At 46.5% G+C, this 101,814-nt stretch overlaps 3 protein-coding genes across 5 annotated transcripts; 1 reads left to right on the top strand and 2 right to left on the bottom strand.

Annotated features, from left to right (window-relative positions):
• Nucleotides 1-12,500: 12,500 nt before the first annotated feature.
• Nucleotides 12,501-73,938, bottom strand: LOC135393350 (uncharacterized). 2 transcript variants are annotated; one of them, XM_064623821.1, is made up of 2 exons: nt 73,721-73,938; nt 12,501-14,753 (listed from the first exon to the last, which is right to left on the bottom strand). In XM_064623821.1, the coding sequence occupies exon 2, from the start codon at nt 14,705-14,707 to the stop codon at nt 12,512-12,514; it is 2,196 nt and encodes a 731-aa protein (XP_064479891.1). In that variant the 5' UTR covers nt 14,708-14,753; nt 73,721-73,938; the 3' UTR covers nt 12,501-12,511. The 2 variants fall into 2 exon arrangements, with proteins under 2 accessions (XP_064479891.1, XP_064479890.1); XM_064623820.1 differs by lacking the exon at nt 73,721-73,938 and adding an exon at nt 17,671-17,827.
• LOC135393349 (scoloptoxin SSD14-like) lies at nt 50,281-66,825 on the top strand. The gene is made up of 12 exons (XM_064623819.1): nt 50,281-50,460; nt 52,617-52,832; nt 53,787-53,849; nt 55,801-55,923; nt 56,028-56,128; nt 58,063-58,252; nt 58,380-58,543; nt 59,705-59,982; nt 60,876-61,063; nt 64,854-65,094; nt 66,262-66,375; nt 66,507-66,825. Exons 1-12 carry the CDS (start codon nt 50,366-50,368, stop codon nt 66,654-66,656), a joined length of 1,923 nt encoding a protein of 640 aa, XP_064479889.1. The 5' UTR covers nt 50,281-50,365; the 3' UTR covers nt 66,657-66,825.
• Nucleotides 73,939-77,685: 3,747 nt separating the features above from the next.
• LOC135393351 (uncharacterized) lies at nt 77,686-89,888 on the bottom strand. Of its 2 annotated transcripts, XM_064623822.1 has the most exons (6): nt 88,876-89,888; nt 87,360-87,564; nt 86,758-86,912; nt 84,988-85,100; nt 82,670-82,851; nt 77,686-78,984 (listed from the first exon to the last, which is right to left on the bottom strand). In XM_064623822.1, exons 1-6 carry the CDS (start codon nt 89,657-89,659, stop codon nt 78,090-78,092), a joined length of 2,334 nt encoding a protein of 777 aa, XP_064479892.1. In that variant the 5' UTR covers nt 89,660-89,888; the 3' UTR covers nt 77,686-78,089. The 2 variants fall into 2 exon arrangements, with proteins under 2 accessions (XP_064479892.1, XP_064479893.1); XM_064623823.1 differs by lacking the exons at nt 86,758-86,912; nt 87,360-87,564.
• Nucleotides 89,889-101,814: the final 11,926 nt, after the last annotated feature.

Genomic DNA, 101,814 nt, shown 5'->3' on the forward strand with positions numbered 1-101,814 from the left:
TTTTTATATCTGTAATTCGGGGAGAAATCGTGCGATAATTGTGCCTTCGGGTGTTATCGGGTGTTTTTGTTTCTCCTCTTGTATATTAAGTCCTTCCTAATCTCTCTTTTTTCGTTTTTTTTTGCGGGATCGTGACCTTCCAGCGGTAATCTCCAAAGGCATAGACAGTGTTGGCACACATGGGTGTATTGCTGGGAACGTAAGTAACCCCTCGTTGCCTGTGTTACACGTGGCAACCTTTGTTCGTCTTCAGTGGAAACGTCACTTGAAGATTTCATAGTGACTGGAATTCGGGGAGAAATCGGGTTTAACCCGAATTGGTCGCAGGTCAGTTCGGGGGGGAATAACCGGGCGGAATCGGGTTTAACCCGATATGGCGAAGCCCGTAGAGGCGGAGGGGAGAGAGGGAATTCCAATGTATAAACTGAGGGTTTTCTTTGGTGGGCAGGGGGCGACCGCGTTTTCATTGTGGCATTGCACTGTGGTCCCGTAACTTATGGCGATGCCATTTATAGCGCATTAGCGGCTTTCACACGGTGCTACACTTATCAGTCAAAATTCTTTTCTTCACTGAGAGAAAGTAATATTTTGTGTACTTAACGTGGCCTATAAGCTATGACCTTTCTGGACACAATACGACTTCGATCCTTATTATGAAAAGGGCTCATCATTTCATTCCCCACATCACCACCAGCAATGGCGTAGATTGTCGCCCCCGGCGATGAAATTCCCCATTCATCATCTTAAAATAAAGTTCTTTGTTGTTGTTGAATTGTAGTATCAGTATAAATTAAAATATTTAGCTTCGGTGAACCGGCTTGAACCGGTTCATATCGGTTCGAACCTTGGTTTTTATCGAACCTCTACAAGCTCCCGTGGCATAGTGGTTAGGGTGATCGCTTTCCACGTTGAGACTGGGAGGTGACACGAGTTCAAATCTTGTTATCAGCTGCGTTGTCTGAGGTTTTCGCTGGGTTTTCCGAAGACTTTCCAGACAAAGGTCAGCATTGTTCCCCCTGAAATCGGTCGGAGACGCATGCTACCCCCCTCCCCCCCCCCCCCCGCCCTGTCTCCCACTCCTTCCTGCTGTGCTCTCTCCATCTGTCCACGTCTGCTTCGCCGCGCTAACAGAGAATTAAAAAACACCCCGAACCGATTCGATATGCTTGACCCCGAACCCGAGTCGAGCGCCAAAGCAAATAACGGTTCCAATCCCTGACAGATATATCATACAACTAAAGACGACCCGTTTTACGTTGCCATAGTATACGGTGCCAAGGAACTCCGCCCTGCCTTTTCGCTTGTTTTCTAACGGCGAACAGAGACCACAGCTGCTGGTTCACATTTTAAACGGCGCTTGTTGCGAGGAAGAAAAGGCGATTTCTAGAGCTTGTCAAGTGTCAAAAACATTCTCCAGCAAGTCGACTAGAGCTATAAAACGCCTCGTTTAAGAGCCTCTTAAGCCGCTTTCAATGCTCAATTTACAAATGCGATGGAGGGATACAAAGTGAACGACAAAAGTGATTAGAATGAGGCACGTTAGCCAAGACAAAAAAACTACCGCGAAATTCTTGGGACAGGAACAACATGACTCTGTGTAAACAGGAGAGCCACATCAAAAAAAAAAAAAAAAAAGTAGAGAGAGAGAGAGAGTGCAGAGGGCAAGAGGAAACTTCATCAGCGGAAAAGCCAATTAAGGTAAATGTGGGGTACGTGAGCTGCTCTCCAATAGGGACGTCATCTTTTCTTTCTAAAAGGGATTGTGACACCTCGATAAATGCGGTTCGTTACATCATGCGCACATTGTACTGGATATTGTGACGAGCAAAACAATTGGTGTTCTGTGTATCGCGAACATCGTCGTCGTCGTCGTGTCTTGGTCCCTGGTCAAGTCCAGCCCACCAACGCTTTACCCTCGAAGCTCATTTGACCTTTCTGGACACCATACACTCTAAATTTTTTCACACCTTTAAAGGTGTGAAATTGGTGTATTCTCATGTATTACACCTATTTTACACCCTAGAACCTTGGCTTGAAAATTTTCGGGTGTGTAACTATGGTGAATTACACCCTTTTATGAGACATTGTCAGGAGGGTGTGATGAGGGTGCAACAGAGGTAGTATTTAGAGGTGTGACAGGCTCCATTACACAGGCTAAATGTATTCCTGTTCCTGTGCAGTGTTGGAGTGCTTGTGGTACTCAGAACTTAAGCTTGTGATACAAGTTGTGATATAAAGACCAAATGCACAGTTACTCAACATTTGGTACACTGTCATCTAACCCCTCAAGCCACAATGACACTCCAAACTACTAAGCATGTGCCTTCTGTAAAAACTAGAAACACTATATTTTCGCAGTGAAGCTGTAATAATTTCCAGCTGCCTCTTTATGGTCTGCAGGTTACATTACACCCTTCCATACAATTACACCCTTGATTTCTTGATGGTGTTCCGTTACACCTTAAAAGGTGTCGCGCAGTGCACATGTTCTTTTACACCCTTTAAGGTGTAAAATTATTTAGAGTGTAGGACTTTGATCGTTATTGTGCCAAAGGGCTCATTATTTCATTCCCCACATCACCACCAGCCATGGGGTAGAGCAGCACATCTCAGAATAAAGTTGTTGTTGCACAAGGAGAGATATAGACCCTCGAACACACGTATACTCGTCAAACTCAGATATGAGAGCTGCGGCCATTCCCGTTGGTAGTCGTAATCACGTGATCTCTCTCGTACTTCCTTACTGGCGGAGACGGCTGCTGTGACATCAGAGCCGCGTTAGTTTCGGCTCTGGTTTTCTACGGCATCCATTACCACCTTGGCTGTAATACATACTTTGAATGCAGGTTCACATCGATAAAAAAAATCATTGCATTTTACATTCAACTTGAGAAGAAGCATCGCGAACCCTTTAAACTTTAATCAGTCGACCCAGGAACAATGTTGTTCAACTACCATGTTATATAAGAAGAAGTGACTTGGTAAGCCCTATTCTAGGAGCAGATTTCCGAATTTTTAATGCATGATCGTGCTTCACATGAAGTTCGCAGTTTTGCAGAGTAAGGTTCCTTCTTCGGGGGAGGGGGAGTGAGGTTCCATCAGGTGTATATCCAGAATCTCATATCGCAGAACAGCTTCATGTATATCATTGCCGACATGCATCTAATGGTGAAATAACAAAATGTCGCGAAGTCGTCGGTAATGCACAGAAAAGAAAGGCAAGGTGCAAGGGAGGGGGGGGGGGGGGTCGCAAAACATTTAGGGGGGCCTAGACTAGAGATGCGAAGCCCCAGAAAAAAAAAACGAAAATTTTTTGAAAAAAAAAACTTTTCTTTTTCGTTTTTTTTCCTCGTCTCCGGAAAAATTGCCCAAAATTTGCAGGCGACAAAATTCAAAACTGCAAATTTTCGTGCCTTCGATGCGTTTCAACCCACCAACAGTGCCTTGGGTGCCTCTAATCTGCCAACAACCACCAACTTAGAGCTCCGTCTGGCTGCTCCAAGCGATCACCGTCGCGTTCACATAATGTCGGAGTTCTGGTCGGAGTGGACGGGTTGTTCCAATTACGTATCGCTGAGTAGACAGCAGTCTCGTGGGATGCTCTGCTCTGCATTTATGCCTAGAGGGTGAACACTACTAAGGTTTCTATAGCTCATTGTATGCTGTGGCTTGGCCGGCAATGCTTCGACTCAACAGTAACCGCGTTTCAATGTTTTCCAATTTTTGGGAAAAAAAAAACGTTTTTTTTTTTCGAGCGATTCAAAATTTCCGAAAATTTTGCATCTCTAGCCTGGACAGACAGTCTGGATGACAGTGAGTCCCGTTCGGAACACCAGGCTTTCAAGGGACGGTCGCATCCGCTAAGTGACCCATCTATGAAACCGATACCCCTGTGCTCGGCATCCGCCGACAATCCCCCTGGCTAATTTTTTCGTCCGAAAGGTGCTTAGATATAAAATAAAGGAATTTTAAAAGATCAGCGCTGCTCCAGAAGCGCCGGTGGCTTGACGTCACTCCCTAAGCGGAGGAGTGAGAGGGCGACACTCAGAGGAAGAAGGGCGCCTCCCAGACGGCCTGTAAGGCCCCGTTCCTACGTGCGGGAGAAGAAAAGCGGGCCTGTAAGTCCTTATTGTTGCGTTAAGTAGGCTCCCCTCTTTTGTCGCACTCAAACCAGGAGTACGAGACACCCGGGGCGGCTACTAAACAGCGAAAGCAACTTTGGAGCGCTACTGCTCGCTAGCTGATGCCGCTTCCTGTTGTCTGGTCATGCAGTGCCCAGACGGACGACACGTATTGAACTAGTTTGAAGAAAAGACGTTGGAAGAGACGACGGCGGTTGTGAAGACTTCTCCTTGCAACAGCGAATGAAATGGAAAAGATGGGAATTTGTAACAGACGCCATAGGAGCTGTTTTTTGTGACGATGGCTACATGGCGTGAAGATGTCTGCATTAAGAGGAGCATTAAAGTGGTATTTAACGTGGCCAAAAACTGCTGTCATCTTGTAAAGCAGTATGTGAAAAACATTCCCTCAAAATATTTCTGTCCAAAGTTGTTTCACCACGGCGCAATTAATTTGGAAAATCGCTGCCGCGGTGACAGGCCGGAGCGCTCCAACTGCACACCACACCCACTCTACTGTGACGTTGGTGGTAGAGAGCCCCTCATTCGTTCGTAGGAAAAACCGTCTGCTACGAACATTGCGAGCTGTTTCTTGTTGACCTCTAGTCTTTATATGATCTATATCACGTTTTCTAACAAAAAACAAAGCATATATGCAGCATGAGAAAATAAGATTACAATCACAAGAGTAATATATCCGTGGCTTCTGTGCAATCTCATAATTTACAGTAACAGAAAGCAAGCGAAGGCGGCGGTATTGTGGCGCCACCTGTTAGCCACTGAACCAACTGCGCGGTGAAAACGGTCGGACAGCCTGCACACTGTCGGGAAGCACGGGGTTTTCGCTGTACAAGACGCAGCTAATTTCGGGCTGCACCACTCGTTCTTCCCGTGGTGTCTACGGTCCCAAAAATCGTGGTTGTGTCGTGGACAGCCTTCAAACCCTACGTTTCGGACATCACGTAGCCGGAGAACGCATGGCATCTCCGAAGCGGTAGCAGACGCTCCGGCCTGCGCGGAGTTGGTCACCGGCCGCCATATTGGTGGGCCCATCGCATCCTGTCGTCTGTATTTAATTCAAGCGGTACTGCCCGTATTTTTTTAAAAATATCCTTTAAATTAAAGGGCATGTCATGCCAGTTTATTGCAGCTTTGAGTGCACTTCACGCGGACAGAGAAAGAGGGATAATTTATCACAGGTAAGCTTTTTAATTTGAAGAAAAATCTGTTTATTTGTATCGGGTGCATCTGACAACTCGGCCTTGTTTGCATTGCTACTTCGCTAGTGCCATTGTGTACAAAGAAAGTATGTGTGGCTGCTCCTACAGATATCAAGACCATGTATTTTCTATAAACAATGCGCTTGTGCTTGCAGGTTCCCCTCACAGTCGCTCAGCTGTGCCGAAGAACCGGCCGGATGCTTGACCGGACAGCGCTTCGAATTTCTGTAATGAAATACGCTGACAGGTGAACAACTGCAAAGCACTCGTGACAATAACGATATTTTAAGATGAGGAATGGGGAGTTTCATTGCCACTCCACCTCATTGCTGGTGGTGATGTGGTGAATAAAATAACGAGCCCCTTCAGAATAAGGATCGAGGTCTTATTGCAGAACACACACAGAGACGCTCGTAGAACATAATACGATAATGGAAAAAGTCAAACGAGAACCGTACAATACCAAACCACATAATAACGAACGAGAACCGCGGAACACCACACGAAAACCGAACAACAAACGAAAAATATAAAAGCGGAAGTACCTTACAATAACAAACAGTGTGAAACCTTTCTGAGTAAAAATAATTAATTTTATAGGTTGACATTCATCAAATTCACCTTCATGCGTATGCGCCCTGTGCACGACAGTTACGACCCCCTATTCGGAATACAGGCAGCGGAGAAGAAAAAGAATGCAATTACCATTAAAAACTACAGGAACACGGCTGAAGCACGTTTGGAATACATCAGAACACTGATTCCTAAGAAAGATGCGTGCTAATCAGAAATGAGGAGCGTTTAAAGCGCAATAAGTACTCCAAATCAAATCGCTTCCCATTGTTTCCTATGGGAGCAGCCGGCGTCAGTGGGCCCTCCAACTAGCGGCCGGTTGCCGCACCTCTCTACAACGAGCTCCCCTCCTATGTGCGATGCAGCCTTTATACATATAGATCAGCTGGTGTCGCTCACCTCGATCATGTGATCCCAGGTCCAATGAGGAGCGTCCTTACCACTTGCGTCACATAGTGACGCGCGTGGCGGCGCTCATCACGTGTCTATCGTGAAGGGGAAGGAGGGTGTTTCGCGCACGGGAGGTTCAGGGAGCTATTCCAGGCGTCCCAATTTCGCTACGGTTCCACTAATTGTGGGAAAACTGTTTTCGGCCGCCTAAAGGGCAACCTCCATGGAGCGAATTTTTGCAACGAAGTTCGCGCGGCAGACTGCCACGCGCGTTCCACCGCCAGTTGTTCGCCGGCACCAGCTCCATGGAGCGAAAAACCAGCGGACGGCGTCGGGAAGTCATGCTGTGATGCCACTGTTGCCAGGGTATAAGGTGAAAGCTTAGTGAAATCAATTGCTCGAAAAAGTGCATTTAATGTCACAAATTTTGCAACTAAATCCAACGTCTGTCTGAAAAGATGCGCACAGTAACGTACCGAAAAGCATATTCACTACTGCGAAAAGAAAACATGTTTCTTGGCAGATAATGCCTCGCGTTCTAACGATGCAGTTGGCGAAACAGCGAGCAGACGACAGCATCCAGTTGCAAGAAGAGGACGATGACGACGATTCACGAGAGCAGACGACCACGTGCAGGTGATCTGGCGTAGATTCGTAGCGGAAGAGCACTTTGACTGACGCTTCCGGAATCGCGGACGCTGGGCGAAAATATCTGGCATGGGCAGATCGGCGGCGCACGCTCACATTTTGGCGCCTCGCGCAAGGCGTCCGACGCTGAGCGAAGTTCGCAGCTTTTTCGCTGTACATTCGCTCCATGGAGGTTGCCCTTAACGTTCCATACTGACCAAAAACAGAAACAAAGTTGTGGGCCTCTAGACTGCTCCTTTAAAGCACTGCATTTCCAGCGAATAACCACCGATATCCGCGTGGAAGTTGTCCACTAATAGAAAAGCATGATGACAGTTATAAAAACATTACCGTTTCCTGAAATCGGAGCATCCGATAACATAGCAAGTCCGCATTTTGCTTCCGAGCCGATACTTCGAAGGTAGTCCTGCCGGCGCTCAACAGGAAGTTACGTCACGGAAAATCTCAAGCACCCGGGCGCTTGTCATCTGCTTTCATGCGCCCAAATGAAACGGGATCGCGGCTAGGCGGCACAGAGTCTCACACTCCCGGGTGCACAAGTGGCGCTTTAAGTGAGTGGAATCTGAAACACTTGCTCCCCGGGTGCTCTGCTTAACCCATCCATTGGCTACCCGCCGTCCTCGGCCGCGATCAGTTGTGTAAAGCGCGACTGGAGGCTTTCGGACGACCTGAACACACTACATTCTCATATGGGTTCATTGTGCCCGAATGATACCTATATTCCGCTTCTCGCCTACCACCTCTACTGTGTGCCCGCACACGTCAACTGGGAGTCACCTCTGAGAAAAGGAGAACCAAACAAGTTCAAAGGGCCCCGGTGAGATGCGATCATTTTCCGGAACAATGTGAACCAGGGTTGCGGAGTTGCCGCTCCAGAGTTGGAATGATTCCGGAATCATTCCAGATTTAGCAGAGCCCGGAATGGAATTAGAATGGAATGGCGGAAACTCTCCTAGGAATGGGAATGGGAATGGTCGGGGTGCTCCGGTGGCAGTTTTGGTTTCAACGTGCTGGGTTTCTGCCCTCGCACCCTTTGCACCACACCTACACACGGTCGAGAGTGAAATAGCCTTGTCTTTGTGCCTTTTCCGTGCTTGGTAATGTCAGTCTTCTCTAGCACTGCTGGACTTGCCAGTATGGTTACCGGTCCCTCTCTTTTATTGAGGGAATTAACGGAATGGCATTGGGCTGCCAAGCCATTCCAGGAGTGGGAACTGAACATATACCTTTTCATTCCGAGGAATTGAAAGGAAAATGGAATTATCGGCAAATCTCCATTCCTCGGAACGGAATTGGAACGGAATAGGAGACCCTATTCCACAACTCTAACGTGAACACAGCACATGGCATGGACAGAGGCCGTTGGCACATATCCTGATAAGCGAATCAGAATAACGTAGGTTCTGGAACATTGGTCCCCGTACTTGCTGTCCGGACACGGACAAGAAATATTCCACGTAACCGAGGCAAAAGCCAATGGTAGCAGGTTCGTTCCCGGTCATGTAGTCCGGATAAGGAGTTTTCCGCATACCTGAATTCTGGATAAGCGAGACATGACAGACTTGTTGTTTTGTCGAATACGCATAAAAATAGCATCCCTTGAGCCCAAGCACCTGCACCTGCGTGAAGTACAGTACATGGTTAAAATAGAACTTCAACAGCACGCTCCTAGACAACCGCCATTCCGAATGATATCATTCTGTGTCACGGTTCGTTCGAAACAGGGGGAGGAGCCTATCTGGGACATGTATAATGTCTCCCAGATGGGCGCCTAGTCCCATTTTCGGCAAATAAGGGCACAAAATGACATCATTCCGAAGGATGGTTGGCTAGGAGCGTGCTATGTGGTGAAGTTCTGTTTTAACAGTATACAGACTCCTTTGGCCTTGCATTTTGGGCCGCGTCGAAAGTTAGGTACACTGTTATTGCTCCATAGAGGAAAGGACGCTGAGCGAACGCAATGCATTTTGGACAGGTCCTGGCATAGCACTTCGCGGCAAACGTCAACGCACACGTGGCCGTCGCGCCCGTCTGAACGTAGGCAAATTTGTTTGTAAACGAGGCGTTTACCAGTTTGTGTGCACTGTTTTGAACATCTGTCGACACCGGTAATTATCGTTGTCCGATAATCTCGCATTAAACGCGCAGTTTTGTACGTGAGTGTGGTGTCTCGTATTGTTGACGACTTCCAAAAATGCGGTGACGACCCGGCATTATGACATCGGCTATCAACTTGTAACTACCCTCAAGCGGGTGCTTTTGGCAAAACTGCTATCTTGTCCTGGTCGCACGTCATAAAAAACGTCATTTTGAGGTCACGTGACTTTGTTTACATGTCGTTTGCCACACGGCATATTTCCGTCGTCATAAATCCAAGAGATGAACGTATTTTGCCAGCGTAAACTATGCGGTGCCTCTTACGCAACATGGTAGCCCACTTCTCCTTAGTTGAAGTACATCGCATCGGCTCAGAGGGTCTTAACGCGCGGTCGTCATCACATCTTTGGAAGTCGACAACGGTACGAAGATGTGCAAAACTTTTACTTACACACAATACTTTTACTTACTTTTACTTACTTACTTACAATACTTTTACTGCGAGATTATGTAAAAAAAAATTGCCCTGATCGAAAGACATCCAAAACGTCGCGCAGAAAACAACAACCGCATTGTTTACAAGCGGTTGCCACCGATCACGGGCGCCGCCATCTTTAAAGTAGCACAGAAGTCATTTTTAACACCCAGTTTTCTCCCTATAAAACTGTTAAGTAGGCCAGTAAGATGCACCATGCGAAGTAATTTACACCACAGAGTCATAATTATCGCAGAAATTGAATTTAAAATACGCCGCAAAAAGCGACCGTGCGCAACGGTGGTGAAGAGCAGTACCAGCCTGTGATCTGCCTGGAACCTCGCGCTGACGCTATAAGGAGAACGCTCGCTGATTGGCCTAGAGAAATGTCTGCTACTCGGCTGTTCGGGGTTCTGATAAAGCCTTTCTCCTTGCTCGGTAATGCTTCGGCTGCTCCTTCTATCCCCAATTCTCCGTGAAAACAGGCAAAACAGGTTTACGGCGGCAAAGGGACAAGGCGCTGACCCCCACTGACCGACAAACCAGAACGAGTCTCCATATGCCGTCATCGGTGACGTGCCATCATACCTCCTCATCCTCGTTCTAGCTGGAGTGGCGAGTTAAGGGTGAAGGCGCGGAGCTATGTTTATGTGAGTTTTTTTTCTGGGAAACAAATTGCACACATCAAAACCTTTCGCGCTATTCGGTGTAATGACACACACACTTTCATCAGGCGTCTTAATCTGAAATTTTTTTGGATGGCCCTCTGTACTCCTTTAAGGCCACGTGTGCGTTTGACGTTTGCTGTGACGTGCGACCAGGACCTGTCCAGGATGCATTGCGTAGTTGCAGTAGTTGCTCGTACTCATCAGCCAGTTCCGTTAACTCAACTGAGGGCTCCCCGATGGGCAGATCATGGCCTCGTGCCATCATGGATTGTGCAAGGATCTGTAGTCGAGACACTTTCTCTTTTGCATACGTTTCACGTTGCGCCATTGACCTTTTCTTTTACGCTGGTGTCTCCCCCAGTGCTTCGAGTGAAGCGTTCAAAATGGAAAGACTCTCCCCATCATCAGGGGTGGCCGAAGTCGAAGGACTTTCGATTTGGACATTCGCAGTGGACCCCTCATCTTTCAAGTGCAGGCACTTCTTCTAGCACGTTGGACACAAGCGATCACTTGCACCATACCCCGCGACGTCAGTCTTCGGGCCACGGTGACAGAGATGTATTTTGTTCCCTTTACGTTCTTCCGGGGGGAAGAAAAGGGTTCAGCACAATTTCTTGACGCCACAGAATGAGGGTACTTGCGAAAATACAGGTCGTAATGGGGTACCTACATATGCTGGTGATAGTTTTCACGTCACGGCGTGATCTTGATGATATAATGGACTGCTCGTCTTCCTGAAGCTCCGAAAAATTGAGGAATGTTCTTTCCTGGTCTGGTTGTGCACGTCTGAGGTCCGAACGTACAGGAATGCCGTACGTCACTTTCCTCAAGCTCGGAACAAGTGCTTGATGCCCCTGCCATAAGTACACAGATGCTCAGGCGACAAGCGAATATCCGGAGACACCTCTTATAGAACGGTGGGACCCTTGTAGGCCAAACTCCTTTATAGCGAACACCTTTTTAACGAAAATACCACTACAGCAAATTTTTTTTTGCGGTCCCGCCTGAGCCCTATAGGTCAAATAATGGACATCCTTTTTAACGAAAATACCTTTACTGCAAATTTTTTTTTGCTGTCCCTTGAGTTTCGTTGTAAAGGAGTTTGACTATATACGGTTCTTGCGTGAATGAGCGGTGTCCACCTTCTCTAAGCAGAATCACGCTGAAATGTGAAGTATATGTATACTTTTCCTTTTCTTTTTCCTAATCGGCAACTAAGTCGGCAACATGCTCATTTTCGTATGAGAGGGTTAACAGAGACAGCGCTTTTAAGCTTTCGAACGAGTTAGCCGACAAAGCCCCTTTTATGAGGGCCGCAAATGGGTGTTGGGGAGACCTTGCTTGCTTTATCATTATTCCCTGACCAGGACCACCTTCAGTGTCATAAATGCTTAATTGTGCAACAGAGTTGAGTAGGGGTTTGAAATTTGTCAAGGCCAATGTTTTTGCGCTGACTTTTGTGCGGAAAGGAAGCCCATCCCGTGCGTCGCGTCGCGAGACACACCAGGGTGAACTCAAAAACAAAATTCGTCGCGATTGTATAACGAGAAACACCCTGGAGAAATTTTTTGTACTTGTAACTGGGAAACTGCGCTACATTTGTGCGGAAATTTTGTTCCTTTAGCGCGTCCGCCAATGCCACTTTTTCTTTGGCGAAGTTTTCAATTTTTCCTAAAACTACAGACTTTTGCATTTTTTTCACAGCCTAACAGTTTAATGTTCTAGCGTCGAACTTTTTTTGTAGAATGTACTGGTAGACCCTACAAATAAAAAATATAACTTCGCAATTCCTGCTCATGGTGTTGTTTTTAGAAAAAAATGTTGAATGCGTTCGATTTTGCGCCTCTTTCGCGGAAGAGTAGCTCGCTATTTCACCACTCGCGGCGGCTGCGAATACGATAACTAGTTCGAATTTTTCAGATATGTAAAGCCGTTCACCCTCTGCGCCTGCTCGAACGCGTTACGGTTTTGGGTTCGGAGCGGAAGTCTGAAGCCTCCTAGCAGAGATTCCGTGCGGATCTCGAAAGAAATTTCACACAGAACGTATGTACGTCAGTGAGAAGGACATACATTTTTTCACGAAAATCGGCGATTGGGACGTTTGAGCTGGAATGGGCCCATTTTTCCTTACTCTCGACGTTAAAGGTCATTCGCAAACGAGCGGATTTTTCTTTTTTCTTCATCAGTGCCGGGAGGTCTGACAAAGAGACCACAATCTAGAACTCCCAGTAGCAAACCAGGAACGGAGCTTATACAGTTCATGGGGAAGCTATACACTTCGACAACTTGGAAAGTAGTTTATTCGCAACGGTAATATAATCATGAAAGTCCAACGCATCTCTCCAGCGGGCTCATGGGGCTTCCCCGAGGACACGAAAATGCGGCTGCAAATTCCGGAATGTCTTTGAGAGGCTCGTTGCAACGCAGTCTCGGTGAGACGTCCCCTTCCCATTCGAATTCGGTCGCACCCTGGGAGTTGCACCACCTGTAGCAAGTGGCGGAAAAAAATAGTCTAGTGTTACTGACGAAGTCATGCTCTTGGCCCTGCCAATACGAATCCTTGTACGCCCTGTGCGCCGTCTGTATCCCGAGAAGGTCCGTTGCGTACAGCTTCTCGTACAGCTCGTTGAAGTATGGCCAGGCAACGTCGCCGCCAAGTACCTTCACATCCCTGGCTTCCTCCGAAATGCTGTACGGTCGCCACGTTGCAGGGTTTGGGCAGCAGAGCCGGGACGAGTAACGCAGGTCGTTCGACGCCGTTTGCCTGAAAAGGGGAGACTGGCCGAAGTCGGCGCCCTGCAACATCCACGCGGATGCCATAGACGAGCCCAGTGAGCCGTAGTTCATTTCGTCAAGGTTCGCGAACTTGTAGAACGGGGGGAAAAGCACCGATGGAGGAATTTTCAAGCTGCCACGGCGCCTTGTGCTGTACGTCACGGCGAGGGTTGCGGCAAGATCGGGAGGTGGCCATTGTGAGGGCTTTTCCAATACGAGAGCTCTCATTGCGATCGTGGAGACGGATACGAACGAGGAAATGAAGACATCGTGCGCATTAATATCAGGGTAGGAAGCATAGTATCTGCTCAGATTGGCTTCGTAGCTCCACTCGCGAGGGACGCCGATTACAGAGTTGAAGTCACGAGCGAGCGACGGCCAAGACCAGGACATGCCACGGAACGTGGGAAAATATTTCACCGAATTCATTGTAGCATTGACTTTGTTTAGGACAGCCCGTAAGAGAGAGAAGGTATAATAATTTATAGAATTGCCATTCAAAATAGGCCAGGCGAACGCGTAAGGCATCGCCGACATGGTGAGGTTGTAACAGCTCCACCGTGTGCCTGCCATTTGATAATTGGAAACGTTAGCCACAAACTCCAAAATGACTTTTGTGTATTTGTATACAAAATCCCTCGTCGATGTGTCCTTCAGCTTGCTGAAATGATGGAAGAGCTCGGCGGAAGCTTTCGGTATGGTGAGAGAAGTGTTCATAAAGTCAGCGCTTCCCGAGTATTTTCTGAACGCTTCAACCCAGGATTGCGACGGGATGTCGACTGCCAGGGATCCGAACCAAAGGTTTTCAGGGGTAGCGGTGTACGGATCGGAAATCAACGACGTCAGAAAAGGGATCTTGATGAAGTTCATTTCAAACTTGGATTCGAAATCTTTTTCGTCAGCTCCCTGCATCATTATACTTGGCACGTAAGCTTCATCGAATCCACGTACGGGTTGCGAATGGCTTCCGGAACCAGAGTAAAGGTAAGCGATGCAGTCTATCATTTCAGGAGATGCAATCATTTCAAGAGATCCCCAGGACCGGTCAGTGAAGGAGGTCGGGTTTTCTTTCGGCGACGGTCGCAGCTGGAAAAGCACGTTGATGTTGTATAAGAGAGACGACTTTACAACCACGTCAATAGGCTCGAAATGGGCACTCGGAGATGGCATTCCCAAGCGCTGTAAGAAGTCTGATATGTAGTGGATGCTTTTGTCCTTGTTCGCTTCACGTTCCTCACACTGTTCGAAGAGCCCCGCAGCCTTCTCAAATGGACCCTGCCCCGACGGTGGGATCAGAGCCGATTTTACTTGCTCTATGATGTACCGGGCGATATCGTCCTTTTGCAGCAACGTCACCGAACTCGTGTTTGGGAAGGACCTGAAGAACCCAGAGCAGGTGTAGGCGAAAAAGTCGTCGCAGGGTGATACCTTAGGATCAGTGGCGGACTCATAGATTTTCCTTATGCAGTCGGGGCCCCCACAGGCAAAGTGATACGTTGGAATGGCGGTAGGTGTCGCAGATGCGGGGGTGGTGATATTTGTTGCGGTAACGACGGGAGTGGTGGTAGTCCCGGTGGACGGCTTCGTGGTGGACACCGCTATGCAAGTGACTGGCGCCTGGGTTGTTTCCGATGGACACTGTTCGCTCCGAAAAAGTAGGTTCGATATGGACAGGTTGATCAGCGTTGCTGCGCAGAAGAGGACAAACAGGAAACACAGGACGATAGCGGAGTCCCTCATGGTGTTGCCGCTGCTATCCTTGCGTAGTTGTGGCGGGGGACTTGGTCTGAAAGAGGGCAGCGGACAGGAAGGGGAGATCAATTGAAGAGTCAGTATAGAGCAATGCTGCCACTATTGCCACTACTGACAAAAATCGCACGTGTCGTCTTTTTTTCTCTCTCTCTCTCTCGCACTCAAGGCAAGCAATATGCATTCTTCATTTAACATTGCTGGAAGACGGAGCAGTTGAAGCGTCAAAAAGGCCCTATACAATTTGCCTCTCCTCTGCTGTATGAACGTCTCATGTGGCAGTCTGCCGGAACCGCAATTTGACACTCTCATTATTGGACAGGGTACTATAGAATTTGTTGAACACAATAACGACGCTTGGCGTTGTCTTTCATAAACATATGACGTCGGATGCGCGAAAGAGCTTTCCTCACAATATTCTAAGACAGTTCGCAAACCAAACCAAGTTCTTTCCGTTCCACTACAAATTAAACTTCTCATTTGTAATGCGTCGTTCTATTCGAAACTATTGTTTCTTAGTATGGGGTAGAACGACCTTCACTAACCTAAACCAATTTAGTACCCTCTAGAAAAAAGCAGCTAGAGGTATTAGAAATACACACACTATAGCACACATGCAGGGTTCCGGCAGTCCGAATTAATAACAGTGCACATAATCTTTATGTGTACATTCTAGCAATCTGATACAGAACACAACTTAACACAACAGAACATACTACACACACCTAGTGGTCTAAATGCAAGCTCACGTGCGTACTCTACAAGACCCAGCGTACATTTGAAAATACCGTTCTCCAGATCCACATTCGGACAACATATGCTAAAACATGCTGTACATTCATTATTAAATTCGATGTACTATCACGGCATACATTTGAAAAAAAAAAAAAAAAGAAAGACGCGTTAAAAAGTTTTTTCTCAATGACTTGTAGAGTTTCATCACGTGCACACTTGCACTTTAAATTGTTTGCTATCCTTGTATTGAAGTTATTTGATCATCGCAAATATCAAAGTATGCTTGTAGTCTCTTAGGTGTGTTTAGGTTGTGTGTAAACGCAAACTGCAAACAGTTTGCGTTTACACTGCTGCAACAGTCGACGGGATTGCAGCATTGGGGTTCTTTGAGGCCGAAGAAATTCTAGACTCGACGATCAACGGGAAAAGCGATAAAGTCATGGTCCCGGTTCTCTGGGTCAAGGAAGGTGTATCGGTGACTATCTCCAGAAAGGTGAAACAGTGCAGGATACTACTGTACGTAGCCTGCTCTGGCGGTTTGCAGATAAAGGAAAAACGGTGTGGGAAGCAATGGAAGTGCGTTCTCCTTCTGCAGAACAATGCACCGACCTACAAGCGCGCAGGACAACGAACATTCTGAAGGATATGCGATTTGTGTGAACTGAACATCCGCCGTACTCGCCGAATCTCGCCACATTGGAGTGTGTTTTCTTCCCAAGGATGTGTCAAGTGCGTTGAACTTCGAGCTGAATATGTCGAATTGTAATTAAGGCCCATGACTATAGCCCGCGTTGTTCCTTGTCGTGCCGATAATTTTTCTGCACCACCTCACGCATAGCGTTCGAAATACTACGATAATTCCACATTCTAGAAGCCGAACTTCACCACATGACCTGATCCAAGCAAGTCATCATTCAGAGTCCCAAATCACTCTCTCTCACCCGATTTACTTCACCGGATATAGTGCACATTCCGCGCGCAAGCACGTCGGCACCGGAGTGCTATATGCTTTTCTCTATAGCGCCCTACTGGACTGTGTACTTATTTGCCTTCATCGTCCATGTGTCCTTTGTGAAATTTACAAGAGCTACAGGGTGTCCCAGAAAACGTGTCACTGAATTTTAATAAAAAGTAAACGCGACCTAGAATCGTGCGGTCAACGACATTTGTTGTTACTAGGCTTTTGCCGCCTCCTGATGTGAATACCATGTGTCGTAAGTTTAATTATGTAAATATTTGGGAACTGAACTCGGAAATTTGCCAAGTAAAAATCACTTTTTACCCCCCCCCCCCCCTATATGAAGAGGGTGCCGAAGCTATCCCATCGGAAAAGATAGCCGAACATCATGCGTTTCGGAGCACCGGACCATAACGCGCTCCGACTTTTTGAGCGCCATCGCTGTCAGTCCGACGAAAGGAGGTTCCAAACCCAGTTCATAAAGTGACAGCAGAAAAAGTGACAGTTCCTGAAATTGGTTAGAGGGAAAGCATAATCCCAGCGAAAGCCGGACGCGATAAGCCGTGCCTGTGTTATCCCTTTCTGTGATGCTGGTCTTGGCTGGGTTTCCAAACTCCTTTCGTCGGACTGATAACGGTCGCGCTGAAAAATTTTTCGCGCTCTGTTCTCTGGGAAGGCCGCAGAGCATGATGTTCTGCTATTTTCCCGATGCGATAACTCCCGAATATCCCTGTCAATGGTCATAAATTTGAGTAAATTAGACACACTCTTATCATTGGCGGGGTAAAAGAGTCACCTTTACATAATTAAACTTACGTCGTTACACGACATTCACATCAGGAGGTAGCAAAAAAAAAAAAAAGAGAAAAAAGGAAAAAGGAAAGAAAGAACAAATGCCATTGACTGCATGGTTCTAGGTGGTGTTTTTTTTAAATTATCATTCAATGACACATTTTCTACCTAACCGACACTCAAGATGACCGTTACGCGGGATATCCGAATAATCTTGTAAAAACAGCCATAATTTGCCTATTGATCTGGCGGGAATGGGGGGGGGGGGACATCGTTCTCCAGTCCCCACCGCCGGATAGAACACTGTCCGCCTATGCGTCAGACTGTAGCTACAGTATAGGACAAAAAAGGTTGCTATCCGTGACTTCCCTATTACGATTAACGACGTCAACTTTCTCGTCCTACATGGACGCGCAAAACGTTTTCCTCCCTACAATCTATGGACGAGAGGAAACACACTATCACTCACTCATCGTTGTCCATATTTCCTGAATGCTGCCAGTCGTCTGCGATGGTTCAAGGCTGGGGAAATTGACTTCCTGTGCGGGGGGTATCGTCTCCAACTGGCTAAGAACGCTTTGCCCCCAGCACTTGCACGAGCAAGAGTGTTCTACTTCTTCTTCCACCTCAGAGCAATGGCTGTTAGCCACTGAGGGCGATTGGCCAGGGCTAGTCGTGACGTAACACGCGGAGCGCGCTCAGAGCTGGTGGTTGTTGCTCCTCAAGCGGTATGGCGCTGTGGCGGCCCGTGGAAGACGACGACGACGCGCCTCTGCTGCCACGCGCTACGGCGCTGGCACGGCAGTTCTACCGGCACTGTCCTAGCGTGAGGCCACGTCCATCTGCCCGCTGGGACATTCCATCACCGCCGGTCAGGACTCATGTAGGGGAACACCACTTCCTCTACATTTGGTGACCCGAACAACGAACACCATGTTCGGCGTAATTCGGCCACTCAACATCCTAAATTTTTCGTCGGCAAACCAGCAGCGAACCACCCTCTAGCAGGCAAGGCGCACCGGGACCACTGTTCCACCGGGGACCCGCAGGGAGACCACAGTAAGCTGGCTTTCCGGCCTCCACCTGCTTCATGATGGTCCTCCCCGGCACTTCTCTGGCGGCAACCGGCATTCACGCTGTCGTACCGGTCGCGGTACTGTCGCCCACTCAGCAACTCAACACAATCAGCAACAAACAGCTCTGAACAACGATCACTCAACGCACTCCCTCAGCAACAAGCAACGCAGCAACTCAACGCCACACAACGCACTCAAGCACTCAACCACTCAGCACTCACAACTCATCTCTGGAACCCGCCCGGATCCAGCGCCCTTGTTCCCGCCATCCCGCTGCTGCATCAACAGCCACAATCGCAAGCCGTATCTCCAATCGTCCACCATCCACGAGTCGTCCTCATTATCCTCTTCATGGTATCGACGCGGACCTCAACAGCATGCACCGCTCCGCGTCTGAGGGGGGGAGTGATGTGGCGGCCCGTGGAAGACGACGACGACGCGCCTCTGCTGCCACGCGCTACGGCGCTGGCACGGCAGTTCTACCGGCACTGTCCTAGCGTGAGGCCACGTCCATCTGCCCGCTGGGACATTCCATCACCGCCGGTCAGGACTCATGTAGGGGAACACCACTTCCTCTACAGCGCTTATCCGCTAGGGAGATCGGCAAGGACTACTGAGGTGCGGTGAACAGGATGTTAAAAAAGAGTTAGAATCGGTTATAGCTGGAGATGAATGACATGATACTATGGAGAACAGCGCGGTCCCTAACGCCATTATGCGAGGCTCCAAGGGACAGCAGAGATGTCAGGGAGAGCTGAGCACCAATGGAGAGAAGAGGGGGGACGAGAAGGCGACGACGAATGGTGACATTGGAGGGGCAATCGAGAAAGAAGTGATGGACAGTCTCGGCTTGGCCGCAGTGCGGGCACGCAGGTGCCGATTCGAGGAAAGCACGGTGAAGATAGAAGTTTAATGGGAGGAAGAGGCACCGAGCACGCGTTACAGAAGTTTCGAACTCACGGCAGCCACAATGCTCAGGATTCCAACGGAATAAGAGGTGTTCATAGCCAGGACGTGGAGGGCGACGCCGCGCGAGTGAAAGGAAGCGTCTGTAGCGCGCCCGGACGATGTCAGCTATTGGAGGAAGGACATCCGGCATTGGCTCAGAGTGCCATATTAGACAGGGTGTCAGCGGCTTCGTTGAGCGGGAGACCGCGGTGACCAGGAGTCCAGGTGACAAGGACATGGGAGATGTGGCTAGGTGCAAAAGCAACTAAGGTGACGAGCAAGGGGCTTGTAGGGCTCTCAAGGGAGGAAATCACAGAAAGAGAATCAGAGAGAAGGAGCACCATTTTGAAAGCGATGGGAACCCTCATCAGCGCTAGGAGTATGTCTAGAAACTCACTGTGAAAGACCGGTGTGTAGTCAGGGGGGCGGGCTGGACTGTGCAAGTCGAGCTGCGGAATGACAATGCTCTTCCTCCCTTTGACAATGCCAACTCCCGCCCGTTCCTCAGAGTCCTCAGAGACAGATGCGTCCGTGGCGATGACCAGGTGACTGGGAAACTGAGACATGTGAGTGTCAAGCTCTGCTTTCAAATAAATGAGAGGGGCATGTTTGGCATCCCAATGAAAGATGCTGCGAACCTGGACAGAGGCTGGCGCGGGAGGCACAACCGGTTGGGGGACATGGGCAAGCGAAACGTTCAGGGGCGACAGGAGATATTGGGCAAATAGCAACTGGGGAATATTAGACATGCGCCACCTGCCTGCTAATCCAGAAACCTAAACTTAACCCAAATCTCTGAGCGATTAAATGTGGTGAGAAGCAAGAGGGCTCTGCGCCAGAGACAGGAAAGTGCTCACTGTTAAAAGATGAAAGCGGGCTTTCAGTGGGAGTACACCCGCCTCAAGATGCAGGGCGTCGTTTGCAGTATACTTGGGGAGGCCGAGACAAATGCGGAGTGCTTTCCTCTCTAAGGCGAGCAGCTTGCTTATCCGGTAGTCCGGTTCACCGTGAGCAGCGTGCGCGTCGTCTTCTTTATTATCTGGAACCATACTATAACCGTACTTTTTGCGTGCATTTCCCATTTGAAACTCTAGCCAAAGCAGTCGTCAAAGCAGCGTCACTCACTTTAATTAACGAAATAATTTAATAGATATAGGGATTGGACTGAGCAGTCGTGTGTGCCTGCACGTCCTTGTGTCCGCGCAACAGCTCGCCATTATCCGACCGCCTAGTCGGCAATTTTTTTTTTCGTCCAAAAGTGACTTAGAGATTAAATGAACGCATTTTAAAAGATCAGCGCTCTTGACGCTCAGAGCTGGTCGGGGAGAAAGGGCTCGTTCGTTGTCGGCTTCACAGAAGTGTGTGACTAACGCGCCCTTGGGGAATGTGCGTCCTAGGCCGACTTCAAAGGAAACAGTGCCGACATATGTCTGAAAGCTCAGAGGTGAAAGACGCCGCCGGGACGCCTAGAGTCACTAAAGACGCTTCGCTTCAGAGTATCGACACTGAGGTCCAAGGGAGAGCAGGAGCGCCATCTTGTTTCCGCACCACACCGGTACCATCCCCAGTTGAGGAACAAAGACGGCTAACGTAATGCTCGCTGTGAGATAGAGAAGCGCGTATGATTGTTGCACGATAATCCATGCAACCAGAGCGTCCCGAAGATGAGCTCAATGCCGTCAACTTCTTGTAAACGAAAGGAACATTTCATCCGCGCATGGTAGATGGTATCGTGCGCTAACGTGTGCAGTGCGCGTCGGCAGCGTGGCGCAGAAACAAGATGGCGCATGCTCGCTCTTCAGTGTCGATTCAGTGTCGATTCAGTGTCGATACTCTGAAGCGTAGCTTATTTAGTGACTCTAGGGACGCCCGCTTCACCCCGGCATCTGGAGGAGGAGGAGGAGTGTCGTTGGGAGGAACCCGAGAGGTCTGCCTGCCTGATTAGGCGGCATGTTTCTCGGGAAGGGAAAGGTGGTGGAGAGGGAAACCCAGGAAAAAACCCCAGACGGCACAGCCGGCCCGCGGATTCGAACCGCGGACCTCCCAGTCACCAAGCGCACGCGTTACCGCTGCGCCACCGGTGATACCGATTCGTGGTGTGGGGAAGGGAGAGACTTCTGGCATCCTCTCAACATCAGGTGTCTGCTCTTGACACGTATTCCATCGAATATTCCATCATACCGGGCCACCGTTTCGCGTGGGATTTTCGACATCGTGGTCAGTGGCCAACGAGGAATAAGATGACACCGTAGTTTCGAAATCGACCGGAACGAATGTTACCGTCCCTTAAAATGCCGTGACGTAGCAGTCACTACGACAGAGCTTTCGGGGGTCGTGGCCGTGGAAACTACCCGTCATCACAGCACGGCGAGCCACCGGTAGCCACAGAAAGCCCGTGTTTGAAATCGCCTACGGCGATTGGCCGATGTCTACGTAGGAAGGAGAGAGAGTATGCATGGGGCACACCTTCTGAGTTTAGGTAGCGTTGTTTCGTGGCGGTGTCACGTGATGTAGGTCTTTCCCTCCGCTTCTCATTTCAGTGCAGGACGACGTCTCACTTGATGCCCACCTTTCAGTCATCCTCTCCACCACTGTATGCGGAGCAGATGGGGAGCGGAGCTTCCTCACTTCACGTTCAGTTTCCTGAGCGTCCTCCGCGATGAGACGTGATGTTGCCTCTCTAGCTGTCGTCAAGTGTCATTTACATCTTGATACAAGCATTGAAAAACAGACAAAGGTTGGGGTCTAAACGGACACAATAAGAGATATGCGAAATGAAGCGCCCTCTCTCTCCGTTAATGAAAACGCACTCGCGCCATTTTCGTTTAGGCGATACTTGGAAAGCATGGCTCCGCTGTTCCGTGTACACGGTTTGCGTTGCCCGTGAGTAAGTTTGATTAAATAGTGGCAGCTGAAGAGGGCTTCTGTTGTTTTTGTCATTTCATGTATAAGCGCCACATGTTCCACTGCGTTAGTAAAAGTTTCTTGTGCAGCAAGGCAGCAGCCGGCAGCATAGTGTCAACGACACTGCAAGCTTTCCGTTCTGCTTAGTAAATAATCGTCTGAATACCACAACTTCTTGTCATTAAAAGGACTGCGAATGTCGAAACTCTGAAAACCAAAACACAATGTTATTTAGACATGATGAAGGTGCCGCCGCACTGCTGCGCCAAGCTGTACTAGCAGAGGGCAATAAAACGACAAAAGGGTGGGTATTCATGAATCGCTGTAAGCTGTAGTACTAGGAAGCGCCTGAAATAGTATCCTGTAGTTGAGGCTACTATCGGACCAGCCGTAAGCTTACCATTCTCGATCATTCAGAATGCAGTCTCTCATATCACTTCACCATTCTCGGTCATTCAGAATTAATACGAGTATGCAGTCACTTTAGAATCGAATATTTGGCGCTCCTTTATGCACCACTGATGGAGAACCTGACAGGCAGACCCATAATGTGATATGGATGTTCCTGGTTTGACTCTCTTGTAAAATCACTGAACTTATGGTGAATTACATCACAACCCGCAGGTTAATTGTCAAGTGTGATAGATTGGAATATTGTTTTGCATATGTACCTAGTGCGCTCTCTTGACGTATACATCCTAACTCCAAATAAGCATGTGCACAATAATTAGCGATCCCTACTGTGTTCCAGTTTTTCGTGCACAAGGGAAAGTAAGAAAAGAAAAATTGTCGAGCCACTAAATAAGCCAGAACACGAGAATAGGACATCATCTATGAATATTTGTTTTTAAATCTTATTTGTGTTTGTGTGTCTGTGAATTGCCTCACACAGTTAAAAGGAAAATCACTTCTTGTAGTTGAACTAAATAGGATAAAACCAAACTTATCACAGGTTCAGAACCATGGCATTTATTTTGATCAATTATTTATTTATTAAATAACAAATAAATGTTGGTCATGAAGTCACATGCTCGACAAACGGGTCAAGTCGTGGCTTAAGGAGAGCAAGCAGCAATGATGGAACCAGATACCTTCCAACATCTAAGTCTGAAACCTAGAACTACATCGTCTAATTATATATCACAACCACCAAATGCAGCAGCACTACAACTGTTGCGTGGAGAATCTCAAAACATTAAGGAAGAGATTGCTCGGCACAATGCGGCAAATGGTATGAAAACCTCCTGCATCAAAATATTCCCCATTTATAAGACCAGTATCTCATTTAATCTCATCATCACAATAGCAGCTAAACTAAAAAGTGAAGTACTGCAGAAAACAAAATAAATACAAATGCCGAACGTCGATGATAAATGCCGTGTGAGATCTCGCTGAAAATGTAATCGACCGCAAAGCTGTAGGACTATTTCTGCTACTTAGACTAGAGTTCTGAACAGTTTGTCATTCGTACATTCCGCCGAAATGTTCCGTACTCCACAGAGGAGTCGTGCTTCAAAAAATTACGGCCGTGGATTCCTTTTTAGCGGAACTCCCTCTAGCCGTGCTACAGCTCGTGAGAGATCTGCCCTAGCCATGGCGGTCAGGAGCGGCGCACTCGACAGATGGCGCTATTTCGCATATCTCCTATTAGAGCACTTTCCGCATTGGCTTAATGGACTGGTGGACTTGACACTTTGTACACCTCGAAGCAGAGTTAACTGGAACGCCGCTCCGAACGACGGAGTTGAATGGAGCCACCCTAGCGGTGCTTAGGAGAAATAAAGGGAAAGAGGGTTTCGACGACATACTTGTGCTGCGGGTGTGTCCACCTTGCCATGAGCTATAGATGACCCTCTGTTTACAAATATGTGACGTCACGAGAAGACCGGTTCGGTGTTATATTGTGATGTGTAGACGACCCCCGCCCCTACGTCATTGATTACGCAACGCCACCGCGCAAAGAAAAAAGAAAGAAGAAGTCTGAAATGAAAATGTCAAAGATCCGTTTTTGATGTTCTGGGTTTCACATTCTTTCACATGCTCATATGTAGGGGAAGTACGCAACATTACTGTCGCTGTGCCAATATCTGGCATTCTAGGCCTCATGGGAATAGTCAACCCTTTACAATGGCGCAACAGCCACCCATACTGCTTCAGACGCGACTGGGAAACCAATTTTAAACACGTAGTGATCACAAAGCACCTAGCCTATCGGAACCTGTGAGCAGACTTGTGGCCATTACCTGAAAACAGTAAACGATTACCGTTACCGTTACTTCTACGCAAAAAGTAATTGATTACCGTTACCGTTACTTCTACGCAAAAAGTAATTGATTACCGTTACCAATTACTCGACTCGAAATGTAATTGAGTAACGAGTAGAAAAGTAGCGCGTTGCTAGGGCCGTTACTCAGCTTTCACCCAATTATACCCTTCTCTGTGTGCCTCAGAAGAGAAAAAGAGGAAGAAGGGCTCAACAGCGGAACAGCTGAAATGACACGAAAAACAAAAACATCTAGGACAGGTAGACCTGTATGTCTTGTGTATTTATCACCCGGGAAGACGTTGACCAGATTGTGAAAGAACATTGCGTGGAACTTCCCAATGACTCACTAAGTCTACAAATAAAATGGTTAAATGGTTTTCGTCATGAAGTCTACAAAGCTTCAGGTACCATCACACTGGTGTAGGAAGAGATTAGAGAGAGAGATGAGAGAGAGAGAGAGACCCTAAAACTCGAGAACACTATTACAATGACCTCCGCTTCCTACAGTATACCTTGCTATAGTAGAACGGCCCAACAAAGGCTGACGGCACGAGGGGGGGGGGGGGCAGAACATCTGAAAGATAAGTTAATCTCTGCCGGAAAAGTTATCAATTACTGAGTAATTGATTACTCCGAAAAGTAATTGATTACTCCAAAAATTACTGAAACAAATTTATTATAAGTAACACAATTACTACTAACGCGTAACGTACAAGTACGCCTGTGAGGCACTTTTGACACGGAAGCGAGGACACTGACGTCATTTCCGCACGAAATTACCGGTGACCTATTCGAACATTCATTGATTCGCATGTTTACGCGCAGTCTTTCCACAACCCAGTGATGTATCATAAACTACGTGAGATGAACCAACGTCCTACACTTCTTGTACAAGCGCGCGTCTCCGTCCTCCGCACCTTCTATGCGGTACAGCATGCTGCATATACTAGAGTCACTAAATAAGCTACGCTTCAGAGTATCGACACTGAGCCGCCATGTTGTTTCGGATGACCTCAAGCGCCATCCATTTAGCGCTCTTCGAAGTGTTGTCTTCTTCCACTGCTGAACTTCATCTTCATCTATTTCTACTGCCAAAATAGAGGTGGGGCTGGAGGTCATCCGAAACAACATGGCGGCTCTTTTTGCCTCAGTGTCGCTACTCTGAAGCGTAGCTTATTCAGTGACTCTAGCATATACCACCCCTTTGTAGGAATCCTCGCTCGCGCTTTTGTTCTATCCACATTAGCAGTCATCTGTACCCGATTCTATAACTATCGTGTGAAGATGAGTCTGCATCTAAGCCCGGTTTGCTTCTAAGCGGTCTAAGCGATGGTCATGCTTGTGGTACTGCTCAATGGAAAGATTTTTGCCAAACCAAAGCAGCAAATCGTTATCTGAGCACGGGCACTCTTCTAAGTGTACGTTGCAGTTCACTTCTCAAATGATACCAGCTGACAAATATGTGCATAAAATTCACGCAGATTCGACAGCATATACTTTTTCTTCATCACCATTATGTCCCTTTCTTCCTCCTCTATCCTTGTCCTCTGCTCAGGTAGAGTTTCACTTGACTTTGACCTTCGGGTGCTTCTGGGATTGGCAACCTTCCGGTATATATGATGGCTGATCTCGATAAGATGCGTCAAAAGCACGTGTCATAATCGAGGGGACCAAACGGCTCTCTAACGTGAAAAGGAAATTAGTTTCTGCTAAGAATTGTCTGGAGGCAAACAGGATCTTAGGGTGCGTCCTCACTATGCCTCACTTTACGAGGAAGAAGAGGAAAATCGAAAAGTGGAGACCCGGGCTTACCCGATAGCCCGGCCCGGCCCGCGTGCCGGGCCGGGCTTTGCGTTTTTTATGCGGGCCTGGGCCGGGCTCGGGTTTCAACCACCGGGCCGGGCCGGGTACGGGCTTGACAACTTACGCGAACATATTTCGCGAGACTAGACAGCTGCATTTTCATGTCACTTTATTTTCCAAAGGGTATGATTTCTCATGGTAATCTCATCTGATAACTGTCACTTTTTTAATATATGATCATGCTTATTTGATGTAACGGGTCTAGATCTCACACGTGCACTCGCACACATTTGGAGACGATTGGTGTAGCTCTGAGAGTCCGGCACGAGGGTCAGTTAGGTTAGCCGTTCTGACATATTTCGTTCGCGTGAGAGTTCGAGTAAGGGGAACTAACACCGGTGCATGCGCAACAGAGTGGAGATGAGTGTCTTGAACCGCAAGGTACATACATATCGCCCACGCGCCGCTGCCTTCCCAAGCAGGAAGCAGGCCAGAGCCGTATATTAAAAGGGAGTCTGGCCATTAATGGGTCATGGCTATACCTGAAGCTCCGCCCACTTTTCCAGCTTTCTGACCAATGGAGTGTTGAAATATGGGGCACTATCAATCAACCTAGCCTCACTAGTTGTCCCTGTATCCACCATGGGCAGCGCCATTTCGGGTGGCAAGTGGACTGGATTGAAATGGATACTTCTCGCAATCTGCGAAACTAGTGACTTTTTGGTGCAAATTTGTTGAACGCCACCTAGGGTGCGTAAGGCACGTCGGGAATTGTCGTCTGCTTCCGTCGTTGTACCACTGCCTGTAGAACCACCTGCCGGGACACATTCTGTCGTCGGTACGATATTTAAAGAAATGACATGAATAATTGGAACGAAAAAAAGGAAGAATGTTGATATCCATGAAATCCAGTAATTAAATATAAGACTGTACAGCAAAGTGCCGTTTTTGTTACGATTTCGCTGTGACCGCCGCGATCGCAGTGCTCACTAGGCCTAACACTTGCGACAAAACATATTATTTTCGGTTAGATACCGATAGATGACCATCAGTTGAAGCTGATTTCCGAGATACGTATATGACGATGTGCATATGCAGCGTAAAGACAGAGTAGTTTGTGAATTTTTTTTGTCACAAAATCCCCGCTTTACTGTTTTTGTTTTCGTTGCCATTTTTGGTGGCAGTAAGATGTCATGGCGGTAAAAAGGCCCCTTGGTAAAAAGCAAACAAATCAGATGCGCAAAACTGATTGACAAGTCGAGTCTCTTTTTGTGACTTTTCCCAATGGCCAGACTCCCTTTTAATATACGGTTCTGAAGCAGGCAAGCACGAAGCACAGAGCGGCTTGCTGGCAGAGAAACACAACCGATCCGTTCGAGTGTACTTCCTCACTCTCCACTAATTAGCTGCGTCCTTTTCCTTGCTGCACTGTGCTCTTTAGTAAACCTAAATACGCCTTTGGACCTCGAGGACATATACGTATATAGTAGAGTAGTGGCGGGCTGGAACCGGGCCTGAGCATGGAAACAGTCGGGTACGGGCTAGGCCCGGGCCGGCGGATTCGGGCCTGCGCCGGGCACAGGCTTGAAAATTAGGCCCGTGCAGTGCTCTATTCCATCCCACTCCGGGGCTCGGAGCCCTTAGTCAGCGGAAGAGAGAAGCGAGTAATGACACATAGAGGCAGGATAACCATCCAAACGTTTATTCAACAAGCTTTACCTGCTTCCAATGTCCACCAAGTACGAGTACAACGTCCAAGCACACAGTTCCCTGGAGAGTCCAGTCCGTTCCAGTTAGAGTCACTATAGATAGGAAGCAGAGTAGCGAGACTGAGCCACGCCGGATAAGGAAGGAGAAACCACATGACACGATCGGTCGAATCGCGGACACCGGACGGTGGCTCCGGGGCGGAAAACGAATACCCCTATTTAGTGACTCTGGAGAGAATGAACCGAAACAGCTTATAGAGCTTCTCCTCCTTTGTTTCCAGCAAGTCCTCATAGCTCAAAGCGCCGCTAAGCTCTCTGGGATTTTCTGAGGCCGTCTATTGCAGTCTAGGGGAGTAGAAGCTGCAATTACTCAAAATTTTTTTATTTTTTCGTAGCGTGTACGCGTAGGCTTTGCGGACACCAAAAGTAGCAAGCCAGCCGGTAACAGAGCTCACTGTTGCTTGACCAATTCCCGCCAGACGTCGCTCTCCCAATGTTGCTAGCAAACTAAAAACATTAACCGTTCTCTGTCGCATGTATACAACTTATTGGCAGCGGGTTTTCACGCAGTGAGTCGCTAAACTACGCCGTCAAAATATGCTGTCTACTGCTTGGACGGCGCCTTTGAAGAGCTGAAATTTTAGCACACTGTATTTCGCATCCCTCGTAAATAATGACGTGTCTATAACCGAGTTTGTGAAAGCCGTCGTTTACAAAACCCATTTTATGAAACATCGCCGCGCAACGCGTCTGCATAAACGAAAGCTGGTAGCGAGCAGTGAACGTGCCTGCATAATTTATTCCTCGTAGCCCGTTAGGCTTGTCTTTCAGTTCGCCCTTTCTTCTTTTCTTTCGTCGTTCTCCACCGACATGGAACGACACCGAAAGAACGGATCATGCGCTCAAAAGAGAAAAAGAACAGATGAAAGTAGTATAATATAGATTACATTAACTTTTCTTGCAAACGAACGTATATTGATACAGTTAGTCGATATACATCATGTTCCATATACAGGGTGAGAAAAAGTGTTATTCAATTTCTAAATGTGAGAAGGATGTTCCGGCGAGAAAGAGTATTGGTGACTGAAATTTAGTGTTGTGGCGCCATGGGCTTTCCAATTAAAGAAGAAAAAAAATCTCCTTGGCAAAATTTTGAGTTCAATTAAGATAATTCGCCTAATTAATGAGATACACTTATACAAACAGCTTGTTTAGGAGGCAAAAACCTTCAGGAGTGTTACACAAGAAGTCTCACATTTTCACTACGCGTAGGTTTTTTAAATAGCAATTTAATGACACTTTCTCACCGGACACCCTGTATATACACTCGGCTGCAGCGAAATATCGGATATAACGAAATAGCGCTGTGACCACGTTTGGAGTATTTTACCTCGTACTCGTTCTGCGAGTCACACACGTACAATTACTAACTGAATTATTTCTACAATACTCAGTTGCGAGTAGACTTCGTATACTGGGACTCGAGATCCCAAAATCCGTGGATTTCGGAATACTGTATAAGTAGTAATTTTCACTAAATTCCGTTTCCTTCGAGAATTTAAGGTTCCACGAAATATTCGAACGAATGACAGAAAAATACGCGAGCGAAAATATGTAAGAATTTTAACCAGGACGCCTAGGCAACTTATGAAAGGGATTACGCTATGGCCTGTTGCTCTGGGCCAGGTGGCGCGAGTGAGCAGCAACATCAGCGCCCCAAATCATGCAACACTCCCCAGTTTAGCAGACGACGCGGCACTTTCAAGTACACGGTTTCGAGTTGTTCGCACTTTTCAAGAAGCACCGCTTTTTCTGTTGATTTCCTACAGGTTTTGTAGCTTCCTTGGCACCATACCGTTTGACACACCATACAAAACCCGCTGATGGAACTCCTCCCTGTTGGGATCCGCGGCCGTTTGGGCCCGAAATGGCGCTGTGCAAACTTCACTGCAACAGCCCTATTGCACTGCATTGCCTCATAAAGTGTTCAGTCCTTCTCCGCCGGAAGTGTCCGCATCCCGCGCGGATGTCGGTGTCCCGTGATTCCAGTTCCTCATAGGCCCGGATCATCCACCAAGAGTGTATGGGTTTAAGCACAGGGGTAACATAAATCCGCCATTTTTGTAACTACCCTCAAGAAGGTGCTTCTTGCGAAACCGCTACCTTGTCCAGGCAACACTTCATAGAAAACGGTATTTTGCGAACATGTCGTTTTACCGCTTTGCCGACATATTTCCCGTCGGCATAGAGCCAAGAGATGAACGTATTTTGTCAGCGTAAAATAAGGTTTTTCTTCCGTGACGTGGTAGTCCATTTCTCTTTAGATTAAATATATCACATCGGCTAAGTGTGTGTCTTAACGCGCGGTCGATATCACATCTTCAGAAATCGTCATACGAGACCTTATGTACAAACCTGAACGTTATACTTCGAGATTATCGGATAAAAATATTTACCGGTGTCGAAAGACGTCCCAAACGTCGCGTAGGAATAAGAAACGCGTTGTTTATAAACGGTTTGGCCGTCGATCACGGGCGCGGCCATCTTTAAGGTCACGTGCGCGTTGACGTTTGCTCTGACGTGCGACCAGGACGTGTCCGGGATGCATTGCGTTCGCTCTGCACGGTTTCGTCTATGGAGCAATATACTGGATGCCAGTCCTGTGGTTAGGACACTAGCCGCTTGATGTGCTCGCGCAACCCTATTCATCATCGCTAGCTACGTTGCCCCAACGTTGCCAACGTTGCGCAGACAAACCTCACGTGTAACATCACTGTACCATTATTTTAGCGTTGCCGCAGATTGAGAAAATCACGTGGTTATCAACAGCGCCACGGTCCCTGAATACTGTCGACATGTATGAGAAGAAAATAAACGGAAGCGTGTCCTCCAAGTGCTCCCTAGGCACCGTATCTTTTCCTCTCTTTCCCAAGAAGGCCGATAACGCGAAGGGGGCTCTCATTGATCTCCTCAAGCAATTCGTCCAATCATAGCGGGACATCGTTTAAGGAGACCAATCACAGGGCACTATTATCGCGCTTCCTGGGAAGGAGACGGAGAAGGAAAGCGTACGAACCATTGCAATCTGGCTCCTCATCAAGGTCCTCCTCCTTATCAAGGGGGCAACTTCTAAGAGGAAATGAAAAAAAAAACAAAAGAAAAAAAATACTGAGATACGGGAAGCATTCGGGATTTCCAACGGTGGGGGCGAAGTACGTGACAGCTCTGCGTCTGTGGCTCTGCAAGGAACAGAATAGCCTTCTTGATACTGTACAAAGAGACGAGACAACTTGTCTATCAAGCCAGTGCCCTATCTGTGTGAGCTCAGACCCTAACTCTGTGCCAAAAGCACAGCGGGTTCTTCATTGTTACCGAGCTGCTGATGCCAGCATAAACTCTGTAGCACATATCAGCACAGGCACACCATATCTTTTGTCTACTTTACTTTTATTCTTCGAGCGACATGTGGGACGGAGTGCGGGTACATGCTTATGGGTGTAAGCATTGGCAGCCGAGCTGTATTGCTCAGAAATTTAAGAGGGAGGGGGATATTGGGAAAAGACCAGGGAAGGGCATACACCATCAGGATTTTCGTTCTGGGCGGGCGGTGCTGCACGAACAGACGAACATACGAACAGACGAACGCCCAGGCCTGTTCTGAGCGCACTCCATATATGCAGGATTCCTTCAGTATTAAAGGGACAGAAAAGTGAATATCAACCCATCGGAAAGTTTGTAGCTTGTAATGTTCAAATGCGCAAAACACTACGCTGCAACCGCCGCATTTTTTAAAGAATCGAATTTCAAAGCTCGCGTGTCCAGTGAGCTGCCGGGAAACCGTCAGTCTAGCAACTCTTTTCGTCACCGCGCCATATGTCGAAGGCGTAGGCAATACGCGGGCTCCCACTTGCTAATTCGGCGAAACTGAAAACAGTTGTGGACAACCGCGACCTGTTTCTACGTCGACAGTGTCGTACCTTCCCACTCTGAGTGCATTAGGACTTCGCATTCTGGAACCAACACACTTCTTCTCGTACTATAGCACGCCGGAAGGTCTGTGCGTCGAGGCAAAATCATCTGCATCTTCCACAAAATCACCGGTGTCCTCCCCCTATCGAAAGCCGCGGTGCCACGAGATAACCGTGTCGGGAACGTGGACTGGTGAGTGAAATTGACATGCATCACGGAGAACCACTGGTGTCAGGCGAAAAAGGACGATGTCTTTTCGTCGTAACTGGTGCTCTTATGGACCAGCTCCGGTGGCGCAGCGGTAACGCGTGCGCTTGGAGACTGGGAGGTCCGCGGTTCGAATCCGCGGGCCGGCTGTGCCGTCTGGGGTTTTTCCTGGGTTTCCTTCAGATGTGTAATAGGCGTATGCCGGCGCAGTTCCCCTGAAGTCGGCCCATGGACGCAGCTATCCTCCCCCCGAGCGGATTCCGCTTGGTCTTCCACTTCACCCTTTCCTCTCCTCCTCTCCACCACCTTTCCCGAGAAACATGCCGCCCAATCATGCAGGAACCCTCTCGGGTTCCTCCCAACGACACTCCTCCTCCTCCTGTGCTCTTATGGGAAGTGCACACTAGAGTCACTAAATAAGCTACGCTTATTTAGTAGCTTATTTATTTATTAACTTATTATTTAGCGTAGCTTATTTAGTGACTCTAGTGCACACCAACTGATACGGTGGACCAGTGTTTGTGCTTTCGTGTGGTAGGGCACGCATGTGAAAAGCAGACATCAACTTCACCAGCAACGAATTCTTTTCGATGCTGGGCCTTGACACCAAGGCCATCCAAGTGTCGTGCATCTACATCCAAGAAAGCGAGTAGTATGGGAACACACGTGGCAGTGACGTGAACAAGTAAGTTTTACAAACTCGTATTTGCTTTTATGTTGATGTGTACTTATGTTGCATGCTAGTTGAGCGCAATGCTGAAAGGAAATCTTTTACAACTTCAAGAAATTCCGCTGTATCTCTTATCGGCAGTTCACGAGATGGATGTGGAACGCTCTGGGGGAAGGCACCATTGAACTCCTTCTTTCTTTTTATTCAGCATTAATCATATTCCCCCTGATTGTGTTGTGCATGCTGTTAGGTTGCCTACCAATAATATACCTGAAAGGATTTTGCACTTCCAAACTTGTAGGTATACAAGGATACATTGATTCCAGCACATTTTAATTTCTTCTTTGTTGCAAGTTTATTTTCTAATTGATTTTCTGTTTGCTTTTCAGATGAAGACATAAGTTATTATTCCAATTGAAAGTAACCGTTCTGAGGCTGGAACATACAAAGGGACAAACACAACAGAAGCCTAAGCGGGTTCAAATCCTACTTGAGTCTCTCCTGTTTTATGAAGGCCATATTTTAAACAACTATTATTATTCATTTGTGCCTGGATGAATCAGCAACTGACCAAGGTTCGTTCAAGTTTCTTGAATACAGTTCTCTCTTGTCATTTGGGCGGTGCTAGCATTAGTGTCTGCAGGAGCACAAAAGCAAATGATTCGTCTGTATCTTGCCCTACATTATGCAACGAAACGATGTTGGTTAGTTTATGCTTAGTTGAGACTTATAGTGCCTGTAGTGAGACCAAGGTTAGTTCAAGTTCCTTGAATACAATTCTCCTTTGTCATCGGGCGGTGCTAGCATTAGGGTCCGCAGAAGCACAGAAGCAAATGATTCGGCTGTATTTTAAGATACACTATGAAACGAAGCGACGTTGGTTAGTTTATGGTTAGTGCCTGTAGTGAGACCAAGGTTAGTTCAAATTTCTTGAATACAGTTCTTCCTTGTTATCTGGGTGGTGCTAGCATTAGAGTCTGCAGAAGCAAATGATTCGGCTGTATTTTGCCATACATTATGCAACAAAGCGACGTTGGTTAGTTTATGATTAGTGCCTGTAGCGAGACCAAGGTTAGTTTAAGTGTCTTGAATACAGTTCTCTCTTGTCATATCAGGGCGGTGCTAGCATTAGGGTCTGCAGAAGCACAGAAGCAAATGTTTCAGTTGTATTCTGTCCTACATTATGCAACGAAGCGACGTTGGTTAGGTTAGGTTAGTTGAGACTTATAGTGCCTGTAGAGACACCAAGGTGAGTTCACGTTTCTTGCATGCAGTTCTCCCTTGTCGTCTGGGCGGTGCTAACGTCGAGTCTGCAGAAGCACAGAAGCAAATGTTTCGGCTGTATTTTGCCCTACATTATGCAACGAAACGATGTTGGTTAGTTTATGGTTAGTTGAGACTTATAGTGCCTGTAGTGAGACCAAGGTTAGTTCAAGTTCCTTGAATACAGTTCTCCCTTGTCATCTGGCGGTGCTAGCATTAGAGTCCTCAGAAGCACAGAAGCAAATGATTCGGCTGTATTTTGCGATAAATAATGCAACGAAGCGACGTTGGTTAGTTTATGGTTAGTGCCCGTAGTGAGACCAAGGTTAGTTCACATTTATTGAATACAGTTCTCCGTTGTCATCTGGGCGGTGCTAGCATTAGAGTTTGCAGAAGCAAAAGTTTCAGCTGTATTTTGCCTTACATTATGCAACGAAGCGACGTTGGTTAGTTTATGGTTAGTTGAGACACATAGTGCCTGCAGTGGCCTGGCAAGGGAAATCAGTTCGTTACCCAATCTAATCTACGACGGCCGAACCCCTGGCCTTGTTACATGCAGCTGCTGCGGTTCAAGTCACCGGAATAACTAAGGCTGTTTTGCTTACGGACTCCAGAAGTGCCCTCAACAACGTGATGAACCCCATGTGTAGTAGCATCCTAGCCCGATGTATAAGGAGGTCGTGTGCCCAGCATAGGCTAACCGGAGGTGAGCTTACGCTCCAATGGATCCGTCTCATGTCGGCATCAGAGGCAACGAACGAGCGGACCAGCTAGCTTCCTCAGCACACCACAGCTGCAGCCCATCCTTACCAGTCCCGGCCGACACTGACAGGCACATGGTCGTCAAACAGCTAGTTGAGGTGCGTCATCCTGGCATACAGGACATCATGCAGAATCACCGACCCTCTCTTCCCACGAAAGATCTTCCCCGTGGTATGCAGACAATGCTTCATCGATTACGCACGGGATCTGCGTTCACGAACTCGCAACTGCTCAAGATCGGCTCCAGGGAGGACTACAGTTGCGGACACTGTAATCATCCGGAGAGTATCGCGCGTATCCTGACAGAATGCCGTGCATACCATACTATGCGGGAAATTAATCTTCCTCACGCCAGGCCTGGTATACTGACGGACGTCCTCTTCCCCGGAAGTTCTTGTGCGGAATGACTTTCAAAAACTCGCGGCCTCGTGGGCCTTCTTCGGGCTTAGCTTAGAAACGGGCCTAGCGGAAAGACCACTCTAGTGCACCTCTCACCTACAGTTTGCCTCCGTCCCATCAGTATCGGTCATCCTGCCTGTGCATCACTTTGAAGACCTCAACTCCCCTCTCCCACTTTCCCTTTTTTTGGCTATAGTCGTGACGATGCCCACTTGAGTGCGGCCAACAACGGCAAGCTACCTCGACCCCCCCCCCCCCCCCTGCAGTGAGACCAAGTCGTGAATACAGTTCTCCCTTGTCATAAGGGGTGCTATAGCATTATAGTTCGCAGAAGCAAATGTTTCGGCTGTATTTTGCCCTACATTATGCAACGAAACGACGTTGGTTAGTTTATGGTTAGTTGAGACGTATAGTGCCTGTAGTGAGACCAAGGTTAATTCAATTTGCTTGAATACAGTTCACCTTTGTCATCTGGGCGGTGCTAGCATTAGAGTCTGCAGAAGCACAGAAACAAATGTTTTGCCTCTATTTTGACGCTGTATTCGATGTCGCTCGTGTGAATACACGGTTAAAGTGACAACTGGAATGTCGTCACTCGCTTTCGCTTCTGGCCGACCGCACTTCGGAGATGTGTGATCATATAGCTCTTGTGTGCCGGTGTCTTCCACATCCTTCTTCCGGTTTCTTGCGGTTTGTACATGCTGCATCATTCTGCGGGAAATGTCTTTTGCCAGACACTGAGCAAAAGCATTCGTTCGATCAATATACGGAAGGAAGTAGCACTCACGTATGGCTGCGGCGATAATCCGTCAGCCAGCATCGATCTGGCCCTGTGTGGTCATTTGCGTGCCGTTGAAGAGCTCTGCGTGGCCGGTTAGTGGAAAGGCAAGACGCAGAAGCAGACGCTATAAGGGCATAGATGCAGTCTGAGCAAGTGAACGCTATTTTGATGGCGAAAGGAGCTTGGATATCACGACCGTTTCTTTGCGTGTCATTCGCGCCGAGGAGTGCAGTGGAGTGGAGCTGATGGCGTGCACTCTTAAAAATTAACTTCGCCCCAAAGCACTCTACTAGATAGCTATCATCTCGAATGACATCGCTCTTTCTCGCTGATTGGTTGAAAAAAGTGAGGCGTACGCATTTTTTGTGACACTCATGCAGGTCCAATTGCCACAAGAATGGCGTACGCCTCCCGTTTCCGGCGAATCAGGTGAGAGAGCGATGTGTATCCCGCATGATGGTTGGCTAGGAGCGTGTTATGCGGTGAACTTCAGTTTTAAGAGTGTGGACCCTTTGTTTGCTGTACGCGTTCAGTGACTTTTTTTTTAGCGTTATATATTATATCCAGGCTGTCCCAGAAAACGTGTCATTTAATTACTATCATACTACTACTACTACTAATAATAGTAAACCTACGTCACCTACAAACATTCTGCCAACGGCATTTGTTCGTACTACGTTTTTGCCATCTCCTGTGAATGTTGTCTAACATAAGTTATATTAGTCAAATTTTACGAACTTGACTGGAAAATTTGCCAAGTAAAGGTCCCTGCGTTACTTCACCAATGTGAACTGCATGCCGAGCTCAGTCATGTTCATGGTAACTGACACGGATATTGAGAATCTATCCCACCGAAAAAAAAAAAAAGAGAGAGAAGCCGAACATCATGCTTTTCGGTGCGCAAGCATCCTCGCGCTGTTCGTCTTTTTGCGCGCCCTCGTTGTCAGTCCGACGAAAGAAGGTTGCTAACTGAGCTCACCGCCGGATAGTAGGAGACAGGACAGGTATAGTTTATTGCATATGGCTTCTGCTGGGACCACGCCTTCCCTCTCCCAATCTCAAGTACTTACACTTATTTTAATATATAATAGGTTTTAATAATTGTCAGTCCGACGAAAGGCGGTTGCTAACAGAGCTCACCGCCGGATAGTAGAAGGCGATGAGAGCGGTATGGCTTATTGTGTCTGGCTTCTGCTGGGATCATGCCTTCCCTCTCCCAACCTCAAGAACTGTCACTTTTTCCGATATTCCTTTGTGGGCTGAGTCTAGCAGCCACCGTTCCTCGGAATTAGAACAAGGGTATTCAAAACGTCGTCGAGCGCTAGGCTATTTTCTCCGAGGGATAGGTCTTCAATATACCTGTCAATTATCAGGAACTTCAGTAAACTCAGCACGCGCTTCACATTGGCAAGACAAAAAAGCAAATTTTTTAAAGCAAATTTTGAAGTTCCGTTCGGAAAACTGACATAATAAAACGATTAGATTCACATCAGGAGGCGGCAGAAACTAAGAACAAACGCCATTGACCGCGTGATTCTAGGTGACGCAGATTCTATTATAATTCAATGACACGTTTTCTGGGACACCTAAGTATTTACTGTTGTTGGCTACTTCGGCTCAACAGACTTTGAAATGGCTTGCAACACGACATCTTATGTTCTAAAGGACGGCTCTTTCCTCTGGTGTGAGCCTGCATTCCAAGCTTTACAGCGAAAAGGGTAATAGAAGGGGAGAAAATTGGAAACGCTAATACCACAAGTCACCTGGCTCTGGCATAACAGCACGCCTCCCCGGCAAAGCGAGGTAGCGCGGTGGGGTCTCGTGCTTACGACTACCAATGATACCTCTGAGGCCTCTGACGTTCGTGCTTTATTCGGGCATTTGTTCGAGGGTTCGCATCCCGCTTGGCACTATAAGTATATAGAAGAATACTTGTTTCCTCAGTACTCGGGAGTGCAGTATAATGCGATCATGACGTAATGAGCCACATCTATGAAAGTGTCACAACGCCTTTGAAGCAGCAGTAGCGGTATAGGCAGGAACATGTTTTTCCGGGAATATTTTTTCCACTTCCCTAGATACTGTGCCGTGAAAGATATGAGTACCGAGTTCTTGAAACTTGGGCTCCTCAGCCTGGACGTCCACGAAGGGGCAGTGTGCAAGAAGGACGGGGAAGAGCGTGAGAGGTTTCCTATCCATAGTTTAAAGTAGCACGGAAGTCATTTTTAACACCCAGTTTTCTTCCTATAAAACTGTTAAGTAGGCCAGTAAGATGCTTAAAACTTCAGATTGGGCCTGTTGGTAAGGCATGGCAGAATAATAGCGCTAAAAACACGAGGACAACGGACACACAGTTAGCGGGTTGGGCCTCATATGCACCAAATGCACATAACCTCCAAACGCTCAAAACCTCCGAACGCTCATATGCACCGAAAAAAACTTGGTGGTTTTGAGCGTTTGGTGGAAATGAGCAGGAGGGGAGAAGCTGCTCATAAGCACCAAACGTCCAGAACATCCGAATGCTCATATACACCGAAAGGCGGGCGACCACAAAGGCCGGGTCTTCCTCTCCCGCATTTGGAACAAGGTCATAGGGTGAGAAAGGTGGAATGAATGGCGACTGCCAAGGCCACTTAATGTGTCAGTTTGAAGTTTATGTAACAGCTTGGTCCTACTTGTATGTAGCCAGAACGAATAGCGCCTTCTCGTTTATGAATTTCAATTTGAGCTTTATTTTCATAGACATGGAGGCAGCCCAGGACAAAAGACTTGATTCTAGCTCGAAAGGCACCAGGGCTGTAGCAACAAAGAGCGTGTTGCTACACCTCCGAACATCTGAACCCTCCGAACATATGTCCGGGTTCACTTACAATGCAGAAGCTGGAATACGATATTTATATAGGGTTTATATTATGCATACATAGGCCTACAGTGAACATTTGCGCAAAACCCTTCTTTCGAGCCTTGTTCTTCGCAAGTTGTTTAATGAATGTGTCATAGTCTAGAGATACGATAATCATGTTTTCGGTTGACTACGAACTCAGAAAGCCTGACATCTCTTATGGTTGACGCAGGATATTCTTGATCGGTCAGTTTCATTGTGCTGAGGCTTCTTTCAGCATCAGCGACAGTAGCTGGTGTGGTCAGAAAATAGAATCCTGACGCAAATGCAAGGATTCAGATATATCTCCTGGAGGCTTTCTTGTATGTGTACGTTAAAAATTGTTTGGCGTCTCTTTGTTTGGCGTCCTCTCTTTTTCTCAATGACACAAAACGATATTCCATTATAAGTTCGCCAGCATCGATGTCCACCATTTTTACTTCAAAATTTTTGCTGCGATTCTCCAGTTCAAGTTCCCATTGACACTGCCCCAAGTTGTTAGCGTTTTACAGAAATTCAAACAACTTTTCCCACTCCACTAGTTGGTCGACAAAACAGAAGATATGGCCTGATCACTGAGAATAAGGAAGAACTGAGATTTGAATTTTCGTTCTGCAGAAAGACGACCCTTACTTTTTTTTTTCACTTTTAGGAGAAGGTAGCAGACATTGCAGAACTGTTTCCTTATCTTGTCGCGTTGTCTGTACTCCGCAAAATAAAGAGAGGAACAGAAAGAACAGACGCAATTTGTACAATACAAGCGGTGCAGCAAATGGAACCGCTTTTATGTTCCTCATTAAATGGCGTGCAGCATTTATTGTTCATTAAGATTAATGTGAATTAAGAAAAAGCATGTCTTCCAATTTCGAACAAATGAGAGTGCGAATGATAGCACTTGATTGGCTATGATCCGGTTTATCAGATGTCCACAACGACGCTCCTGTATTTTTGGGCGCACGGAACCGCGCGCGACCATTTCTTCCGCCACGCAACCAGGGACCAATTTTTCCGGGACGAACTTTTCCGGGTCTATTTTTTTCCGGAACTCCATGCAACATGCTCTACACATTCTCGCACCTATAGTTATTCTATCTTCGGTCTGGAAGATGACTGGCTTGGTTCTTTGGATGATTGGTTTTCAACTCATTTCTGTTTGCCAACTGTTTTAGGCATTCAAGAACAACATTACTTCGTCTTATAAGTAGAACTCCGAAATTTACGTGCCAAAACCATGAAAATAGACAGGTATTTAGACCCCCCCCCCCCCAAAAAAAAAAAAAAAGACACCTAAGCAGACAAGAACATGCAAAAACAGACACGTTGTAGCACATGCCAAAACTACTTCTAATGTACGCTTCACGACGCAGACTTTATACTCTGGAACTGTAGCGAATGCTACAGAACCATTCGATGACGCCAGTGCCTGACTGCGACGCTGTGCAACGTCAATCCTCCTTCCTGCGCCGCTAGTTCAAGCTCACTGGGTGTTATCGTTGAACCTCTAACATATATTCAGTTTAATGTTATTTCTTGAGTTTATTTTTACTACTCGTTTTCTCTTATGTTTACTCGTTTATGTAGCTTAAGGCGCTATGGAGTAGACGGCTTTCCATGTTGATATCCGTTCATCGGCCACATTTTCTCTTAGACGTTTTGTCAACCACACTCTACCTCAGGTAGGCGAATTGAATTCACTGTGGTGACGATGAAAGGTCTCGCCGTTGTTGGCCTCACAGAGGTGGGCAACGTCACGACTGACGGCCTGGGGGAATGTGCATCCTGGTCGACTTCTAAAGGAACTGTGCCGACATATGATTTGGTCGAAAGACATTTCATCGAAGATCAAAACGGCAGCGGTCGTTTGATCGATTTTTTATTGGTCCACTTGGAGTGTTGAAAATGAAAAAAAAAAAACAAACAAACAAAAACAAAGCCGGAGTTCTAAATGCCGTTATCCTGAGCAACATTTAACTGTGTGTAACCCGCTTGCTCGTAAACACATTCCTCATGCTAAGCCACTTTTTCGTGTCCAAGAAGCGGTCCAAGGGCCCATGTTGTTCACCCTAGCCCGTTCGACAACCTGATAGGCTTTTCCGCTCTGACACATAGTGACTAAACATGCCATACATGTTAATCCCCCAACCCTTTGTCAAATAATAATTGATTTCAAGTATTAAACATTTTTGGCAAATAAATAAAAAATAAATTAATGACATTTTTCGATGATTTATTCCTGTTGAATGTGGATAAATTTTAACAATGTATTATTGTTTGTAATCAACTGACCATTGTATAGGAGAAAGAACAGTTTTAGTTTATTTACTTTTCGCCTATGTGCAGGTGAATCTAAATTTAGTTCTTGCAACAGACATGTAACCGAAGAAGTCCTTCGAAACCTAGACAAGATAAGCAGGGTAGCCGATCTTTGTACTTTCTCTATTTTTTCGGATAGCGTGCATGTGTAGTGACCCCAGATTGCAGATGCATACGCTAAACGAAGTTGAACTAAGGTTTTATATGGCTGTTAGTTTAATATTATTTTGTACCATGACGAAACTTCCTTCTTAGCATCCACAGACTTCGAGTGGCTTTCGCGCACATATGGCTATCCCGTTTCAGACCGTTCCCTTTAAATATGTCACCAGCAATGAGAAGGGTGCTCAGAAGAAGAAGCACAGACTATAGGCTGCTCCCAACCTGGGGCAACTTTCTTCAACATGTGACCGACTGGTTCGTAAATTACAAACGTCTGCAAGTAACCAGTGGTCTCCCTGCAAAAAATAATAGAAATGAAAAAAAAAAAAAAAAAAAGCAGAGTACACTCTTTGCCCGCTCCGTATGCTCGAGTCAAAAGTTACAGAAAAAGAGGTGCGGATGACACAGTGCATGCAGTTTTCAACTCCCTTCGAACAAACGTCTTTCGAACAAACGGCGTCGATCAACCGGCGTCGATCAACCGGCTTTCGATCAAACGGTTTTCGACCAAGCAGCGTTCGATCAAACGCCTCCGATCAAACGGCATTCGACCAAACGGCGTTCGACCAAATGGGCGGACACTACGGCGGACGTGTTTGTCACGTTCAAACACCCATTGACTCACGATAACCCCATTCAAACCCACACATTAAGTCAAATTCGAACTTCATAAACTTCGTTTATAAAGATAAAAATAAACTTCCATAAAAATTCGTTCTGGCTACATACAAGCAGGACCAAGCTGTTACATAAACTTCAAACTGACACATTAAGCGGCCTTGGTAGTCGCCATTCATTCCACCTTTCTCACCCTATGACCTTGTTCCAAATGTGGGAGAGGAAGACCCGGTCTTTGTGGTCTCCCGACTTTCGGTGCATATGAGCATTCGGATGTTCTGGACGTTTGGTGCTTATGAGCAGCTTCTCCCCTCCTGCTCATTTCCACCAAACGCTCAAAACCACCAACTTTTTTTCGGCGCATATGGGCGTTTGGAGGTTTTGAGCGTTTGGAGGTTATGAGCATTTGGTGCTTATGAGCTACTACCCAGTTAGCGCACTAACAACATTTATTTTTCAACAACACCGTTCCTTAAAAGGGCTCACGAATTCCCTTTCCTTCGTTGTCAACCCAATGGAAGCGCTGCTGACGCACTTGTCACCCCCCTCCGCTATCAAAAAAGCTTCCCAGATTTCCCGTTCCCTGCTATCAGAGAACCTGCCCTTTATCTGCGTGTCACCAAACAAAAGTAGACACCCACAATCCCTCACATGTAAAAAAAGATTACCAGAACGTGCAGATAGATTATACTTGTGCTCTCTCAATCGAACATTTAAACACCTTCCTGTTTGGCCCAGATACATGGACCCACATGACAATGGAATTTCATAAACAACATGAGAAACACAGTTAACAAATCTATCCCTATGCTTCACAACGCATCCTTTCTTTTCAACCCCCCGAACATCGTTAACTATTGCAGTTTTGCACTATTCGTGCACAGTTCGTGCACTATTGCAATTTGGCGGGGGGAGGAAATTGTCTTCCCTACCTGCAATAGTTAACGATGTTCGGGGGGTTGAAAAGAAAGGATGCGTTGTGAAGCATAGGGATAGATTTGTTAACTGTGTTTCTCATGTTGTTTATGAAATTCCATTGTCATGTGGGTCCATGTATCTGGGCCAAACAGGAAGGTGTTTAAATGTTCGATTGAGAGAGCACAAGTATAATCTATCTGCACGTTCTGGTAATCTTTTTTTACATGTGAGGGATTGTGGGTGTCTACCTTTGTTTGGTGACACGCAGATAAAGGGCAGGTTCTCTGATAGCAGGGAACGGGAAATCTGGGAAGCTTTTTTGATAGCGGAGGGGAGTGACAAGTGCGTCAGCAGCGCTTCCATTGGGTTGACAACGAAGGAAAGGGAATTCGTGAGCCCTTTCAAGGAACGGTGTTGTTGAAAAATAAATGTTGTTAGTGCGCTAACTGTGTGTCCGTTGTCCTCGTGTTTTTAGCGCTTTTATTCTGCCAGTAAGATGCACCATGCGAAGTAATTTTCACCACAAAGTCATAATCGCAGAAATTGAATTTAAAATACGCCGCAAAAAGCGACCGTGCGCAACGGTGGTGAAGAGCAGTACCAGCCTGTGATCTGCCTGGAACCTCGCGCTGACGCTATGAGGAGAACGCTCGCTGATTGGCCTAGAGAAATGTTGTCTGCTACTCCGCTGTCGTCTGTTACTCGGCTATTCGGGGTTCTGAAAAGGCCTTTCTCCTGCCTCGGTAATGCTTCGGCCGTTCCTTCTGTCCCCAATTCTCCGGGAGAACTGGTTTACGGCGGCAAACTGACAAGGCGCTGACCCCCACTGACCGACGAACCAGAACGAGTTCTTATAGCGTCATCGGTGACGTGACATCATACCTCATCATCCTCGTTATAGCTGGAGCGGAACCATGTTTATGTGAGTTTTTTTTCTGGGAAACCAATTGCGCACATCAAAACCTTTCGCGCTATTCGGTACAATGACATACACACTTTCATCAGATGTCTTAATCTGAACATTATCTGGGTGACCCTCTGTACTCCTTTAAAGTGCAGAGGCCTGATCAATGTTTTCTTTTCTTTTCTTTTTTTTTTTCGCCGTCGGAGTTCAAAACTGTTTTATGGTTTTATGACTTTGAATCTGAAGGTCAGGATTCGCAGGAAGCACGGGTCATATGGGACGTACAGGAAACGATGTCTCACTTCCGTTTCACTTGAAATCAACGCGCCGAAGATCCCAAATGGACCAGTGGACGGCTACGAGCTGGAGACGTGTCTCTCCTCGAGGTGCTGTGGTTCTTACAGTACCGTGTGGAAGTATTCTGAATCAAATCCTGGCGGCAAGACCATTACCCACTTGTCACCATGGCACGAGTATACCTTCCCTCTAAAGGCTTACGACACCGTCAACAATGTGAAGTTGTACAGCCCCGATGTGAGTTTGACCGTCGACACCACGGTGAAGTGTAAGTACTACGTCACGTCAGAACCAGATATTAAATTTGGATGTCATGGATCTACACTATGCACCGTCATTTTATCTACCGGAAGCTTAGGTGCTCCTTAGATGCTTATCTGCTATGCTTAGATCTCCCGGTTTCCTTTGTGTGCAAGGGTACCTGGGTAAAAATATTGTCGTGTCTTGCAAGCTTGTTTTGGAGTGTGCCGTACGAAAAGAACTCCTCACTGTACGGCTCTGGGGTGGGTGGTGGTGGTGGTGGTGGTGGTGATAGGGTGGGGTGGGGTTTTGAAAGCTCCAAAGCGTATCATCCTCCAATCAGAGAAGCGTACTGTGGAGCGTACCTCCATCTGCATAAAAAAGAAAAAAAAAAAAGAAAAGGAAAATAAAATAAAAAGAGAGTAGCGTAGAGTCACTAAATAGGGGGTACAGAGTATGGCATTCCTTTTCCGCACCGGGTGCGCCGTTCGGTGTCCGCTGTTGTGCCGATCGTGTCACGTGGTTTCTCCTTCCAAGATCTCGCCGTCCATGTTGAGTCCCCTTCCCCCAAAACTGCTTTCCTCGGTTGCGAGCTGGCTCGACAGCGCGCTGTTCTCCGGCGGAGAAGGGATTATGGCGTCCCGTTGCTAAGCGACGCAGCCGCGCCGGAACCAAGATGGCGGGCTCACTCGCCGGAGAGGCTCAGTGACGCTACTCTGTTCCTCATTTAGTGGTGGTGACTGTGATGGCGAAAGGGCTCCCCGTTGTCGGCCTCACAGAGGTGGGCAACGTCACGACTGACGCCCTGGGGGAATGTGCGTCCTGGGCCGTCTTCTAAGGGAACACTGCCGACTTATGTCTGAAAGCGTCCGAGGAAAACCCAGGAAAAGCCCCAGACAGCACAGCCGACACACCCGGATTCGAACCCGGGTACCTCCCAGTCTCGACGTCCCTCATTTAGTGACTCCAGTCCCGCGCAGGAAGCTCGCCTATGACATCCTAAAATGATATGCAAGCGGAAGGTGGACGGTTACTGTGTCGTGCGACATTTCAAGCTCATTGAGGGATAGGCTGCGTGCTCAAGGTTTTTATCGGGGTTTTATCGGCTCCAAGCTATACTGTATGGACGCTTGTCCTGCAGTGCAGGATTTTCGTTTCAGAAAAGTGGGTTAGTTAGATCTCTGCGTTATGGGACTCACGCGGGTGCACTGGGATGTTCTGCTGAGCTACTATGCTTCGGAGAACTTCTGAAGCATCATATCATACGTTGTCTCGCGACGTAAACACCCAATTATCAATTATCATTATCATATCATACGCACAGCAGCTCACTTATAGTGTCACTGCGCACTAACTGTTGTGCCTTCAGCACCATACCACATTTATGTCATTGCAATGCACGTTTCACACCTTGAGAACACACCACACGTCTTCATGACGCATCTTTTCATTGTTCTAGGAGGAATAACGATACTTTTGTTCAAGTCCGCCACATGGAGGATGTTTACTGCCCTCCTCTGGAAAAAGGACACGATAGGTGTAAAATCCAAGCGACAACTGACCCAAATCTGAGGGAAAACTAAAAAAACGAGGACTGTCGCGTGTAGCAATGTATAATTCCATAGGAGACCGGCGTTTTGACGCGAAAACGAAAGTGATTAATGACACGTAAGCAAGCTTGAAGCTTGCAAGAGAACCGCTTGTCCAAGATGATCTACTTGCAACTTGTGATGATATCTGAACCGCGCACTGCGTGCGGACAGAGGCAGAAGCCATTGCAGCAAGGCTTCGCAACGAAACGAAAATCCGTAACCGCTACGCGACTTGTGTCTTCCAGTTGAATATCTTTCGCTCAAAAACAGGAAAAGAAAGTAAAACAAATAAAAAATAAAATAAAAGGGCGAGGGAGAGCGAAAGAGAGAGAGAGAACGGAAGGGAATAAGGGGAGGGGGCAGTAAATTGTCAATAGCTGCTCCTGCCGCAGGCGGTACGCTTGGCTAGAGCTCCTAACGTCATCGTAATCCCTAACGTCATCATTCCACTTTTCGTTTCTTCTTCTTTTTTATCGACCATGACTGTAGTGGGAGAGCGTGTTGTAATGGAATGCGATAAGTCCCTTTCTGGTTCTGAAAATAAACAAATAAGAAAGGAAGAAAGAACAAGCGCGAGGCTGGCGTAGAAAACTCAATGCATTAAATTTCGGTTAATCAAAATTTTTGTCGAATTACTTGCATTACGTGGCAAATACATAAACAGCCTTTTGTCGCATGCTTTTCCCCAGGTGCTTTTTTCTTTTAGATCTTTCGACAAGGTTTCTGGCAAGACTTGCATATTCCCTATACATTCCCTCGTGATATTCTGTGAGACCGATTCCTTATCCCTGTAATCTTGAAACCAAAGTATGACTGTACCATTTAAAGACGACCTCCGTAAGTCTGGGAACCTGTGCAACGCATGAGCATTTGAAACATGTAGCAGTCGTCGGAAAACCAGACAGCTGCCGTGAAATCGAACCATGCACGTCTCCATTTTCGGTGGAGTGCGTGAACGACTACGCTACGCTGGCATCCGCCTGTGTTGTGGTCGCCTGTCTGTGTTTCAGCCTCAGAACAATCGCTGATTACAATACGCCAAACACTAGTGTTGATCCGATGGCGGATTGGGAGCACATCCGGAGCAAGTCCCGCTGTTGTGTCTGGAGCAATAGACGATTTCAGAAAATCCCAGTGCTCCTTGCGTACGCGTTGCATCCTGGGAGATTAGTTGAATAAACCGTCTTGCACGTTTCGTTTTCGCTGACCTTTACTCCTGGTGGAAAATCGGCCCAGAGTGAAGGAACCGAAATATATTGGAGACCTTCTCCTCCTTTGTTTCCAGCAAGTTCCCATAGTTCAAAGCGGCGCTAAGCTCTCTGGGATCTTCCGAAGTCGCCTATTCTCTTGTACTTACATATTGGGAGCGGAGTCTGAGTCTTCCAGTGGCAGTTCTCGCGCGGCCCTTGGGCCAAGGTCGCTCCAAGGAGCAATGCAGACTGCTCCTTCAAAATCGGCAGATTTGTCCGGAACTCCCGCGTCACGTGTATGTGGTTCGTGCTTCCGCTTCCTTCCGCTTCCCTCCTTTCACTTTCGCTAACATGGCGGAAGCTCTCGCTGCAGGTGTTGCACCCTTGCTACACTCTTAAAAATGAACTTCACCGCATAGCACGCTCCTAGCCAACCATGATCTCGAATGATATCGTTATCTGATGATATCTACAATTATGAACAGCATATGTGTCACAAAAAAAGGCGTACGCCTCCCGTTTTCAACAAATCAGGGCAGATAACGATATCATTCAAGATTATGGTTGGCCAGGAGCGTGCTATGCAGTGAAGTTCATTTCTAAGAGTGTATCTTGTCTGGTCAGAGGTGTGTGCGGGAGTGCGTGAGCAGCCCCATCACCCCCGCTGCAGCAGCGGGTGCGCGAATGTTAGAATCGCAGATACAGATCGTGTGCTCTTGACCGCGCGGGGCATTTCCCCGTAGAGTCGGCTGAGGGCTCAAAATTTTCCATCAAAATTCAACATAAGATCATGCTACAAAGAAAAACCTGCTGGTCTGTGCTGCCCCTGGAGTGATAACAGGCTGCCACCTCGATGTGAGTGGCGTAATGAACAACAAAAACAAAAACAACTTTATTCTGAGATTATGAATGGAGAGTTTCATCGCCAGGGACGATACTCTACTCCTTTGCTGACGGTGATGTGGGGAATGAAATAGTAAGCCCCCTTCACAATAAGGATCGAACTGCTATGGTGTCCAAAAGGTCAAAAGGCGTGATGAATTAATGATGGTACGCTGCCTTTTATGGTCACAAAGAAATCAGTGCATTAAAGGTGCACCAAGGTGCACACATTTCTAGGCCTACCCTCTCCCTCTCCTTCTCAAGAAGCGCTTCAATGCGGAGAATCTTCTGATTGGTTTCCTCAAACAACCTGCCACGATGATTGGAGAAATCGTTTGAGGAGACCAATGAGAGGACGCTTCGCATTGTCTGCCTTCTGGAGAACGAGGGGAAGAAGGAAAATGAAAATTGGGGGTTCCCTTCGCTCATAAATCACAATCGACGTAGCCGATTAATTCCGTTCCTTGTAGATGTGTTGTTTTCAATGTAACGACATCTTTCATTCCTCGAGGACAAGTTTTCGCACTTTGCAAGTTTTCACATATCTGTAACGTGCAATATGTTATTCAAGACGTGCCTGTAATTTGAGATACGAGCACTCTATCCACAACGTTATTGTATATATGTTCTGTGACCTACGTGTCTATTACGCACGTTGTGAGTATATTCTTCATTTTCCATTTCCTGGGTGCCTGTAATTTTCGGGATTATGTGGATTATGTAGAACTTTGTTAGCGTGCACCAACACCAAGGCCCTCGAGGCTGTTCTTGGGCACGTAATAAAAAACATTATTATTATTATTATTATTATTATTATTATTATTATTATTATTATTTCAAAATTCTTGGCTTGCTCACATATACATGCAAAATCTTTTCCACACACTCTGTATTTCTTCACCTGTATCGTTCCTTAATTTTACCGCGACTGGAATACGCGTCTCCAGTGTGGAACTCTCTTTCCTGCACTGACTCGTCACGGATTGAATCTGCCCAGAAAACAATTTCTACACATTGTACATAACGTATTTTTAAGAAAGAGCCCTCACTTTAGAATGTATATCTATAGAGAAATAATGTAATTTCTTAACCTCGAACCACTCTCAACGCGACGCCGTTTTCATGATATTATGTTCTGTTATAAGATCTTACACAGTTTTCTCGGTACACCATCTTTATTACATCAGCTTCATATCGTCGTACCCGTCAGTGTAACCAGACACACGAATATATTGTACCTATCCCACCATATGTCTGCAAATCCGATCGCACGTATTCAACAAATGACAAACGCAATTCACCCCACTCTTGATATCTTTAACCCGCATACAAACGTTTTCAAAACTCTCCTCTGGCGTTCACTGAGTAACATGTGAAGTTGTACAGTTTTTTTTCCTCCTTCCCTCTAGTGCCATGTGCTGTATATCTGTATGTTTGTACTGTATGTATCAATGTGAATATCTTCTTGTTATGTTCTTGTTTGTGAATATGTCCTAAATATGTTATGTTTTGCGTAATATGTGTGTCTATATTTGTAAGTGCTGTATTGTGTACGTGCGCCAATAACAAGGCTTTGGTTGTTCTTGGGCACGTTATTATTATTATTATTTCGACGCTTTCGACTTGTTAATTAGTATATGTGTTTGACCCCTCTTGAATTATTGTCCTTCATTGTGTCATGACGAACATCCGCTGCTGCCTGTCGGTCCGCGTGTCACAAGCCCCAGAGGCTTAGGCCGGTCCGTCCATGAACTTGTATACTTTCATGTTAATAAACTGATTATTATTATTACGTAAGCATTACTAAGCAGTATTATTGTGAGTAGCTTATGAAATGACTTGTTTTCTATATTGCTCGGTTGAAGTATGAATTGAACATTGAAGTTGGAACTTCCCGTGAATGTCTCTTGACTGCCACAGGCCCAGTGGCACAAGCCTTCGGGCTTAGACGGGCCTGCTGTATTTTGCCATTGTATACAGAATGGGAAAAATAAAATAATAATAATTATTACTTTAATTATTATTATTATTAGACCAAAGACCGGCCACTGTGGCATCGCTCATCATCATAGTTGTGGGTCTTGCGTGTGGTCTTGTCATCATAGCCTTGCGAGTTGCAACGTATAGCGGAGGCCAAGGAAACACAAAAGGACGAGCACGACATATGTTTTCACAAACAGGACAAGGAAGATGATATATCTGCGTTATCTGAACTATGACCTATAAACCTATGAGCTATAACCTTATCTGGACGATTTTGCTTCGTGGATCACGTTCACTGAGCGTAAGGAAGAAGAAGATGATCATCGCTGAATGGATGGTGACTCTGCCTACGCAGTGTACACATTTCCTATTTTACACATCGAACATCGGCGCCCAACAGTTATTAGCCGCTGCGCATAGCATTACGATGGGCGTACGTTTACCACTCGCAACTGACGTGATGCCTCCAAGTATCACCGTGAGCAGACAGCGGGCCAAGCCTTCGGCGACGGATTTTGCGAGGTGAGACATAAGGGGAGGCAATCACAAAGTCCATGATCCGTTGGTGCTTTGCCACCGATTCGTAACTTGCCGGGAAGCTGCGCAGGTATGGCACAGAGGATTGCCATATCAAGACTCCCCGGCAGCACACCAATATTGGCACTTTGTCGGACCAATGTGGGTTTGCCAGGTTCGCCAATATCGGCCCCATATGGGATGCCAATATTGGTGCAACAAGGCTCCTATTTGGACAAATATGGGCTGCCTATATTCGGCAGCCCATTTTTGCGAATATTGTGCCAATTCTTCCGTGAAAACGCCACTGATGAGTCTGTGTAATAATAAAGCATTATTCGGTATAATATCCGCCACTAAAGGTGAGAGTACTCGTTTCGCCTTTCTTTTAGTTTTTTTTTGCAGATCTTCTAATTAATCCACGTTGCATCGCGTTACAAAAACAACGCTTCCTCGCCCTAAAAAAAAAAAACAAAAAAAAAAAAACGAAGAACAGATGCAGTGCCCGTTTTGCTCAAGGATCCATGTAGTCCCGCAGAGCTACCGAACTATACCGATGACAAACATCCTCCCTCCTCAGAAGCGTTCATTGGGATCGCATTACTATATGACCCAAAAACTGATGTGACGGTGACGAATATAAGCCTCAGCAACTCGCACTGCATCTGCCATAAATTCAAGGCACCTAGCGTTGCAGAAAAGATATCCCTCTCTATCAGACATTGCGTTTTTTACTTGACCTGGCGCTTCCATTGTCATTAGAGGAACCACCGCAATTCTCGCTCGAACGAAACGACCGATCTCCAAGTGTCGCACGCGCGCATTAGTTGTAGGACGCACGATTTCGTTTCATTCCGCAGCTACGACCGATTGGCATCACGAAGCAAGATGGCGGCTGTTTGCAGCAGGTGTACCAGCTGAGTTAGAGTGCATGTTACAGTGTGATTGCCAGATATGTTGAGTGTTTGGAACGATGTGTATCCTCTGCGGGAAGTTGTTGGATGTAACGACGTATTGCGTAGGGCATTCCACACGCTTCAACGTCCAACCTTGCCGTGCTGCTGGGGCACTGGGTACAAGTACCAATACGGGTTTGTCCCGTTTTCCCCATATTGGTTCAAACTTGGCAATATGGGCCCATATTGCCGACATTTCCCCCATTACTGGCGCAAACTTGACAATATGAGGCCCATATTGGCAAGTTAAAGCCAATATGGGGAAAATCCTGGCAAAATATTGCCAACGCCCAGCCAATATGGGCTCAATATTGTGTGCAGACTGGGCAGGAATCATGAAAGCAGTCCACATGAGACGTAAGACGGAATACGTACTTGTTCACGAGTAGGTCCTTTAACGGAGAGACTTGCAGCGAATTTGTGCCTGGACCACTACGACCACTGAAAACCACTACTGCAAGAGTGTTCTTATACAGTGTGTTTATTCTGAGCCTTTACAGAATTTTTGTAAATAAAAATGCTATGAGAGCAGCAAAAATCTTGTTTTTACAGTTGAGTTCTACGCCCAGGCGGATATCCTCTGAAAGAGAGTATCTAACTACCCCAGGAATAATTACCTTAAAATCATTAATTAACTTTTTAAGTAGGGAATTTCGTGCAAAAGCGAGATAGCACATTGAGAGACGACACTCGTTGAACGCCATTGCACATTTTAAAAATGCTGAAACACGCACGTGCGTTAAAATATCCAGCCTCGAATTTGGATATGCAAATGAGCCGAAACACGGATGGCGCTGACGGTCTCTATCATGGCGTCATTCCGAAGACGCAGAGGCCCATGGGAGCAACGCTACGTTTTAGATATACCTCGTAGTACGCCGACGACATGGAGCGAGGCTCGTTTTTGCGGGCCTTGTGCTAAGCCCAACGTAAAGAAGCCCCCTAGGATTACGCGTGTAGACGCAAAAGGAAGGAGGAACGCGGAGGAAGATGTTTGGAGGAGATTTCGACCGCGTGTTGTTAAACGGCGTACTTCAATCGATAACAATTTTTTTTGTGCTAGTTTCTCGTCACGAAGAATTGTTTTCAGCAGAAAATTTATTGAGTGTTCGGGAAATTTCGTAGTAACAGCGATTTCATGTGCATTAACAAAGCAACCACATCGCCAAGGCCTCAGTTAACTCAATCAGGATCACTCCTTTGCAGTCCGGCCCATAGTGAGACGAGGAGCCACACTTCAATCGCATTGACGCTGGCGCTGTCTGCTGTGGTCATTGGAGGAGTAGCAGTCTACCTCTACAGGCATGTCACGAATCGGCCAATAACAGCGAAGAGGTCTCGTCCAATCAGCCCTTCTCCCGTGTGCAACTTTATTCGCTGGGCAGCGCAAACCGGGTCCCCGCAATGCCGAAACGTGCCAAGGTAACACGCTGCATGGCGTTGATGGCATTGGCTATGGTGAATGATTGTCTCGTACACTATGTGATTCAGAGGGTCTCAAACCCGCGATTCTGTGGCCCGGGGCCTCTTGACCACAAACGGAACGAAGCTGCCCTCTCAAAAAGTAATCAAGAATTATGAATAAAACCAGATCTCAAGGCATTGTTTTTACATAAACGACGATAATCAGCCGAGGCAGGCTACAGACGTGGATGACACAAACACATAAGCCTCCAACTCCCATCATCAGCGTCCTGGCATCCTGAGATGTTTGGTTTCATTGCTTTTACTCCTGCCGGGCGTAATGCTGCTCCTGTTCATGTTAGGTAGAACATACGCATGTCAGCACTTCTGGGTTATGAACCTCAGTTACGGACATAGCAACTTGCGTACACTTTGGTAAACTAACTCAGTAACTATCGGGAGAATTTAGATGGGCTCGTCCCAATGCTCACGCTAAGTCGAAACGTGACACACTAAAAAAGTAGAGATAGGGAACAGTTATGTACAAATGTAATTGCATTTAAATTTCTTAGGAGTCGTATTAAAGTAGAAAACCCGAAGCCATCCATTCTCAATAATGTCATATAGCTGTTTCTATGTCTGATTTTAAAATATCTTTTTCCATGTTGAAACTGTGAGCAGAGGCAACAATACAGCACTGCGTAAATATAGGAGACAATTTCAGTGTTTCTGAACATCGTCATAATCGTCTGTAAAGAGCTACGCATTTTTCTCGAATCTTTTTTATTTTTATTTTCCGTACTTGATTTGGAAAGGCAGCTCATTTATTTATCTTGGTGTGTCAGTAATGAACTCTCCGCACAGCGTCCGGTTCAACCGCTCTTGTTTTTTTTAAATGTATATTTATATTTTATGGTAATACGTAATTGTCTTTCCTTTTCTATGTGACCCTCCATGATGTTGGTAATAAAGTCAATGCAGGCCGCGACACGACTTGAGTTTGAAGCCCCTGACACCATATTCTACTCGGAACGGGTACGGTTCTGTTCTGCGTCTTTAATAATGCAACAATGCGAACTGCCCCGAAATGCGACAGCATTCAGTCTAGAGAATTAAATTAAGCGCAACGTAGCTTCGCGCGAGTTGTGCTGGCACGAACAAAAACATTGTATTTCTCTTAATCAGACTCGTCTACAATACGTTCCGGCAGTTTGTCTCTTCGCAGGCGAGAGGGTAAAGTTTCGAGACGTCACGTGACCAAGTCGAGGCGGCAATAAGGGCGTATTCGTAGACCCGCATGGTTCCGCGGAAGAAACCACGTGCGCGTCGCCTTGAAATGTTATCCCCTTATTTGGGACGGGGACCAATGATGTCGCTTCACGAGCAATTGGGGGAGAGGGGGAAACTGGGGAGCTGCGCGAACAGCTGATCTCGTTGCATAAGCGTACTGAAAGGGTCGTGACACCGCGGCCCAGGCTGCGCCGGGCAAATGTGAAGGACAGTAAGGCCTATTACTTCAAGATTGTTGCGTTTCCATGCGCTACGTCTGCGACAGGGTACGGGTGTCGTAGAAACGAAAGCATATGGAAGCGCGCCCAGCTTCGCAAGGAATCGCACGAGTTGGTCTGGAGTGCGGTGTCGGAGACGCGACGCTGGAGGGCAACAATGTCACAGAACGCTGCCATTATCGCACCTGATTTGTGGAAAGTACTCTGCGTATGCCTTTCTTCATAATGACCATAACTGCGTAAGTGTGACAAAGAAATGTCACAAAGAAGTGTGTGTCTCCCGTTTTCAACGAATCATGGGAGATACCAATGTCGTTCGGGATGATGGTTGACCTGTATTGTGCTATGCGGTGAAGTTGTGGTTTAAGAATGCGCCGTTGACCAATGAGAGATGATGCCTTGCGCAAACGTGCGCAATGTTCATGACCTAGGGCGATGACAACGCCACCTAGATAGAGAAAGCCTGTGTAATGCCTCATTCCTTCGCACGCGGACATATAAAGTCAGCCAATAGACGCAGCCGCGGCCAATATGTCAGCCAATCACCGAAGACAATTTTGAAACACAGGCTCTCTGTGGCTGCCCATGTGGCTCATGACGGCTCGTCTCCATAGCTACGGCCGCTGAAAGCGCAGTCGTGATTGGCGGACTCTTTATGGCTATGTCACGTCGCTCAAGCGATCAGCCTTTGTCTCAATGTGGTGCTTCTAGTGAGCGCTAATTGCTCAAACGCATTTAGTGCCATCCGTGCCATGAATCTGAACAGGAGGCCATACGGTAACCGTGTCCGCGCTCAATCTGTGTGGTGCCCATAACGCTCATAATCAGCAATGTTAACAACTAACGTTGATTTGCGTCGATATGAACGTGCATTCCAAGTTTTACAGCTAAGTGGGCAATAGACGCGTAGAAACTCGACACCCCGAATACCGAAACTAACCCGACTGTGACGTCATGGCGGTCATCTGCGCCAATCAGGCCGCCGTGAAAGAGGTCACGCGCGTACGAGAACCAACAGGAATTGCCGACGTTCTCGTACCTCTGATGTCAGAGGTTTGTTTGCGCCACTAATAACTACAGTACGCACACGATAGGAAAAGTGCAATAGTGTTACTCCTTTGGGGGGACTGTCGGGCATTAGATGCATTGCAACAACCAATACCGTTCGGGACTAAATACACCACAGATTATGTGAAGTTTAGGGGTTATTTGCAGTGCTGTGGAGTAAAGTTCGGGGTCATTGAAAGCTGTAATTGCTCCCAATTTGCTCCCTTTTTTCCACAGGGTGTAGCAAGTTAATTCTTTTTCCCTCAATGCTCTTACGTAAAGTACAAAGTGTGCATGGTAATGATATATACAAATGATATGATATAATGATGATCAATCACAAATCACAAATATTCTGGAACCAAGGATACTCGGAACAAAATTCACTTCCGAGAGTACACGACATGCTTGACTGATAGTTATCCACGCAGGCGAATATTCGACAAGAACGGTACCGTTGCCGATGCTGCTGTGGCCACGATGCTTTGCGACTGCGTCGTCCTGCCTCATGCTTGCGGTCTTGGTGGTGGATTCGTAGCCATTTATTACAACAAGTAATGATCATACTCAAATAAAAATGATTACCGCCATGAGCTCCATGCATCATTTTGATAGACATACTGTTACACACTGGCGTGCTTTTGTATCTATGTTTCAGGTTAAATAAATCTGTGACAACAATAAACGCTCAATGTGTGGCACCAAAAGCAGCATCTGAGGACGCATACAAACATCTGAAACCGAACGCTACACTGATTGGTGAGTGATGCACACATATCGTGGTACCAGATGAGGTAGTCAAAATAGAGTTCATACGATTAGGATAATTTACTGTTATTGACTGGTTTCGTGCAGACCTGGTGAAACGCGATGCTAGAGTCACTAAATAGTAAGCAGAGTAGCGACACCAAGCCACAGCGGCGTGCGAGTCCGCGCATCTTGAGTCAGGCGAGGCTGCGTCGCCTAGCAACGGGACGCCAAATATCCCTTCTCCGGTGGAGAACAACGCGCAGTCGAGCCAGTTCGCAACCCAGTTTAGCGTGGAGACGACTCAACGTGGGCGGCGAGTTCTTGGAAAGAGAAACCACGTGACACAATCGGCCCAATCGAGAGAGCTATATCTTTCTATGAGTACCACTAACAGCTAGAACATTATATTATAGCTGTGTAAGCTGGAAGTCTGCCAGCAGCTGTTGTGAGCAGGCGTAAATCGGCCTTCGAGGAGCAATGTTGCCAGACACGATGGTAGATTGGGCACATCATGACGTCATACCACTGCGTCATACTTCTCAAAACTATGAATTAATTTTCAGCTTCACATAGGGAAAGAACATTTCGGGGAATACAGTGCAAGACAGTTGGGATTACAATGGCATAAATTCGGTAGGTTTCTGAAGAAACAAGACTTAGTTCGCAGTGGCACTTTAGGCGGAATCACTTCTTCAGAAATCTATGGAGATTTTCGTCCGCACAAGGCACGTGAACGCTCTAAACGATCATCATAACATTGGTACTGGTGTGTTCTCGTAGCTTTTTTCTAGTCAATGACGTATTTTCTAGAGGACAAGGTTGAACCGCTGATTTTTAATAAATTAAAGTTTGGTGCGTCTCGAACATGTGCTGCCATCTCGATAGAGTGTCGAACAGTAAAATATTTGCGAATTCGGGGGGCGAAAAGTAAAAAAAAAGAGAAGGTAAAGGTTAGCCACGGTGTGGGCTTGCTATTCCCAAAAGCTATCAAGCCAAGAAAAGGAGATACAAGCAGCTGAGATGCAGATGCTCAATACAAATCAACGGATAGTCCTGGAATTCTACAAAATGTGTCATTGACAAGGGTAATACAAGGAGAAATAAACGCATATCCCCCCCAGTACTTCTGTTTTGACGATATTTTGCGCTGTGCAAACAAACTTTCTCTATTGTCCTGCGAAGAAGTGATTCACCCTTAAAAGAAGCTTTTTCTTTCATGCAGTTTATGATTCGGTTATAACAGGCGTATCAGCCTACGATTTCAGAAGTTACATGACGATATTGAACCCCGCGAGTGTGTTTGTTGCAGTTAGGTGGAAGTAAAATAAAATAGAGAATGTTGCTTTCATGAAGAAGGCACGGCATGAAAGGAATGAAGGGAAAACGGTAGAAGTTGACACGATCCCCCCAGAAATCACATTCTGGTCACGTGGGTCACAGGGAATCAGCCAACTTGGAGCGTATACAAGAATCCGCAGAAAAGCTTGCAAGACCTACGTCATGCCAGAAGGTCTGCTGTCTGGTCGGACGTTGCCTGGACATACTAAGCGAGGGATATTAGTATGCGGTACACAAGTGTGTTCGGTTGGGCCAGTTGGTAGATCATCATCGCAAATGAAATGGGAGAGAGAGAGAGAGAGAGAGAGAGAGAGTGAAACAAGAAAGCAAAAATGAAGGCAGAGAGGCAAACAGTCCTTGTCTTTTATTTGTTTCTCTGTCGTTTGTAATGCGCGTTTTGAATGAACATAGTGTGCGGATTTGATAAGCACATACGAAAACCCTCAGGCGTACAAACTCAACTCACTCGCAACTCATTAATGACTATCAAAACCCATGTAGCGCCTACTGTGCTCACTATCGTGGCTTTCTCGAAAAGTGAAATCCCAAGTCACCATTACCGACATTTCAGTAGCATATCTTCACAAACGCCATATACTCTACAGGTGGCCTAGCCATAGGAGTTCCAGGAGAACTGAAAGGATATCAAAAGCTTCTCGAGGAAGTGGGCTCCAATATTCCCTGGACAGAACTGTTCGAGGACGCCATCGCCCTTGCAGAAAACGGCGTCCCGGTACACGACGATCTGGACGCCAAGCTGCAGATGTTCGATTGGAGACTTGCTCCACAGTTCAAGTTAGTGCATCGTTCGGCACTACATTTCTCGTGGCTGAAATGGCTGCGACCCTCTGGTTGTGCTTTGGTTGTGATAATGCTTCCAATACCCCTTGAGGGGACCGACGTAACGCCTTGCTCCACGCAGACAGCTGTTTCTGTCGAACTTAACTGGCGAAATACTTGGAAGGAAGGACGCTGTCTTCAACCTGATTCTTGCGAACAGCTTAAAGACCATCGCGAAGAGCGACCAACAGGAACTGTACACGGGAGAGCTTGCAAGAGCGATACTTGAAGACCTCAGTGCTGTTGGTACGTCCTCAAAACATAAGTGTACATTGCAAACTTGTATCGCATAGCAGATGCCATTCTTTTTTGAAAGGCAGTGCGATGTGGCAGCAGTGGGAAGAGGACGCTCACATACAGTCAGATATGAGTGGGTGATACAGACCGATAAAGTCATAAGACATACATGACGTTCCACATATTCGCCGACATATATTTGCCGAGAGATAGTCAGCGGTTTCTTATGAAATTTTCTCCTGTAGGAATAGGAGGTTTACGACAACTGAAAGGGATAGCTCGCTCGTGAAGGATCAGAACGTATATTTTTGTTGGGAAGGGTAGTGCATTTCTTAGTTTACTAAGGTTAATTTTGCTTTACTTTGCGTGAAGTTGTACGGTATACTTTAGTATCGACATCGGAAAGCACTGAAATACATACGAGGGCGTTCCCAGCCAGTCGCCTGGCCAGTCCTCCTGTTGCCTGTCACCTTCGTTCCCACATGAGCACCCCAGAATGAACGTCATAAAACGTCACGCAACGTCACGCGAGCGGCTGAGAGGCTCTCTAGTTTACTCTTCCCTGTGGATCTGTCCGCGATAAGCTCTCACCTCACAGTAAACATAACTTTGGAAATGCAACTATTTCGAGCGAGGCGCCTTTCACAGGAGAGTTCTTTCGAGTCAAATGGCCTCTACCACGCACATATGTTTCAGTTATCTTAGGGAGTGAGCTATCCCTTTAAGATTAAAAAGCAGTATCTACACGAGTCTCTAATGTGGCTTTCTGCCCATTTTGGGTTCGCGCCAAGGATTTTACAAATTGGAACGTGTTAACATTGACCGTAGACTGTTGGGTTAGACGGTAAATAGCTTCGGTAAATGTCAGGGATGACTAGACAGAACAAGACGAGCTCTACTTTCAAGTATGCTTTGCTGAAGACTGTGAGCAATCAGTTATGGTCAAATACCCTGTATCTATGCTTGGGCACAAGTGATATTGCTGACGATCTTCAGTAAAGATTTTAGCTGAAAGTAGCATTCGTCGTGTCATGTTTTGTGTTTGTGTCTAGTCTTCCCTGCGCGCATTACCATCCCGAAGCTACGTTTACATGGACTTGCATGCACGCATATTATGATTTCCGTTAAATCCAATCCGGATCCCTAGAACGAACTTGATTTACTTTTCAGGAGGCTTAATAACCAAAGACGATTTGGCAGAATATACAGTCCAACTTCTTGCACCTTACAAGACAGAACTCTCAGACGGCTGGAATGTTTGGTGTACTCCGTCTCCGACGGCCGGTTTGTTGTCGAGCTACGCTCTGGCTATCATGGACAAATTCCGGAACGGCGCGGGCTCTCTCCCCGATGATGGCCTCACAGCTCATCGCATGGTTGAAGCTTTTAAATTTGCATTCGCCCTTAGAACACAACTGGGAGATCCAGTCTTTGAAGACGTGACTCAGGTACGATCTCGTAGCAGGAAATAGGTTCTGAAATAGCACTTCAGCGGATGCAGCGCACTGGTGCCTTACTGTATAGCGGTCCATAAAACGAATGAACGTCCAGAACGAACGCAATGCATTCTAGACGCACGTAATCCTAAACGTCATCATTCACGTGGCCATAAAAACGGCGGTGCCCATGATTGGCTATCTGATCTGTATGTAGACAACGCGATTACTGTTTCTGTACGTAGGCCGTTTTTGTGAACTCGTACTACTGGCCACTTACACGAAATATGATAGGGACACCGGTGGTAAGACTGACTCCACGTGACGCACTGAGGATTCGCAGGGTATACCACCATGGCGATTGAGAAGGACAGGAAAATAATAAAATTAATGCATCTAATAAATTTACGCGGTGCCGTCGGCCGGCGACAGGTACGCAAGTAAATCAAGTCACGTGATCTCAAAATCATGTTGCGTAATACTTGGGGACCAGGGCAAGACGGTGACTTTACCCCAAGTGACTGCTTGAGGGTGGTTACCAAAATGGCTGGTGTAGACAAGGCTACCTAGATAGAGGAAGCCTGGCCATAGAAACAACGTGATTGTCATTAACAGCACGCGAATCACGATCATATCCTTTCGGCGACTTGACTTTACGAGCAGCAATCAGTTACGTATAGGAAGCCATTGGAAGCTACTTCGCCATTGGAAGGTACAGTGTGTGTCTCTTTGAAATCGACAGCATCAATTGGCCGAAGATGACGACATCCCGACTCTATACGTGTATGTTCACGTGGCGAAGGAGGAAGCATGAATCAGTCTTTTTTTTTATCTAGGTTGCGTTGGTGTGGGATATCCCTGTGGGAAGAAGACCGTCTTGTCCACTAAGTATTTTTTTCTTGCAGGCAGTGAAGAATGCCACGGACATTGATCAAGCACGCAGGATCGCAGCCAAGATTAAAAAGGTACCGTATAGTAACCCCCAGGAATACGGCCTCATCTACGACACGATCAGAGACCACGGTTCGAGGCAGGTATCCATATGGGGCCCGTCTGGAGATGCCATTGTCATCGTCAGCTCTCTTAACACCGAGTGAGATGCTGTTTTATGACCGACTTTTTACTGTGTACTCACTCGAGCGACACGCCCGCGGAATATTCTAGTGGAAGAAAAGGGGGGAAAAATCACAGGACTGCTACGGTTGTGTAACGCCAATTTCAGCGACAGCTGTTGCGAGTGAATGTTGACAGTTTTATTGCTGATCTATGCACACCTGCATTAGAGTGACGAGTACTGATGAGACGAAGAGAGAACAATCTCGATGGAAACGGTGACGGTGAGCAGACGTATCTCACAATAGGTAGAGTCACTAAATAGGGGTATAGAGTATCGCAATTCCTTTTCCGCGCCGGAGCCGCCGTGCGGTGTCCGCGATTAGGCCGATCGTGTCACGTGGTTTCTCCTTCCAGGAACGCGCCGTCCATGTTGAGTCCCCTCCTTCCAAAACCGGTTTCCGCGGTTGCAAGTTGGCTCGAGTGCGCGCTGCTCTCTACGCATGAAAGGAGGCAGTAAAAAGGAAGAGGGGAGGGCACCGCCGTAGCCAATGGGGCTTTCCGAGCGGAATAACAGGGAGAGGAGATATGCGCAGAACGCTCGGTTACTTCCAGAGCGTATTGCTGGGAGACGCAGCCGCGCCGGACCCAAGATGGCAGTCTCGCTCGCCGGCGTGGCTCAGTGTTGCTACTCTGCTCCCTATTTAGTGACTCTAACTGTAGCTGCTGCATTGGGATTTACCTTCCAAAAAGAGTATTCGCTAGATGCTGGCTGAAATAATATGGGAATACCACCGGTTCGGTTCTTCCTGTAGGTGACTGTGGTGAACGGGTCATGAAGGTGGGGGGGGGGGGGGGTGTACTGTGGTTCATATCAGTTATCTCTTCTGTCCGGTGGGGAACGGCCGCTACCGAAATGTTCATGGCATTTCCAGGCACATCCGTGTCTTCCGTAGTGTCGACGTCACCTGTGAAGGAAGCGTCATACAGACATCGGAACCTACGGTCATCTTACTGCGGGAGGTCCGTGAAACGCTAGATTCCTCCTTTAAAAAATGTGATGGCGCCAAATAAGCCCTAGCCTATAAATTTTGAATCCATTACGGAAGACAGAGAAAAGGCGACCTTACCCTGGAACTTGTTCTTCGTTCTTCGTCGTTGATGTATACAAGCCAAAAAGAGTCCACTGGAATCTGAATTTTCTCATCGGTTGTGCTAGCCACCTCTGGCGGTGAAAACTTGCATCACGTCAACACCAAAAACGATGAGATATAACACGCGGAAATGCTGACGCCAGCAAGGGTCATGGCCAATTCATGGCAAATGCAGCCCTTGTTGAGATCATGAGAGAAGATACCCGACTAAAAGAAATGCTGCTATCCTTGCTGAACGGGAGAAGAACTATTTGGGAGAAAGAGAAGTAAAATATTCGGGAGGAAGAAATGCTTTTGTCCTGGGAAGAACGGGAGAAGAAGAAATATCGGATCGGAAGAAAAGCTCCTCTCCTTGGAACAACGAAAGCAGAACAATACCCAGTTGGAAGAAGTGCTTTTCTCCTTGGGAGAACGGGAGAAGAAAAATATTTGATCGTAAGAAATGCTCGTCTCCTTGGGACAACGGCAGAACAACATACAGCTGAAAGAAATGCTTCTCTCTTTGGGAGAACGGGAGAACAACAACAATCGGTTGGAAGAAATGCTCCTCTCTTGAGTGCAATGGAAGAACAACAATAGTTGTGGGAGAACGGGGAAGAGGAATATTCGGCCGGAATAAATGTTCCTGTCTTTTGGACAACGGAAGAAAGAACAATATCCTTTTGGAAGAAGTGTCTCTCTCTCCTTGGGAAAACGGGAGAAGAAAAATATTCGGGAGGAAGAAGTGCTTCTCTCCTTGGGAGAAAGGGAGAAGAAAAATATCCGCTCGAAAGTAATGGTCCCCTTCTTGGGACAACGGAAGCGGAAGAATACCCAGTTGGAAGAAGTGCTTCTCTCCTTGGGAGAACGGTAGAAGAAAAATATTCGATCGTAAGAAATGCTCCTCTCGTTGGGACAACGGAAGAACAATATGCAGCTGAAAGAAATGCTTCTCTCTTTGGGAGAACGGGAGAAGACAAATATTCGGTCGGAATAAAGGCTCCCGTCCTTTGGACAGTACGGAAGAACAACAATATCCGTTTGGGAGAAGTGTTTCTCTGGTTGGGAAAACAGCAGAAGAAAAATATTCGGTCGGAATAAACGCTCCTGTCTTCGAGGCAACGGCAGAAGACCAATATCCGGTTGGAACAAATGCTTCTCTCCTTGGGAGAACGTGAAAAGACAAAAATCAGATGACGGTTACGTAACGCGAGTTTCAGCGATCGCTGTTGTGGGTGAATGTTGACACTTTGATTGCTGATGTATGCACAACTATTTGAGAGTGACGAATACTGCCTTGTGATCTGTGGAGGTGTGTGGTCACGTGGTCGATATTCTTGAAGAGGTCTCGGTTTTGGAAGACCAAATCAATGCAGGTCTTTCTTCATGTTGTAACGACCCCTGTTCTGGTTGCCAGTTCCAACGTCAATGCTTCTTGCAGACCGATGACGAAAGTATAAGTGTTATAACTTGCGGAGCTGCTGAGGCGTGACACCTCACCAATGTCTTAGCAGTCACCAAAGAGGTCTAGCGGCCATGGCTGGATGTGAAGCGTTGAGCCCGTCGCATATGTAGATGGCCTCAATCCGTCTACACGAGTTCTACGACGATCTCTACGGCGAGCTGGGTCTTCGCGAGCTCTGCGCTTCCGTTCGCGTTCTGGCGCCCGCCGCAATGCGTGTGCGTCAGCAGCACGCGGTATCTCCTCCATGGCGTCTGAAGCGGAATCACTATGTTATTTTTTTTTAACAAGCACCACTTTCATCCTCTCCTCTCGGCGCGCCTTCTGTCCTCGTCTCATCTTTCACTTCCTCTCACCCCTTCCTTCTGCGGACGTCGCTGACGCATTGATCCTCGCGATGCGGAAGTTCCGATGATTCGGTTTCGATGATTCCGTTGATCCTCGCGATGCGCAAGGCGCCGGAATATCGGAAGTGGCGTACTCCACACATAGCAGACGACACCATCGGCCCTGTCGTCTGCTACGACTGACGTTTTAGTGTGTATTCACGCAAGCAATATGCCCGCGGAATGTTCTAATGAAAGTAAAAACAGCGGGACGGGAGTTGCGTCCCCGTCTTATGTCGATCATTTGCAAAGTGCTGGAATACCGGAAGTGGAGTGGTGCACACGTAGCATACGACACGTGTCCATCGACCCTGTCGTCTGCTACGGAGCACGGAGTATCTTGTGGCTGAGCTGCACGATATTATCAATGGCTGGAAGAGCACGAATAGACATGAAGTTGAGCGCTCACTCTCACTGACAACGGTACTAGCTCGTGTGGCTCAGTGGCTTGCCATGTCACGTCGAGATTGGGAGGTACCCCGGTTCGAATCCCGGTGCCGGCTGTGCTGTCTGGGGTTTTTTCCTGGGTTTTCCTCAGACGCTTTCAGACGTATGTCGGCACAGTTCCCTTAGAAGACGGCCCAGGGCGCACATTCCGCAGGGCGTCGGGCGTGACGTTGCCCACCTCTGTGAGGCCGACAACGGCAAGCCCTCTCGCCATCACCACCACCACCAGTAGTAGTGACAACGGAAAGCTACGATGTTTTGCGTATCTTATACTAGAGCAATCTTTGGAATGTCAATGTCGATGTCGGTTGAGTGAGTGCACGGTTAGTTTCCAATCTCACGGGATAATAATAGCACTTCATGTCTCAAGGGCACTGTATTCAGTTTCTAATTTCATTACAGTTTTGGGTCCCTGGTTGCGTCCCCGTCCACTGGAATCCTCATGAACAATGTCATTGACCTGTTCGCGACTCAAGCGCATCCAAACTACTACAACCTGGTATCCTCCAAGTACAACCGAATCCGGCCACAGAAGAGGCCTCTCACGTCGCGGGGTCCCATTGTGATCACGGATAAATCTGGAGATCTGGCGATGATTATTGGTGCCACAGGTGGTCCCGTTGCTAGTACGGGATTGGTGCAAGTCAGTACCTTTCAAGATTTTATAGATCTGACTATGTTTACACAGAACAAGAAAAGATGTTCGCCACAATAAAAGCGTCTAACAAGGCTCCTTTTATCATCGAGGGTTAACGGCAGTGGGGCGACTGCGCTTCCTGTTATTCACAATACAGTTTTCGTTTCCTTTCTTTCTTGTTTTTACATGTCTAAAATCTCATTGGAAGGCACCATGGTATGCTATACAGTGTTCAGAATTAGGTTGGACAACAAGGACAACAACTTTCTTTGAAAGATTATATGTCGGGTGGTTCGTCGCTAGGGGCGATTCTGTACCCCTTTGGTGGGGTTAATGTGGTGAAATGAAATAATGAGTCGTCTCCCAGTGGGTACCACAGCCTCTCGGGGCAGAGCATCCGTGAGCTGAATTTGGCCATGGATGAAAATTGTCAGCAAGATTCGAATATTCTATCTATGACGTGGATAGAATATCTTCTCACTGAAGATCTCATAGACCAACAGTGTCTTGTTCTGTAACACTGTCTCACATCATTGTCTCACTTGGGACGGACGCAGATTGCGCTGCTGAGAGGCGACCGTCGTTCCGTACTTCGACGCCTCGTGACTCCCCTCGCTTGCCGCCAATGGACCGCTGACATTCTCCCCCAGCTACGCTGACCAGAGTTGATCAGTGCTCGCTTTCCGCATGCCTCGACACACCTCTCGTCAAGATGTCGCATTCGTTCATCAAATGCGCTACGATGTGGCTTTTACATCGCAGTGGCGTTACCGCTTCAGACAAGTTGACTCCCCCCAATACTGTCACTGCAGTGCTGTAGAAGATCTAGAGCACATTCTTCCCCATTACCCACACTACCAGCCTTCCCGAACCGTACTCTTCGGACCCGTTAAATGAGCTGGACTCTCGCCCCTCCTCTCTCACAAAATTGCTTGGTCCCTGGCCACATCCAGCCCACCAACGCTCTGCCCTCAAGGCTCTCTTGACCAATCTGGGTACCATAGGACTTCGGTCCTTATTTTGAAGGGGGTCATTATTTCGTTTCCCGCATCACCACCGCATTGGGGTAGAGTATCGCCCCTGGCGGTGAAACTCCCCATTCATCATCTCACAATAAAGTTGCTTGTTCTCACTTCAACTGCCACCAATCTGTCTCGCCCTTCTCTTGCGTAGGTAGCGGCTCGTGTACTGTGGATGGGATACACAATGAAAGAAGCTGTCGACGCTGGAAGAATTCATAACCAGTTGCTCCCCGGGACCACGATGGGAGAACCGACAGTGTACCAGGTACAGTGATTATGAAGCTGAATTTAACGCTTACCTTCTTTGCAGATGTTGGTAAACATCTATAAGTATAAACACGTCCATAAGAGAATAACGAGGACAAAATTGCCGCATAACCCGTGAACCTCACGCAGGACATCGTAAAGGACTTGAAATCCCGCGGGCACGAGTACCACGAAACGGAATGGACCGGCACAGTGCAGGGGATCGTTCGGATGCCGGGCAATCGTCTCTCCGCTGCGCTCGACTACCGCAGAGGTCCAGGAGGTTGCGACGGGGACTGAATGGCCTTGGACGAGATGTCATTATATAATACTCGTTTTTAACTCATGAGTGGTTATAGCCTCATTGATAAAACAGTTACTTCATATTTTCGAGCTGTCTCGAATCCTTGTGTCCTGGTACCTGTATTGAGGAAGAAAGCTCTACAAGGACAGCTACGACGGTAATTTCTATATGAACTCTATGACGCGTCTTCAGAGAGCGTGTTAGACGGATGCTACTGCGTTGCCCAGCAAATCTTTAAGCGATAGGTGATACATTAAGTAAGGTGAGCAAAATTTCAAGAAGAAATATTTAGGTAAAGTGAGGTGAGAAAAAAAAATCTCAAGAAAAAGATTTAGGTGAGGAGAAAACTCTGGTGGCAAAAATTAAGGTGAGGGCATTAGCCCGCGTCTTGTGCTGATACGTCAACACCGACCTATACAGAGCGTGCTAGCCAGTCGGGGGTTTTCCTTGGTATTCCTCACTCTTTCAGACACATGGTGGCCCAGGACGCACATTCCGCCAGGGCGTCAGTCGTGACGTTGCCCACCTCTGTGCGGCCGACAACTGCAAGCCCTTTCACAACCGGTCTGCGTATCTTATCTGACCACCCACCCGGGTACCTACCTTTCAGAGTTTTTATTTGGCAAAAATAGGAGGTGTCTACCGAAGTTTTCAGTTTCAAAAAAAAGAAAAAAAAAGAAAAAGACACACAACAAAAGGAAAAGAAAAAAAAAACTAATCTGGAAAATTTGAGGAAATTTTCCAGATATTGAAAACTCCGGTGGGCACTCCCTCGAAATGTCAGAACCCTGATTATAATTTGTTATATTTTAATAAGCACGTTTTATTGTTTGCGTCACTTTTGTTGTGTTGTCCTACCGTGGTTGAGACAGTCCGAGCACAATAGTTTGACAAAATGTAGTACCTATCGAATGAATATCGAAGCCTTTCACCACAGTACTACTACAGACCACAGGCCTACCACCACAGTACACTGACACCTGGCTTACCTAGCTCATTGTGTTCCCCCGATTACTAAAACATCAAAACGCGGTGGAATGCTCTCACGTACGCCTAATCCAACTGGCCCTTATACGATGTCTACAACTGTTTGCTGGCACGGATATACTTATGATTGCCCCGAGGTTTGTCGAATTCCAATCAATACCTAGTTTGTCACTTCGTGTTCTCCTTGTTTACAAACTATCATTAAAAAAAGAAAAAAAAAAAAATCGTACGCAAAACGACACGAAATACTTTCGCCCTTGTGTCACTCCACGTCCGAACTTTTTACACTTCAAGGAGCAACGTGCACTCGAAAAGTTAGGGATGCGCGAATTTCGGATTTTTCGAATACCGAAGCGAATACTTGTATATTTGATTTGAATTCCGAATCGAATATGAAATTATTTATTCGACTTTCGAATCGAAACGATGTCTCTTCCAAACCGATTATATTCGGATAGCTTACACTTGTAAAGAAAACGCCAGAAGGGGTGGCATGAAACGAGGTGAGTGCTGCTTCACAGGAAGATATAGTTTTCTTCTTACAATCTGCGGAATTTTTATAATAAAACCATGAGACGCGGTTTCCACAAGTGGGTAATGCGGCCAGGAGGTTATATCCTGTGTAACTGCCGGATGATTGATTAAGACTAAATATTCATTAATTTTTTTACTAATTAGTCGTTCTCGGGGAATGCATTATAGCAGAATGGGAGCCAGTCATTACTTAGATTCTCTTCTTTGAAACATCCTGAAACGAGCACTTACACTGATATGTAAATCGCTCAATTTAGCTATGCAAGTGAGCCGAAACCGAAACCACGCAAACCTCGAGCGCAGCGCAAAAGAAGCGACGGACGTTCGCGTCGGAGGGCCACGTGTTTTGTAGCGATGAAGCTGATTGGAGTAGGCACTGATCTGTTGGTCAGATAGACCACTGGTTAGCGTGCTGGCCATGTCACGTAGAGACTGGGAGGTATCCGGGTTCGAATCCCGGTGCCGGATGTGCTGTCTTGGGTTTTCCCCAGGTGAAAAAATAAAGCGGAATCCCAAGCGGGATATAGTGGAACCACTTGAACAACAAAGTGGGTCAAAGTGGAACCACTTTGTCAGCAAAGTGGTTTGAGGTGAAACCACTTGGTCAGCAAAGTGGTTTGAAATGGAACCATTATCTTGCCAAAGTGGAAATCAGAGTGGGTTAGCCAGAGCCGTTGTGGGCTAAACTGGAACCACTTGGTCAGCAAAGTGGTCCGAAATATAACCTTTTTCTGGCTAAATTGTGTTCACTAAGAAAGTCAAAGTGGGTTTGGCCAGAGCCTTGTGGGTTAAACTGGAACCACTTTGAAAGTCAGAGTGGGTTAGACAGGATCCGCTTGGGGTACCACATGAGGAATACTAAACACTAAAGTAAAGGCAAGGCAATCCAATCCAATCCAATCCATGTCTTCGTATCATTTGAACGATTTCAAAGTTGCGTCGGTTGGATAGAGCAATATAACGGAGCTACTGAAACTGCCCAGCATTGTATTCCAAGTTCAGCGTGCTTCAGGCGCATATAGGAGGTGAAACCCAATGCCTCGCCTCGCCACGAAACCGCCGTCGCCGCTGATATCACCCGATTACAAGTTGCAACAGACAGGCGTTCAACGGTGCTCACTCGGATGGCTCGTATGGAGAACAAAGGAGAATGTGATTTCTGCGTCGTGAGCTACTTCTGCTAATTTCAGTATCGATTTTGTTGACTTCGCTTCTTGGAAGGGTAAGCCAGTGGACCAACTTGCAGTTCGAACATGACTAATACGTGACTGAACTTTTCCTTGATCATTTCAGATTTGGCTTTCTTCATGCTGCACTTCATTATTGGATCTCGAAATTCCCCGAGATTCATATCGTACCTGGTGACCTTAAGAAACGCGGTCTGCAGCTAGTCATATTGTCTGTCCATTCTGCGATACCTTGTGACATTGAAACATATCTGTATACGTGTGAAACACTTCCCGACAGTGCGCAGGAGATGTTTTCCATTATTGTGTCAACCTGGATGACTCTTTCAAGGTATGTATTTTCGTAATAAAATAGTGTGTTGCTCAATACCTCATTGTGTGTGTGTGTGTTTTATGCACGCCGCGAATGTGTGAGACTGTTTCAGTTTGGACTTCGCTGGCGGCACGATTCCCTTGTCCATGTCAGGTTGGAAGCTTGAAATGAGAAATGACAATGCTTGACGTTTGTCTGATCTCGTTCGTACGTGGCGAAGGCGCATCGTATCGCATATGTACCTCATGCACGAAACGGTACGTGCGCGGTACTTCGATAGGTGCCGTACAGGTTCGCCGTACCTCTTGAATCATGATTTCTTTTTTTTTTCTAATGTACCTGATGTTCGTGCGGTACGTAACCGTTACTGGCCGTAGAGTGTAAGCTGGAAACTGAAGTGGACTCACTAGCAAGTGGTTCTGCAAGTGGAACCATTTGCAAATAGGCCCCAAAGTGGAGAAGCATGGTATCTGAAGTGGAACCACTACCAAGTGGTTTCCAAAGTGGAACGGCTTCCAAGCGGATTTTAAAATGGACAATTTCCAAGTGGTTTCTCAAAGGGGTATTTATTTCATAAACAACTTGCAAGGGGTTCCACTTGCAGATATTTTCCACCTGGGTCCTCAGACGTTTTCAGACATATGTCGGCACAGTTCCCTTAGAAGTCGACCCGGGACGCACATTCCCCCAAGGCGTCAGTCGTGACGTTGCCCACCTCTGTGAGGCCGACAAGGGCGAGCAGCGAAAAAGGTAAAGAAGCTGGATCGGTCGCTTTCACGCTGTCGGTTTCTCCTGTTTTACGTCGTTTTTAAACGACAAAATGGTAAATACGTGTTGTGGATTTCGTGTTGTGATAAATACGCGTTATGAACAATTGGATGAAGTATCTGTCTTCGGTGTTCCAAAAGACAAATGGGAACGTCGGCAGTGGGAGAAGGCAATCAACCGTCGCGACTGGCAAACTACAGCTACCAGAGTTGTTTGTAGTCGTTACTTTGACGCCGCAGTACCGAGGCACCATCTTCAGGACTTTTAAAAGTAGAGCTTTACTTTCTATATACTTTGAAGTCGGACATCAATCCCGTCTGATAGGGTTTCGATAGTTTACCCGCATACCGTTCAGGACCTCATATCGCTGCCTGCGTGCCCTGTGAGGCGGGAGTGAAGAAAAGGAACGTCCGGGGTCGCCAACTGTGGAAGGAAGGTGACCGGGCCGTGGCTCACTCCAGACATCTTCTTCCGCCAAACTCTTGAAATAAGGATGCGGCAGTCGGAGTAGCAACAAATACAAACATTTAATGATGATGAGACGTATTTACAGGCATGCATAATAATTTAGCGTGGTGAAGTGCCGAATAGATCGTCGTAGGACGTTCTATGAATCACGACTATTACGACGTGGCGCACCGCCGTTAAATACTACGGTGGCGCCACTTACACACATTGACGATCGGCATGTCAGCTGACGATGACAATGACGCTGATAGCCCCCAAACCGCCCAAACCCCAGGCCTTGTATGCTAACCCTTCCCAAGAGGGACGTGAATGTCTCGAATATCTCCCGAAGCCGCAGGAGCATTGTATACATGGCGCATTGCGGCGACAAAAGGGAATGTTTGGCTTGACATCGGGGTGACGCACAGAGTAATGTTTTAAAAAAAGCTTGGAAAATGCGTAGAAGTACAGAAAAAGTATTCACGTTCGATTACTAAATTCAGCCTTTTTAAAAATATACTTACACTACTCAGGTTACTGTACAGGTCTAGTGGTATGCTACAGTTGGGGCGGCGTACCAATACCGTTGCAGTACGTCAGTCTTTGACACGTGCTTGATGGCAGTATACAGCAGTGTAGCGTGTTGTATGACTACATTTCCCATTTCCGTTGGGGCATTCACACAAAGCACACTGGATCCGTCCATAGGTTGACAGCGTAAACCTCACGCTATATGAACGATCTCTGAATGAAGCACGCGCATTCGAACTAACACAGACGTCCAGGAATTCAAACTTAAGCACGTTTCCTACGTTCAACTCACGTTTGTTCAAACAGCCAAGATCATCACGAAAGAAAAACGATTCTTCTGATGTCGATATCAGAGCCGTATTCGCTGTTCTACCGCTCAGCTTCGGCTGGACGCTGCTTTGTTTACCTTGTAGGAGCGAGCACATGTCTCCTCCTCAGTCCTCAAGCCAATCAAAGGCGTCCTTGAAACGTCACTCCTGCGTCATGCGCGGTGACCCCGCGCGCTTACAGAACGTATGCCTTTCATGTTTCGACAGTTGATAGGCATTGTGAGAAAAAAAAAACTTCGTCAACTCGCGTCACAGCCTACAACATGGCGGCCGCCGCCAGAAGTGGCTGAGCATGCGCATACGCGTACCCAGAAATGGTGCATTCTGCAAAGGATTGATAAAAAAAAAAAAAAGAAGAGAAAAGAAACGCTCGGTAGGTGCGCGCACAAATCACATGCATGTGCTGTGAGTATTCGGCTATATAACAATTCGCTTATTATTCGTTTCGGGTATACGACCATTCGCTCAGATTTCGAAATTCTTATTCGTTCGGCTCTCCTGAAATTCAGATGTAGATCAGTAGGGCGAAGCCTCCAAACTCCAGATTATGCGTGAACAATAAAACTGTAAGGTAAAGGAAAACACAAAGAGACAAAATATGTAGACGAGTACTGTACTCCTATGTAGACTCCGTGCGTAACAAGAAATCATGCGATAATTGGTTAGACATATCGCACAAGCAAACACTAGGGCACATTATATCACGTCACCGTGAAATTGTTAAAAAGTTGCTGCTATTAGGGAGCTAAAACAGCGTACCCGATCATGTATCACGTAACCTGGGCGCAGGCGAATCCCAACCACTCATCCTCCTAAATCATTTCCACCAGTTTCTTCTTCCGCGCAGGTTTACATCCCACGAGATAACTCATTTAAAGTCGTTACCAAACCACAAAGCCCATTTAGGCCAGTTTCGAAGGAGCGTTCCTCGCGCCCCAAGTAATATAGGCGACATTAGAGGGCGCTGGCTGTCGCCTCATTTCGATCGGGGTATTTATTACGGCGTGCCGCTATCGCTACGACCAAAGTTCCGAAGTCCCTCCAATTTGGGCCGCGTTGATAGAAGACGTGCTCAATGAGCCGGCGGTAAATCGAATGGAAAAATCGAAGTTTGGGGAAAAAAATGCGAGAAACAGCGAAGGACGAAGCGAATCGCAGGTTGGAGGGAAAAAAAGAGATCCATTCGTTATCGTGAAAAAAAAAAAAAAAAACATAGAAAGGAAAAAAAGGTTCCGCATACAGAATTCATTCTATCCTACCGTACACGCGATTCGGCCGCAAAAGAGTAACCCAATAGACCTCTCCCTGTTTGTGAACAAATGACGTCATAGTGTTCGACAGCGCCACCAATTTGGTAGAGTTGAACTACGCTCAAAGCTAGAGGCTAACATGTACATCAAGTACGTTGTATCACATTTTCCGAAAACAAATTTCGATATATTAAAACTCGTAACCTTTTCTTTCTACGCTGTTCGGATGGCAAATGCACCCTTGCGTTTTCTAGGACTTACTGCCGCTGGTGTATCTAGCGGACTCGAGAGACCACATCACTTGGCAGCTTCACCTTCAGCGATACTGACTGCTAGGTGCTAGGACAAATTCGTGCTAGGACAAATCCAGGCGAAGCTACAGTTTCGAAGCGTGGCACACAGTTCAGCCCGCACATTTCTACAACAGATGCACACTGACCACTAAAGGTCTCACCTAGGGATTCGTTGACTTAATCAACGGCTTATAAGCGCAACATTCAAAATTTTTGGCATTACGTTGTGATAATCGCCATTGTGATGTTTGAAAACAATGTCACTGTGCCTAATCGGGAAAGCTTGCATCCATTGATACGTGTAGATCGATACGTCTAATTATTATTACTACAGACATTGGGACGAATCTCACCGAACTTGACCCTAGCAAAAGGTCAATATAGTCAGCTCACCGAAACGGTTTCCTCGTAACTGTCTTACCAGGAATAACTGTGCCCCACTGTAGCGACGTGTTGGACACACGAAGATGATAGCACTGCTTGCCAGAAGAAAGGCTATCCTCGTAAAATGACTGAACCTTCCACATGAAACACAACGCGCTTCAAACACGCGGGTCGCTGTCGGGAACGACCCGTCCTACCACACGCTGGGTTGATGATACACAGTTGGAAGGAGTGATTCTGCGAAGTGTGACAAGGTTGCCGGCGCGGTGCCCCAGAAGGATGAATAACGCTCGAAACTTCAATGTGAAGAAACTGGCGGTTGTCGCTGATTTCCTTCACCGCCACCTAACTTTGGAATTTGTCCGTGTTGCCCTTCTGGGTGACGTAATGTGCTGATGGAGCGATAATGCCACTTTTTTTTCATTTCGTCAATGTCTGGTAAATTCATTCTTGGAAATCTGAGCTGCTTTGCGAGCGTGATGCCATTCTTCGGAAACCATGGGTTCACGAAATGCAGAATCCGGAATAGCGAGGATAATCTTATCTCACCGTCTCTCTTATCTTATCTCCTCCAAGCCGCATTCTTGTGAATCAAATGACGCGGACAAACCTCACGTGTAACATCAGGGCACCAATAATAATTTTTAAATATGTGGTTGAAGTTTAAATCCGTGGTGACATATTCGTCAATGTAACGCACTGCACTCAGTGTCGTCTCGCTGAGAACTGCTGCAGCCTGCGTCTCATTTCTGTGTGGGAAAACTAAGTTAACAAAACTTTCGGACAACGGATTTCACGAAATCTTTTTCGTGTCTTTACTTTTCCTCTGCTGGTTGAGGGACAACTGCTGATAATTTTTTTTCTCAGAATGTTAATGATAATTAGTGGCTTTACGTCACGAGACAATTATGAGCATGAGCGACGCCATGGATGGACCATGGATTAGTTTGGTCACCTGGGGCTTCATCCGCGTGGGACACCTGGGGGTTCCTTAACTAAAGCGCTTCTTAAATCTCAACGCATAGTACACACAACGTATTTAACGTCCTTCGCGGAAGACGCCGTGTCAAGGCAACTTCTACCAGGCCACCAAGTTGGGGGGCGACATCGGTCGTGTTGTCCAGGGGCGTTCACAGTCTGCCTTACGATTGTGGTACGTAGTTTTTCATTCTTCTAATGCCTGGGCTGAACTGTCGCTCGGCACAAAATGCAAAAAAGTTTGCAAAAAAAAAAGAAAAAAAAAGAAATACAAGCCAAAGTACTTCTTTGTTGAACAGTACTATCTTGCGCCTGACGCGGGAGGAACCAGACGACACGCGCCTAGGCGCTTGAGATTTTCAGTGACGTACTTCCTATTGAGCGCCGGCAGGGTGGCCTTCCAAGTGTGGGCTCGGAAGCAAAATGCGAACTTCCTGCGTTATCCGATGCTCCCTTTTCGAGGAACTAATATTTGTGCAACTGTTATCATGTGTTTCTATTGGTGGACAACCTCCAGGCGGATATTGGCGGTTGTTTGTGGGAAATGCAGTGCTTTAATGCAGACATCTTCGCGCTATGCAGCCATCTTCACAGTGAATAACTCCTATGACATCTGTTACAAATTCTCATCTTTTCCATTTCATTCGCTGTTACAAGGAGAAGTCTTCGCAACCGCCTGTTTAGTGGCCGCTCCGGGTGTATCTGCCCCCTATTTGAGTGCGCCAAAACTCTTGCAATCTTGGCCACGAGCTACTGGATTATAGCGACCATGTCATAGGCACCCCTTCCCAGCGCCGCATTTGGAAGCTAGCGGTGGCGCTATTCATCGGCCCCGTTATTGCTTCCTCAATTTCGGCAATACTTTGTACTTTAGCTTTCCTAAGTATTTTTGTGTAAGCGGTGGATGTCCCACGAGAGATGCTTCTTTCTAAAGTTGATTATCATCATCATTCTACACGTTTTCATGTAGGAGCTGTTGCTGTCATCTGCTACGATAGTCGTACGTCCGCTTCTGCGCGTTCAAAATTCAAATTGCCATTGTCCAATCATGGTGTAGACCTCGCGGGCCGATGATATTTGATGATGTTTGATATCTCAATCAGCTTGTCTGAAACTCTATTGATGGTTAGCGGCATGAATAATGGGACATAATTGGAGGAGATACACTCTAAGAAAAAAAAAGGTAGAATTTTCCTACTCGAGCTGGTAGAAGGACGGTACTTGTACCAATACACCAATTTCCACAAGTACCAATTTCGGGACAATACACACGCACCTTCTCCTCTGCGGGTATAAAGCGTGAACCGCATGGCCCGAAAAGCGTCCGAATTCTTTCCGAACCGAATTCGGGACCGAACTTTTTTCGGAGAACAGAATTCCGTGCCGAATTCGGCCCGATCTGGCCAAGCTAGATTTCTCCTCCGAAATGGGAAGTGACGCCAACCGAAAAAGTAGAAGCATCCAATAGCTATCCAGCCGGGAGGAGAACCATAGCAACGATGACGTAGCAATGGGGTTGACTGTTGCTGTGTGTGCGACTTCTACCCCTATGAATACAGGGATTATCTCATTGACCTGGATGGTTGAAATGCGATGTTCCCCAAGGCCAAAAGTCTTCGGCCGAAATTCGGGGTGCATTTCGGTAGCATGCGGTGATGCACAGAAAAAAGTTCGGTCCCGATTTCGGTTCGGCCAGTTTTCGGACAGTTTTTCGTGCCATGCGGTTCACCCTTAAGCGGTGACGTCCCTATCCCTTGCTCCTCTTTCTCACGTTTGGTCTAAGAAAAAATGGTAGAATTTCCTACCCAAGCTGGTAGAACAGCAGTTTCTACTCTGTAGTTTGTTTCTACTCTATAGTTATACCCAAAAGGTAAAATCGGTTTGAGTAGAAATGGGGTTGCAATGCAGCTCTACCGACATGGGTAGAAAATTTTACATTTTCTTCGTAGAGTGTTAATTCCATCGGTTCTCATGTTCTAACGACTTACATGGTTGACAGCTCAGGGACCCTATTCCGAGTTGCTGTCGAGCACGCCGACAGTGTCGGCAGATGAGTATCGTTAGAGAGTATCTGCCAGTTTTGGTATTCCTGATAGTGCGCTTAGTTTGTTGATTGTCGTTAGACTTTGCTGCAGAGTTAAGTGGTGGTGATGGTGGTGGAAGGACTCGCTGTTGTCGGGCTCACAGTGGTGGGCAACGTCACGACTGACGCCCTGGGAAGACTTCTAGGAACGAGACTCCGCGCTCTCAGCCAACTACGAAACAGGAGGAGAATCACGTGGAATGCCATTTGTTTTGAAAGTGACGACAATGACGACGCACTAACGATGGAGAAAAAGTCTCGCGCGTCTCGCCCAACCCACGAAGTAATATGAAATGATGTTGTTCATAATCGAACACCGCAATTTATTCACAGGCATGTTGTCGACGCGGTACACGTAATTAGAATTAGGCGAGAGGAGTGGGCAGAATTAGCCGCGATATTAAATTCCAGTGGAGGAGCTGTCAGGACAGTTGACAAGCAGGGGGGGGGGGGGGGGGTCAACGGTTATTTCGGAAATGTAAGCTTTGGGCAGCCTAAACGTGGCGGATAGGATAGGATAGGAGTCACGCGAAGTAACATGCAGCCATCTTGACAGCTCTCGCTCTGGAGTGTAGAAGCTGTCGTTTCCGCGAGCGATACAAGGACACTGTCGTATATGCCATATAGGCGACGACAACAAGGCTCGCTCGTGGTCAGGGACTGCAGCGCGAGTTGGTCAATGCTGGAGCCGGGAGAAAGAGGTTAGAGGTACAAAGTTTCAATCAACGGGTTTCGTGTCCTATCGCTTCCTGCAGCGTTTGGCTCTAATCCGTATAAGTTAATTGCAGAACAGAAATAGTTACTGGTAACACTAGACAGTTAAGTCTTTTTGGTGTGCGATGGAACTTTTTTAACTTCGGCTAATTTTTCGTGAAACACCGTATACGGCCATTATCTGCAGAAAATGCAGTTTCACTAGACAAATTCCCGGAACACTTGCCTAAATGACTTACTAATGAATCCTTTATTCATTTTATATTTATCGTTTGCAACATGCTGGCTCTTCCACAATAACGGCACGCTTTATTCCATAGGAAGAATCGCAGCTAGTCTACGCAGAGTCGGAGAAATGGCCCTCCGGATATGTTCCTCTGAATACCAATTTCCGAATCAATCGGAAACCGCGAACTGTCTTTGTCGCTAGAACACGTCCTAAAGCCCGGCTCGCGAGCAATATCGTAATCATAGCTACCAAATCCCATCCACTCCTGTGCATCCTTTGCGGTAGCACTTGCCGTGCTATCGCCCCTCCGAGAGAACCACAGGCTGTTACTTTGGCTGCGTGTAACACAGCATAACACCGTGGATGCTCCGTATAGGTCTACTCCGTGAAAGCTCTGTCACCTCAAAAGTCGCTCGTCACTTCTTGTGTACTGTCATTTTCCGAAGAAGTGTTTGAAATTCTTGGCGTATTCAGAGTGAGGTTGTCATCGCTGAGGGTTGACGCGTTTGAGGTCGCACTAATCGAGTTGTCGAGTTGGAAACCTGCTTCGGCATCGCGTAGTGCTTGGTAAGTTGGATGGTCAAAAATCGTCTGGAGGTCATCCTTTGTCGCACTGATGGGCGTTCCGTCTACATTTTCGGCACGGTCCAAGTACGCCTGTGTTTGCCGGCTGATCGAGGCGTTGAGAAGTCCGTCGCCTAGGTTGACGCCGGTGGAATCAAAATACGCGATGTCTTGTACTGGAGCCGTTGCTAGACTTGTGAAGAAGTCACGTGTTGTTGGAAAATCTCCCTGCGCTACAGGTGAACTCGCATCCAGTGGTGTCGCTCCAGTAAGCTCGTCGCCGCAACCAGCGCAGGCTGGTTCTTCGCACAGTTTCTTTGGAACAAGCTCGTATGCACTAGTTGGGCTTCCACCAACATCGGCGAGACGGTAAAAGTATGAGTCGACACGCTGCGGAGCGCAACAAGCAGAGTTTTCAGCTTTATCCAATTTTAGCCTTTCGTAGGTTTCGTTCAGGAATTCGTCAGCCTCCTTGAGTGAATATCTGGCTCCTGCAGACACTGCTACAGAAACGTCAAGAGATGAGAGCTTTCTCTGCCTCGCTTGTACACGAGTGTCTTCATCTGCCGGACCGGTATCTTGATGGGGGCGTTCTCTGCCTGGATGCAGACCGCCGGGATTCTCGACGCTTTCCTCTGCAAGATTGTTCTGCATGACCCTCACACTGTTACTTAGTGGCTGCGGGATCCTCGCAGTTGAAATGGAGGGACCTCGTGCTGTTTTATGGTGTAGTCTGCAAATGAAGAAAAAAAATCAGCATGGGTTGACGGGCTGAAGATTAATTCACAAACAAGGTCATTTAACAACCTGAAACGCTAATCATAACCCTTAGAAAACGTTATAAAGGAGACAAAAGCAATAGCTGGCGCGGCCATAATCAGGAAAGAGCGTCGACTTGAAATCCAGCTAGAGCTGTTCCTCGAGGCCGCTTTTGCACTTCATCAGTCGATCCTTATTTGTCCTCGGCCCTCAAGTGCAGGAGTTTCTCCGCGCGTTCCTCACTGATCTCGAGTTAGCATCGGTAGTAACTCCAGAGCGCTTCTTGAGTTCAGTGTGGCCGGTGCTCAGAGATCGGAACCGTTATTTTGGGGGGTCCGGTTCAGGTTGATTTCCGGTCCCGATCCCTGGCTGTGGCAGACGATAGGTCGACTGCTTCGTTTTGAGTAGGCGTCGTCACTTTAAGCTACGCTGATTTTCTTCACCAGGATGCTGATGACCACCAGCGCTTAGGTCTGCCGCGGATCTTGTCGTCGTTATGAGTACACTGAATACAGTGCTATGATAGCAGTAAAGATGCAGAAGGAAAGGAGTGCTACAATGATGATAATTACGATTTCTTATGCCAGCTGTGCCATACTTTCGTACCTCAACATATCATAACGCCACAACAGGCAACGTTCAAATTTTGAGCTCACACCGAAAAGCAGCACAAGTTGTGTTGGTGTTTCGCTGATACGTCAGCTGTGATTTCGGGGGGTACCAGTACAAGATGCAAAATGAACGCGCACAAAAACAGTACTCAGCCGAGTTTTAGCACGTGACGTTCTTATTCTGACTGTGACAACTTATGTAGAGAAGGCGTCGGGGATTCTGGACCCGAAAAACGGACGAGGTAGTTTTGCTCGTGTGAGCTATCAACTATCAGCTAGGAAGTCTCTGAAATGTGTCACGGCATTGGTAGTCCTCTTGTTGCATGAATGCCAATCTGTTAGGCTGTGTCAGTCTGTTAGGCGTGGCTCAGTGGTTAGCGTGCTCGCCATGTCACGTTGAGATTGGGGGGAGGTATCCGGGTTCGAATCCCGGTGCCGGCTGTGCTGTTAGTGGCTTTCCTCAGACGCTTTCAGTCATATGTCGGCACAGCTCCCGTAGAAGTCGGCCCAGGACGCACATTCGTGGCGTCAGTCATGACGTTGCCCACCACTGTGAGGCCGACAACGGCAAGCCCTTTCACCAGTTCCAGCACTACCACCAGCATGACCGCATACGAAAGCGAGATAGCAGCTACAGCGTTATATGTCGGCCAGGCCTGTGTTCAACAGTGAACTGAAACTCATTTAGGACGAGTAATATTGTGTTGAATCTGCGGGACGGCTTGCTGCTTGCAGTAAGACCGGCAACTGTCCAGTTGTCACTTAGTAGCCGAAATTTGCGGCCAAGAAGGTAACGACGAAACTTCGTTATAGCCCAATAACCACCGATGGCCTCCCAAACATTACTGTGCTGCTTCTTCTCTTCTCCTGTCAAGGCTATACTTGCGTACTCGATCGGAACTTATTTGTTGTCTCGGGTTTGCGAGAGTACAGCTCGAATTGCCACAGCTGATGCGTCCGTAGCAACACTTGTTGGTGCTCTGTGATCAAAGTGGACCAATATCGGTGGGGATGTCAGAGCGCTACGGAATGTTTGGAATGGTGACCTGCATGTAGAGTTCCAAACGAAATCTTCAGTTCTCCCAGGGGCTTGCACTGGGACAGCAATCTTTGCGAAGTCTTTAGTGAACCTTTTGTAAAAGTTCGCTGTCTGTTGCAAAAAAGGTGACGATGACGCTGCAGAACATCAGAACTTGACTTCTTTCATGTGTGTTCAGCTGAGGTTGCATTCACGCATTTTGGAGAGTCAGATCCACAGGATCATCATCATTACGAGATTCTTTGTTGCTGTCCTTCACTGTTACACACGATAAGACAGGTGTCGACTGCGATGCGTTGTCAGGGGTATTTAGAAAGGACCAAGGTAGCTTGTCACCGCAAAACGGAAGACTCGGTCTGCAGGCTTGTCTGCAATACAAGGTTGGTTCCGGAACTCTGAGAGTGTTGACTCATAAGGGAGATCTGCGTTGGACATCCTTGGTAGGACTTTCTCCTTGCATTGGACTACAACGAGATTGCGTGGATTTCATGGATTTCTGTAGTCTTGGGAGGCTTAACGTGCAGCTCTGCATGAGCAGCCTCAAACCAGTCTTCACCCAAGATTAGTGGTAGTGCGTTATTGCAGATTTCGTGACCGTAGACGAGAGGACAGTCACTTTGGAGCCACTGTCTGCGAATGCGTCAATGTCACCAAGTCCGGAAACATGATCCTGCCCAACTGCACACTGAATCTTTGAACCGTCTGTGCAGTCCTGGCTGTATGTCTGGTTGTGACATGCTAGATGCATTACTTGGGCTTCGGTAGGTGTGCGAGGATGTGCTGGACTTGATGGTGCAGCGCGCTGTGAACTTTGTCGAGGTTGAGGACAACGAGATGCCAGGTGCTCGGGTTTTCGAGAGCTGAAGCAGATGGCATCTGGAAGGTTTTGTCCAGGTTGGAATGCAGATGAACCATGCTTGACACTTATTGCATGATTATCTGATTCCGCGCCCTTGAAGTCTGACATGACACAAGCGCATGGGTATCAACGTTGCTCGTTTCATAACAAGTTGTTGAGCATAACAATATTCATAACAACTGAACATAACAATGTTCAACTGACAAATATTCGACTGTGTGTCACTATGGACATCATACCATTACTATCTAGTGAATGCCTTTTTGTATTATACCATGGGTATGCTACCAAAATCTGCAGCGTCGAACAGCTTCTTGTTTGGAAGCTGAACTCAGTATCTATTTAGATTTGTTGATGACTCGATTTAAATAAATATTTTACTTTTGAGTACTTCCAGAGCCAGCCTACGGAATTGACATATCATCAGGGAACGTAAGTAACATGGGTTTGGTATTTCAATGTCATTTCCAGAAGTTCAATCACAGATAAATAAAGTACCAATTTGGGCCTGTTGGTCACAGATTGTTGGTTAGCACTCGTTTTAGCGATTTTATCAATCATAGATGTTGCGATATTATGGACATTAATATCTAGTCGCTGTCTAGCCCTTAAAAAGTGCATGTGTGTGCCATTATAATCTAGTTACAGTGCTGCGCAAACATAAGGTGTATATAGTCACTTTTGCAGTGTCCCAAGAACTTTACTTCTAATATATATTGTTGGCACAATATATTTATTGTGTGAGTTACTGCGTGTTACTTTCACACGTACAGCAGCCATTTCTAAAAGAGTTACACAAATACAGAAAAGCTGCAATGTGTGGTCTAAGTAATCCGTGAAGAAAAAGTATTATCCTTGAACGAAAATTGAGGTATAGCTTTGGTCTAAATTTAGACATTATAGGTAATACAGGCCAAGAAGCCCTCTCGACCTGGTCTATAAAATGTTTGACGTTGGGCTAGAGCAAGACGTTGGATGTCTAGAGTCGAGTATCGTTTGAGAATACGGTTCATATAGTCCTCTGTCTTGAAAACAACTTGAGAAAATATCTTGGACACTGCAATGTGGATAGCAATCCTTAACGAGAGAAATTTGTTCAAGGTGCACTATCCCTTGATTTAATGTTCAACACATGCGGATTTTAACTTACGGGTCAGTTAGGACTTTGTACTTTTTTCTGTAGCGTGCCTTGAGAATCTCCATTTGAGGATTCTGGTAAGCGCACACAGCAATGAAACGAAGTTCTGGGAAAATAACGTTCACCGAAGCAGCGTGTTTCATGCAACGGAACTGCAGGACAGGTTGGTACATCTGGTTCCGTTCCAACGCAACCTGGATGACAATGACAATGAAAATGGGCAAGACGTCAAAACAATGCGAGTCTCGGATCAGCGATCGCAGCATGCACAGTGAATCATTTTACACGTTTATTCACTCAACACAGGTGAATTCTTATAAAGACACTCTTTTCTATCCCGCAGACTGAAGCAAAGGTTCCAAGAAGAGCATTACTAAACTTGTAATATAGACATACACCACATTTTATCTAAGGTCGATCATTAAGGGTGACATTTTGGCACCCCATTTGACCTGGGAATATGGTGTTAAATATAGTATTTTAATTGATGAAAGAAAAATTATGCTGGTTTCACAGCTCCACTCAGCAGGAATTACATTGATGATAACCTGAGTTAAAGACACAGTATTTGACAGGGAAGGATATTAGGAATTTAGCTCGTATCTTTGACTCGTTGCAGGCATACATGTTAATGCAAAAATGCATTCCTGTCACCGTTACAAATGTTTTCCGCCCTGCAACCCTTAACGAACGTGCCCCAACAAATTGTATGGTATATGTTACATCCGATAGGCCAATATAGTCTACTTCGGCACTCACGCTGTTACCAAGCTATAACGAGGCGTGCCTGTGACGCATTGCGCTTCGGTTTAGGTTGTACGATGGAACCACGGCTGGAAGTCTGCAGGGTTCAGGGTGGTGTTTGCCAAGCAAGAACGTCGAACTGTATGTCTCGGCATGCTTCCTCGGGACCTTGTATTACACTAGCTATTTGTATTTGCCAGAATGTAACTCCATTCTAAAAGGTGTTTTCAATAGAATACTCCCCTTTTACGGGTGTTTTTGTTTTTAAACGCCCATTATAACAGTGTTTTATGGCGAATACGCTTAATTAAAGGGTGTTCTAGAAAACACCCTTCATTGGGGTTGTAACGGCAACACCAAAAAGGTGTGCGCCATGGGACAAGCCATTTACACAAAAAAAAGTGTAAAAAAGCTTACTGTGTGGGGCAACATGTCACTGAGCACGGGGGGAGGATAAAAAACAAAAACGGACAGCACAAGACAAGACTTAGTGTCATGTTGCCAACGTCAAGTTTCCTTTATGTTTACTTCTGTGTTCAATAGTCAATGCGTCCTTCAGTGGCGGGAAGTACTTGAAGTACCAAGTACTCAAGTAGTACGTTAAGTACATTTCGGAGTACTTGTACTTTACTTTAAGTACATTTCAAATCGTGTACTTTGTTCTGTTCTGTTCTATTTTTTCCCTGTACATTCCCATCAAGTTCTCAAGTACTCAAACTTGGTCTCCAGACAAAATATCACAAAAAAGTATAAGAAATGCACCTTACTAGAAGCGCTAAAAGAAAACGAAAGCACACAGGTAGTGCTATCTGGGTTTTTCCGTCTACTTGCCAACATTTTAGCGTTGTTAGTGCCTTGCAGTACCAACGGTCCCATTCTGTCATTGTACCAAAAACGATTTTTGTTCGTTTAAAGGGCATAGTTTTTGAAGAAAATTCATTGTTGAGAGGTTTGAAATGTTGAAAAAGTACCAATGCTTCTATGTTTATGTTAAAGAATGGAATCCAAAGACACGCACACATTATGACACTGCAACTGGCAGCACGATGACTTGGTCAATTGTCGTTTGAGTTCTCCCAATGCATGGTTCTAGTGCTTTTTTTATATTGTTTCTTTCATTCGCAATTAATAAACATTCGATATCAAACGTGTGATTGGATTATATGATGAAGTAAAGTAACAGTCTGAAAGTCACACATGCTTTGACTTTTCATTTTTACATCTTACGTTTTTTTTTTAATTGGTCACATGAATTACATCGCTGCAGATCACAGTCTGATAAAAATGAAGGCTTACATTGTGATTCATCTTTTTAATTTTCTTCAGATTCTTTTTTAGACATGTTGTATATAAAAAATATTCTCAAATTGAAAATGAATTTACTTATGCGTAGATTGCGATATGCGTAGATTGCGGCGGGATCAAATCACTACTCCGAAGACACGAAATTTAGCTCATAGTGGCGCTTCAAGCGCACACTTTCATTACAATCTTTCACGCTTTGTAGTCCATGATTGCTCCGTGACTGACCACGATATGTCCTCATCACCAACCCTAAACACACACACGCTCTCACCGCTACCTGCCTGTGAAGGTTTAGAAGAAGGTGGAGAGGTCAATCGTAAGTGACGGAAGTAAATAGGCCGAAACATCCACGCTGTTCCTCTTCGCTGCCCAAAGTGATGTAGGTACTCCGGGGCTGCAAAGACAACCAACAGCGGTTACATGTGTGTACCAAGCAACGTAGAATGTAGCACGTAGTCCCGCATGGAGGAAGGAAACTGTTGCGTTCAGGCCACATTCATTTACATATTGGTTAGTAGGACTAGACGCCGTGTGCACACCCTGAATTCTATCAAAAGGGACACCAAGGGACAAGAAAAGCGCGCCATTAAAATGGGATGCTGCGCAGCACTAGCCCCAGAAGTGCCCCGACCAAGGTCATGCTTGGTTCTTGCACTTGGTCCTCTGCACTCTTAAAAAAAAAGGAAAAAAAAGGGTGGAGCAGTTACACCTTTTAGGACCTAATAGCTGTCAGTTATTCCTAAAAGGTTGCAAAGTTCTACCTGCTATCTCACTCTCAAAACAGAACTTCACCGCATTACACGTTGTCCGGCAACCATTGCCACGAATGATCTGCAAGAATCAACCGCAAGGATTTGGTGGAGATGTCACTCGTTTAAAATCCCAGATTTCTAAACGCATAATACCAAAATTCGAAATTCAGATGCTAAAGGTTATATGGGCCAGGTCAGTGAATGACGGTGTTTCAAAATCTGATGTCAGTGAGCAGCGTGTAAGCCTGTAAGCGGACGCGCGAGACCAACACAAAGGAAGCGACGCTGGTTAGTGTGTGATTAGGTTGCATCCAGTTTAGATTAGGTTAGGTATCAAGAGGGTCGGCAGGTGGGAGGTTGGGCTCTGAGATGTCTCGACCCTGCCACGCCGGACAAGTGCCAGTTTAGCGTTTTGAACATCTAGATTCGTAAGGTTTCGTGATACGACAGTCGAAAACACCTGCAATGTCTTCAATTGCAGCCGCCGGTAAATTCAACACCTATTATTCAGCTTGCGAAAAACATCACTGTATGTTCATAGCGTTTCTCGTTGTCGTCGTTAATGTTGACATACTCGTACTGAAAACACGGTGCATTCTTTGAAACGTTGGAAACGAAATTGTTGGAAAACAGCGACGAATTTGTTGGAAACGTACAGGGAGTTTTCACATGACGTCAAACGAACGCGTTTTGCCGCCATGCTGGTGGTCACTTTTTCGGCGCTGCTGCCGAGATTATCTAATATCTAGCACTTGCTCGCAAACGAAAGCCTTCAATGGTGTTTTGAAATGCGGTCGCGTCCGTATACCCTTCTTTTATCCCGAAGACACTTCGTTACTCTCGTTCTCACATTTTCTTTTATGAAAACTATGGTTGTCGCATTGAAAAAAAAAGCGCAGTTTGTCATCTTTCAATGCCGCTAGCACGAAAAGTGACCACCAGTGGGAGGAGCTTACGGGCATGCCACGTCATTGCCACGTCACTATGTGACGTAGGTGGAAACTCCCTATTGGGAAGCTACCCAAGCACTTGGAACATATCCTTCGTCGCGGACATTCGTCGAAGTGTGCAACGGTCCGTACGGGCCCTCGGGGTAAGCGTTCGCACAAGTTTCCTGCCAGATAGTACTGGCGGATGTTTCAGGCGTAAATGCATAATGGGTAAACCGAATTCGAGGAACGGATTCAATCAGAATATTGGAAAACGTGGGTCGCGCTGAGCACGACGCACCCGCGATTCGTGCTTCGTCGAGCGGAATACCCGAGGACGGCACACGGCTTGAACAAAGTCCTGCCCTACCGGTCTGATTGTCGCCGAAGACGTTCTTCGATTCCGACCAGATGCCACGGCCTCTCAAATAGCACACACCAAGGGGAACAAAGACAAGAGCCGCAGTGTATAGAGAGTCTTCCTCCAGTCCGAGGACACGGACAATCAACGGTGGCGATATCTGTCTGCACGTACAAGACGGGCAGGTTAGTGCCTCACATACATGCAATTTGCACTGCGTGTAAGGCTGCGAACTCCGCGACAATTCAGGGTGCCTTTAAAGTGACTGTGCATCAAGACGCCACGTATACCACGTTGCAGTTTTTCCTGCGACATATGCCTGGACTTGCCTGTACACGATTCGTCGTATTGTCGGCGACCTTTTGCAGGCTTGCCAGCGAAACCTGCTGGATGTGTCTGGTGCATGCTGCCGTCAACTCATCATTGATTTCATTGAACTTTCATCCGCGGGTATCCGGGGGCGTACCCACACCGCACTCATCCTTAGGAATGAATGTCCTAGCTAGGATTTGCTTTCTCGACTCTCCATTTCACGACGCCCGTCAACAGATAGACAACCCAGGAGCAGTGTGCAAACCACTACTGTCCCTTCGCTTTCACATACCAAGTACCTTGGTGCGCAGCCGATCACCATTTCGTGCGGGCCCGCAGCCAATGCTAACCATTCTTCGCGATTTGCCACCCTGGCGTCGATGGACATACTGCAGTTAACGTAGTCCTTCTGGAGCGGGCTTTGTGTTCCCAGCCCACTGGCGAGAGGTCCTCGTGCTACTAGGACGCTGTTCCCCATGTTCACTTCTCTTGCGTGGCAGATGGCTACATTAAAAAAAAAGGGGATAACTCAGTACTTCTGACACGTAAGACATGGAATCCACACTTGAAGTTAAGTGGACGTGCTCCTGCGCCCTGAGCACAGGGACATCGGGCAGCGCAGTTCCAGAAGTGGTGTGTTCATGTGGTGTTTTCTCCGATTTCCAGAGAGGGCATTCCGCCATACTCTCAACATCCGGCGTCCGCTCTTGCCGTGCATTACATCAAATTGCACAGAAATTGTACTCTATTAATTCGTGTCGGATTTTCGACGTTATTGTCCGAGAGAAGACCGTAAAGTGTCTGGTTCCCCAAAAATAGGGCAGCGATTCGAGTGGGGTGTTCTTTCTAACGATCGGCTATGATATAGCACGAGGCAATGGGCGAGACGCCACATAAAATTTGATCGACGTGGCTCCAACTAGTGCGTACAATCGTTAGTTGACACGGGCGCAGGCTCATGGAGAACTGTAGGGGAAGTGTGTAATGGCTCGGTGGTTTACATTCACTAGTATTTGTAAATCAATGGGCTCGTTAAGTACCGGCTCGAGAGCGCAGGGAGCGCGCTCCTCCTCCGAGCGTGCCGCTCTTGATACACCCTCACCCTCCAATGTGCAGGTCGGAGCGCATAAGTGCTGCTTTGGCTTCGTGACGTACGGAGAAGGGGGATGCCGGAGAACCAATGAGACGGCTCGGAAACTTCGCCTGGGCGCGTATGGCGCTCGTTGCTCTGAAAACCCGTTTACTGGCACAGGAGTACGAGGTACAGAGTACACCGAGAGCGTTGGGTAGAGCTGCTACTTAACGCACACTCTTATAAAAAAACGGCGGAATGGTTACACCTTTTAGGAGGTAATACTTGTCGCACATGTTGTGCCTAAAAGGTTGCAAAGTTCTACCTGCCACCTCACTCGCAAAACAGAGCTTCAACGCATAGCACGTTGTCCACCAACCATTGCCACGAATGATCGAATTGTTGCTTCTGATTCGGTGAGCGGGGGGCGTACGCCTTTTTGTAGCAATTTGGATATATGATTATTTCATTTACCACCCTTTTACACCTTAATCATACGATATGTTGACCTGGGTGTGAACTATACAAGTTACCACCTTTTGACACCCTTTTTTCTTAGAGTGCGCCCAATTACAGAACAGTCTAAATGCAGGTCAAGACGTCGCTAAAAGGCATTTAGAAGATCGAGCGTCACAAGAACACTACCGTTATCAAGCATCACGACATGATTTTGTGGTTGCGGGGACTGTTTAAAAGTGACCAGTCGGTCCCATCCCGCCGGTAAAACCATAGAAGGCTGTTACCTTTGAGAGGACAAGCGTTTGTCAAGGTTATGCGCTCGTGATCCCTCACAGCAGGTGTAGCCTGTTGAGAACCCTTGTCCTGTTTGTGGGTAGCCTTCTCTGTCACCGGAACAACCGCCGCGTTACCATGCATCCTTTCTGAAGCTGTGCCAACAGACTGCAGGAAAGGAAAATCTTTCTGTGTTCTATTCTCTCGACTGCACAGTGTGTTGCTGTCTGTTGCGCTTCTGCTGGGTGTAGTGCTCATTGTGCAGATGAACGACGTGCTGCAGTGATTCTCACAATCACAATCGTTTCCAGCAACTTCTGCGACGCTTGTTGTGGCGTTCAACTCAGCTGCTGACCTTGTTTTAGCGGGTGGCTCATGGCGCATTCGCTTTTCTTTTGCTGTCAGCAGTGCCTCAACGTGTGTTTTTTTACTTCTTCGCCTTTTAGGAGGATGGCATTTACGAGACGACGACGTTGTCGGGGGACTTCGATTGGTAGGTTGCACCGTTTCATGACTCGCCTCTCTAGGCCGAGAGACATCGAGCTTCTGAATTATCGGTCGACGTTTTTTCTGCTTCATCGCTGATTTCGTCGAGCTAACCCGGCGCTTTGGGGTGTGCTTGCTATCCTTATCCGACACTTTTCCTGGAGAAATTTCGATTGCATTCAATAGCTCTGAACTATCCACAGGTGGTGCAAGATTTCCAGCCACATGGTTCATCCCACGATCACGGGTTCCTTCTGCGACATGAGAGCGGACAGACCATTTCATCGCCATTTTTTTTAAGCTTCGCATCGGCAAGCTTCTTCAGCGTCGATGCCCTTGAATTCCACGTATAGGAGGCACGATACACGCCCGAATTGAAAAGACTGGCGTGTTTTGTGGTTATCCAGAGGCACTACGTGGTAGCTTTTACGACGGTTCCTTGCCGTAATTGACGAAGGGCTGGTGGATTTCGAACCCTGGCGCTTACTTCAGCGGCTTCGGCGGCTGTCAAGGGCGATGCTCTGGTTCACCAGACATCTTCTTCTTCTTCTTCTTCTACCAATGAGATAATGACCGAATCAAGTGGCGCGCGTTTGACTTCGTCTTCAAACCTTTCGGTGGGCGGTGTTGGTGCCGATGTTTATTTGGTTGAACGGGGGTATGACGATTTTCTTTATTTCATTCGAGTACAAAACATGTACAGTGCTGGACAAAAGTTTACAGAACACGCTCCGGCACATGGTGGTGGTGATGGCGAAAGGGCTCGCCGTTGTCGGTCACGACTGACGCGCTGGGGGAATATACGTCCTGGGCCGACTTCTCCGGCACATTCGTTCTTGAGAGTGACATACTAGCAACGAATGGGACCGTACGGACTTACAGACATGTGCCTAGGTAACCCAGTAACGTGTTTAACAAGTTCGTACGGTATCTTTCGCAGCCACTCTGAGGAAGGAATGCGCCAGAGCGTGTTCCGTAAACTTTTGTCCAGCACTGTACCACTGCGCAGTGCAGTGAAGCATTGGGGAAAAAAGAATAATGACCAACAACAGTGGCAATTGCATATTGTGGGAAAGGGTCTTGCCACAGAGAAATAATGCCGGGGCTGAAATTGTGATGGCGGCCGTGATCGCTGCAGCGATCAAGGGCCTTGCCGCGGCGGATGATGTCACCGGTCCTATAGCTGCTGGCAGGGGTGAAATTCTGGTGAAGGCCAGGACTCCCATTACGGCAGCTGACAAGAGTCTGGACCACGGCAGATGATACCGTGTGAGTGAAATTGCGGTGCTGCCAGGTTTACCGTCACAGCAGCGGTCATGAGTCTTGTCACGGAGGAGAGTACGCGGTGACGATGACAGGTTGAAAAGTCCCCAAAGTCCCTGGTGGTACTGCGTCGAGTTTTTCAGATGAGCGACATTTAGTCTACCGTGCTAAACACAAACATGTGTACCGTCATCAATGAATATCGGCGTGCGTAGACTTTTCTGTCTATCTCCTTATTCCAAGTCTTGGGGCGAAACAGGCTGAACGGCTTTCCCATAGGTAGTGAACTAATCAGTGAAAGCAATAATTTATGTTACACAGACATTAAAGATTCTTGCGTACACGGCTGATTTGCGGCACTTCGAAAATCGTAATCGAATAATATTCTTGGAACATTGTATCGAAAGATTGCACTAAAATAGAGTAGATCAGGTTATCAATAACCATAATTGATAGTTTCTAAATACCAATACCACACTCTTAAAGCAAAGCTTCACCACATACACTCTAAAAACAGAACTTCACCGCATAGCATGCTATGCGCAAACCATTGCCAAGAATGATAAGGTTATCGCATCTGATTCGAAGAGAGAGATGGGCTTACGCCTTTTTGTGACAATTTGGGTATATGATAATTGCCACAAAAAGGCGTACGCCCTTCCCTCTCTTCGAATCAGATGTGATAACGCTATCATTCGTGGCAATGGTTGGCTCACAGCGTGCAATGCGGTAAGTTCTGTTTTTAGAGTGTAGCATGCTGAAGGCCAACTATTGTACTGAGTGATACCTTTGTCACTCTTGATTTGCGGAAAGCATGGGGCGTATACGCCTTTTTGTGACAATTAACATTTCTGCATAAGTGTTACAAAAAGGGGTGCGCCTTCCGTTTTCAACAAATCAGGGGAGAGAACGATGTCATTCGAGATGACGGCGGGCTAGGAGCGTGCTATGTGGTGAAGTTCATTTTGAAGAGTGCAGGAGTAAGTCTCTGTATCTTATACGTACTTTTGTCGGTCTTTCTCTGAATACTTTATACTTTATTTCGAGTACTCTTTTCTGTATTTTCTGTCCAATATTACTTCTTTTTTATGCGATATTCAGTTGTACAAATTTGTCCGGCCTTCTCATTCCGCTTTCCCGTGGTACCGCGTTCCGACTTCACACTCCACCTTCTTTTCCAGAAGCTTTCTGCTGACCGCTTTATCAACATTATTAGTTCAGGGCATTTCACAGAAAGACACACATAGTTCAGTGGCACATTCTATGTAGCTACATAGTTCGAGAAAAAAACTACGGATTGCCTCACTTGCGAATCGGGAGACGTCCGCGTGTGGCGGGCGCATGATATCGGTCGTATCGTATACGTGACATTCACGGATAAACATAAACAAGGCTTTCGGTGTCACGAAGACTTCCGGTCCTTCCGCGACTAAGGATGCTCGGAACCAGCCACCATGCAGAATGATAGCTTTCACTTTCCTGATTTGTTGAAAACGGGAGGCGTACGCCTCTTTGTGGCAATTTGAATTGCCATAAAAAGGCGTATACGGCCCTCTCTCTCCTCACATCAGAAGCGATAGCAGTATCCCGTATCCCAAGGTCCCATATTATAAATGAAGCAGTTTCTGTTCTTTGCAAGGCACAACAGCACCTGACAAACTGTGCACATCCAGTCTGTTCGTATTTGCTTTATTTTAGTGCTGCGCAAAGCACAGCGCCATCTACCATACTTCTACTGCCTCGTACCGTCTGCAACCTGACCGCTGCTTCTCTTTGTTTCATCGCCATGTTCAGTACTCTGAATCGGAAGTGGGGCACTGAAATTGTGATTCAGTACTGCAATCTTCACAATTATTATCTGATGGCAGCAGCTCACAGTCCGACGAATTTATTTCCTCTCCTTTATGTTTCTTTTTATTGTAGAATAACGATGTGTCCATTGTCATCAAACTAGAAAGTGATAAATGTTTAGAGCGCTAGTTTATTACGGCTGAAAACAGAAAGACGCATGTAATGCATCCAAGATTACAAAAAGCCGTGTATTGGCAGAGATAGAAACGAATTCAAATGAGCCACTGCCGTGCACTCTTAAAAATGAACTTCACCGCATAGCACGCTCCTACCCAACTATCTACTCGAGTGATATCGTTATGTGCCCTGATTTGTTCAAAACGGTAGGCGTACGCCTGTTTTGTGACACTTATGCTGTTCATAATTGTCACAAAAATGGCGTACGCCTCCCGTTTTCAGCAAATCAGGGCAGATAACGATATCATTCGAGATGATGCCTGGCTAGGAGCGTGCTGTGCGGTGAAGTTCATTTCTAAGAGTGTGCACGGGTACAATTTGAGTACCGCACATTATTCACGTCTCTCATACCAATGCTCCGTCGGGACCTTTTACAAAGTCATGTAATAATTATGCTCTGGTCTCCCTTCAAATCCGCGTAAACGGTGGAGGGAGGCAAATGGGAGCCGGTCCCTCATATACCGGAGAGGGGCCCTTGATAACGCGGTCCGCCCCCAGGTGGGCCGTGTCTTTTAATTTGCGCGGCTGATAACAAGGTCGGGGGTGCAGTATCGCTTGCGGTACTCTTTCCGGGAAATTTTTCTTTCGCTAATAATTTTGGAGCCCTAGTGGCACAATCTCATCGAATTTTTTGAGCCTTCTAAGCCATCTACTACTCGTGTAAATGCCAATACAGTCAACCCTCGATTTATGAACACCGTCGGTTCGCCGAAAAATCGTTCATAAATCGAGGGATTCATAAATCGAAAATTTCGTTAACTGAGTACTATCGAGCAAATGAAACAGTATTTCCGAGTTGGGATTGACTTTATAATGCCATATATTGTGTAATTTTGCTTTTGACCATGCCTTCTGCTGTATCAATCTCACAAAGAACAGGCGTTAGTGCATTCACACTCTGTTTATTATGCAATACTAAATTGTTTAATTTTGCTTTGTACCATGCCTTCCGCTGTGTCAATCTTGGAAAGAAGAGATGTCACCACATTCGCACTGGACTGCTCTCGGATTTCCTCCGAGATTTTTAACCTCCGTTTATTAATCTCCGGGTGACAGCGACCACCTTATTCATCAACTTAGGTCAGGAACACTCGTACCTTGTGCGACTCCGGAAAACCCGTTTGTTGTTCGGATTTCGAGGGGTTAAGAACCGAGGGTGCAATACCTGGAAAACGTTTTGTCCGTTCAGGCGTCATTCGTAAGACCACGGAATAATCCCTTTGAAGGTTTCTGTTGACCTCGGAACGATCCGTTCATAAATTGAGGGCAAAAACGCTGGGCAACTTCTAGTTGGTTCCCAGAAATTCCGTTCATTATTCGAATATCGAGGTTCATAAAACGAGGGAAAAATGAATGGCAAAAGTTTGGTTCCCCGTGCTCGTGTTCATAAAACGAGGGAATTCATAAATCGAAGGTTCATAAATCGAGGGTTGACTGTATTCACCAGCGGACAAGTCAAAACAGCTAGCACGTGTTTGAAACACGGTTTCACTATGGCGGGCTAGAAGGCCATAGCCATTCTAGCCCGCCATAGTTTCACGGCTTGAAACCGCTCTGGGGAACGTGACGCCGCCTGGAGGCAGTTAGGCGCCGCGAATGCTTCGCTCCTCTGCAGGTAGTAAAAGTTTTATGCAAGCGTGCTTCAACTGTACGAAAAAAAAAAAAAAAAGGAAAGGCGGTACGAACTGCGTACCACCGAACAACGTCGGGATTCAATAACCTGGTACAGCACTTGTACCACGAACCTTGAAAGAGTTAAGAGACATGTTGGACGTATTGTTAGAGCCTGATAATCAATGATACGCTATAGTACCAAATGATTACTTTCACACCGCATAACTGTAACAATAGAAGTTAATGTGTAACTCTTACGTCGTGCAACAGGAACTAGTGTAATGACTATACAACTGCAAGAGGAAATGTGTCCTATGACGCGTTCGTTGATGTCGTTTAGGGCAGCAGTTCGCAGATACACGGGAACAAGGAGGACAAGCACAAGGTGTCCGCCCATTTGGTCGAACGCCGTTTGGTCGAACGCCGTTTGATCGAAGGCGTTTGATCGAACGCCGCTCGGTCGAAAGCCGTTTGATCGAAAGCCGTTTGATCGACGCCGTTTGTTAGAAAGACGTTTGTTCGAAGGGAATTCAAAGCTGCATGCACTGTGTTGTTTCTGTAACTTCTCCACTTTTTCTGTAACTTTTGACTCTAGCATACGGAGCAGGCAATCAGTGTCCTCTGCTTTTTTTATTTCTTCTTTCTTCTTTTTTTTTTTGCTTTTTGCAGCCGAAGAGGGGAGACCACTGGTTAGTTGCAGGCGTTTGTCATTTACCAATCAGTAGGACACATATTGAAGAAAGCTGCCCAGGTTGAGAGCAGCCGATAGTCTATCCTTGTTCTGGGCACCCTTCTTATTGCTGGCGACATATTTAAAGGGAACGGTCTGAAACGGGATAGTCATATGTGCAAAGCCACTCGAAGTCTGTGGGTGCTAAGAACGAAATTTCGCCATGGTACAACGAGAGATATTAAATTAACAGCATGTAAAACCTTAGTTCGACCTTAGAGTATGCATCTGCAGCTTCGAATCACTACACATGCACGATATCCGAAGAAATAGAGAAAGTACAAAGATCTGCTGCCTTATAATCTTGTCTAAGTTTCGAAGGACTTCTTCGGTTACATGTCTGTTGCAAGAACTAAATTTAGGTTCACTTGCACATAGGCGAAAAGTAAATAAACTGAAACTGCTCTTTCTCCTATACAATGGTCCTATACAGTTGATTACAAACAATAATCCACTGTTAAAATTTGTTCACATTCGACGGGAATAAACATCAAAAATTTCATTTACTTATTTTTTAATTCATTTGCCAAAATGTTTAATACTTGACATCTATTATTATTTCACAAAGGGTTGGGGATTAACAAGTACAGCATGTTTAGTCACGATGTGTCAGAGCGGAAAAACCTATTCGGTTGTCCAACGGGTTAACGGTGAACAACCCTGGCCCTTGTACTGCTTTTTGGACACTAAAAAGTGGGTTAGCTTGAGGAATGTGTTTACGGGGAAGCAGATTACACAAAGTTAAATGTTCCTTAGGATAACTGCATTTAGAACTGTAGCTTTTTTTTTCTTGTCTTTTTTTGTCATTTTTGACACCCCAAGTGAACCAATTAAAAAAATCGATCAAACGACCGCTGCCGTTTCGATCAAACGGCGTTCGATCAAATGGCTTTCGACCAAATGTCCTGCGTTCGATCAAACGGCTTTCGACCAAACGGCGTTCGATCAAATGTCCCGGAACCCAAGCACAAGTCATCGCTTTAACGGTGCTCAGTTGAAGGACGAATAATGTAACACCACACTTCACATTGTTCAGGAGCCTTCTGGAACATCCAGAAGAACCGTCTCTCTTCGAAATATCGGCGGATCCCCTCCTGAGGCTCTTAGCTTAACATTTCCTAACCAGTTGCTGAGTTTTGTACATTTCGCTTGCATGATTGCTCGCATAAGACTTATAACTCCCGCGATCAATTAACAGCATACTCAAAATGTAGTTTCCAGGCCGAATCTACTTAGCAAGCGCACTACAGAGGTGCGCTTTCATATCACCTCGACGAAAGAACTCCAACGAAACAACTTACGAGTAACGTGTCTTTTTTCTCCTTAGCCGTATCTTCGAGCGCGCAGCCGTAAAAAGTAATCGAATCCCCGAACGGAAACCTCTCATCGACTATGGAGGCTTACAACCGACGACAATGACGTCATCACGCCAAAACGGAAGCCACAGAGCCCACTTGGAGATAAAACTCTCGACGACCATAATGACCCAGTTTCCCGCCTGGTCCACTTTATACCTCTGCCTGGCTCCCAACCCCTCTGCGTCGGAGCCTCTCCCTATTCTCATACACGCTTAAGCCACCAATCCGAAACCGAAACCACAAAAAAAAAAAAAAAAAGAGCAGACGAGCGAGTTTCATGGTATCGTCTGCGTTTAGGGACTCAAACAGCGACGACAGCGTGTATAGCACGTTCGAAGAAGGCAAGCGCAATCAAGCCTGTTTATTTTTCTTTCCTCATTGCCTTTCTCGTATATGTCTCTCCTTTCCCGAAAGAATTTGGAGAATGGGGATTCTTGGCGGAAACTAACTTCGCAGTCACTTTACACAGGCATTTCGCTTTCCCGATCGATTCGGATACGTTCCCGTGACGTAAGAGAGTGACGTTTTGCGATCGATAACCGGAAGTTCGCCAAGCCCGGAAGTTGTTGAACGTATAGTGTTTCTAATTACCTGCGGCGTCGACTGAAACAGCTTTTTCAGCATCTGGGTAGGGAACATGGAAAATGATAACGACACGAAGGTGAAGAGAGAAGGACGTTGCGAGTCGTTAACTTCGCGAATGCGCCGCATGTGCTGCGGAACGTGTGCATTTTTAATGGGGAGTTTTTATGTTCTGCCAGTTTAAAGGAAATTGGAGCGTGTCCTCCAGCCTTTCCAAGGCCACGTCCCGATAAAGTACCTGCGTTTTTATGCGAGCCAACGTCGCAACCCAATAATTGTCGAACTGGTTATAGAAGACTTTTCATGGCCGCCTCCATGCGTATAGTGGGAAGGGAAGGAAAGGACTGCCCAGTGTCCGCCCTGCGGGAAAGCGCACGAAATACTGAATTAACGTGTGTTAAGAATAGGCATGTGCGATGAATTATCTTTTTTTTGATTCGGGTTTTATTGGCGCATCAGCTACAAAGGCCATAATGCGCCAAATACCACTGAAGCCTAGTTAGTTAAAAAGTACATGTGTAGGACTAAAATATGAGTAACTGTTGCATTAGTATTTAAAATCACAGATGTTTTAAAAAACCAGTATCTTTAAAAAACCTATACACGTTCTCAAAAGGAACGAAGCTGTCATCACCCAGCAGAAGCATTGGGTGGAGGGGCAAGAAGGTTCTATAAAAGGGAGCAAAATGATGTTGACGAAGATGTTGGTACGCTGGACACGTGATGAGGATGTGAATGATCGAAGAATTATCTTGAAACTCGATCGAACAGAACAGACATCAAACCGCATCGAACACCAAGGGAATAGTTGTATAACCGGACCAGATACCCGTGCAGCGCGTGCACGGACATGAACGTGTGTGTGCGGAATACAGGGTATTTCGCCTAAAGTGATAAAAAATTCTAACTGGCGACGTACTCGTCGGAGGATTATGGGACTTTCGGCACTACCTTTTGGGAACATTTGCCGCCATTTACGGAGGCATTCGACAATTTTTAATTGAGGGAAATTGATCTTTTTTAAAAATTGAACTTTGAAAATTGCCAAACGAACCTTGCTTTTTTACAGAAATATGAAGTCCTCCACGGATAACCACAGACCCAACAGAAACTATGCACAGAATCGCAACAGAAATAGTCTAAGAAATTAGTAAAAAATTCCGCTTTACACCCGCATGCTTCATTGTCGCAAAGTAGAGCGCACGGAAGGTGCGGGGAGAGGAAGTGTCCCCGCGTCTTGTTTTGCCGTTCGTTGCCCCGCTTTGACTTTGATGCTGGTGACAACCGTCTTACTAAAAAAAAAAAAAAAAAGAAGAAAAAGAGGAAAAAAAAAACGAAACAACCGTCATATCACAAACAAGTCAAGCGAAAATCAAGCAGGCGGGGCTAAAGCGTAATTTTTACCAATTTTCTCGATTATTTCTGTTGCCATACTGTGCATAGTTTTTGTTGGGTCTGTTGTTATCCGCTGAAAGCCTCATATTTCTGTAAGAAAGGTATGGTTCGCGTGGCAATTTTCAAAGTTCAATTGAATAAAATAAATTTCCGGCGATTAAAAATTCTCCAAAGCCTTCCTCCATAGTGGCAAAAGTCTCCAGAAGGTAATTGCCGAAAGTCCACACAATCCTCCGGCGAGTACGATGCCAGTTAGAATTTTTTTTTTCGCTTTAGTTGAAACACCCTGTTTATTCACGATATTTTCATACGAATCAGAATATGAGGCAGCGCTCATTTGTTTGATGTCCTCTCTTGTGCTGATTTCGGCGTTACATGTGCAGTTTGAGAATTATTCTGAAGAAACGTCGATTTTGATTATAAATTCAAATAGTTTTTTGTTGAAATTCTATTATTTAGATCGACGAAAGCAACATAGAACCGTTTTGGCCGGTGGGGTATATACAGAATGACTAATTGCCCAAACTCTTTATTTATGAGCTAGCGAGCAAAAGTGTGATAGCAAAATAGGATACAATGCTCGTTGAAAGAATTTGAATAAAAACAAAAAGAAGCACGTGCTTTAAAATATCGATTGTCGAATTTTTCTACGCGTACTAGCCGAAACCGCACGCAAAGACGCGCAGGCAAGACTTGTGCTCATTCCACGTCAAGGAGCCACGTGCTTTGGAGCGATGGGGGATGGTTTGTGGTATAGGCGCTGTTCTGCTATCCAGATCCACCGTTTTGCGGGAGGTACCCGGGCTCTAATCCCGGTGTCGGCTGCGTTGTCTGGGGGTTTTTCCTCGGTTTTCCTCAGACGCTGTCAGACATATGTCGGCACACTTCCCTTAGAAGTCGGCACAGGACGGACATTTCCCCCAGAGCGTTAGTCGTGACGTTGCCCACCTCTGTGAGGCCGACAACGGCGACAAACGCGGCTCAGGCGAAGGTCAAGTGCTTCTGAAGGGCGCGGTTTTGGTTTCAGTTCATTTACAGCAATATTCGGCAATGGATATCTCAACGCACGTGCTCGTTCCAGGATTTCTTATAAATAAGTATGTTTTCAAATCGGACTGCCTTCCATCCCGGAATCTAGATTTTGCCCCAAAGTCCCGAATTAATGAACTAATTGTTAGTTAATGCGGAGAGTTGGGCGAGTTGGTGCATACTAAAAAACGATACAGCGCTACGACGAGGACAAGAAGGATCAGACAAGCGCAGGCGCTGACTAACAACTGAAGTTTAATCTGCAACCGCAAGACAATGAAAGGGATTCATTCGGGATGAAACTGGGAGAACGGGAAAACGAAATGGGAAAACAGGAGGAAAATGAAAGGGATCCGGAAAATTCATTTTCCCGCGGTTGCAGATTAAGCCTCAGCAGTTAGCGCATGTGCTTGCCTGGTCCTTCTTGTCCTCGTTGTTGCGCTGTATCGTTTTGAATTAATTGTTTATCTGTTTCATTGCGTGTACTACGTGGTATATTTGTCGGTAAATATGTAAGTAAGTATGCCTCTTATGTTTGTAATGTACCTCTGTTAGTATCCCACTGTATATATATTATATATATGTCTGTACATACTTATTTGTGCGTTTATGTCTGTATTGTATCCACTGTGAGTTATGTGTATTGTGTGCGCGAACACCATGGCCTTAGCGGCCGTTCTTGGGCACTAAGAAAAATTATTATTATTATTATTATTATCTTTGTTACACACTCTCTTCCAAATTTTTCTGCCTGGCCGTACAACTGAACTGCAAAAACGGCATTTAGGCTGCTGTAATAGCTTTTTATAAAAAGCCACACACAGTAAGAAATAAGAAAAAAGAAAGAAAATACCTTGTACAATTTCGTATTCGATTTGGAAACCGTTTTCTGAAGAAATCCAATATTCACACATACGCAGTTAATACAAAGTACTATCACGGTCCTTCAATACTCCTTCGTGTCAGGAAACTCTGCTCGAATACAATAGACTAGGCCACTTAGGGACAATTGCTCCCACTTGGGGCGATCGCGTCGTTCGGGGGCATTCGGGGGGAGACACCCTCGTGGAGCAGTCGACGTTTCCGCAGAATTGCGTGTTTTCAGGGAATATTTGATGAGCTCCATTTTAAAGTTCATTTTGTGTTCATAGCACAAATAATTAATTCCCGAAACGATTCATGATTTGAGCGGACACATTTCAGTTCAGTGAACGTAAATTTACAGATTTGCTGCGTATATTGCGACTTTCGTTGTTGTCTTTCTTTGACACGGAAAATTTTAGTTTTGCTCTCACTCGGGGCTCTCCATGGTGGTCGAGAACCATATTATTGCATTTTGTTGCACAGTCACTCAATCCAGCGATATATTGTAAGCTAATGACGCTTCCCGTAGTTATTGCGTGAGGGCGAAACTTTCCAAACGCGTGATTTTCTTACTTTCCTCGTAGCAGTTTGTTGTAACTTGAACAGAGATATAATGACGAGGTGATTCTATTTCACCGCAGACAGATACGACTTTAGAAGAAGTACGTATAAAAATCCTGTATTTTAATCATCTAAAATGATCTCTGACGGTATGAGAGCCGAGGGATACACATGCTATAAATCGTATGCCTCGATCGTTTTAGGCGAGGAAATAGCTTATATTGTTTTTTGATGCGGTGCAGTGCCATGCACATGGTTTAACGTATCATAGAGAGCAATTGTTACACACTTTGGGAAAAGATGATGGGAAAACTCGTTGTGAGGGATCAAAACAGAACGAGCAGGTACCTGCAAAACGAGCAATGATTGGTGCCTCCTGAATGAAGTTTGGACGAATACTCTGTACGGAGGAAACGATATGTTCCTTTGCCGATTCCAACAGGATTCAAGCCGCGTTATTAAATTAGCACGATATAATGTGCTCTTGCTGAAGTGTGGCCTGATAGCGCTTTCAAATTATAGAATTTGGCTGACAAGATTCAGATGTCAAACTCAACGGCTACACTATTATCGCGTTGTAGATCGCCTTGAAGAAGCATTACAGAAAGAGAGAAAAAAAAGAAGAAAAATTAATAGATAAAAAGAGAAAAACATCACCCCTCCCTCTTCCTGCTTCCGGTGCAGCAAAAACTAATAGGTATGAGCGGACTTCGTTTACTAAGCCGACTTGGCATTATACCTTCCCCCCAAAGTTGTACCCCAAGACAAGTTATTGTATAAATATCATGTTGAATGATGTATATTTGAAAATTTAACGGTTCTTAGTGTTTGATGCTACTCATGTCACACAGTGAACAACTTGAAGGAGCTCAACAAACCACGCTCATCGCATCAATAGGGCTATTAGCGAATGTTTCCCGTAAACCAAGTCATCTCTGTTTTTTACACAAAGAAAACAATAATTTCATTCAGTCATCGTCAAGTTAAGGCTCCCCATCCATGAACATATAGCCATCACGAAATGCTGCACATTCGAATCA

The sequence above is a fragment of the Ornithodoros turicata genome, chromosome 4, assembly GCF_037126465.1.
Source record: "Ornithodoros turicata isolate Travis chromosome 4, ASM3712646v1, whole genome shotgun sequence".
NCBI classification, from domain to species: Eukaryota; Metazoa; Arthropoda; class Arachnida; order Ixodida; family Argasidae; genus Ornithodoros; species Ornithodoros turicata.

Bases quoted from the DNA above. Each gene is read 5' to 3' on its own strand.
- LOC135393351 (XM_064623822.1), bottom strand. From the start codon at position 89,659: ATGCGAAGCTTAAAAAAAATGGCGATGAAATGGTCTGTCCGCTCTCAT. The intron at 86,913-87,359 runs GTACTTGGTATG...TTGTACGTGCAG, and splicing joins GTGATCGGCTGCGCACCAAG to ACAGATATCGCCACCGTTGA. The intron at 82,852-84,987 runs GCAGGTAGCGGT...ATTGTCATCCAG, and splicing joins CTTCTTCTAAACCTTCACAG to GTTGCGTTGGAACGGAACCA.
- LOC135393349 (XM_064623819.1), top strand. From the start codon at position 50,366: ATGGGCGTACGTTTACCACTCGCAACTGACGTGATGCCTCCAAGTATC. The intron at 65,095-66,261 runs GTCAGTACCTTT...TCTCTTGCGTAG, and splicing joins CTAGTACGGGATTGGTGCAA to GTAGCGGCTCGTGTACTGTG. The intron at 66,376-66,506 runs GTACAGTGATTA...AACCTCACGCAG, and splicing joins GAGAACCGACAGTGTACCAG to GACATCGTAAAGGACTTGAA.